The sequence below is a fragment of the Paramormyrops kingsleyae genome, chromosome 5, assembly GCF_048594095.1.
Source record: "Paramormyrops kingsleyae isolate MSU_618 chromosome 5, PKINGS_0.4, whole genome shotgun sequence".
Classification (NCBI taxonomy): Eukaryota; Metazoa; Chordata; class Actinopteri; order Osteoglossiformes; family Mormyridae; genus Paramormyrops; species Paramormyrops kingsleyae.
In genome coordinates this window covers 28,164,078-28,279,859 of record NC_132801.1, presented here as the reverse complement: position 1 = coordinate 28,279,859, position 115,782 = coordinate 28,164,078, and the positions used below count along the sequence as shown (strand labels likewise).

At 45.5% G+C, this 115,782-nt stretch overlaps 1 protein-coding gene across 2 annotated transcripts; it reads right to left on the bottom strand.

Moving 5' to 3' along the window:
- Positions 1–11,798: 11,798 nt before the first annotated feature.
- On the bottom strand, positions 11,799–107,865 carry LOC111845521 (protein kinase C beta type). 2 transcript variants are annotated; one of them, XM_023814998.2, is made up of 17 exons: positions 107,693–107,865; positions 107,136–107,167; positions 73,167–73,249; positions 60,527–60,638; positions 58,893–59,021; positions 48,636–48,792; positions 48,370–48,504; positions 44,336–44,432; positions 39,807–39,953; positions 36,593–36,766; positions 34,093–34,184; positions 32,094–32,156; positions 30,909–31,047; positions 29,535–29,615; positions 28,965–29,072; positions 24,597–24,737; positions 11,799–12,360 (listed from the first exon to the last, which is right to left on the bottom strand). In XM_023814998.2, exons 1-17 carry the CDS (start codon positions 107,863–107,865, stop codon positions 12,208–12,210), a joined length of 2,016 nt encoding a protein of 671 aa, XP_023670766.1. In that variant the 3' UTR covers positions 11,799–12,207. The 2 variants fall into 2 exon arrangements, with proteins under 2 accessions (XP_023670766.1, XP_023670765.1); XM_023814997.2 differs by lacking the exon at positions 11,799–12,360 and adding an exon at positions 16,927–19,604.
- Between the last annotated feature and the right edge of the window lie 7,917 nt (positions 107,866–115,782).

Here is a 115,782-nt window from a genome sequence, read left to right as displayed (position 1 = left end):
GTCCACTGTCAGAACTCCCAGCCTCCTTTATATCCCTTGCAGCCAAATTGCTAAAAAAAAAAAAATATATATAACACGCTGTGGAGAATGACATGCCTTCCCAGGCTGTTGTGCTAATGTCAGCCCTGGAGATGAAGATGTTAGACACCTCTGAATGGGACAGCTGATCTTAGACAGACTTAGTGGGGAATTGTCACCATGATAAAAAGACAGATTCATTTGATGTACCTGCAGGAAAAATAACAGGATCACCGGCCAAGGGGATGTTTAGGCTCCAGCAGCAGATGGTGCATCATCCCATTTCACATTTTCGCCCAACGGGAAAGAAAGATGGGGAAATCCCGAGCACGCCATCCGCCGACCGCCCCCGGTGTTTTGCCCTACAAAAGGCAAACAGGAAACCTAATTTCCCAGCCAGAAAATTAAATAAAAAGAATAAGCAGATCGTTTGGCAAAACAGGTCAACATCATATTAGTGAAATAAACCAGTTTTTTTGTTCATTGATTTTCAGAGGTATTACACGTTTCCTCATGTTAAAGCACAGTTTGGCACAAAGTGACATTAAATCCTGGTTTCAGAGGCAATAGGAGGCAGTGGAGTACTTTTAGCTTGGAGACAAGGATAATTATTTGATTTCTGAGGGGAGTTTAATTGGCAATTTGACATGGTTTTACAAAAGCTAATGCTTTAATACCTAAACACATCTCACTTAATTCTCCCAAATACATCTCCCTTATATCCTGCATTCTATCCACAATTCAGTTTCTTAAAGAGAGTTATTTTCTCATAAAACATGCTTTAATTAACCTATGATGGGCTGGCTTCCAGTCCCGGGGGTACCCTGCATTGCACCCTGTGATTCTTGGGATAGATTCCAAAACACGCATTGGATTAGCTGTTATAGAAAGTAAGTGAAGACAGGTGGCTAGATGGACAAACATACTAATTAACTGTAATGTTGGCTTAATTATATCTGTATGCTTATCTACTTTGCACATCTTGCACTTCATGACAAATCAGCATTTTATCAATAATATCAATTTTGTTACTGTTGCGCAGTATAATATTTTTCTACTGCAACAAAACATTTGTCAAGAGGGAATTTGTTCAGAGACAGAGAAAACAATGAATGTGCAGGTCGCTGGCCCCCAAATTCCCAGCGCTTGCATTGCCAGGGTGGGTAGGAAAGCTAATCAGCAGAGGAAGGCCAGCTGACATTTTTGTTTTTGGCGTTTGGCCTGTTTAGAGTGACAGCTGACCTCGCTTAGCCTCTCAGCCCTTCTGCCATCTTCCAGACGCATTACAGGAATCCCACCATTTCCGACAATTGGCTGATTTGTTTATTTCTGTGCATGGTTGCTTTTCCCACGACTGCATATATGTTACAGTAACATTTAGGTTAAAAAACAATAGGATGGCCAATGGTAGACACTGGGCCAAAATATACCTTCTGTCAACAAAACAAGTCATTTTCACCAATCATTCATTTAAGTAAGAGTAAAAAAAAGTCTCTCAGTGAGTTTATACCAGGGGCGGCCAATCTTAATTGCAAAGGGCTGGTGTATGTACAGGTTTCTGGGATAACCTGTAGGTCAGCTGTTCAAACCCAGGTGTGAGGACTCTTCAGCCAATCAGCCCTATAATTGGCAACCTAATTAATAACATAAGAAATTTACAAATGAGGGGGGGCCATTCGGCCCATCAAGCTCCTTTGGGGAGAACTTAACTAATAGCTGAGAGTTGTTAAAATCTTATCTAGCTCTGATTTAAAGGAACCCAATGGTTTTAGCTTCCGCTACACTAGCAGGAAGACTATTCCATACTCTAGGGAGTTGCAGCGAAAACCTGCATACACAACGGCCTTTTCTGGATAAGATTGCCCACCACTGGTTTAGACGCTAGACCATGGGTGTCAAACTCCAGTCCTGGGGGGCCGGAGCCCTGCACATTTTTGGGTTTCCCCTCATTTAACACACCTGATTCAACTCCTCATGCTAATTACCACACAACGACCTAAGCTACACAGGGCTCCGGCCCCCCAGGACTGGAGTTTGACACCCCTATGATTTGAAATATTTTACAATTGAAGATTTTTTTTTTTTTAAACTAATGAATCAAAGTGATAAATCAGAGCAGCTAAACTCATCAAAGCTCTTCTGTTTAGCAGGACTGACAAATTGATGTTTGAGGGGCGTGAGGTCATGTTAGCAAATGTAAGCATATGTAGTGATACAGTAATGTTACCGATGCTGTTATAGGAGTGAATTAATCTTCGGATAACTTCTGGAAGGATGCCAATCCCCATTGTGTCACTTTCGGTGTGGTCTGCAGTCTAGCCAGGCTATGAATGATTTGGGATGTTTAGCAATCACCCTCAGACGCCCACTGGTGTGAGCTCAGCGGTGACCCAACAGGTAGCCAGCAGAATGTCAGGCACTAACCACATATGATGAGACTAGAAACCCTGCCTTGTTTTTAACCTTGGAAAGGGGACAGGTCTGACCAGATATGGTCCATCTCATGTGGTAACATCAACATAACTGCTCTGACAGCCGAAGAATCCCAACCCCCATGAAAATAAGATGTTTCATTATCCCAATGACATTAAATCTAACATGTGTAAATTAAACGGGACTTAATGACTTTAGATCCCTACAGTATGGGATTGGCGATGTACTGGACTTCTGGCAGAGCTATACAGAGCTGTATGAGTCTCTGAGGGACTGTCCATCAGCTACATAAAGCTGTACCCTGGACCCAATTTGTTGCCAATAAAGGTCTGTAAAATAAAACCAATGAACATCGCTGGATGCTGAAAACAGGCACCAGCACCTAAATCTCACCCCAGAAAAATATCTGTGGCTCCTCTCCCCCACTACTTGGAAGGGCTCCGCAAATTTGATTGATTCTCCTAAAATAGTCTGAATGGATGTGGATAAAGTTTAATGAGGCAGGTAGATTGTGATGCAAATGTGGGAGAGGGGAGCCATCCTGGGGGGGTGATCGCGCGAAGGTCAGGCAGCACGGGCCGGGCGCACACTCGACGCCTGATGCTCTAATGAGGCTCGCCGCTAACGCCGGCTTTGATGGATGGACTGATGGCTAAGATCATTCCTGCCCCCGCCAAAGTCAATGCAGTCAGCTTCAACCTCACGGACACTGACCAGAGGAAATGGGTGTGCATCTGATTAGGCCAAAATAGAGGTATGGATGCAGACGGCAGAGCCACTGGAATTACAAGTGAAAAAGATCTGAGATGCCGTTGATGCAGAAGGTGTCACCTGTGATAACTGTTGGCTCTACCATAGATCACGACAGCCTACTAGACAGGAAGTGCAATACTCTATATATTTTAATGCCTATAGAATCAGTTACTGGATATACAAACCTGCGTATTGAGTGAAGTGACATGTTTTTTCCTGATAAGTAGTGTAATAGACCTAGTGCGCAGTAATTGTCATATTATCAGAATTCCTAGAATTAGAATCCCTAGAATCTCACCTAGATATAAATAACAATGTGTATTTTCAGGATTTCTGTTGGCCACTTGTTCCATTTCTTCTTCAGAATTGTAGTTGTTTAAACAACTCTGTGAAATATTGTCATTAAACCCATTTCAAAAGGTGTACAGCAATGTAATTGTGTGGGATGTCTGCTTTAACCAAGCATAAACACACACCTCAGTGTGAATTAACAGATATAAGGGTAGCAAAAAGCCATTTTGAATTCCGGCAGCCCTCCCTGTCACACAGTCTGCGTTAGAGAGGCAACTCTTCACCGAGTGTCTTATCTTATTGAGAGTCTTATTAGCATAGAAATTACTTTAGAGGCAGAGAAGCAGAGCACTTTTGCCCTTGCACAGGTAACTCTGGCATCGGCATGCAGAGTGGAAACGAGGAAGGGGGGAGGAGGAGAGAGAGAAATAGAGAAATTTATTTAACTGTGTACTTAGCGAAAGATTGAGATAGAGGGAGAAAACACTGCCTTTTTTATTCGCAGAAATGAGGTGGGCTTTTTTCTCTTCAGGACAAAAAAAACTGAAATGTAACTGTGGTCTAGCTCAAGCACTTACTGGAACATTGGGGGATAAAAAAAAGAAGCAAATTCTCTCAACCTTTTACAAAACTGCATCAATAAGGAAGTGCTCTTACAGATGTTCTCATCTGTTGAATTTTGCATCTCGGAATATTCTGGAAGCACACCTGCCAGGTTATTCTAAGTACAGGTAGCAGCGTATAATGGGTACACCAGTATACCCTGGCTAAACTCTAAGATGATACATGTGATGATGACAAACAAATCCAGAAAGGAGCACCAGTAGCCCCAAACCTTGCTATCTACTGATAAACTTCTTGATAATTAATGAGAAAATGTTACACGCTTGCTCAAAATTAATAAGAAAAGGGGATTTAAATTGATCCAAGTAATTATTTTTGAGGCCTAAGGGAAAAGGTGCTCTTGTCAAAACCCTCGGTGACCTGACTTCATCCCATCGCTGTGAGACTCCAGGAACACGGAGTGGTTAGCATAGCAACACCAAGGGCAGCACGGATCCCAGGCCGAGCAGGAGCCGCAATCGCAGCTCTCAGCCCTGCATCTCCCGCTCGCCTCTTATTGATAGGTTAATGCTTATTATCATCTGTTTTCATCATAACAAAACTTTTAATCGCTCGCGATTGGTCAGGTGTATACATTCCTGACAGGAGTTCTGATGCAAGATACCAACTCTGATTGGCTAAAAGTAATGTGACCCATTGTCAAAGCTGCACTTCCTGCAAGTTTCATAGTAGTAGTAGCAATAGATGCAGAATTTTGCTAAAACACATTTATGTATCGTTATGTAACTTTATATGATAAAATAAACAGATGCATTTGTTTAGCCTTTGCAAAGGTTTATTTTTAGTGCGATTTTACTTACAAACAGCAAAAATGTTGAATTCATAACAAATAGACCTCACATGCTATAAAAATTTCCAATATACAATCTCAATCTGATTACAGATTGTATTAGTGATTCACTGCTTGTTGACTTTGAAATGCTGAAATCCAACACTTGCACAAATATCCTGTAAGATTAACATATACATTATCATTTAAACATAGTATCACTTCATTTGACATGATAAATATGGCTCAGTTCCTTAGCCCACTATGGTCACACTATGTATAATGTTTGCATGCTCTCCACATGGTCCTGTGGGTTTCCTGCACACACAAGGGAAATTGGTGGGTCTCCATTGCAGATTGTGAGTGAATGCATGTCCTGCGATGGACTGGCATCTCCTGCAGGTCGTCCTCTGTCCTGTGACCTATACTACATAAATAGTTATGAAACATACACGGATAAATGGAACAGTACATAATGTAAAGCTGAGCTTAGGGTTGAGTTGCATGTTGAGATTAAAACTTCCAAATGAATCATTTTGTAATATTAAAAACATACATAAGTTCTTAATAGTTACACACTGACTGGACGCTGTACCTTTAAGAAATTCCCACAAGGACATTGTCAGGTCAATCAAAACATCACTAGAATTCCCAAGCATCTAACCGTCACTCTCTGTGCCTGTAAAGAACACCACATAAATGTTATCAGCCACATTCATATTGCATGGGCCAACAAACCCAGCAGAGGTTACTCGGAATTAAGCAGAAAATTTGGTGACTCAGACGTAGACCAGCAAAGGGGAGCTCTTGGAAAACGCCAGAAGGTCTGTGGTCACCAGTTTCTTTTTACCCCATTGGCAGATGAGGGGGGGAAGGTGATTTCACTTGTTATTTTTCAGATTATTTGCTACCTTCACACTGTTATTTACAGAAGACTAGAGTGACTCTTTCAGTTTCTCTGTCATCATGAATTATCGATCATCAGAAAATACGCCCAGTCTCACCAAACGACCAAGACCCTTAAGAAAGAGATGCTGAAAGAGGTGATGAAAGATGGACAGAGAATAGGATGTGGTAGATGGAGCGGTGCAGTCAATGCAAGGAGGAGGCAGAATGATAAACAGTGAGCAAGAGGCATAGGTCATGTGGTAAAGGGACCAATCAGACTCGACGGCATAGAAAGTCAACAAGGAGGGGGCTAGAGATGGAGGGATGGGCCAAAGAGAAAGATGTCACCGCTGATCAAGGCTGAGACTGCCATGGTGGTGGGGGGGGGGTGTGTGGGGGGCGGCGGGAGGCCACGGTTCGGTCAAGGGAGATGTGACGGGAGATGGGGATCAAGAGTCTTCGCGTGGAGGATATGGGCCTCGACTGAACAGAAGTGACAGGAGTTTACGGGCATGAAATGCAAGGCGGTACACAGATACAGCCATTTCTGCTGCTGCCAATCGGAGGCCTTTCTTCACCAGCGGCCCCATTAAGGGCGACGTGCAGCTCCCACAGAAAATGGAGGAGAGAATAATGACGCATGACCCCATTTGAGCGAGTGTGTGTGTGGGAATGTCACACGGCGACCCTTGTCCATCTCACTGCTTGACGGTTATACCACGGCCCGGCTCACGACATACAACCCAAGCTTTGTTAAATATACGCTGTGAAGTAACAGAAATGAAGTCAAATCATGAGGGGAAATCTCACATGAATGTCACATGTGAACACATTTATGAATAACTGCCACTGCTACATTACCTTCTGCTAGTAACAGACCAAAATTGAAAAAAGACACAATTAGCACTTTAATATGAAGCACAATCAGTGGTTTATATAATTAGTTTTAACCCAAGGAGCCGAAAGGAAAAAAAGAGGCACAATCAGGGTAGTGAAGCATAATCTGGCAGCCAGAGACAGACAACTCTGTTTTGTAACTGACTGATTGTTAAATATATCATTGTGAGAGTGAGGGACATCCCAAAGAATTCTCCATATGATCAACTGCATTAAAGATCAGCCACACCTTGAGCCCTATTCTGGCTGTTAACAAAATTGCTATCAAATGCCATACTAACTTTAGTAACAACAAACGTTTACATGAAATTAGTTGACCACACATTGGTTACACTTAAATTACGGCTAAAAAAGTTTGACCCTTGATACTTTATATTTGCAATCATCATTTTAGGTTAAAGGTACACAGATTTAATTACTTAAAGGGAGAATAGTAGGTGTACACCCAGGTTTGAAATCTTAATGGATCTACCACGGTGCTTTTAAAGCCCGCTAATCAGCCTCAACACAAACGCGATACTGGATCTGTGGGTCTGCGTCTGTGACACCGTGGGCCGGCGTGACTGGCTCCATTTGAATTGCTGTTTTATTCACCTTCACCAGTAAAAGGTCAACATTGAAGAACACGGTTTGGCGTCAAGCTAATCAAACTGTGTGGAAGTCTGTGGTGCCTTTCTTTACTTATGAAATAAATCACATCATTTTCAGCTCATAGCCAACAGAGGCACAGCACACCTGAAAAGACCCCCCTTCCCCACCATGAATTCAAACTAATGTATCATCCATCCATCCATCCATCCATCCATCACTACTTATCCATTACAGGGTTGTGCTTTGATCAAAGAATGTGCATATTTCCTGGAGCTTATGCAGTAGAATAAGGTGCATTTATACTATAGAACTGCCCCACATTTACAGAATATGGTAAATCTGAGATATTAATTTAAAGCCTCCAAGCTGAATGATAAAGCTTGATGAATGAGCATCATTAAGATGAAATCAATGATCAATATTGTAAATTACAAATACAGATATGAATAGACGGGATAATTCCTAAATCATTTATACAATTAAAATAAGATAGAAATTTAAAGATGAGCCCGTTTTTTATGAAAAGGGGCCATTTGTCCTTGAACTGCTTTGCTGAATATCCTTGCCAACTAAGGACTGATTTCTGCTGTACGGATCCAAGAAACCGCTGGACCATTACGCAGCAGCTAAAGCCGCAGACACGGGCTCAAAACGAGAGGAGGAACAACGAGGGGAGGGGGGCGGAATGAAAGAACAGGAAGGACACAGCAGGCTGCACAGCAGCGCGTAACTTTTACAAATCGCTCACTGTGCAGGAGATTCAAAGCAGTGTAACCACGTTCCCCTGATGAAACACTTTCTCGCAAATCAGTCAGACTTCCTGGCGCACGAAGCAGATTTCCCAGACGAATCTTACCATCTAGCGTATTGTCGTATCTACGCTGAAACAGTAAGGCAATTTGCCGAAGTCTGGTAGAGGAAGACGACAGAATGCGATTAAGGATAAGTGTCTTATTCGAGAGCATTGTCATTTTAACATAAGCATATCACTTCTGATAAATGAATTTGCAAATATAGCCAAATAAAAGTCTATCCATTAGCAGCTGTTTTTCACAGAGAATATTGTCTTGTTGAATTAATTTCTCAGTGGACCACAGGGTCCAACATTCGCTGTTCTGTTTGGATAGTGAGCAAATGAACCAATTGTGCTGTAGATGTGCCAGAGAGGTCTAGAAACTGTAACAATATTAATTGAAGTGAAAAGAAGAATGAATTGCCATGGATGGCGTTTGCCCTCTTCCTTTGTACCCTGCCCTTGTGCAAACTCAGGCAGGGACAGAGAAGAATAATCACACTGGTTTGCATGCTTGGGTGATTTCTGGCGGCTTTCATTCTATGCGATATTAAGCGTCAGACAGAGACAGCAGAGAAAGAAGGACACTCAACGCAAACAGGACTCACCTGAATGAAGGGCCCCGGATGCCCAGCCAATCTCCATTGCAGCAGCTCTTCCGTGTGGGTGCCGTAAAGGACACCCCAGACCTGAAGCTCTCGCCGGGCCAAAAGCCAGGAAGAGCTAAAATTCCACAGGTCACACTTTGTCACGTTTAACGATTCGTGAAGCACCTAAGTGTGCTATTCTGCACGTTTTGAGGTGCATCCTTCCACGAGGATCAGCGCCCCCCCCCCCCCCCCCCGGTCAGATGTCAGCCTTGCTTATAAGACGTTTCGTTCCACTAGTTTGTGAGGGAGAAGTACAGGATGCAGGTCACCAGCCACCTGCTAATCTAGCTGCAAAATACCACATTTAAGAGTCTTGTGGTACAGCCCTGCACCCAGATTTTGACAACAGCAAATCTTTGACTGTAGAAAATGGAGTTTTTAAAAACTTGGACTGCATTATGCTTTTACACCCCAAAGGCTAATACTCTTCTGCTTTGGTGGTTGTCACCTCAGTAGACATCAGGGTTCTGCAGGCAAGGTTCAAGTTTAAGCTTCAGTCACTCAAGAGCAGCCAGACGCAGAACTGCCTCAATGTTTTTGAGCAATCGATAATTAAACTTCTTAATCATATTAATCATAAAATGCCTCACTGTCTGGTGAGTAGATGAGGGAGGGGGACACCACTGCCAACGGCATGGACACACAAGCTAGGAGGGCAAAGCCTTTGGAACTTCAGGCATAGCCTGGCAGTTACATCTTCTCACAGGTCCTACTGTCTATAGACAGACACATGTACCGACTGGTCAAGCACGGATGTGGCAGAAACAAACAAAAACACAAGCAGACATTACACAAGAAAGAGTGGGTAACACTTTACTTTAGGGCACAGATAATGTAGTAGTACACTATTACTTACTGTATTAATTACCCAGAAATGGTAATTAATACAGTGTTAGTTACATACTGATCCTTAGTCATTCATAATGGTTCATTATTTCATGCAGTTCATAATTTGTATTTGAGTAGTAACTCAGTTACTAAGTTACTTCTGCCTCCCTTAAGTAAAGTGTTACTAAACTGTGATATAAATGCTCAATTCACAAATACCAACATTTTCTTAGCCAGCTGTTAGCCTGATTTGATTTTATAGTGGAGCACTCACACAAACACTGACAAACGGAGGAATACACAGACAAATAAACGTCATTTCCTTAGAAAAACGTTATCCTTACCTTTTATAGTGGAGCACTCACACAAACACAAACACTGACAAACAGAGGAACACACAGACAAATAAACGTCCACATTAACACCAACATACTCACACACAAACATGGACATGAATGCTCACACAAATAAACTCCACATTACCTTATTTTATTTGGTCCCCCACCACTCCCACTTTAAGAAAAGGCCCAGAGAAAAACACAAACAGGTTTTGGGAAATTTCCGTATAATGTATTATATACCAGAAATTACAGAACATGCAACATATTTCTTAGTTCAGGAAGTAAATATGCAGCTCTCGATTTTCTTCATCATCCAAAGAAACGGCCTCTAGCTAAGAGTTTGTTTTACGATGCACTAACACTGAGGATACTCCATCTTGCATAGTAATGTTTTTGTTTCTCTTTTTGGCTTTCATTTTTAAATGGCGGCATCTGCAGGAAACACGTGTACATTTCAGTTTTTGTCGCAAGCTGTAATATTTCCTCTTAATCCAGCAATTTCAGAGACTTTTCACATCGCTTGTCACATCCATTTCCCAGTCGTGCACTGGCAGAATCAAGCCATTACGAACTCTGATTTTACCATCAAAACCAGGGACAGAACTTCAGGTAAAATAAATAAATAACTGTAAAAAGAAAAAGTACAGGAGAAAAGTACATGCTGCTAGAAATGCACGTCCCAGCACGTGACGCAGCTGAGGTGATATGCTAGAACAGGAGTCACGTTTGTCATTGCACAGAAGATCACATTGACAGGAGGCTTCTTAGTTTACGAAGAGAATCAGCTGAAGAAACTAGATAAAACTAAATTTGATTTAATTGCAGCCCAAGAATAATCGAGAATCATGTCTGTGTTCAGTCAGATTTTTTTTTTTTTAACTGTGGATTAAAATGGGAAAACGGTTCAGTCTGCAGTTTTGGGTGGTTTTCTCTTATAATTATTACAAAAAGACCTATAAAAAGCTGGTGCGACTAAGCGAAGCAGGCATCCGGTCAGTCCTTCTGGTGAATAGGTCACCACCGAGCATCCAAATTGTGTCCTTTTTCTGCGCTTAGAGCACCCCTGAAACTGGGTCCGAGTTTTGTCTGTAAACAGTGGATTACGTGCGGAAGATGCCAGCGCACCGATCACCGCCATTAGCTGCCAATGACACCCTGGAGAGCGTAAGGATTTTACTCCATCAACTGTGTTCAGATAAACACCCAGATGGCTACGCCTCACGCAACTCAAAGAACAAGCTTCATAGATGTAACACGAAGAGGGAAGCACTAAAATCAATCTGATCCTGCACACGGTACAGACAAAACGGAACTGCACGATTTCTCTGCACACTTCAGGTTCTGAACAGCTCCTGTCCGTGGTTACTAACTGGAAGACGTCAGAATACACACAGCTGACCATTTCACCAGTTTCAGCAGTAACATCTGATACAGTACTAACATTAAATATCAGACTAGGAACCAAATGAGCATGCATAGATCTAGCACTTCACTAAAGACATTTTTTTCTGCATCAGAGAGCAAAGGTTCTCCATGTTGAGTTTCCACTGTGTTGTTATGTCTGACACTGCACTGATCTTGCACTGAAAACATACTTACAATGCACTTAACACTGGGACAGACTCTTAGGGGAAAAAAGGAACCACACCCCTTTAGCCATCAGGATTCCTGGCCATTGCAGCTACAGGCAGCCATCGATGGTTAGTGGCAGTAGCATGAGGTGACATATTCATATAAAAAATGAATCAAAATACTCCTGATTGAATCAAAGAAGACTTTTGGATTTGAATTAGCCAGTAAGTGATATTAAGGGATGTAAAAAAAATGGTAATATCGTGTATGAAAAATGGAGTGTTTCTTCATACTTTAACATGCAGGCTGAATACAGAAACCCTTAAGTCTGACGTCCACCATGCTGTTGCTTTGGAAGCAGGAAAAGGTCAATCTATGTTTTTTTTTTTTTTTTGCATGTTCCTGCGGCACAAACTGGCATATAAATGGTTGTAGTCCAGTGGAAGTGGCCATAGAACCAGGTGTGAGTCCACTTCATTAAAATGAGTAAATAAACACTCAAGAGGGTCATTTCAAAGGCGAGGCCACAGAAGTCTCTTGCCTCATGGAGGCCGTCCATGATGTCACGTGTTTAAATCTGGGGGGATCGAATTTGTTCAGCACTGCTCGAGATCAAGAGGGCAGGAGACATGGCAGGAGGTGACTGAGGGATGGTGTAGAGATGCTGCAGGAAACCCAGCCGAAGAGGAGGCTGCCCCCTGAGAGTACATGCGCACACACACGGACATAGGAACCGTCCCACAGGAGAACGCTAGCAGGCTACACCTGGATGACAAACTCAGGGTTGGTGTAGGAGAATCCCTGGAATTCATTCTGGTCCAAGTTCATGATGAAGAGCTTGTCTGTGGGCGTCAGCTCGATGGGCATCTTGGTGAATTCCTTGTCGAAGTTACTGGGATCCTTCCTGTTCTTCTGGGTGCCAGGGAAAGAGGAAGAAATGAAACAGTACTTAGCACTACTTCAGACATTTACAACCCCCTACTTCATATGTTTTTAAATGTTTATATTTATTTGCTGCTAGATTAGCTACTTCTTGCATCATCCTGATTTTAAGCCCGGCTGTCGGCTCGTTTGGAGTCTGATTAATAAAGTTTCCATGTGAAATGGAGGCTCTTTCTCCATGGCGGACCAGAGTGCCCACCCGCGACGCCTCCTGTGTCCAAATGGACCCGGGGCGGCCGGAGCAATGAGGAAGGCGGCTGAAAAGCGGCGAACGCTGTGCCAGGCCCACAGGCCTTTTGTGGTGTGGGGGGGATTCCTCTCTGCCTCGGTATCTTCTGCCCCGTTTACACGGAAGGAGGAGGCGGCAGATGGTAAGCCCTGAAGACTGTACGGTGTACAGTCTGGGAAAGGTAGCAGTGTGTTTGTGTGTGTGTGTGTGTGTGTGTGGGGGGGGGGGTGCTGGGAGTGCATGGGGCTAGGAGACCATCCTACTTTGCTTTGCTACAGATGCTGAGTGGGACAGGTACAGCACTGGGACTGGGAGAAAGTATATTAAAACAAAAAAGCTACATTATGTGATTATAGCTAACAATTTGTAATGCCTTTTACCTGAATAAAAAGATCAAAAGTAGATTTCATAAAGTTGCTTTCTTTGATTCAGGCTTTTAAAAATAATATTATTATAATATAATTGGTTGCGTTACCATACACAGTATTTTTATATTAGATATAAGTCTGTGAAACCTTTGCCGACACCATGACAATAACATTAACAAATACAGAAATATATGCAAAATTGTCAATAATTCTTGAATTCTAATAGCGTCATTCAAATAATATCATTCATCCTACTATGCATGCAAATCCAAAGCGATAAAGATACAATAACTACATTCTGTAATTCTCAATACACAGATTAAGTAGGACTGTGCCCAGCCATCCCAAAGAACAAAATTCGAAAAACACAAAGAGAGAACGGCGGAGAAAGTGACCTAACATCTCAACACAATACGAGTATACGAGTAAACAGGGAGAGAGCAGCTCACAGAGGAGAGTCAGAGAAAAGTGGCAAGAACTACAAACGGGGACAAAACGAGAAGCAAACAGCGGTGTTAGAGACAGGAAACGTCTTACAGGAAAGCTGACAGAACAGCTGAATGTTTCCTACCTGCTTCAACGGCCTTGCCGGTGGGCTCAGCCCCAGGGACAGGCTGCTCACAAGGCCCACTTCCAGTGAAGGAACTTGGGCCTCATCTCCACTCAAGTACCTGGATGTCCTGAGGCCTAAACATAGCTGCTCGATGTGACAGCCCACTTGGCAATTGAGCGTCTTTTGCACAAATCGAACGGTGTCAAAGGGAAGCCATCAAGGGAAGCGCTCTAAAATATCAGTAATTAACAATTGTTTACCAACAGCAAAATGGTGAAGGTAATGATTTATTATTAACTGTATGTTTAGATTGTCTCTTAGGCATATTGCTGTTGTTAGGAGGGAAAAAGAACAAGGCAGCCCATTGAACACCACCTCAGGTTGGGAAATTTCTTCATTTATGCATAGAGTAACAATATTAATGAGGAACACTGCAGTGGAATTAGACCTCAAATGTAAAAAGAAAATCATACAACTATTATTTCTAATTATTATTGTAAAGGCTCATCATTTGAAAACCTGACATACACAAGCTATTAACTTATTCAATATTTATGATTATCTTAATATTACCCAGACAGATTACAAACCTACCATAAATCCCACATTAGCAAAAGGTAACAGATGAGATCAGTAGGTTTATTTTTTTCCCCTGAATTTTGCTGGATCTTTTTATCTGTTGCCAGTTGGAGTAGCACTGCACCTGGAGCAAGCACATCTGGAGCAGTCGTTCCGCTTCTCTGTGGGAGAGAGCGCTAACCTTCCTGACTGGCTACTTTTCATTGTGACGACCTATATAACAATCTGGTGGCGGCTAACAAGTCAAAAGGCCAGAGCTGTGCGTCAGGATCCTCTCAGGGACCCTCAGCAGAGGCTGGGTGTGTATGACGAGCATGCAGCGTCCTTCCTTTGGGGTCACATGACCAGCCGATACCATCCTGGCTTTAATTCTGCAGCCCCCTCCCCCCCCGTCTCTGTCAGAGCGACAGCAGACGGTGTGTGTGTGTGTGTACACGTGGTACGTGGAGGGTGGGGTGGCACTCTAAATTCAAGGGGAAATGAAGAGAGAGAGACCTGAGAAGGACAATTTTAAAGAACAATTAAATAAAATGGAGGTCACAGGAAGAACTATTGTTTCCAGTTTTTGTGCTCAGGCCCTGATCGTATCATGGGTTTTGCGCTGATTCAAATTCCCCGTGTCTGTTCCGTGCGCAGGCCTCTCTCCCAGGCTGTGAGGCCGGCATCCGCGTGTCACCGGCGCGCCGCAGGCCCGGCGGGAAGCGGCCACGAGCGAAGAGGCGGCTCGGAAATGGGGCGGTATGCGCGGAGGATCCCGCCCGCGCCGAGAGGACGGGCAGCCGCTGCCCACGGCCACGCATCCAGACGCGGAGTAGAGACAGGCGCCGGAATCAGGCAGTACCGACGTAACAGAGGGGGAGGGCTTTGCGGCGAATCACCCACACTAATCAAACGGGAGTTTAATTCGAGTTCACACTCTTTAATTTATCCCCCATTAAGGGGAGAGGGGTTTTTCAGGAGGACCCAGATTAGGGTTCGGCTGATGTCAGCTGAGGCACCGGGGCTACGACGGAAAACGGCAGGAACAGGCGACGACCTGCTTTCAGCAGATAAGCCTTGCACACTCCAAGCAGCTGATTTTAATTTGAGCCTGTGACATTCAGAATTAATTAACAATCACGCACCACAGTGCTGAACATACACTGCAGATAAGGGCTAACCAAGTTTTTTTCAGCTTTTTTTTTTTTTTAATGGAGCAGAGGGCCCTATGAACAGAGCAGAATGATGAATAATACTTTTAATACCGATAATACCAATATTAACACTAATCATAACTATATTTCTAATAATATTAAAAATGATGGTGGCTTCCTTACACAGCCATTTACTTCTAAACAAAGAAAAATAATCAAGCTCTTTTTTCTTTAATTCTCAGTATGACATCACGGGGAGCCATGTGATGTCACACGAACATTGAGGGAATAGAATGCGGCAACTATCCAAAGTCCAGCCCCCTCCTGAGCAATGTTAGAAATGGTTCACTTACCATTCCCTATATAGAAAAATCTGTGTAGTTCACTATATAGGGAATTAGTCAGTGAAGAAAGACGACGAATTCGGACACCACGTTCTAAGATGCTCTGTGTTGGTATCCTAGCAACCCTTGACAGCTGACATTTGCGAGTAACGAAATACAGCAACAACATAAACGGAAAAAAGGAGATAAACTGAATATGGATGTGTGAGCCTGCCATTTCATTTTTATTTCATTACTATTTATTATTTGCAATTGGAATGTCAACTTAGTCTTTGCACAGATTGCTTGTAGCTGTTACTTTTTAAAATAAAAAAAAACTGCATACAAAGTTGCCCTCTCGCACATCTTGTGTTACATGCGACCAGTTAACAACAGATGTCACTTTCACATTGCATTATAGTATGTAGGGAGCATGCTTGTTTACACTGTCTGTACACTGTAGTTTGCAGTGCATTGTGGGTATTTTACAGTGCACTACATAGTCTGGGGTTTGCCTTTGAGAATTCCAACAGCACCTGAGAATGACACTGTATAGCGCACTACTTAGAGAAGAGGGGACTATTTAGGGAACTCCAAACAGCAAAGTGCACAGCACAGCGTGTGTACTGTATGTCGTCCACTTTGGGGCTTTTGTTTAGGTCGGGCTTCTCTGATTCTTGACCACAGCCGGCAATCTTTTTATCCTATACAGGCAGGAACGAGGTCTGTTCCCTAAGTCTGCCTTTAAGTTGAATTTGTAGGTAAGTCAGAATAATAATATAGTAATAATAATGTCAATAATACAGTAATAATAATAATACAGTCATAATAAAAGTAACTACATATGGAACTGTACTGCACCTCAAGCCAACAAACTGCAGAAGCTGCACAATGTTTTCTTGAGCGTTACAAAGTAGAGCATGTGTTTGTTATCACAACCCATCGTGTTTAATATAATAGGCTTTATAGCAGTACGTTTGTAAGAATGACTGGTCCATATGTCGGACGTTCTTAACCTGGGTACTGCCTGAACTCAAGACCAGAAAAAAATCTATTCTTCTTTTGCACCCCTCATGTTCTGTTGCTAAACTGCAGTACTATGTAACAAAAAACAGTTTATTATGAGTTTATATTATAATATCTATTCAATATGACCCTGGCACTGTTGAATTTAGGGATTATGGACAGTTGTAATCCCAGAAGGCAGACTCTACTTCAGAGTAAGGTGAAGGAATCCTACTCATGTTTATATCCTGGCTGGAAGCTGGAACCTGATCACATGACGAGCTACGATTCAGTTGAATCCCTTTAGAGTCCCACGTTAGATTCCACTAGAAAGCTACAATGTGCGTTCATCGATGTTTTTTTATTTTCAGAAAATACTTTGTACATTAACAACATCTGACTTAGTGAATATAGCGATAGGATTAGCAAAACCCCTTATAGTCACATTTTCAGCAAAGAATCCACATGCAAAATTATTAATATGCTTTTAATGCAAAACCCTGCTTGCACCCTCTGTTTAGAAAAGACATAAAATAATGTAATTAGTAATATTATTACAATACTGTAAGGCTCACAGACATAAAACCCAGCCACATTGTTTAGTACATTTATCGTATACAATTTGACACTTTTGAAATACACATTTCAATGCATATATACTCCCTTTTTAGAGACACTTACAAAAATAATAAAGGCTTATATTTTACCATTGACTGATTTTGGCAGAAATTATACATTTCATATTAATTTAGCTACGGAAATAATTCATCTTAAAATCTGATGAACTTTTCAGGCCCATTTCATTTTCCAATTTATATACATTATATATAAATTGGAAAATAATTATGAAATACTCTGTCTGAGGAACGCCACCCCAATTGAACATTGCGGGTAAAATCTGAAATCACTGGTAGCTATCAATAACTTCTTCAATTCTACCTACAAACATTACAGACACTGAAGATAAGCGTAAGACATGTCAGACAATCTCAACAGCTTCAGTTGATGTGCAGGTCTTTTGCTGTTGCTGGAGCTCTCTGCATTTCACAGGTTGGCACAAACTCCAGTGGAAATGATCAGCTTTCCTGCCCGGATACTATCCGTGTGTATGCAACCGAAATCCGCAACCGGCACAGTAAAGTCTGCTCTGCACCGTCAAGCCCAGATTAGTTTCTGTTTGGGGAATGGAGACAGGCTGTGCTACTCGAATGCTAACTGAATTACCCAGCGGACAAGTGCCCGCTTCATTCGTTTGTTTTTTCATTTGCGTGCATGAGAGGCAGTTTGAATCGAACGTGACCTTTTCGGCGCGGCACCCCATCTCAGACACTTGGGTGAAGCCGAGACGGATCTAGATCGCCGTTGTTCATGTTTTTGGAGAAGTCATACTTTTTCTAGAACTTCCGAGTTCTACATACCCCACGGTACAGTGAAACCCTGAGCTTGCGTCACGGATGAAAATGCATAACTGTACAGCGACGGCATTATCTGCACGAGTAACAGCTTACAGCGGTCGTGGCAGTGATGTCCCGGTAAAGACTGGGTTTTGCCCATCCAGGTAAAGACCAGACACAGTGTTGGAGGAGAAATCTGCATTTGTTCAATCAAAATAAGCACTCATCTGGCGCAGTCTGTCTCCCTTCACCATAAAGAACAAGAAAAGGCCAAGAGCATCGTTACGTGTGACCGTGTTTTGTGTATGAAGGCGACTGGCTGTAGGCAGAAGGCTAGCTCCCTGCTCACACTGGGGGGGCTGGGGGGGTGCTCCTCACTGGAGAAGTCTGGGAGAAACAGCCTTTGCTAATGCATTTCTAGGGCAGTCTTTCCCAACCCGGTCCTTCAGGAGCCCCAGACGGTCCACATTTTTGCTTCCTCGCAGCAAAAATGTGGACTGTCTAGGGGCCTCCATGGACCAAATTAAGAAACACTGCTCTGAGGAACCACAGGAGATGGGTATCCAGGTCACATCCGTGACCCCCCCAGTGCTCGAAGCAGCCTGTCTGTTGGTATGGGAGGGGGTAAATGAGCTCCACTAAACAAAACCACAATGAGAGCACTAATTTGAGAACAAGAAACTGCTGGACCAATTTATCCTGTAAACAATCTCGTCATGCTTGGGGAGAAAAAAATCAAAACAAAAAAAAAAGACAATTTATCATAGACTGTTAGAAATACCACATTTCTGCATATTTTTATAGCTTGTGTTAGTTAAGAATTGCATTGACAGAAGCTTATGCAAATTTAAGTTACATTTTCCATTTTAATTTCCATGGGATTCTGGAACTTGTCCGGAACACATTTCGCTTATTAACCAAAGGAACAAAAACAAAAAAAACAATCTGATGTTAGATGTGGGCTCAAAATGCAGCCATTGAATGGAAACCACGGAATCGTCCGCTCATCCTGAAACCGACGGCTCTCTCCACGCTCCAGCTCAATAACTCCATCAGTGGAAGGAAGTTCTGTCAAGATGAGAGTCTGGTGGAACAAAATGTTTATGGAAGAGCTGCGGGGAGGCTGCGATGGTGTCAGCAGGGGCAATGTGACACGGAGCGTTGGGATGGACAGGTCATGGAAGAAGCTCTGGAATATCCAGGGTTGAGAGCTAAAACTGACACAACCACCATGGATAATCTCTCTGATTATAAAATTCGATTGACAATGGAATGGAAGTACAATGTTGGACCCACACCAGAGCAAGTCATTCATGGGAATTCACACAGATTCAAATCCCATAAGCTCATAAATGGGGCTGTGTTTATATACATATACAGCACAGTACATATATATAAACAGATAACGTAAAGAGTACCGTAAATATGGGTAATGCATCAAGGAGCTCAGGATTAGCGTCTCATGCGGTCCTTAACTCCTGGCTGGCGTGTCGCTATAAACGGGGTTTATATAGGAAAAGCCCTCAAAATCGGCTTGGTCAAGGTTCATGATGACCTCCTGGTCAGGCGGGGTTAACACTGGAGGATGGCGGGTGAAAAAGCGATCAAAGTTCTCAGCGTCGCGGCCACACTGTGGGGGGGAGAGAAGAGGGAGAGAGGCATGTGGTGGGTGGGGCGGGCAGAGACGATGCAAGGCGGAGCGCGATGCAGGAACCGAGCGTGAGAGGGCGCTGGGGGGGGGGGGGGGGAGGGGCGGAGACGTCCCGGGAAGGCCCAGGATCTCTGCGCCGAAGCTGTGAGATGAAACATGAAACCCCCCCACCACCACCTCCACCCAGTCTGGCACCATTTCAGGACACCGGCACAATCCTGAGCAGGCACCCATTTGGGGCAGGTATACAGGACTCATAAGGGAAGATGGAGAATTGTAAGTGAAAACCATGTCTCTGATTATCACAGTGCAGCCAGATGCTGTGCGTTAGGGTGGTCCGAAGAGCTGGCGTGACTGAGGGACTAGAGCAGGGGTCACCAACCTTTTTGAAACTGAGAGCTACTTCATCGGTACTGAGCCATACAAAGGGCTACCAGTTTGAAACGCCCTCCTAAACTTATCTAAACTTCATGTATAATAAACATGTTTTAAATGTTTTTTTTTTAAAAGATATTGTCATTTTCAAATCTTTATAAATGCAAATGTGATTAAAGAAGAATAGCAACAGGATAAAATTACATTTTAGACGCTGCTCACTGATGAGTTGTGTTATATTTAGAACAGGTCCGCGGGCGACTCATGTGGTGCTTGGGGGCATCTTGGTGCCCGGGGGCACCATGTTGGTGACCCCTGGACTAGAGTGACGCCAAACTCCCTGGAGGCCTTGTCTGTGCCTGTGCCAATGCAACATGTCACCCAAAAGCAACTCCTCACACATGATCTGGTCTTTTAGGAGCCGAGTTATACAGATACATTCCAACAGGACATATGCTACTTTAGTCGGCCAATAGAGAGCAGCCAGCTGAAGACTCACAGCCAGTAATATGCTAGATAGTTCATTTAAAGCTACTCTGAAAATCTGCAGCCTTTTTCATCTGCAAACTGTAAGGTTAATCAAATGTTCTGGGAAGTAACAAACTCTGCTGCTTCCCTACCTCTGCAAAAAAGAGAGAGGTAGAATTAAAGCCCTTTGAATTTTCACTGGGCCCCAGGGCAGCCAGTAAAAGCTTAACCCCCCAGACCCCTTTTTACAGCTCTGTCACCCAGACCCCCTCGGGGTGTTTTATCCCACCTTTCCATTAGCTCTTTGCTTGCTGTCTGAAAAGCCCCTCCTTCCCGCCATGGCACTCATTTTCCCGCCAAAACGAGGTGGCGCTCCATCACGAGCCACCAAGGACCCCTGTAATAGGTGGCCCGGGGTGCCTGCGCCGCTTTCTCCCATTCATTATTAGCATTTCATTCTGTTGATGAGTTAGTTTCACATTTATCTAAAACTGACACTAATGTTCAATTTACCGTCACTGAGAGTGAGACCCACTGCAGAGAGGGAATATAAAGCTTAAGCTTAGTGTGGTTTCCCAGATCGCAGCGGCATCGCTGTGCCGGTGAGGATTACTGTCTCGCTCGGGATCGCTCGTCAGGGACGGATCGGCCGCTATCGGATTCTAAGTGCAAACACGCATGTCTCCATTTGAGGGGCCTCGCCGCTAATGATATCCAAGGAGGCTGCCATCAGCAGGATCCATCGGGCAGCGAGGGCCGCTTAGCCACAAGCACCAAGCTGCAGTGCGCCACGCCTCTCGCCGTTCCATCAGAGCCTGAAATCGAGGCGAGAGCTTTTCGGTGTCCTCATGGACATGCCTGTCAGGAGCGATTAGCGTCAGGACCGGCCGCGGCACAGGGAGACGGCCCTGTTAAGGCAGACAGGCAATGGCCGCCTGACAACATACCCTAAACGCCGCCGTTTACCACACACTGTGTCCTCTTTTCGCCGTGTGCAGCCCACCCCCCCACCTTTGCTGTGCTCTGAAGACACCTCCGGAGCTCCGTCATCACTCCTTATAACCCCCCCCGCTGCCCCCCAGCCTCCTTCATCACTCCTTATAAGCCCCCCCCCCCGCTGCCCCCCAGCCTCCGTCATCACTCCTTATAAGCCCCCCCCCCACTGCCCCCCAGCCTCCTTCATCACTCCTTATAAGCCCCCCCCCCGCTGCCCCCCAGCCTCCGTCATCACTCCTTATAAGCCCCCCCCCCACTGCCCCCCAGCCTCCTTCATCACTCCTTATAACCCCCCCCGCTGCCCCCCAGCCTCCTTCATCACTCCTTATAAGCCCCCCCCCCCCGCTGCCCCCCAGCCTCCGTCATCACTCCTTATAAGCCCCCCCCCACTGCCCCCCAGCCTCCTTCATCACTCCTTATAAGCCCCCCCCCCGCTGCCCCCCAGCCTCCGTCATCACTCCTTATAAGCCCCCCCCCCCGCTGCCCCCCAGCCTCCGTCATCACTCCTTATAAGCCCCCCCCCGCTGCCCCCCAGCCTCACTCATCACTCCTTATAAGCCCCCCCCGCTGCCCCCCAGCCTCCGTCATCACTCCTTATAAGCCCCCCCCCGCTGCCCCCCAGCCTCCGTCATCACTCCTTATAAGCCCCCCCGCTGCCCCCCAGCCTCCGTCATCACTCCTTATAAGCCCCCCCACTGCCCCCCAGCCTCCTTCATCACTCCTTATAAGCCCCCCCCCCCGCTGCCCCCCAGCCTCCGTCATCACTCCTTATAAGCCCCCCCCCCACTGCCCCCCAGCCTCCGTCATCACTCCTTATAAGCCCCCCCGCTGCCCCCCAGCCTCCGTCATCACTCCTTATAAGCACCCCCCCCACTGCCCCCCAGCCTCCTTCATCACTCCTTATAAGCCCCCCCCCCCCCGCTGCCCCCCAGCCTCCGTCATCACTCCTTATAAGCCCCCCCCCGCTGCCCCCCAGCCTCCGTCATCACTTAGGCAAATAGCATACAAACCCAAACTGAAAAAGTAAAAAAAAAATCAGAACTGAAGTGATAATTTTTCCATTTTTCAAGGCACTTTCTCTTACAAGAAAATAACGACAAGACCTCCGAGGGAGCTGCAACTTTGGCTATTTTTAAGTGGCTCCTCTAATCTGACCTCCAGACCCCAGCGATCGTAACTGCCGTTCACTGGCCCATCCCAGAGCAGAACACGGGACTCCGAAACCAGTGACGCTTTTCAACTTCATGAAGCCCAAACCAGACTGAAATGAAACTGAGTCACCAAGTACGGGTGGACCGTGTGTTCAGGTCGAACTGGTGCTGAAAGGCTCGTCGATGCAGCTGCCCAGGACGGGTTAGAGAAGAGGGAACTCACCCAGGCCGGGGGCTAGTGAGAGAGCGGCTCCCCCACAGCCACAAAGCATCACATTGGCCCGTCCTCATTATGGCACTAATAAGATAAAAACGGCAGCTCTGAATCCCACCTGCTAGCTCACACTGAGCAGCACACAGTGGATGAAAGACCCCTGCTTTTCAGCACAGTACCGCATCAGTAAGCGGCGTTTCAGCAGGTTTGGCCCGGGTGTCATCATCGATCCGAGAAGGTATGCATGGGGCACACAGGTCCCACCATTATCGCATTACCACTAAACAAACACTTATCAGCCATGCCTTTCTTCCTAATTACTCCTTTGTTTATTTCATTATTATTATTAATATTAATCTAGAGGCCCTGCTATTCCCTGATGGAATTACAGTCCAGGTAGCTCGCTCAGTAACGAAAACCTCCCAGATGGGAAGCAAACCTGTAACCCTCTGGCGCGGAGGCCTGTTTCATATCCATAAGGCCACTGCCTGCCTGCTTTTCATTGCTGCCCTCCTTTCCGCTGCCCCCCCCCCACCGATGCCAGATGCTATCAAATTATCATGGTTGTGGCTCTGCGAGTCCGTAATAGTGGGGGCCGGTGCTAATGGGTAGATGGCGGTGTTAATGAGAAGAGGGACGTGAAGGGACAGCGCCAGAATGTCACTCTGGCTCCCGGGTCACCGGGGTTACCGTCCCCGAGTCCTCGGCCTGGCGGTTGGCGAGGACAATGCCAGCCAATGAGTCGTATCAATAAGGCCGGCCCTAACGTTGCGAGCGTGCCATTCCGGCCAGCGCCAGCCTTGGCGCACAGAGCCCTGCGGCGCCCGCGTTCCTACGCTCTCCTCAAACACAAAAACACATCATTGTGTTACACATTGATGTAACTGTGCTCCGAACTACGCAATCAGGAGGCTTCTCCTCCCGTGACTGTAATAGAGCAGTGATTCCCGCAGCTGTAATGCGATCGCGGTCCTTGACTACCCCTGCTAATGCTTACATGATTAGGCATGAGTCAGCTGTTGATTACACTGAAATATTCTGGAGGAGTGTTCATACAGATAAGAAAAATCTAATTATAGTTACCTAACAGATCACGAATCCTGAAGTATTAACCAATGAATCATGGATTAATTCTAATATAAATACTCAAACTCTCCAACTGCATCAACATAACATACATATAGAACATACAATAAACTATACTGCATATAGCACTCCTAAATAATAGCAAATAATAGCATAATGTAAAAATAACCATCCTCACCCTCTCGTGACATTCTATACACAATAGTCAAAAACTTATAGAACAAAAAGTAATGTTTTACAGTGATGACTACAGAAAAGCTACTAGACCATTTCTTTATAAAAAGTGTCTGGCCACATACATCATTGTGAACTATGGCATTATGCGTCCCAAACGGCTTTAGTGAAGCGGCCCCCTCCTCATTTGGACTGCAGGCCCAAACCTAGCTCCCCCCACCTCCCTATCCAGGAGTTCAAAGCTAAGTTTCAAAGCCGATACTTTAGCAACATGTTAAAACACATTTCAAAGATGCAAAGTGCTTTTACTGCATATGCCGTCTGTGCAGCAGCCAGCAGAAGCTTGGAAAGCAGTGTTACACGGAACCAGAATGAGCAGGAATGCCGTCTGGGCCTTCTCCCAGGGACTGACTGCACCTGTGGGGAGAGAAGCCCCGCCTCCGCGACCTCATTGGCCGGTTCTCTAAGACGGCGGGCCTGTGGGTGAGCATGTGTCGCCGCACTTACTGCTTTGGGCTTGAACGGTGGCTGGACCTCCTTGTTCGCCAGCTTCTCCCAGTCCATGTAGCGGAAGAAGGCGTGCTCCTTGATGTCGCGCTCGCCCTCTGGGCCGCAGCCCAGCCGCTTGCCCGGGTGCTTGGTCATCAGCTGGAAGCCGGAGAGGTTAAAGGTCAGCCTCCGAGTGGCACTTCCATCCCTTTCCTCCCGAATGGCATCTCTCCGAGGACCCTGCCCACTACCCTCACACAGCAGATGCTATAAAGTCTGCAATTTCCCACCAGCGTATGAAACAATGAAGAGAGACGGCTTTAATAATAATAATAAAAAAGATTTTATAAGTCCTTTAGCAGTTGTGGGTAAAATGTTTACCTTGGAGAAACAACTTCTTGGTTATAAGATTAAGATTTGATTCAGGCCACTGAACTCAGTCTTATGTCAATGGGAAGCAGGAAATGGGTGAAGCTCATCACCCCAGTGAAACCTTCTGTGGGCCCCACAATGAGTGTGGACCATGCATGGCAACATATTTTTTCATTCTGGGTGGAGAGGAGGACAAGCAGCCAGCGACTTCATCAGTGATCTGAACACTTTCAAACATCCAGAATGGAACATGGACACCAGAATCACCCTTAATATCGCAGACAGAAATGACACTCCGTGTGTTACTAGCCCTGTTTCCAGGGTATACATTGTAGCTTGGCAAATGGGGGCCCACCTAGAAACATATTGGGCCTCCAAAAGAGGTTTCTCAGTTGGTATCTCACAAAAGCTAACTGATGTGCTATTTGATCAGGCTTGCATAGCTTTTGTATGTCTCAACAAATGACACCTCATAATATAATATAATTATGAAGTGACCCATGAAATGGCTACAGTACAGACATATAATTAATATAATCATTCATTTTCCAAACTGCTTATCCTTATGCGTTGCAGGGGGTCCAGAGCCTATCCCAGAAGCTACAGGCACAAGGCAGGGAACGACCCAGGTCAGGGGGGGCAGCCCATCACAGAGCACACTCACCATTCACAATTTAGTAACTCCAATTAGCCTCAGCATGTTTTTGGACTGTGGGGGGAAACTGGAGTACCTGGAGAAACCCCACGACGACACGGGGAGAACATGCAAACTCCACACAAATCTAACCCAGGCGGAGACTCGAACCTGGGTCCCAGAGTTGTGAGGCAACGGTGCTAACCACTGCACTGCACTGCAAAACTACACTGGCCCCTTAATGAGCACTGTTGGAAAATCTGGCCCATGGTGGAAACTAATTGCCAAACCCTGGCAAACGTTATGGACTGGAGGCCTCTGACATTTCATTCCTCCCATGTCTGGAGATAAGAGGCAGCAAATCCCAGGACCTGCTTGGGCAGAAGGATGGTGCCCCCAGTGAGCCCACTGTACACGGTGCCATTGATTCCTGACAGTACAGCTCCGGACCGGCCCGGCCCACCCCTCTGACAGGTATCTTTCGCTTCATATTAAATACACTGAATACAGGTCAGTTAGATACTCTCCCTCGAACCTGGGTCCTTGGGTTCAGCGGCCGGCTGCCTGTACTGTAGGCATTTCATGGGTCATTTCGTAATATTCACTTTGGTTACACCTAGAGGTCTGTGAAAGATGGCTCCTGCAACCCCACCCCCCCCACCCGTTCCCCCCACTCAGACTAAGATTAAAATGCTCAGGCTTGCAGTGTCAGAAGACAGCTCTGTTTTCTTCAGGCAACTGTGTGCCATCCTTATGTCCCAAGACAGTTCTGGTGATGTGGAGCCCCTGGAACCACGCACCCCCCCCCCTCCCCACTCCTTCACTATCTGCCTGATCCATCGACTAGCTCTGCTTCACCCCTCAGGCTGCTTCCTGAAACACCCCCACAGCGCACTGAGGCAGGCTCGCCGGTCCACGCCCCCCATTGTCTGAAACTGGACATGGCACCTGAGGAAGACTGTGGGGGCAATGAGACATTTTAACAGGGGGAGATTTATCAGCCTGCTTCTCGCTACATACTGTTTGTCACACAGATACGTCAGGAAAACCTCCCTTTCAAACAGAACCACAGGACTGCAGCAGTGTTGGCGGGATGGGGTCCCGGGCATGCGGCCCCGCAGCCCACACGTGTCGGGGCCCCCCGAAGCATGATTATGCTGATTATCCACGGGGCCCGGAGTGTCACACAGCCACCTCCGGCTGGGGGGCTTCTGTCACCATTTATTTATTTACTGCAGGAAATCTGTTGTTTACATCCCTGCCGCATGAAGGTGGCACTCAAAATGATTCATACCATTTCCTCCTCTAAATGACACATTTATTAATTTCTTCCTCATGAATACGCATGTCAGTGCCCCTCTGCGTATGTCATCACTGGCTCCGGCCCACAGAAGCGCACTGGAACGCAGGCAGAGCAGCCTCTGAACAGTGCCTCCTTCCGTTTGAACTCGCAGGGTCCCGTGCAGAAGGCAGCAGCGGCAGTGTATCTGGAAGGCCGTATAAAATAACCTGCTCCCCCTGCAAACGTTTATACTGCCCCACAAAGGCAAAACACAGTAACTGCATATTTTATCAAAAAAGTTATTGCCGAAATAGGGTCTTTGTAGGGGGGCGACGCGATGACAGGGTGGTTACCAGTGTTAACCTCACACCTGCCTTGTGCCCATAGTCTCCGGGATAAGTGCGGACCCCCCCCGTGACCCTGAATAGGATGAGCGGTTACAGAAAATGGATGGATGGATGGATGGGTTTTTATAGGCTCTGTTTTATAGCATAACATCATATCTTAGTTCCACCTAAGTCTTAAAGAAACTGCAAAATCCAGTGTCAGCATAGTCACTGTGCTTGGCCTCTGTGAGGCAGTACATTGGGCCCTGTTACCCGGCTAGCCAGATAACCCTTTCATATAACTTTAGCAGTGACTGCGCTCGGGTCGCTGTGTGCAGACCCACGCATTCCTGCGGCTGTGCTGCTCCTGTCCTCAATCCGCTTCACCTCCAAAGAAGCCAGAGGAGTCCAGCGGTGACTTTAGAGTTTCCTGAACAGCCGCTCGGTCTGGATGAAAGCTCTCGGCAAACACAAAGCAAGCAAAACAATGGGGGGGGGGGGGGTAGGAAATGAGAACTAACCTCAGAGAAGGGCCTCTTTTTTGGTCAGAATTCAAACGCCACGATGCTGCGCTTTTATGGCAGTCACACAAAAGCAGGTGCATTGGAATGCACGGCGCCACATGCTTGATTCATTATTTAATGCTTGAATTAGCATAAATCTATTAGAAAACCGATCCCTTGAGCCCCCCCCCCCAGCCGATATCGCCCCCCCCCCCCCTCCATTGCACATTCCATAGGAGACGGAAAGTCTCTCTTCCCTGAGAAAGGAGCGCTCCCCTCTCCTGACGTATCAGAAGGACAGAGCAGCTGGACACGCTTTGTGAAGCTAGACCCTCAAAGTGGACGCTTTCAATTCAAATAGTGGTTAAACAGCAGCATCATCGCTGGCCAGGGGAAAACAACCCCGACAGGAGGGACCAGGCCCAGACTGTCCCAGCTCTGTCCTAGATCAGGCAATTATTTTCCGTGGAGGGCCAACTCTTAGGTCATTTTAAATGATTATTTTCATGTTCCTAGAAAGCTACAATGACAGAGGTTTGAAAATACACGCAGGAATCAATCGGACCGGCACATTTTTCCAGGTTTCTTATATTTGATTATTATTGCAATGAATATTCTTTGGGCAAAAATCTCTTCTTTTTCATAGATTTCAACATAAATGTATAAGAACGTACCTGAATAATCACCAGCAAAAACCTAGTAAACCCTGGTCAGCCCTGGACGTTAAAAACATGCGAAAGGCTTGTTCAAACACAAATGTATATTAGCAGTGATGTCACACATATCTTGCTACGTGTAACAGTAATAAAGGCAGATTCTGGCTCAGCACTGAGACTGGACAGGGTGACCCCACTCGCCAAATGATGGGCCCCTCCCCTGGCACCACCCTAAATGGGGGGGGGGGGGCACCAACAGATACCTGTGGGGGGCAGCAGCTACAGAGCCGCCTCACACGAGGACGTTCCACCCATGCATGCTAATGGAATATCAAGATTAATGTGCGCTTAAACAAACGAACAGATTCATGGCTCTCCAGACGAGCTATTATTAATAAACGTGAGTAAATACCTTTCGCAAATGTTTGGGGAAGGCTTGATGAGTCAGCGAGCCTTACCGCGAGGTAGTCCGTGCGAGGGCAGCTTTCCGGCACGTTCGCTAAATGCGATTATACGGAATGTGTGGCTCTGTGGCCCGGCACAGATTTAATGGGTGTCGCTCGCTCAGACATGCGGGTCGCGTGTGTCACCGCGAGAGGGACGAGGGACCCACCCCTTTGCAGATGGCCACAGCCTCCTTAGACATGGCTTTGGGGTAGGACACATGGTGCTCCATGATCGACTGGAAGAGCTCGTCTTCGTCCTCGCCGTCGAAGGGGGGCTGCGAGCAGGAAGACAGCAGAGAGGTCGCGTTTTAACGAGAAGAGGGCCGTACCAGCCGCTCACGCCCCTGTAACACAGCAGCGGGCGGAGCAGCTTCTCTCCTACGGCGGCGTCCAGCAGGTTCCAGCACATCTTACACCAAGTGGCACCGCATGTAGTTTCACTGGGATCCACGTGTGCGGCCAAGCGCTTTGGGGAATTGAGGCTAAACCCTCGGCGCTTAAGGGACGCGGCACATCGGGGCCGCAAACGCCCCCCACCCGCAGGAGGGCACTGTAGCGGGGTCAGTACCGATTAACTTAAACCCTGAGGAGTGCAGAGCCCGTATGGCTCAGGCCTATCGACAATGCGATGCTGGAAACCCTGGACTCCTTAGAGCGGCGGAAGAGAGGAGAGGAGAGAAGCTCCTCTGGGTCCTATGAAGCAGCTGACAGGGTCACCAAGACTGCTTCATACCCACCTGTCCAGCCAGCATCTCGTACAGCAGGACCCCAAACGCCCACCAATCCACGGACTTCCCGTACGGCTGGTAGGCGATGATCTGGGGGACAGAGAACACAGTCAGCTTGAAAGCAGTCTAAACACGGCATTCACAGTACGCGACCACAAACCGGGAGGGGGGGGGGGGGTCGTTGTCGGGCAAAGGGAAACTTAATGGTTAGTTAGTGGTTGGTTAATGGCTCTCAGTGACACATGAAGACGAGCAGCATTTCAAAGACCTGGCACACAGATGTCTGCGCGTGTGCGTTGCACAGCCAGAGCACAGAGGACGCGGTCCAATACCACAGATATACAGTAGCACAGCCATGTCCCGGACGCTGCCCCTAGTGGTGCACATCGGCACTTTGAGACGGCAAATTATTAATGACTCACTTCGAGAAATCGGCATGCTGTGTCATCCAAATGAAACTGCTAGAGTGACCACATCAGGTTTTCTTTTGGCCACCCTGGTTCTCATTCATGGGGAAGCCGTTCCCGCACACTCTCCCAAACGAATAGCACACATGCGAGACTGTGATGGGTCTCCTTACTGCTGAGGAGTCAGACCGCGGGTGAAACCATCTGCTGTTCTGTCAAAATCGCGTGATATCTAATCTACTTAATTATGGGTCTGCCTCGGAGTCCCCCCACATGCCGCCCTCGGTCCGGCTGCACGGGGGCCAGGAAACACTTTCACACCAAAGGTATTTATCATTCTTACGCTGGGAATAGAGTGAAACACAAACAGCAAATTAGCACATAATCCTTTCCACACTTAAACCCAAACAACGCTGCTGCATATTTTCTATTAGGAAATGTGCTCCTCTGGGACAGAGTTATTGTTATTTTTTAATTTAGTGTGCAACACCAATTTCTGATAGTGGAAAGAAAATGCATCGAGTTGAGAGAACGGCTGCATTGGCAAGGCGCTCAGCCCTGATAATACGATGCAATTCCAGTCCCTAAAAATAACTAAATTCATGCCTGAGACACTTGGACTTGAGTGTGGAGCAGAGTGGAGTTTATTGGAATTATATGGGCTTTTTGTGATTTAAGGTTCAAGGTTCTGTTGGTGCTCTGGCCTGTAACTGAGATAACTCCACCTCCCCAGCTTGCAGTCACACCAAACGGGGAGGATGGGCGCGTAAGGACCTGGCTCGATGGAATCCAGCTGCGCATGGTCTGACTCACTGCATCTCAGACGCCTGAGAGGACATACAGCCCGGGGAGATGAGCGGACGAGTTGGGGGGACGAGGAGCTTGAGTCAATGACACGCCAACAATCGATGGAGGACCGCAGGTAACGGCCTGTCTGACTGTCACAGCAGAGCTTTCTGAGACAGTCGCCCCTCACCTCGGGCGCGATGTAGTCGGGGGTGCCGCAGAAGGTCTTCGTGGTCACGCCGTCCCACATGTTCTCCTTACACATGCCGAAGTCAGCGATCTTGATGTGCCCTTCCGAGTCCAGCATCACGTTATCCAACTTGAGGTCCCTGTGATGGAAGGGAGGTAGGGAACGGTGAGGGATGCTCTATCAGAGGCTGGGTGGGGGGGGGGGTCTCTCCAGGTCAGGTTGTGAAGTGTGTCGGAGCAGACCAGCAGAAAGGGGCAAACTACGTGTTTAACTATTCATGAACGTGGCCCGCGTCTCACGTAGCAGCCAGAGTGCTGTGAGTCCCAGTGGACCAAGGGCACGATGCTCTACCTGCTCCGGATGAGACCCGCTGTCAGTCCGCGAGAGCTGGCAGGCTCTTTAAAGGAAACATGAGCAGGGAAAAGCTTTAAGCTTTATCACTGTTATCCACCCGCAAGTCTTCCTGCTGCTCACCCAGGACAGGGGTCACGGCAAATCACAGGGCATGAGGCTGGGGACACAGCAGCCAGGATGCTACTGCATCATAGGGGGCTCACACACACACACACGCACACACACACACACACACACACACAGACACACACGCACACACACAAATACACACACACACACAGACACACACACACACACATACATAGACACACACAGACACACACACACACACACACACACAGACACACACGCACACACACAAATACACACACACACGCAGACACACACACAGACACAGATACACACACAGACACACGCACACACACACACACACACACACGCAGACACACACACACACACACAGACACACACACACAGACACACACACGCACACACACACACGCACACACACAGACACACACACACACAAAGGGCAATTTAGAAATGCCAGGTCACATAATAGCATGTGCTCAGATTGTGGGAGGAAACCAGGCAGACACTTCAACATGGACACTGCAGGTTGGCTTCGGGGCCCAGATGTGCAGCAGAGGGGGGGCAGCTGAGCCCGGTGATCGGAGGGCCACGGAGGGCAGAGGGTGAAACTCCCGGATGTGACCGTTACCACAGTGAGTGCTCTGCCGCTCAGACCACACTGGCCATTCATGGACAGGGGCGCCTTGGGGGGCACGGCAGGGGGGGGAGTTAGTCTCACAGGACCCACATAGCACTCACCGATACACGATGCCCTTTGAATGGAGGAAGAAGAGGCCGATGGCAATCTCAGCAGCGTAGAACCTGCACACGGGGGGGTGCAGAGAGAGGGGGAGGGAGGGAGAGAGAGCAAGGGAGGGAAAGCGAGGGAGGGAGAGAGAGGGGGAGAGATTAGCTTTGGAGAAGCTGCTGGTGGAGCCAAAAGGCCAGGATCAACAAAAACCCATCCGAACATGGACCTCCTGCAAGGTCACATGACACAGAAGGGGCAGCAGCATTAACTAGGCCTGGGGGGGCAGTGGCATGGGGGCGGAGTCCAGCGCATGTAGATAAACACAGGGAGAGGAGCGATGAGAAAGAGGTGCGGCGAATGACGAGATGGGGGAGGTAACTGGGGCAGGCGGCCTGTTATCCATCCTGCAGAGCATCTCTCCCCGACCCCCACCCCTCCCCCCCCCCCATTCCACCAGGCCCACTGAACTACAGATTTCTGTGAGGCTGTCAGACACCCTGGCTTTGGGAACTGTGGGGGGGGGCATCGGAATGAAAAACAGCACAAAGAGCAGCAGCGATGACCGAGCAATATCACACCTCCATTCTCCCCCTTGACGCTGTTTGCGTTCTTCCTGAAATACTTCTTAACAGGGTAAATAAACAGAGGGATATGAAACCGGGAGAAAAGTGAGATGAATAAATAAAGACAGACAGCATTCTGCTAGGAGGGCCGAGCCAGCAGCCCCCACTTACATGGACAAGATTACATTCCATAGTGTATGCAGCCGCCACCCCCCCCCCCCAACTCATGCACAGATTTGTACTCATATCTGTGTGGGGACCATCCATTCATTTCTATGGGGAAAAAACCTAATCCCAACAATGACAACCTTAACCCCTAAAGAGCCCTAACCATAACCATAAGTAACCAACGAAAATACAAGACTTTTGGTATTTTTAGTTTTTTGATTGGACAGATTAACGGATTTTTATAAAATTGAGTTTCCCCATTGGCAGAACAATGCAATGTATTCAATCCAGCAGTAGTTCAGAGCACCAAGCATGTCCATGATGGCTTGAACTTCTTTCAGGATTGGATATCGTTTAAATATGTCATCATGAATAATAACAAAAGCAGCCAAGCGCCATAAAGCACTAATGGATATGGGGAGTATGGACTTGTAAGTACTTCCGCATTTTTGTATTCACAATGCAACGGACACTAAACTTTTAACAGTCTTGTAAATTAGCTAGCTAGCTAGTGTAGCTACGTTTAAGGTATATGGTTAATGTAGCATAGCTTATCTACAATGAGGCTTGGTTGCTAGTTGAGCGGCTTATTGACATGATATGACAGTCGCGTTTTGTGCCTACCATCATTTATGAGCAATGTTACATTAAACGGTTAGCTGGCTGAGTAGCTTAAAATAGAGTTTTCCCAGTTTCCTGGTCCCCATAAGATAAAAAGACAGGTATTCATCACATTGTGGGGACATTTGGTCTGCACGGTAAGGTATACCCCCCCCCCCCCCACACACACACACACACACAGCATCTCCCCAGGCTTCACACGGATAAGCACGCTTCCTTCCTGCAAGCTAATGACGCACTAAAATGTTATGGGCCAGAGTGCCGAGGCCATACTCATCTCTGCCCTTTAACACAAATAACAACCCCTCCCTCAACTGCGGGGAGGCAGTGAAACATATCAGTAAGTAGCTGACAGCAAGTAGGCGCTGTACACCGTGGATGGGGGGGGGGTCTGGCGGAGGGGCTTTAATGGTGAGAAAAGGGCAGGGAGAAGCACCACACTTAGGCATGGCTCAAAAGGAAAGGTCACGACCTGTCAATATGGCTGAACGGAGCTTCTAACCCTGCCTCCTCTTTCATCCATTCCTGCCTACTGCACATTCATTCTGAAGCAGCTCATGCTGGAGTACTACTCCTAATTTCCCCCCAAATAAATGGGGACAGGTGTCTGTACTGTACTCCACCTGGGAAGGGGAGAGGGTGGCGATGTACTCACACAGCGTGAGGCTCCTTGAACTTTCCGACCTGCTGGATCTGGTACATAAGGTCCCCACCATTGATGTACTCCATCACGAAGTAGAGGCGGTCCTGCAGGGGACACACGGGTGGGGATTAAGGGATCCGGCTGCCATATTTCGGGGCCCACAGCCAACCCATTGCTGAACTACGCTCAGAGCGCAATGGGGGGGCGCGGACGCCGGCAGGATGATGCATGTTCCCCACAAAAACACACAAAGGGTGCATCCAAAATTGCATGTCTGTTTGGTATGTACAGTAGTATGTGAAATATGCAACAGGAGCAGCATGTCTGGATCCTCAGTATAGATAAGAGAGTAGGCCATGGGTACTCTAGCTTTCCCCTAGGGCCACGTTTTATCGGCCACACAAAGTAGGCGGGGTTCCTTTCAGTAGGTTTCGATGACTGGGGGTGGGGTGGAGTGGGGGGAGTTGAATGGATTACGCTGTGTTTCAGTCCAGGTGTGGACCGAATCTACCATTTGAGCAGCCCTGCAGTAGGCGAACGGTACCTGGGAGACAGACTACATTCAGTAACATTCCAAAGTGTGCAACTGCTGGATGGTACGCAGGGGTCTAAAGATGCACCGATGCATCATGACAAAATAGAAATAGAGATACTGCTACTTCCAGGTTGCGCACACAAAGTGGCAGTGCTAGTACAGAAATTGCTGAAATGCAGGATGGCAGAGGAAGACACGTTTATATTCAGAAACGAAGCACAACAGTGATGATCTTTGCGCTGCGACGCTCTTGGGAAACTCACGTTTTGTAGCGCAAGATAATCTTTGCGCTACAGTGCTTTTGGGAAACGCCTGTTTTGTCTTGCAAAAAAGTCGTTTTTTTTTCCAGCTACAGTAGCAATGGTCAAGACTAAGTAAAAAAAGTAATGTTAGCCTTAGAGATGCATGATATATTCGTTAGCATACTGGTATCAGCCAATATTTATGAAAAATCAAGATACTTGCATTGGTCTGTATTTGTAGAAATTTAAGTAGAAAACAGTCCCCGGTTACTTAAGTTCCCTCAAATGTGTATTTGATTATTGACAGTTCAACAGTTTTTAACTTTCATACGAGTCAAATTATGTCATTGGTAAACATCCAGGTCAGGTAGTAGGCAAGATAGCGACCGCAGTGTGTCCAAGTGCATGCATACTGTTTTCATGCATACCTGCAGAATGTACCTCATTAACGGTCAAGTAGCAGACTTCTAATGAAAAATATGGTGCAAGTATGTGATTTTGGATGCATCCAAAGAACACAAGGAGTTGTGGGTAGAGATACAGTCTTAGATACAGATACAGCGAGTCAGACATGGTTGCGGGGCCATTCTGCAGGTCCCCAGCCAGCCCCAGCACACCAGACACATGCCCCGCCCCTCCATAACTGGTGGCTGATCCAGGGAAACAGACAGGACAGTTACTGGGGAACCTGCCACTCAAGGTCACTTTTTCATTCTCTGCCAGTTCCCTGGTTGCTCTGTGCTCTTTAGAAGCACCTGCTAATGCAAATCAGCAACCGCCCTCAACCATGAATGGACCAGCTAGTTACCAGATAAAGTGGCCAAGGGAATTCAGGCACGTGACAGTTCCTTCTCCTGTGGAGCGGCGATTCTTAGAAGAGGACTCCTGCTCTGACCTATCACAGAGGCTTGCTGGGTCATGTAAGTGGAGGTGGTGGCCAATAACATTATTGTGGTTCTTAGGAATCCCCAAACCCAGAGGGTAGGGAGAGAATGGTAAGCCACATGGTTGATTTCACAGGACTCGGTTACAGCAAGCTCTGACACCTCTAGCATGTTCAAAAGTGATTGCTGAGCTTTTAATATATGCTGACCGTGACTACTGAGCCTTGCTGAAGGGGAACCACTCATTTGTTGGCTGAAAATCATATTTGTTACACCACGTTTAATGATCATCACATTCCACATACATCTGAATCAAGCTATCAGAAAGACTGGAATAATATCAGGCCTTCGATGGCGAAGGGTGCTATGAAGGGACCCCTTCAATACGAGATGGTGTGATGAGAGATCGACCCTCATGATCTTTTCACAAAACGACAAACGAACATCTAGAGCATCTGTTCCATCACACGCCTGCTCCCTTCGGCACGAGTCGCCGCATGTCCTTTGAAGATTTGTTGGGCGTAAAACGTAAAAATAAAAGCGACTTTGCTAACTCTTCTGAATCTAGCAGCCCTGTGGAGATAAAGCAGAGTCTCACTCTACTCTCCTCCGCCTAAAGAGAGACGGCATTTCCCACCCCCACCCCGAGCGGAGCTAATTTGGATGTTTCTGCAGACCAATCACAGCTGGAAACACTGGGCCAATTAAACACTGGGCCTGCAGCGGGAATACGGCACACATCATAGCAGCTGACAGGATATATGGGTGTATTGAGAATGTCATCATTATCTATAGTGAGCTATGGAGAGGGAGGGACCCGGCATCCCTACAGGGGTGGGTGTGGCCCGTACCATGGTCTGGAAGCAGGAGTGTAGCTGAGTGAGGAAGGGGGGCTTCCCTGACAGAGCAAGAACTCTCTTCTCCACCATGGTGCATTCCACGTCATCATCCTGGATGACAACGTCCTTCTTCAGGATCTTGACAGCGTAAAGCTCATCGGTATTCTTTCTCTCAGCCAGCATCACCTGGGAAGGCGAGAGAAGAGGGTAAACGCGTCAAAAGCTCTGGAACTCCATCTGCAGACAGGGAAATGTCAGAAATGCGGAAGGATGGCTAGCGTTCAGAAGTTCAGAACCAGAGATGTTGAAACTATGGGAAAAATGTAAGGGGATTATGGTGAGGTCATATCCACAGTCCAAACTAAAGGCAATGGCTGCACATTTAGGGAGAAGATAACGTAAAACCTCCTAGGAGATATCCTGCTAAACCCCACCAATAGCAATCCCAAGGGCTTCTGCAGTTATGCCCTGCTGTACATACAGGTAGGCGATACATTGTTTAGGCATTAAGGTACCACAGTGCACATTACGAAGAGCATAGATGGATAGACAGTGGCCAGCACGGAGGCCGAAAAGCTGAAACAAGCATATCCTCTCTGCAGATGGGAGAGACAAAGAGTCCCCCCCCCAAAAAAAAGTGCAGAGCCCCAGGCAAGCCTGCACAGCTGTGACTCACCGGTGACCTGCAAGCTAAGGCCCAGCCTGCCACGGAGCTGAATGAGCTCGTGAAAGGCTTATCTCCCACAATGCCAGGCAGTCGTTTCTCTTATCTACACTCACAAGGTGACACGTTACATTACTTAACACAGAAGCCCGGGTACAACATCCATTTGTTGTTGACAGAGATATGCTTTTGTACTGAGCCAGAGTAAGCAGAATTAGTGGGGGAAACGGTCTGGATAGGAGGCTTTGATGATAAATTGTTAACTCAGACCTCATCTGAAGCACAGCAGCCATTTCAGCGGCATGCTGATCATTAAATATCTGATAAAAACAGATGGTAATGTGATCTACCCATAGATCAATTCATCCACCATTTCCTTATGGTGACTAAGACATGATTCATAATTTTATTAAACTCTGTTTTGGATATTGTGGTAAGATAAAAGATTGGCTGCACCATGCTGGGGATAAATTCCAACATCAAAAACTATGAAAAGATGGAATAACTGAGTGATGGGAAAGCAGATTTCAATTGTCCTCCTTTCAGCAGTCGGCATGGAGGCTGAGATAGGGGATTGGGGGAGGGGGGACGAGAGGGGAGACCAAGAGAGAAACAATGAGGGTGGGAGAGGAGAGTGGCAGATAGCAGTCAAGCAAATCTCAACTGGGAAGAAATCTGGGGACACATCTGTCACAACACGTCACCCAGACACCACAGAAACATGCAGAGATTTTGGCCTGAACGACATTAAACCTGCAGCACTGGAACCACAGACCTGTTGCATTGTTGTCATCAGTGTAAGGAGCAGTAACACACCTGTCTGCACCAGGCTGTGTGTGACTGAACAGGAGATGGGGAACACGCACCACACCAAAGAGTCACAAAGGCAAGATGCAGGAGGATGAAAGGCAGTTTTTATATAGGGGTCATAGGGGGCACAGGGGTCATAGGGGGTAAAGGGGACATAGGGGGCATAGGGGGCACAGGGGCTACAGGGAACATAGGGGGCATAGGGGGTACAGGGGTCATAGGGGGTAAAGGGGACATAGGGGGCATAGGGGGCACAGGGGCTACAGGGGACATAGGGGGCATAGGGGGTACAGGGGCATAGCGGGCATAGGGGGCATAGCGGGCATAGGGGGCACAGGGGGTACAGGGGGCATAGCGGGCATAGGGGGCATGGGGGTAGAGGGGGCATAGGGGGCACAGGGGCATAGGGGGCACAGGGGGTACAGGGGGCATAGCGGGCATGGGGGTAGAGGGGGCATAGCGGGCATAGGGGGCATGGGGGTACAGGGGACATGGGGGCACAGGGGGCATGGCAGGCATAGGGGGCACAGGGGGTATAGGGGGCATAGGGGGTACAGGGGACATAGGGGGCATAGGGGTCATGGGGGTACAGGGGACATAGGGGGCATAGGGGTCATAGGGGTACAGGGGAGACAGGGGGCATAGGGGTCATAGGGGGTACAGGGGAGACAGGGGGCATAGGGGGTACAGGGGGTACAGGGGGCATAGGGGGTACAGGGGGCATAGGGGGTACAGGGGAGACAGGGGACACAGGGGGCATAGGAGGCATAGGGGGCATAGGGGGCATGGCACACCAGCTATGCACACCAGGCCGGGGAGAAATACAGCCCTGAAGACATGAGAGTGAAAACATCAGCACTTAGCAGGAATAACCCTGAGAAGAGCACCGTGTCATAAAACCTTTTTCAGTCTGCAGGAAAGCTAACTGCAAATTCACTGTTACACATAAAACATGTGACCTAAGTGCCTTCATGTCCGTCTTGAATCATGTTGATCACATAGACGACAATCTGCCAGAATGCCTCCTTGCGGCCTGTTGTCCACCGCCATCTTTTCCAACAGCTTGGATCTTATCATCATAGGCCCAAAATAAGACTGCCTCAGCCTGGTCATTTGCACTGTGCAAATCGGCTTCCCTCTAAAGTCCTGAAGCTCTTAATGAAGCTACTTCTGTCAAAGTTGCTGGAGAAGACTGGCACTCACATAATACATGAATGGCGGATAAAGTCCCGAAGCACTTCCAGAATTAAACCGCTTTTCGAGCACGTCCCCTGCGATAGCGAGGACACCTTGCAGCTTTCCTGGTGCTTCTCTTATCAGCTACCCTGTCCCTCTGTAGAGACTGGCACAGCGGCTGCCCACATCTCTGCCTTGGGACACATCGGCAGCTAAATCCCTCCAGCCCAGATGTCAATTGGTGGAAAGAAATGTCTTCCTCGTTGCCAGGGTGATGGTGTCAACCAAGACGACGACTAACGAGCTTAATGAAGCTCTGCCAGTTTGCATCAACATATCAATATTATTCGAAATGTCAGTTGCTATGGAAACTGCTTGTGCCCAGAACCTGCCGTGTTGGTATCGGTACTTACTTTTTGCCACCCCTCCCCGCATCAATACCCCCTTCTGGGTCTTTTCAAGCTTCTCTCCTGGTCGATCTTCACTACGCACCACATATTTGGGAAAGTGTCAAAACTGCCCAACAGACGGACGACCCTGTGACAGCCTAGAGCATGGAGCAGTGGGGGACGTTACCTTGCCGAAGCTGCCCTTGCCCAACACCATGAGGAAGTTGAAGTCAGACAGCTTGACGCGGTCCCGGTTGCCGTTCTTGTCACATTTGGGCATGACGTTGGTAGAGGAACTATCCGCGTTCTTTGTGCCTGGGCCAATTTTCGCTCTCTGTGGGGAGAGGAAGACAAGACGTTCGGTGTTAAAGAAGCACTGAGTGGAAGCCTGCTGTCAGGAGGGTAACAAGGCTCCGAGTGTGATTAACATACTCAGCAGGTCCATCCTCACAGCTCCTGTCCTGTGTAAACAAAGGCGCTTACAGGTAGAGAGCCATTAACAGCTCTGTGCCGATGGTGACCAGCGTCACGCGGGAAACCTCCCACTAGATTGAACGTAAACCTTTGAACATAAGCCAAGAAATGGCGAAATGATGAACAAAAGTGATGGCGGGATTCTCTCGCCCGTGGATCCCCAACAGACCAGCTGATCAAGGGCTGTTTTAGCAGTGGGGAAACACCGGCAGGGCGGGTGGGGGCTGTGAGGAGCAGCCAGCCAGGCGAATTTTCACACCCACCCGGGGCGGACACTTAATGGCTGGCAGGCAGCTCGTGGCCCCGTCTGGCCAGCCCCAGGACACGAGCCGTGATGGAGCCGTGCTCTGATTAATCTGCGTTCATTAGGGCTCCTGGCAGAGGCACATCCTCCCTGCTGCTCCCCCCGTGAAGAGGAGCAAGCTTAGGCCCTGCCCCCACCACCAGCCATGATGCCGCCCAGCCCTCTAACTCCATGGGTTGAGCGATCTCACGTGCCTCTCCCAGCAATCCATGTCAGCAGGCAGAAGCAGCAATGGGGCTCGATCTACCATAAAATCCCATTAACCTGCCTCCTGTGGATGTGTTTTGGCGTCTCTCCGCGCCTTTCTCCTGGACCCACTCTGGGCGAGCTGTCGCTGGAACGCGGAGTTTCATTTCTGCCTCCAAAAGCGAAGCCCTCGGACATGTGCGCACATGCAGGCACATGCTCACACATTCGGCCAGACTCAAGGTCACCTGCGAGGGGTAGGACCAGAGACGCAGCCACGGGGTAAACGCCATCTGATGGGAAGAATTAATGAGGACTTGGGGGGGGAAAAGGCCCCAAAAACCCTCCCTTGATCTCTGGCTCTGCAATCTGCCTCCTCACCCACTTCACAGAGGAGATTTCTTATCTGCTTACTTCTGCACAAATATAACAATAGCCCATGGTGTGTAGAAAGTTCCTTATCACTGGGCTTACTGCTTGTTCAGAGGTATAGAAAAAAAATCGGCACATTACGGTGACGCGACTCAGTTCTTTGTACGCATCCTACATTGTCAGGCAATTGATTTTTTTGTGCTGTTGTTCAGAATATAATTGGGAAGAAGGAAAATCTAAAAATAAATCAATTCTGATATTACAAAACTGCTCTGAGGGACAATGCTAAAACCGCATTAGAAGCCCAATAAAGGGTGAGCAGGAAAGTTTTGTTCCTTAATGAAAAAGCGTGAGGAGAAGGAAGACTAGGATTAAATGGCATGAGATGTCAAGCCTTGTAGTAGCGCTCCCTCACAGAGCTGGCTGCAGCTCGCAGGATTCACATTGGTTCCTCTCCGGAGCGCACCTCACCTCGACTATAGCCACAAGCTCAAAATGGAGGCGTGGATCGAGGACACTGGGCGAGCTTGGCAGTTACATTGAGCCCGAGCTAAGGAGGTCCCTGGGTCGTATCCAAGCTAATGCTGTGGTGCTCCCTGCCTCAGCTGGGATTTCACGAGTGAGCGCGCTTACAGCTGTCCAGAAGCTCGGCCATTTCAAAAAGTGCAGTGAGGACAAACCCGGCTGGCAAAACAGATGGACACATTTCGTAGATGCTGGGAGACCTTTCTGGGCCAGAATAGTATACTGTTGTGTTGTATTTTTATTGAAGAAAACTAAATAAAAGTTACGTCACATTGTGAAGACTCATGCATCTCATGAGAGCGTGCTTTGTGTGAAGCCCGTATACAAAACAGTCAGCCATTGAAATTCAGGAGTTCCCAAGTTCCTGCCAGAGGTGAATCTCCTGGGATTCGTGCCCCACTTGGTTACTTGCCAATTAGGTTGCTACGGCACTGGCCTGACAACATCTCTGTATGTTTAAACACTTAAAGATGAGGATGATGCTTTGCCTAACATGTCTATACTCTCCTGGAAAAAGCAGCCTCTGAATCTCCAAAAGAAGATTGCTCCTCTCCCCCTTCCTCTAGCCAGGCCCCCCGGAGCTTGTCCTTGGGAGAACGCTCTGGAGTCGGCAGAGCGTGCCAGCTTCCCAGCACATAGCTGGTCCTCTATTATATCTGCTTCCTCCCGGTATTGCTTGACACTCCCCTTTCCTTTCTGGCGTTTGAGTGGAGCCACCTGACAGGACACCTCCGGAGTAGGCGCTCAAGGCAGTCCTTTCCGGTGGTAAGACGCCTTCACCTTCCAGCTGGCGGCTCGACATTAGCGCTGAAGCAGCCAGGCCGCCAAACCTCGATATGATTCCAGAGCAAAGGCCGTCAGGAGGCGTCACCCACACGCCCTGATGGGGAAGTTGGGCGGCTGCAAAGGTCAGGCCTATCGATTTCCACCAGCCACGAAAAGGGCAGGGTTGCACCATATTAACGCGCATTGATTGGCAGGCTTGTCGGGCCACTTTCCGGGTTAGACTGCCAAGAGGAAAGGGCACATCTTCTACACCTGCCATTTAATGGTAAGTGCTGGAGGGTGGGGCTGGTAACATGCTACAGTAGCATCCCTCACGTGACGCGTTTCTGACAAGCTAGCCTTTCCATTAGCAATGTTCTCTCCAGCATCTCTCTCTTCACTCTCCTGACTCCCCCTATAGCTATACACTTCAGCAGAAAAGAAGTTAATTAACCAGCCCAACTTCCTCCTGGAAGACTCGCCCAGAGCCTTCCGGACACCTGTTGCCTGCCGTCTCATTCGCGGAGGAGCTCTGCATTCATGTACCTGAAGGCGACGGCAAGACAGGAGAAACTAGGTTCTGAAATGAGAAAGCCACCTTGAGGGGCCCCGGGGGGGGGGGGGCAGCAGCCATCAGACTACTTCCATAGTTCTCAAGGCACAGCATCCGTGTGGGACTGTGGGACTGCATCATCGCCTCGGCAAATTCGAGGGAAGGGAAGTGGGGCTACCTCATTGCTCACAAGAGTACAAAGATACTCCACAAGGACAAGACTGCACCAGACTGCAACTTCAGGAGGAAATCCTGTGTGTGTAAGCATGATTTTGGGAAATCCTTCCATCGATACCCACGATAATCCGGTGGACTGGGACCCAGGAGAGGGAAGCTTGTGTGCAATACTGCTCTGATGACGACTAATCAAATAACAGCAAACGGTCAGCGGCGAGGTCCAGCCAGCCTTGTTCACCTCTGACCTTTGACCTGGCTATGGATTCGCAGTTGAGGCAGAAAGCTCGGAGGTGCCTGTAGACCGACCGGCCTTAGAGACTACTCAAAAACCCGCAATTTACATTGAGCTGCTGCCGCAGCAGATTCACCTCGCTAGTGCTGCTGCCCTGGTCAGATTCCCATAAAAATTCCAAAAAGCTGTATTTGATTGTCTGAACAAGAGGTGGAGGAATCGCTCGGATGAACGGCAGATTCCAGATAGGCATGGTACCGTGGACATGTGGGCTTCTTCCTCTCATAACCCATGCGCCACTGAAGACCCCTACAGCACAACCGTACACTCACTCATCTACACCACAGAAAGTGGGGATTAAAAACATCAGCTACATCAGGGGACAGAAAGAGGGTAGAACATTTACTCGGAAAAGCCTGAACTCTAGTGGAATTTCACACTTCCTTGCCTCTCAGTAAACACGACAACTGGATGCATTTTTAAAATCATGAAAGATGCGTGGTTACCATCAAAGCACGGCTGAGGTTAAAACCAGCGTAGTTTACAAGCAGACTGCGAATAATCCTTCCCCTGAGCAATTCCCCTGAAGGCATGCAAGTTTCACCATTTGGGGGGGAGTTCCTGCTACTCTGACCATGGATGTGGAAGGCAGCCATTCCTGCCGGCTTCCTCGGAATCCATCATGAAAGCTCCCAGCTGATCCGGCGATTGCCATGCCGACGGCTTAATTAGCTTAATGCCTTCCTTGACTTCATGCTAGACTTCATCTGATCGTGTAGCACAGCAGATGTTTCATTCAGTTCATTACGGCTTCCAGCTAATCTAGGATATTGTGTTGTAGAAAACACTGACAGGAATAAAAAAATAAATAAAAATTAAAAATGGCCGATTCCGAACTCACTTTCATCGGACACACTTTCACCAAGGTGTTTTAATTATTTAAGCGTTAGTAGACTTATCAAAGAAATATGGCATTGGGCATATATCTCAAAACGTGGAGAGAGCCTGGTATCTGGTTTAACTTTTGGCCACTGACATAAACATACAGGCCGGCGTGGAGAAGGCAATCTGTCAGAAATCGCGCGTTACCATGATGGCTGCCAGTCAGGTGGGCAGTGGCGGACTCACCTCGAACTTCTGCCTGAGCTCCTCGTTGCCATCCTCCCCCTCGGGTGGGACTGGCACATTGAAATACTCTCCTTCCTCCTGGCTGAGCATTTTGAACCTGTGGGAAGGTGGGGGTCCACCGTTAGGGGTTCACCATACAGAGTTTGGGGCGGGAGATACGCCAAACAAGGACAGCAGATTAAACAGCGATGCTTAATGCTTATTTATACCTGTACATGGCCTATCCTTTATATCTATATTTCAGCAACATACTATAATTTTGGCAGATGATAACTACTGCAATAAAAAGCATATATGCAATGTGTTCTACATTTGTACTGCTCACACCCACTCATTGACACACACATACAGACAGAGCAGCGAAAAACAGGTTAGATTGAAGTAATCCAATTTCTTTAAGGTTAACTGCTGCTGCTGCATCCCCGTTATTGTCGCTCTGACCTTAAGCAGAGCCAGAAACATGCAGACGCCGTGTAGACATCAGAGCCTTGGAGCGATGGCCCGTTTTACAAGCCATTATCCAATAAGCCGGGCTCTCTGCGGTCAGAATTAAAGACGCCACCGGAGTTTATCTAAATGCGGGTGTCTTCTTAAGCCCCGCGCTGGGCGTGCCAAATTACATGAGGTCAGAGCGGCCCCGGATTTCCACTCAGCGCTGATAACACCTTTTATCAGGGGGGAGCAGGGAGCGTGGCTGGCCTGATAACACACTGACCGCGCGCCGTCAATCGCCGGCTCCCCGGATGCAACCACAGGCGGCCTCCGCAGCCGGCCTATTCAGGAGGTCCTGCCTGGCACGATGCAAGGAAACCGTTTACAGTGCAGTAAAGTGCTCCACTTTCTCGGTGCTTTAAGGATAAGTAATTAGGCGGGGGGCAAAAAAGAAAAGGCAGCTTGAATCGCAGACTCCCGCCCCAGCAGCTGCGGTCCGTTTCATTCATCTACCTTTGCTAGGGAGTCTATTCAGTACAGGGAGAAAAGCAGGGGCGCGGCCTGGACTGGTGGCCAGTCCATCACAGGCCTCACGCCCACAGACACTCACACAAAATCACTCGACAGGCAATTTAAAGATCCCAATCAGTCTAACTGCATGTCTTTGGCCTGTGGGAGGAGAATGGAGTGGTTGGAGGAAACCTGAGCAACGCGGGGGGGGGGGGGGGGGGGGGGTGTTCAAACTCCACACAAACACGTACAGAGTTGGGTGAGGAATCGAACCCCTAGCCAGAAGGACACTGAGCTACCAGCCACCGAAGCCCGTTTCAGACATGGTGAATTCAAATCCTTGTGGTAGATCCGTTTAGTGATTGTAAGTCACATATCACTGGCCCATACAAAACAAATAATAATAATAATAATAACAACAATCATAATAACAATAATAATAATAATGAAAAATTATAAAACACAAAACCTGCCAGTATTTACTGGGTTACAAATTACAGCTACTTTACAGGCCAGCTTCCACATGTGCTACTTACAGTAGGGAAATATCCTGGTGTTAATCACAGCTCTGAAAAACGACAGCTATGCTGGGGGTAAGTGAAAGAGCGCCTCCCTAAGGACGAGGCCTGACTGACGTTTATACAGCGAGTGCTCCATCGAGTGCCCATTACACACTGTAAATACTGGACTCCTATTCTCTCTGGCTGTCTGAATGGCAATTGATTGCTTTTCCAATGACAGTAATTCGGGAATCGATATGAATAGGAGAGGAGTGTTAATTGGCGAACGCATTCAAGCGGCTGCGTGATGAAATAGTGGATGGCAGCTCTAATCCTTGCAGCCCAACAAAGACTGTAAAGCTTGGCTCTTCTGATATAACAGGCGCTTATGCTGACGGTCCAACAACACCAACCATTTGGAGTGGATTAAAGACAATTCATATCAATAATTGAAAAAAAATCAGCTTAAATAGCATTAAGTTATTAATCTGCATTAACTAGACTTACTGTACATTTAATTGAAGTTTTACTTGTGCGATATGGGCCATATTTTACTGAAGGATGGCAAGTTAGCATGGGGGCATAGGAACTGGGGAGGGGGGGGCACATCCCCCCAATTTTTTTTTTATCTGGTTTCATTTATCCAAACCAATAAACAGACCTGTGCATTTAAAATATTATGTTGTGCTCCCCACCCACAATATCAGACTCTCTGCTTCGTCACAGGGTCATTGTCACAGTGACAGACATTTTGGGATTTAGATCACAGAGATGAAATATTATGCCTAACGCTACAAGCAAGGAGTGCTGAAATTAAAGGGGTCCATCCATCCACTCTGGGTCAGATCGTCCGCGGGGCTGCAGACCAACAGCCTGCTGCTCGACCAGCTGCAGGAGGCTTCACATCAAGCATATCCTGCCTCCTCATTTAACTCTATTGCACATGCGTTTGTGTGATGTGTACATTACACTGAGGGGACCAAATATCCCTACAATGTGATAATCTGTTATTTTGAAGGTTTGTATTTTGTTTGGTTACTAATGGTCAAGGTTAGGGCTGGGTAAGGGTTAAGGTTGTCAAAGTTGGGATGATGGTTAGGCCAATAGAAATAAATGGACAGTTCCTACAAAGACATAAATTTGTATTTTAATATTTTAAAAAATATTTTTTAATTTTAATTTTTTTATAAATTTTGTATTTTCTGATTTTGATTGCTTATTATATTGTATTGTTCATTTATACACTTTATGTGCATATGTGTGTATGTATGTATATATGTATAAATGTATGTATATATATACATATATAAATATATTTATATTTATTAATATTTATTAAACCTATTATATGTACAAATAAAACATACATTTTTTTTACATTTACCTTTATATTTATAAATATAAATCCATATTACATATTCATATTGTAGATTGTACATTACTGTATATTATATTGCTCAGTATATTGTTCATTGTGACTTTACATATTGTTGTTGTTTTTATACTGTTGTGCTTGAGAGACACCATCAACCGGAATCAAATTCCTTGTATGTGTTCGCTCACATACTTGGCCAATAAACGCGATTCTGATTCTGATAAATACAAATGCGTGCGTGTGGGTGTGTGTGTGTGCGCATGCGTGTGTGCATGTGTGTACTTGTGTGTGTGCACGTGCGTGTGCGCGCATGTGTGTGCATGTGCGTGCCTCCAGTATGCAAAGGGTGTAATCAAGCAATTCATCGGTTCCCCCAGCCGCTCCTCAAAACTCTGGTCCTCATTAAAACCCAACAGTGGTGCATCATCAGCAAAAAAAGTATGCAAACCAAATTATGTGAAAATGATAAAATGACCAGCAAAATAAAGGTATCTCTCTAAATTGCAGGAGGTGGTGGGATCACTAATTACTAATAGCTTCCAACTTGCACACTGAAAAAAGCTAAAGCTCCTTGACAATGCAAAACAAAAACCGCACACTTAAAAAGTACACAACTGTTAGGTATTTAGATACAGGCCCTCCTGAGGTCAACTGCTATGGAATTACATCAAACTTTTTCCCTCCAAAAGGAGCCTTCCAGGAGTAAGATTTAAAAGCACCGTTTCCATTGAGCTTCATCTCTGCAGAACCCTGCAGACTGTAATAAAATTATGCAAAACATAATGAAAAGCTTTCAAATGATTATGTGATGGAGAGAAGCCTCAGGCAGAGGCGTTCCACACAACTACAGAGCGCGGTGCTCTACGGTAAGGAGAGGTGGTCTGAAGGTGAGCTGGAGGCGGGAAACCATGCAAGGAGGAGGACCGAGGCGGGACCCAATGTGGCGGACGGGTGACACAACGCTCGGTGACATCATTGACTTTGCCGATTAACCACTCTACGTGTCAGGAGAAAGCTCTCCGGTGACAATCTATTGGTGTGAAATCTGGGTGCGGCGTGCGGGGAGCGCAGTACTTGTGCTGGGACCACACAGGGACGCGATTGGCAGGGGAATTTCCTTGAGAACAGACGCGTCTAGCAGTGGGAGGCGCAGGAAGGCGCCAGGCTCGAGACGCCCTGCATGGAGGTAAATCCCGTAGCCTGTTTCCTGTCCTTACCAGCCGTTCACTCCCTGCTTTTGCAGCTCAGAAATCCCAAATGACAGGGACCCCATGAAGTCATTCCGACTGGTCAGATCCCAGTCCCACACTTCCAAAGACAGCCTGCGGTCCTTGTCAGACTCCTTCAGATTGCTGAGGAACAGAGGCAGAGAGACTAAACCAAGGAGCTCTGGTGCAAACCATTCATGAGAAATACAGCAGAGAACGCTACAGAATACTTCTTTACTACAACAGAATGGAGCAATTATGAAGACTAAGCTCACAAGGTGAAGTTTTCGTTCCACGTAGGGTTGAGAGAACACTTAATTGTCTTGGTCTTCTGCTTGCTCTCATTCTTTGGATCTGGGATGAGTTTCAACTTGACATAAGGATCAGACAGACCATTGGGATCCATGGGCACAAGGTTCTTTGCCTCCTTAACTGAAAGAGAGAGAGAACAAGATTATAATGCAGACAAAACACAGTCTACCTCTCATGTGCCTCTTGTTATGTGGTTCACTGAATACCTTAGCCAATACTATTGGGTGAACAAGTGGTAGTGAAGGTCACATGACATTATGTCTGCCATTGTCCAAGCAAATGAGCTAATACAAGACCAGCGAAAATATCTCCTGCCAGCAACCGCAATGAATCCTGCACTGCAAAATGGATTCTGGGAGCCTCAGCCCTGCTGCTATGCAAATGTTTACCCATCAGTCCTACAATAATTTGATTTGCGTGATGCACCTCCTGAGAACCTGAGGGGTAAACCCATTTGTATATGATAAACATTATCAATCACACACTCTGGACATGCGACGCGTGTGACATTTGGAGGTCAATGACTGATTTATTTTTGTTCTTGAAACCAATGGATGCGAGATCAGAACCGTTTACGAAACAAAGGGCGTATAGGACAAGTGAGGAGTGTCGGGAATACTGCGGACATATTTAAGTGAATTGCTGGGTCCAGTCGAGGCATATTTCACAAATCCTGGTTGGGGCATTAAGAGCTTTTTGATGTTTTCCAGCTCACTTATCCCAAGCAAGGCCACAAGGGGGGTGGGGGTCTGGAGCTTATGCCAGGCATTATAGGGCACGAGGCTGGGGTACAGCCAGGCTATAAAATAATATGAAGAAAAAATATATATCATAAAGCCCCCACAATGAACATCTGTAATCAGTAAAGTCATTCACATTCCTAAAGCTGGCCGGTACAGCCCAGGTGCATTATTGTGACTGGCTCAAAATTCGGTGTGAGAAATGATTAGTTATTCTTTCAGGTTTAAAACGTACTGCAGTAATGAACATGTATGAGGACAGGTGGGATGAAGATGACCTTCTAAGAGAGAAAGGCAACTGCATTTCAATGTTAGCATTCCCACATTCGGGTACTGAGGGAGAGCTGGATGTGACATCCAGCGATAAAGTGCGGCGTGATGGATTAAAAACAGCAGCAGTGCGAGGCCACACGCAGAATCCAGCATGAGGACTTCACTGCTTCCTCTAGCAGACCATGCAGATCGAATGAAACAACTGCAAAGGGAGGCACTTAAGATAACACTCAGCAAAATAAGTCCCAGTTAATACAGTAACACTCGGAAGCATGCAAAAATGCTCATAATGTCATCCTTTTCAATGAAAAGAGAGCGAGACACCCTGTGTTTTCAGAGAAGCCAGCAGCTGGCTTGACAGAGAAGATGGCGCATGGACTTAAAAGGACGATCGCATCCTGAGACGAAGGCAATTGCTGAGGCACGTTGCTGGAGTCACACAGACACAACCTGATAATTCTAGATGTGTCCTCTATTGTGCCGCATGCAAAGAAGGTGGGGGGTGGGGGGGGACATCAATAAGCAGGAGACCCTGTCATAAATCCTTCCATAACTGATTAAAAGTCCAAACGCTGCCATTTGCCGGGGGGGGGGGGGGCTCTAATGCAATATAAACAGCAGTTTCACAATCAATATACAGTATAAACTAGTCACTGTTCAATGCCATAGGGAAATGTGTGGCCAATAGGAGAGCAAGTCACTGAGGCCTTGTGCTCATTCATAATAAAGCGGACTTTTCAGGAGACACGGGGTGGAATGACACCCCCCAGCCCCAATACTAAAATATTCCATAAGTTATATGTAAATGAACTGAAAAATCTTCATAATAAACACCAAGTAGCATTAAGGACCATTAAGCCAGTTCTAGGCTTTGAAATACATACAGAACTTATGACTTTGGATAGGTTTGGCACCCAGTTGCACCATTTGCTCTTTCCTCCATTAAACCTGTTGGGCTCCATCAAATGATATGAAATTGGGGAGAAAACAAGTTTGAGAACCACATGTTTAAAACTGGACCTAATCAACCATGTCGTTTTTGAAAAATTTACAAAATGCCAAAACACAAAGACAGGTTTTTGTATTTTTCAACTGTTTTTTTGTTATTTTTGCCTGTCCATAAATTATACACAGGTTATTAATTTCCGTTATTCAGCTTCCTAAAATTAATTGTAAAGGGGTCAGCTTTGATTTTAGGTATCAGGCATGTGTTTCTGACTTTTACATCTGAAGTTATAAGGTAATTATCCCAAACAGGCAACAAATGGCCTGTTCAACACGAACCCCTGGTGGAATCCATAGGCTTAATAAACATTCAAGTAAATTTCCATGTTAGTAACATTTGTTTCGTTTGAAGTGTAAACATCCATGGGTGTAAAAGCAGATCCTACATGCAGTCCGTGTCCGTCAAGCAATCATCAAGCCACCACAGCTCCCATAAACCTTTACTATAGTTTACCATTATACCCCTAGTTAACAGTAATTGGGTTGAGTACGAACCACGGTTTTGGGTTCACAGCTCAGTACAGCAGGGAAAACAATTTGTTTAGAAATTTATTCTTAAATATGCAAACACAAAGATTTAAGAACAGTTGTAAACCACAGGCAATGTGCCTGCTGACGTGTCTATAACAGATGCTTATTTGCATATTGTAAACATAAATATGCAAAATTAATCAAAAATATAACATCATAACAATTATAATCAACTAAATCCCATGTTGTCTACTAGCGAGTATGATTGCATATCTGTATAGTGATAAACACCCCTACAGCAGTCATTTTTAGCCCCGTCTGACTTTCCTGGCAAAAGCACTTTAGGGGTTTTCATGGGGAGACTAACTCGCAGAGGTTGTTCATGCCTTACTCTGGTCATAGATACGCTGGAATGATTGTCTCAAATAAGTTAGCACATTAGATGCGTTTCCAGCAACATAGCTAGAAAGACCTGGTTTTATTAGCTATTCTTTTCTCTGGTGTTGGTGAATTTTACTGAGAAATCAAAATGTTTCCAAACCGCTGATTAAGACGGTCTGTAACTAGCATTAGCCATAACCAACTCACATCCACAATTAGCATAATTTTTACCACGTTGAGCATCAACTTGTGAATTTAGGTTCCGCCTGTGTCAATAAATGTATTCATTCGTTCACTGTGTGTACCAAACTGGAAATGATGTACCGAATGGTACACCATGAATACGTGTACTGTTACAGCTTACTATTAACTATTAACAAAGGCAACAGGCAGCACAACCGTTAAGGACGCGTTAAAAGTCATTTATGTTAGCGACACTTCACAAACACCGTTGACAAATTGGCAAATTACATGCAGCACCACATGGTTTTAAGAGCAAATCCAAATCCAGACAGCAAACTGCAGACTTATGCAGCCCGTCTGCCGCTGCAGTCGAAATGGGCAATAAAAGGTTCGCACAAAGAACAAGGTTCTTAAAACCCTGGAGTTAATTTGCGGGACCAATTAAAAGCCTACGTGTCATTGTGCAAAATAATGCCTCTAAATGGGTATTAAATGAACCGAGGGCAGCCCAACAGCACTGAAAACACACAAGAATAATTCAGCTGTAAATCATTATTAAACTCCCAGATGACGACTGTAGGACTTACTCACAGCGAATGATGAGTTCAATTGTAGGCCGACACAAGATGCATTTAGCTTAATCTGCTGCTTCCGGGACATTCCGGGACATCTAAGTTTTGCTTACAGCCTCAAATTAATATGTGCCTTGTTGACTCACCCAGCATGCAGCTTACAGATTGCAAAGTTAACTCCTATGCTTTCATTTGTACTCTGCTTGAGACCATGGAATGGAATGGGAGAGCAGCTGTATTTTAACCGTCCCTGTGGCAGAAACGGGGTAGTTTTTTGCACATTCCATCACTCTCTCCATCTGAGACAAACACACATGCATATTTATGGGTGAGAGCAAAGCCTGGGATCAGTGCATGGGGTCGTCAGCCAGCATCCACAGCACCTGGAATCTTATTTTATGTGGATTGACTGTGCCAGTGTGTTTTTGTGTGCATTGGGCTTGTTGGGACCAGTGTTATTATCAAACTAGAACTGAAACGAAAACGGACAGCAAATAAAATAATTTGTGAAATGAAGTAAAAATGAAAACTATATTTACAAAACAAGTGGCAGACTTTAATCAGCAAAAAGCAGTGCCACACCACCAGCAACTTTTCACCTTGTTTATCCACAATATCTCCTGTTTTAAAGATGATGTGGTTTGCCAAGTTGTCCCTTTCTTCACTGCCGCTCCAGTGCTTATTGCTTCCATGATTTACTAAAAAAGTAACACGTGGCATGCTCCGCTAATCGAATTTAATAAACATGAGGATAGGCTGAATTTATACAGATTACTAACGTTTGGGTGTCGTAATATGCATTCTATTAATATTTTAGGCATACTACTACTTTGTTATCGAATTGTGGGCAAAAATAATGTTCACATTGTGCCGAAAAGCTGGTGTCCATTACCTATGTTAAATTAAACAGTCTATTTGATGTTCTGGAGGAAACTTAATCATTTAGATTAATCGACAAATTGGTAAAATAGTCAATAGATTAATCCATAGGAAAATAGTTATTAGTGAAAAAGGTCACATTTTAGTTTTAATGTACAAAGCAAATTCCCCAAAAAAGTAGAAAATAAATAGTTTGCATTTCTTGAAAACAAAATAAATTACAGTGGAAGCGATTCATAGTGATCACATATGTCTGAGAAATTGATCACTATAAGAGGATGATCATTATAACTGATTTTCCCCTCTTTTTTCTTTATGTCTCAGACAAATTTCCATCTAATTGACATTTGTATACTTATTACCCGCATATAAGGTCATAAAACGGACAGTATTTTATTTATTGAATTTTATTGACTCTTTCAAAATACAATATAGCTGTTTCAAATGTTTTTCAAATTACAGTGCAGTACAAGTTAAATTATGGAACTGTGTATAATTCAAATACACTATAATACAGTATGTTACTGTACATAAAATATAGCTTGCTGCTGCATCTCATTGGCTCATTTTTGGCAGTTTATCATAAACTTTGATGAGAAAATGATTTTCTTTTTCCCGGCATGTTTTTTGTGCATGCCGCATAAGCCTCAGGTAGCTAACCTGAAGTAGACAGGGTATCGCAAGGCAAAGCAGGCAAGTAAAAAAAAGAATTACCGTGATTTCTTCCATATGTTATGTATAAAAAGACCCAAAATGAACGCAGTAAGTAGGCTACTATAAAACAGAATTAAACAGTATTTGTACAGGAATGATTCTGTTCCAAGCTTTTTGATCCATATAAGCAGTTTGATCACCATAAGCGGTTTTCACTGTATTTTAAATATTGCTAGTGTTGAAACCGTGGTATTACCTTTGGTACCTTTTCCGCACTGTTTACATTTGATCTCTTTTTGTTCGGTGTCGTCTTCACTAAAGCCACAATGTGTCTAAAAGACGGACACAGCATTTTCCTTTGGTACGAGCTGCTGGAGTTGCTCAGTCGGCTCGGCGTTTGAGTTCCCCTCTAAAACACGGAGCGTGACCTCACACTGCACAGCCCCCCCCACCACACCACACCACACACACACACACACACACACGCACACACACATACACTCATAGGCTACTACTGCTTTCCGGGACTTTTCCCAGGACAATCCAATATTTCACAATTTACGTCTCTTGCCGTCTAGACTCTGAATGATGTGGGTCAATCATTGTGAGATTGATCTCTAAATGCTGCGCCCGGCCGTGACCCACTGAAACCGTCGCTAATACATGGCCACTATTCCAGACAGAGTAACCAACACACAGCACCCTGGGCCAAATTCCCACCCGAGCATTCCTGACCAAGAAAGATTATCAGGTTACCTTTGCTGTTCATATCCCTCACCAAATGCCTACCACAGCAAACCAGAAGGCAGAAAATATCCCACTTAAATACCATGTACTGTAGCATTATAACATACGGTAGGAATAATGTAACGGACGACGGGTCTTAGCTGTTGTAATACTCAGGCAAACATTAAGTGATCCTCCAGACCAGTGTTTCCCAATGCGGTCCTTGGGCACCTGCAGACACCTCCCAGGTTTCTGTAAGCAAAAATGTGGACTGTCTGGCAGGGAGCTGGGAGGAAGCAAAAACATGGACCGTCTGTGGGTCCCCGAGGACCGGATTGGGAAACACTCATCTAGGAGGTTGGGAAACAGCGCTCTAGACTGTCTGCATGCTGTATGCATTCAATTACAGCCACATAATTCTCAGATTGTAGAATCAGGCTATTAGGTATACTTGCTTTTTATTGCAAACAAACTGGACACTGAGCATATGAGCAGATGTGTACAGATATTTTCTTTTTATAAACAATTATTCTTTTACAAGGAATGCAATGATAACACCTTACTTGCAGAGCTAAAGACTAAAACCAGCACATATATGTAAGGACTCCTGCCTCCACCTCTGTAGCATATAATGCAGCTCACATTATCAGTGGCCCAGGTGCTCAGGTTCCCAGCATTTTACAGCTTGGGCAGAACTAGCGCTGACTCTCGCCAAGATATCTTGCACATTGAGCATTCATGCAATATTCATCGCCAATCACAAAGCTCCATTTAATCAAAAGGAAACAGAATCGTCATGTATATTTAAATTCCAGACAAAGCAAACTTAATTAGCCTTTAACAAGGGCCACAACTGGATTTGTGGGTAGTGAAATGGATGGATGGAATTAGCCATTATTTAGGGCTTCTTATCTGCAGACACCGGGTATTAAGGTTTACCTGCCGTGACTTTACACTACAATGCCTCGCTGCTTTGACAGATCTGTATCAAACCAGCACAGCTGCCCATCACGGGCGAGGCCCTTAAGACTAACATCTTACTAATGAATGAGTCATATATTCAAATATACCGGGCAAAAATGATCACGGCTATGGAAAGAGTAGACATCTAGAGGAGTGTTTCTCAACCTGGTGCTCGGGGACCCCCAGGGAGGACAGGGAGCTGGGAGGGAGCAAAAATTTGGACCATCTGCAGGTCCCTGAAGACCCGCTCAAGAAACACTGATCAAGAACAAGTAGCCATGTGATTAAGACTGGTGATCGCAAAGAGAATGAAAAGGAATATTTTATGAATAAAAAGCATTACAGAAAGGATCAAAGTGGTCAATCTAGGGAGGACAGGAACTGTAGTTAGAAACATGGAAACCCTGTGTCACCGACTTCCTTGCAGAGTAACTGTTGATCCCAGACAGGCTTGAAGTAAGTTCAGAAATACGGCATGTTAAACCAGCTAAGGATAAAGCCTACAGCTCAGCTGAGAGTGCTGAATCTCCTACTGCTTTGTAAACATGGAGGTATTCAAACATCCGATCAACAAGCTGTGTAAATATCGCCCCCTTGTGGAAAGTTAAAATGCTATGAGGGCCAAGCACACCCCAAATTTGATTCCAGAAGCCAAATCTTTTGTTGCAGTTAAACAATTCTGATTTACAAGAACAATGCCCTTGCTGTGCAGCAAATATAATACAGCTGAACACATTTAGCTAATTGTGCATTTGAGTAAAATGACACACAAATGAGCCTGTCTGTGCCATTATCTGAGCTTTTCAGGATGTCATGGAAGGAGTTGCTGTGGGAGCCGAGCTCTGCACCCTCTAAAATAAGCTAATGCCGCCCCCTAGTGCTAAATATTGAAAACTGCTTCAGTAGCCATTAGCATCACTCGGTCCACCATGACTCCATATTCCCTCACATACTTAGCAGCTGCTGTTTGATTCACATTCAACCTCAATTACACAATTAAGACACACATTTTTCTTTATTTCATAATTTCACCATAAGCCCATTTTTTAAAACCCAGGTCACCAGAACCTCTTCCATAACACCCAGGGCACAGGGTGACGTGCATCCCGGACGGGATTCTGGCCCAGAAGAGCCCCATGATTATTTTTTGCGGCATATTTTAAGTCTCATATCAGGTTATGGTTTCCCAAGGGTATAAGAACAGCAGCAAATCAGAGGGTTAACTGCCATCCTGTTAGCTGGTCTGGACCACAATAAGGACACACAGTGAGCACCACAAGGGGGTGCAATAAACCATTAATAGACCCCATACCCGTTTACCAGTATGTAATGGCTGATCTAGATGTGTGTGTAAATCAGAGCAAGATCTGAAAAAGATATTTTTTCATATTATTTAAAAAAAATAATAACCAAAGTCCTTGTGAGGCTCCATACCAGAATCTGAAAGATTTCAGCCAGCTCACCAGTGCTGATGAGTATACTGTCATGATGGGATTATTGTCGTGGTATTCTCTTCATTTGTGTGCAATCTTAATTTACTTTGATCTCAACCTCTTCACATTAACCTTCACTCCCATGTTCAACAGTGTTATGCATTTATTCTGCCACTAGGTGGGAGCAGAAACCTACTATTCTGTCCTCAATTACTATGCGAGACCTAGGGAGGTAAACAGTGTGGATTACAAATAAAAAGCATTTTTACAGAACGACAGTGGAAGGTGCTACGTCAATTTCACACCTCTCTACAGCACCATGAAAAACCACAAAAGCCAGCTTTTCGATGCCCAGCAGTGAATTTAAAAAGGTGTTATGTACAATATTCATTCAGGTTACATTCCGGTATATTCACGGTTCATATGCTACTTTGTCAAGAGATAATAAAATAGCCACAACTCGTGAGTTTGACAAGTGAGTTTTGCACTACGTACAAAAATGTGAGCTTCACCACAGAAAAACACCAATTCCTTCCACTCCAATCTCAACCTTTTTCATTTATGTAAATCCACTGTCATCTATTATTAGAAGGCGAAATCTAACAGAACGTGTGTTTAAAACGCTTTAGCTAAAGTGAAAACGTATATGTATGTATGTTTTCATGCATTTTGATAAAAAGCTTACAAGCTGGTCTTTACATTGTGTTACTTGACAGAAAACAGTGTAAAATTCCCCTATTTATATAACCAAACTTCCTACCCCTTCATGTTTCTCCAGCCAGCCCATCTTGTCATATGCTCCGCCCACATGGGGGGGGCGGGCTTGCTCACACCTCCCACGACGCATGCGCCGTCTGCCACCTGCTTTTCATTTTACAGGCCAAAGTGAGCTGTCTCATTTAGGGTGGAGCTGCCAGCAGGTGGCGCCATGGAAACACCGGCATGGAGGCCCACAGGTCACTCGCCATGCTGAACGCTGCCGAAACGCTTATTCTGTCACCCGTGTCGTCACAGCCTGCTCATCTGTGGCGGGTGCTTCCCGATAAGCTGATAGAACACCCCCACAAATTCACATTTAGCTTTAAGCTGTTTCCGGAAGTCTCAGCACCCCACATTTAATTAAGTTCCATTCATTTGGACCCAGAAATGAAACAGCCTATGCAAAAACGCACCCTTCAATGCTACGTCGCTTTCCTGCAGAAACAGGTGGAAGCGGGGGCTACAACTAAACCAGCCCCAAGGCTGATCCTGACTGAGCTACAGAGTGGGGGGTGTGCAATAAAGTGAATATTACCTATGTATCTATCAGGGCTAGTAGTAATATTATCTATGTATTCAGTCACTATCCAGCTGGGTGTTCTAGACAGGACCTGCAGCCTGTCTCATGCAGCACAGGCCACAAGGCTGGATACAGCGTGATCAGGATGCCCGTCTATCACAGGACAGTCACACATGCATATCCCCAATCCCAGCAATGACGACCCTAACCCTACCCAGCCCTAACCTGAACCATAAGTAACCAAACAAAATATGTCTTTTGGCATTTTTTGGTTTTTGATTGCAATCACAGATTTTTATAAAACTGAGTTTTGAGCAAAAAACGGTCCCCAAAAACATCAAAATAACAGATTATTATCACATTGCATACACACACACACACACACACACACAGACAGACACAAAGACACACACAAATAGATTATTTAGATACTGGCAAACCCAGGGGAAACCCACATGACGTAGGTAGAACAGGCAAATTAAATAAAATTTTTTACCATAGCTATTACAATTATTTTTAAGTTATTCAGAAGAATTGTAACTGGATAAATATACGTCTTCAGTCAGTCCCTGAATTTAGTCCCCATTAGCTGCTCCTTCGGCATCTGACAGGCGATCACATGTGTGCCCACTCAGCACAGGGCGCTGTGGCGGCGACTCACCGGAGACGTGCAGCATGCTGTTCTTGATCTCGGCGGCGATCTGGATCCGCCCCCTCCGCTCCGTGTGGTCGGTGCCACAGAGGCTGGGTACATTGGCCACGCAGCGTTTGTGAATGTTCATCATGCAATCTGCGGGGGGGGGGGGGAAACAGCACGGCGTTAGCCAGGGCCGCACCGTGAAGGCTGGCACTGGGTCAGCCGGCCATATTTTTTATGGACTGCATTAATTTGCCTGGAAACCACAGCACATGCTGCAGACCTGAGCAAAGCCTTTATAGGCTAACAGGGCAAACCTTCATCAATGATACAAAAACACTCACATTGAAAAACACCTCAGACCTAAGTAGCTCATGCTAAGCTACTTCCCCGGCAAACCCAAAGCACAGCCTTGGCACTTGCTTGGTCAAGGTGCCATGACACGTGAGAGACACTCTCAAAGCAAACCTAGACCATCACCCATCACGTGAGTAACCCCCACACAAGCAGCAAAGTGAGGAGGGAGCCCTACGCACAGCCCCCGAACGGGACCAGCGCCCCTGGGCCAAGCGAGAGGCAGCCTACTTGCCCCTTGCATACCTCGGATACTCAAAACAAGCTATACAGCAAAACCATCAACGTGAAATTCAATCCAGATAATTACAACCCCCTGCGGTGCTGGAAGTCATAACAGAGCCGTATCCTTTTACAAGTTGGGGAGGGCCTGGAAAACAGAGTATCTCTGGGGGGTGCAAGATCAACAAGGGACTATAGTAATGTGCAGCACACACTACAGTACTAGCATTACTGCAGTATCAGTGACGGGGACAACAACAAGAACAACACCAGTACATCCACTGGCACCTTCATGGAAAACACCTCGGACAGCTCCCTTCGAGAAACACTGATGCATTTCTGACGGGGGTATAATTAATCTCATTGATCTGCAACGTGACACACACCTGTGGGAGGTGGGGCAGCTATTTCCAGAAGGAATGTGCTCGCTGGCACACAGCAAGCACCTCCAAAGCAGCCAGATAAGATGGAGGACGGTTAGGCGGGCAGACTGGGGGAGGCTGCCTGGGAGTGTGTCCAGGACACTGGTGTTAATTACTCATCCTAACTACAAGAACGCTTCTCACACGGCAACCATTTCCAGCGAAGTGTGTAAAATATAGCGGCTAAGCCGTACTGCAGCGCAAAATAGCAACATGGCAATTATTTTCATCTCTTAACCATGGGCTGACGGCTGTATTCCTGCCCCCTCCTATATAGTCAGTCTTGCTGCCTCACTGTAAAAACCCTACTCATGTTATTAAATCAAAATATTTTTGATGTCAGTGACATGCTAGTAGAAACGCAGGATGTCATTTGAGGACTCACGTTATAGGAAATGAACTCTGCAGACAAAGTCAGGGTACCAGAAACCCAGGGAAGTCCCAAGGACTAAATACGAGTTCTCAGGGGTCATCAGAAGCGTGCCGAAGATGTTATATGAAGCTATGAATCGGAACCACCTTCCATTAGTGCAGTAGCTGTACAGTCTATGAGCTAAACACACTATTCATTTAGGGTTTTGACTGTATTTGACTGTGAGGCACGTCTGAGCCTGAGATGGGCTTGTACTGTATTGTATTTGCACAAAAGGTCATACGTACGATCGCATTTCATTCCCTGGTGGATGAGGCCGTAGAGCAGCGATCCACAGTGATCGCAGAAGGTGGGACTGGAGTATGTGTGCACCTTGAACTTGTGCTTGCTCCGAGGGTCCTGAAAGAGATCGAAACAATGGCCCATGTGTGACCTCAAGTCTTAGCAAGAACAGTAGAAGCTATTCTTATATTGCTAGACAGGTAATTTTACACAGTGAGCCAACTCCAGCCAAGCACGTCGTAAGCATACAGGAACGAGACAGATTCTTGCACCTAAAAAGAGCCTTAAGTGGTTTTCAGTCAGAATACTGTTCCCTAATTTTATGATGGCAGTTAAAAGTGTTTCACTTGCAGCACATATTTTGTAATAAAATAGCTCCACTGTTAATGTAATTTTTTTTAAAAAAAACAGAGCATCGAGGTCATTTATACAGTATCTATCATCTATCCATCTTCCATTTATTTCTATATAGCACCTTTCACAACAATTGCCCCAAGGCACTTGACAAGAGTATGTGGCAATCCATTGTTATGAATACCATGTTATGTTTTATCTTCCACCCACTATAAACATTATATGGCCAAAAGTATGTGAACACCCCTATCAAAGGACTTGCTTTATTAATTAAAGCACACTCATCACTGACACACATTTACACAATGTCATGCAACAAGCAGTAGCAGAAATGATGGTAGTACAGATTTTCCACGAGGCACCATCATTGGACGCCATCTTTCCTATAAGTCAGTTTGCGAGATTTATGCCCTACTAAAGCTGCCCTGGTCAACCATAAATGAAGTGACTGTGAAAACAATAACATCTGGGAGCAAGTTTAGTTGCAAAATGATGGCCACGTAAGCTCACAAATAGGGACCAGACAACCCAACATCAATACCCAACCTGAATGGCAGCAAATCCCATCAACAATGTTCCAACATCTAATGGAAAGCCTTCCATAAAGAGCCGAAGCTGTTATACAGTGAGGGAGATAATTAGTTGATCCCTGGTTGAATTCCTAAGTTAACCCATTTATAAAGAAATGAGAAGCCTATCATTTCTGTGGTAGGTTTATTTTAACATCAGAAGACTGATTTTCAACAAAACAAACATGAAAAAAATCATCATGTAACAGGTACAAATCAATTTGTCGTTTATCTTGGGAAATAATTATTTGATCCCCTACAAGCCAGCAAGAAATTAGGTCAAGTACATGTGCACTAACACAACACAAGTAGTACTTACTCATGTACTAACAGATACCAAGCCAGCATTCTTATTTAACGGCATTATTTTGTTAAATAGTATTCTTGGGTCACTAACCTGTTTATATATTCAACCTTATCACCATGGGAAATAACAAAGAGCTGTCTAAGGACATCAGAGACACGATTGTCGACTTTCACAAATATGGAATGGGCTACATGACCATCAGCAAGCAGCTTGGTGAGAAAGTGACAGCTGTTGGTGCAATTATTCACAAATGGAAGAAAGACAAAATAACTGTCAGTTACCCTCGGTCTGGGGCCCAAAGGAAGATCTCATCTCATGCAGCATGAATGATCTTAAGGATGGTGAGGGCTAACCCCAGAACTACACGGGAGGAGCTCGCTAATGATCGCAAAGGATCAGGGACTGCAGTCACCAAGAAAACTATCGGTAACACATCCTGCCGTTACGGTTTGAAATCCAGCAATGTTTGCTAAGTACCCCTGTTCAAGAGGGCCCATGTTCAGGCCCGTCTGAAGTATGCCAGTGAACACCTGAATAATTCCAATGAGGCTTGGAGGAATGTCATGTGGTCAGATGAGACCAAAATCGAGCTGTTTGGTATCAACTCTACTCGCTGTGTTTGGAAGGAAAAGACTGCTGACTATAACCCCAGGAACACCATCCCTACTGTCAAACACAGAGGTGGAAGCATTATGCTTTAGGGGTGTTTTTCTGCCAAGGGTACAGGACGGCTGCACCACAACGAAGGAAAGATGGAAGGGGCCATGTACCATAAAATCTTGGATGAGAACCTCTTTTCTTCAGCCAGGGCACTGAAAATACATTGTGGGTGACTGGGTGGGTCTTCCAGAAAGACAACAACCCTAAGCATCCGGCCAAGGCAACAAAGGATTGGTTCAAGAAGCAGCAGATTAAGGTCATGGAGTTCCTACTGAGCTGTGTGCAAACCTGGTGACTAACTACAAGAAATGTCTGATTGCTGTGCTTGTCCACAATGGTTTCTCCACCAAGCACTAAAGCATGTGTTCAAAGGAATCAAATATTTATTTCCCTAGATAAATAACAAATTTCTTTGTACCTGTTACATAATGATTTTTTCTTGCTTGTTTTCTTGATCTATCTTTTGCTGTTAAAATAAACCTACCAGTGAAATTATAGACTTATCATTTCTTTATTAATGGGTCAACTTAAGAATTCAGCAGGAGGTCCAATAATTATTTCCCACACTGTAACAAATCCAAACCATTACGACCACCCTCATATGAAACGACTAATGTTGACCACATCATATATATACAGTGTGTGTCAAGGTCTGGGGTATATTAGATAACCTTCATTCAGTGCTCATACGTGACGTGTTGAATGCAGAAGACATGGCCAGAGGTAAAGCTCTGAAGGACTTTGACAAGGGGGTCAAAGCATCTCCAAAATTGGTATGCTAACGGTCAGCCATGGAGGGTACCTCCTGTGAGCAGTCAGGGAAGAGAAAACCACAATTCGCCAACAGGGTGTTGGGCAGGACTATTCTATGTGGGATTTGAACAAAAGCTGTCCTGTCTGGTACGAACCAACAGAAGGGCTACTATGGCACAAATCGCAGATATTTTTAATGGTGCGTTTTTAACATATTCTGACCCAGTCATCTGGCCATAACAATCTGGCTCTTATCAAAGTCACTCACATGTCCTGCCCATTTCTTTTGCATTCAACATGACAACTACAGCTACTGAATGTTGGCTTCCCATCTAACATACCACAGACCTTGACATGCGCTATTTTTGATGACTGTGTACATTATTCACATCATGTGGGGGTGGTCGTTATGTTTTGGTTCATCGGTGTATATGCTGTTCAGTGCAGAGATCTTACGCTTAGTAGGCAGAATTTGAGCTTTATATATATATATATATATATATATATATATATATATATATATATATATATATATATATACACACAGTATGATCATGCTGCTCACACACCCAGTCTATTCAAGAAGGGTCATCCAAAGGAACAGATTGAATAGCCAATCCAATTAAACAGGAAAACATCGTTATGTAAGCTGCAAAAAAGTGCCGGAGATTAAGTCAAAATGAATGGCAGATCCAAGAATTCAGTCTATGAAGTATACAGAAGCTCTGTCATTTTCTGTTTTTTTTTTGGGGGGGGGGGGGGGCGGTCATGGGCAGAAATAACACGCAGTGAAACTACCAGTGGTTTCACAGTGCAAAGATTTCAGGCGCTTGGCATATATAGGCACAATCCGGAGATAGCTCCTTGTGGGAGTCACACTCTGCACACCTCACGGCACCATCTCCCATCCAAGAAGATCCCCCACAGCGGACAGAAATCGGGAACGTCGCTATTCTCAGTGCTAAGATACGGAATTGGGAAGGACCCTCAGTCGCACAGTGAATCGTTTAGTGAATTAAGATTAAGAAGCTTTGAGAGTTTGTGGGTAGTTGCTGGTCATGCTGCTGCGATGAGGGAACTTCACTGAAAATGCCATTGCACTGCCAATTAAAGGTGTCCCGGCAGACGCTGAACTTAGGATGGTCCGATCGGTCTCCCTTGATGCGTTACACTGGAAACACTGGGACGGCAAAGTGAAGGACCCCAAAGCTGCTTCGGAACCGAGTCGACTTTGAGACTGAAGGATGGCTCGCTGGCTCAGACAGTCCATGTCCCTGCTCCGTACCGTGAGCTGGGTGGGAGCAAAAATGTAGACCGACTGTGGGTCCCTAAGTACTGCATTAGGAAACACTGCTCTATAGTCTATAACCGTCCATGTGCTTGTAAGTAGCCTCTAGCTTCTCGGCCCCCTAACCCTGTGACACCTGTGAGGACTGTGGATGGATTAGGACTCCTGGCTGGCTAGTGCTACAACCCCCCCCCCCCCCCCCCCCCCCCCCCCCACCAACACACTATTGTCTCATAGTACCACGTGGGAGGCAGCAACACGTGTCCCCAATTCAGAATCTTCCTGGCATTCCAGTGCTTCCAAGGCTAATATGGCTGTCACAGCATGTTAGGGGCGACTGTTTTAACACTTGCTAAGAAACAATGGGGTCAGATTAGAAGCAACAGAGTCCTGCCTAAGCCTAGTCTCTCTTAAAAATCCTTTAAAAGACAAGGGAAGTACTTCCATTTGTGGGACCAGACCATGACATGTAGCCTTCTTGAGTCCTGCTGTTTTGCTCTAAGAGCCTGACTGAAGGGCTGTAATTTGCCCATTTTCATTGGCAGTAGATGCTTTGATCAGGCAGCCATGAGGTGGGATGGTAACAGCGATCTGAGCAGGGCAGTAAGAAACGCGTTTACCGACAATGCCTTTGCATTATTTATAGTGGACTTTTTGGTCAATCTTCAGTTCAGTGATGCAGCTTAGATGACCTCCTGCGCAGAGTTAAGCTAAAAAGTGCATCGAATACACGAGGGAGAGCCTTCTCCACTGCCCTTACTCCCAAACATAAGGACACAGGCCATAATCAAATTTCACGATGATCTAGGAATGCTATAATTTTTATGCTACTAAAGCTGCCCCGATAGGCTCTAACTTTAAGAGCAAACGCTGGGGACTGACGGTACCTTAATTAAAGCACAGCTGCCATCTCTACCTGCTCATTTGTGTATGAGCGGCAGATACAGAACGGCAGACTGACCCACTCTGTGAGGCTACAAAAAAAGCTACACCTTATAGCTACGTCTGGGCGGAGCCGTGTTCTACAGACAGTGGAGCATGCAGCACTGAACGTTCTAGAACGACTACTGACAACTGGAAATATTGTGATGAATGTTTTAGTTACCAGTCTACCAACAAATTTAACTTTTATTTATGAATAATGTTTAAGGCACATGGCATGCATTTATTTTGAATAAAACAGCTCCCAATATTATCTGCAAGGGACTGAACATTAGCAGTTGCTAATGTAATGTAAGTTGTGATGATAAATAACAATTCCTCACTCATCAGTCATTGTCATGAAATCCACACTCAGGACCAGCTAAAATGGATACATTCCTTAATCAAAATCATCTTCAGGTCCAGGGACGTAAAGCACCGCTAGTATGAAAACATTTTTTCAATTTAAATGCCACTAAGTTTTTCAGACACATTCAGGAAGATACGGCGCACCTCTTCACTTCTGAGGAATACAGAAGATAAAGCAGAGAGTATTAAGGAGGATTGTGATGAACCACTGGAATGACACGAGTGAACACACAAACACCTGTGAAATGTGTATAAATGGAACCCCCCCCCCCCCCCCCCCCACAAAAACAACTTGCAAAAACAAGCTGATTTCATTATTCATTATTTCGTTATTTAAGCCACACCCAGAAAAAAAACAGGAATACGGACTTTCACCTGAATCATTATTTCCTTTTCAAATGGACTATATAATTAATCACAGAGAATTTTACTCTGTCCTAAATTACATTTTAACGGTACTTCCTCTCTTCACAAACAATGTCTTTTTCGGTGTTTTTCAGTACCTCTTGCTGCAGATCTCAATGTTGAATCGATTTTCTAGATCTTTCCTTGTGAACTGGCCCAGAGGATCATGCCGGTAGACCCTCAGCGATGGGCGGCCCCTCGTCACACCACCCTCCCCCCCACACGTCTCCAGGGATAGGCAGCCTACTCCCGGGTGACTCCCTAATGCGTCTCGACAGCCAGACATAGACATCGCCATGCCCCGGCGGGGGGGGGGGGGGGGGGGGGGGGTTTGGTCAGCCAGAAACAGGCCAGAAAAGAACTGGGCTACCACAATGCCCACGGAGGAGGAAACACAGATGCCAAGGTGGACGGCGAGCAGCATTATGAATAGAATTAAGGAACAACGCAAAAGGAACTTGGCGCGTGTGTTTGACATAAGAACAAGTGGTATGGATGACAGGCTTCACTCAAACAGGGAATTGCTCCATCACCGAGGAGGTTCTCCTGATTGAGGGAACACGTGAAAGATGATGAAAAACTTCGAGCCGCGACAAAACACTTCACGAGGTTAGCGGTACCAAGTCAACCTGCAACCTGTGCAAGAAGGTTGCATGTGGTTGGGCTTATCCTGTGTGCCCAGTTATTCCTTACTGTTCTACAGGTCAGAAACATCAGGCAGCAGAAAGGGGGTGAGACAGGGGGGTGGCCAGCTGGACTGGGTGCCAAGGACAATCCTGATGTGCCACTGTTCCTTATGCTTGGGTCTATGGTTGGGGGGGGGGAGGAGTTGGGAAGAATATCTAATCATCACTCAAAGCCGGCACATCCTAACTGTAACATTGTGATGAAATGTAACTGAATTATAAGGGCATCAGTAGAACATATGATGAAAAACATGAATAACCAATAAGCATGGAAATGGGACCAAATGAAAAGCTGCACATTCTTAAATGCTTCAGTATATTCATTCACAAAATGATGGCACCGCACACATTCAATATTTTCTAAAGGTCCTCTGTTGTCTCAATGGCTGCAGAGTAAGTTTTAAAAAGAGGTGTGATTTGTGAGATTTATAACCCATGACATGCTGAGGATGGCAGCTAAAGATCAGTAACACTGGTTAAAAATCTGCAGAGGCACAACCACTAGGAAGTTAACTGTCCAAATCAAAAGGTCTTACTGAAGCAAGAATTTTCAGCGAAAATCTTGGCATGAAACCACATTCCAGACATGCAAAACAAAGCCGTATTAAACTCATTAAGTCTGTGTCACTGCATAGCAGGAATGAAACGAAGATTCCCTTACTGGGAGAAGCCTTCAGTATCATGGCGGACCAAAAGAGCCTATTAAGCAATAGAACACACTTAATTTTTTTATTTACAAAACAAGTTTTTTGTTACCAAAATGAGGAAAGCTTGAGGTCAGAGAGCAGGATGGGCCAGCAGCTCTGGAATGGTTGGAGTTAAGGACCTTGCTCAAGGACCCAACATTAGCAAACTTTGCTGGCCACAGGAGAGGGGCAGGATATTAAAAATCAGTCATATTAAACTGGGAAATTACAGAGCTGTAACAAAGAGAAAGGCTGACACTACACAATGAATGCATTTATTATCACCTTAATAGGCTGAAGTTTCAAGCGAGAAAAATAGACAAATGAGTGTGTTTGGCTTTGTGTTGCTATGCTGTAGGCAAGATTAATAGACTTATTACAACAGGGAAGATTTGTCATCCTCCGACAAGCTACATCACCACATAGCAACACAGTTGACAATGGACAGACTCGTGTTACAAAAAAAAAAAGTAAATCATTTCACACACAGCACAACAATGAGCAGTAAAGCATCACATGGCGTGAAATCGGCTTTGTGGAATATTCCGTATCTTAGAGAAGCTTTTTCAAAAAGCATCACCCAGGTACCATTAAAACAGACAAACGGCATAACAAGCTGCGGCTGCAGGGGTCCTGCATTACGAGAAAATGAGAATCACAGAACTAAATTATAAAATAAGCAAGGCTTCCAAGGAAGCATAACGCTGACCTTGCGGGGATCAGAAGAGAGGGGTCTGGCATATACACACACAGCTAACAAAATTTGTCAGAAACCTGAAATCAATCGTGCCTCGTTTCACAGAAGCACAACACACCACTCACTCGTCAATGCACCTGTTGACTCATCTTTGCAGTGTGTTAAAAAAAAATGTACACATAAAGATGACCGCAGTACTGACTTTGCATTCTGAATACAGCTCAGTGCAGCCAGGTTTAATGTAAATGGGAAGTGGGGCGTTTCACAGTGTCATATTGTTGGTGTTTTTGTTCCTCTCGATTTTAGCAACCTAAATTTCCTGTCATGCTAATTATAGGGACAAACAAATGAAGCGATCTTTCATCTGGCAGACGTGGAGAGAGGCGAGTTTGTTTATCAGTAAGTTTGGTCACTCCAGTGAGAGAGGATAATACATGGACTAACCAGGTCCATGAACAGAATGGGGAAAAAACAACAACATTCTGGTCTGTAGCTGTATTGTGAAAATATAACTAAAAGGTACATTCATATGCATATATGAAACACAAGCACGTGCATATGAACAAACATGCCTGACCGCATAAAAACATACCATTCATTGGCTTTATTAAAGCGAATACATAGGGCAGCCATTTTGAAAGTAGGGATAAGCAGTTAAGCAGAATGCACTACTCTGTACGTACAACTGAGCAGAGAGAACACCTCTGTCATGTCTGTAGGAATATCCCCTGATGTATAATGCCTGCACATACAGATGCTGAATTCTACCAGCTACAGCATTTAAAGTCAATGATTCGTAGGCTTCCCGTGAGCCAGACTAGAAAAAGAGGTTAGAAGATGGATGGATAGATGGATGGATGAATGGAAGGAAGGAAGGAAGGGATTTCTAGGCTTGTACATTGATTACTAGTAATTACCATAAATGTGAATTAGAATAGAATTTCCTCTATTGAAATGCCAGGGTACAATAATGTCACTCTGAAGCAGTGTGGCGCTAGGTCAGTGGGAGCCTTACAGCTGCACTTCTTGTACTTACTATAAGCATTATTTAGTTACTTTAAATTTTAATTAAAAACAACACTAACCAGTGCTCCAAGTGTCACTGAAGATTACAGTACAGGAGAAGAAGATATTTTCCAAGATGACTAGTGTGGACTGGCATATTAATGCTGGGCTGGACATCTTACAGAAGGCGATTCATAACTTATGGGCTCATGCATCTTATATGGTAACAGAATAAAATAGTTGAAATGACTCATAAGGAGGTAAACACGAAAAGGGATGATAAAGAAGAGTCAGGCTGCTTGGAATATTACCCTGCCCTGAGTGCCAAGAAACTGAGCTCGCCTCACAATTAGGTCCATTTTAGGATGGACTTGAAATAAATCACCCCGGAAAGGCAGTCATTTTTGTCCATGTCCATACTGTCTGCAAATGAGACAATGTGCTCTCTCACAGTCTTAAATGAACATGTCATACGGTCACGAGTAGGGACAGGCCGATCCACGTTTTTTCAGTTCCAGTCCAATTCCAATGAACAACTGCCGATGCCGACACAGATTCCGATGCAAGAGCTCTTCTTATTTTAATATAATAAATATATATAATATATATAAATATTTATACTTTATATCCTATCTTTTAAAGTAATAAATCCAAACGAAAACAAAAACAAAAAATCTTTAATTATGCTACTAGAAACATAACGCACTGTCCCACCTCCTTTGTACATCTTGTTTTAAGTGTTTTTGTGGCATTTGCAATTCAATATGAATATCTTCCAAGCAAGGATCCACAAAATGCCCCACAATATTTCTCACATTGGCAACAGCATCACTTACACTTCATTACGATAGCAGCCCCTCAAATATCAAAAGCTGCAGCGAGTGTGCAAAACAGCCCAAGCTTGTGACTCCGAAATCATCCACTGCTTTTTTTCAGATTACAGTGATCCCCGCTTATCGCGGAAGTTAAGTTCCAGACCCATCAGTGATAGGTGAAAATCCGTGATATAGAAAGACAGTATAAACATTTTTTTATGGTTCAAGCCTTAAAATACCCCTCCCACATGCTTTAAACACATGTAAACTTATTAAAACAGACTTTGTAAACACATATATGTGGATGTCGGGTTAAGGATATGAGTAACATAATAATAATTATATATATATATATATACACACAGTGGGACCTCGGATTACGAGTAACGCGGTTTTCGAGTGTTCCGCAAGATGAGCAAAGATTTTTTAATAAATTTTGACTTGGAAACCGAGCAAGTCCTGGTTTACGAGAGCCAAGTATCATCAAAAATCATATGGCACACATGCGCTCCTTGTTTTTCTTGTTGTTACGTGCGCTCGGCTTCAAAACAAGAAGCGCATGCGTGTGCTTCTTGTTTTGACGCCGAGCGAACGTCATCACAACTGAACCAATGGTTATTCACTATCTCACGCTGCGGAATTGTGGGTAATCGTCTCCCCATGCTCGGTCTCAGCCGGCATGCCTCAATCATATAGTCAAAATTTAGCAGAAAAGCACCATCTTAATAAGTGTGTAGCAGTGCGAGCGATGAATCTGTTTAACGACAATGCAATGTCCACATTTTTGCGAAATCGAAAAGGAGGCAAAAGAGGCTGTCATTGGATGGGTTCCTTGTTAAAGTCGCACAAACAGAAAAAGATTCCAGTGAGCCAACAGATAGCAGTGATTCCGTTAATTATAGTGAAAGTCGTCCTACAAAATAACCCTCCATACGAGTGCTTTGGATTACAAGCATGTTTCCGGAAGAAATTATGCTCGTAAACCAAGGTACCACTGTATATATATATAGATACACACACACACACATCGCAGAGAACTGTGATGCGTCAGGGAAAAATCTGCGATATAACGGGAGTGAGATAGCTGAACCGCGATATAGCAGGGGATCACTGTACTTGCATTGTCTCGTTTAGTGGGATTTTTTACTAAATACTTCCACTTCTCGAAATTTCGTTTTTACAAAGACAGCAAATCAATGTGCTATCAGTTGCTGTTTCAAACATAAAATGCTTCCTGATCATAACTCTTATCCAATGGTCTTATGCTCCTCATACTGTGAAAGGGTATGTGCATGACGTCACAGCAGCGCTCACACCCACTGAGTACCAAAAGAACGGTTTAACATGAGATAGGAGCTATCTTTTTACAGACTGCTGAAAACTAAACAAGTAAGTATCAGACATAGATCAGTCACATATAGTCAATACCCGATCTGTCTAATAGGTCTGGATCATGCTGAATATCGGGTTGGTGCATCTATAGTCACGATAATATATAAGAGAAGCGCAGCTTCAGCCATGAGACACTCTCACTTAGATACGCTACCAAACCCTACCTGGCCCTGCCCACCTCCCTCTGTGTCAACAGGAAGCCCAGGTAATCAAATTCCATAACACTTAACCAGTGCTTAATCAATGGCTCGTAAACTAACATTAATCCATCCTGAGTTTGGGGAGGGGGGGAAGTGAAGGCCCAGAAGGAGGCCCAATTGAAGTCATTTTGTCATGAGTCTGGGAAATATGTCTCGTGGGCCTATTCTGTGCTGGTGCTTAAAACTTAACCTTCAACACAGATGACTACACAAGGACCGCCATTAACAGGGGGACCAAAGCAATGAGTCAAAAGCCAGCCCAACATGCACCGGTGCACAGCAGAATCCTCATCCACACGCCTCTCTCTTCTCCCTCGATGATGATTCTATCCTCCAGGGTGAGCCTGGCTCACAGCCGGCTGGCACTGATGGCTGCTCAGGTCGCTTGGGCATATTTAACACCACCGCTATGGGGTTCCGGTGATCAGTCTCACTCCAGCACACTTCAACAGGCCACCGGACTTCCAGGGGTACCCTTCGCAGATACGGAGGTGCAGAAGGTCCCAGCGTTTATAATGTGACGTACTGTGCCTGGTACGTTTTGTTTTTGTGACACACCCTGCAAAATTTATTAAGGCAAGTAAGATGCCTGTCTTCTCATCAAATCACGTGGACTGACGTGTCACCTTTTCCGGGAACCGACAATCTTTTGGCTAAAACTCTGACTCATGGCTCAGGTACGCCCCAGCTTCGCACTGCTAAATCCGCCGGGACACGTCACATTGTGACAGGAAGCATCTCCGAAGCACACAATGGATGTAAATGAGTTAATTCCCTCAAGAGCATCCAAGACAAGATCCATTTCAGCATTTCAGGACTCATCATGGAACAGTATTCTGCCAGGTGAGATTAAACCAGACCATGCAGGTGCTTGGTACAATGAGTGTGCAGCTCCATTCCTCCCTCAATGTGAGCCTCACATTAAATGTGCCATTTGAGTGTTCCCAAACAGTGCGCCTCATAGTGGCTGTCTGGGGGAACTAGGAAGGGGTCATTGAGAGAGGACCTATTACCTAACAACAGAAAGCTAGAGGTCTCACTGATGACCTCAAGAACCACAAGGCAGATTGTTAAATACTTCACTTGGTGCCATGGTTACTTTGCACCAAGCACTGGAAAACAATGCCAAAATAATTTAGAAACTGATGAAAGAGGGGCAGTTAAACAGAAAATTATTGTTTTATAAATTTAAAAAAAACAGGATTACTAGACAAAATATCCTTTCTGCTTGTGTGGCAAACATCTCTGTGCCCTTAAGTTCAAGAGCACAAGGTTGGAAACTGAACCTCAGCCAGATTCCTTAAAAAAAAAAATTAGACTGACCTCTGTTGAATATGGTCGAAAGACGAGAGAAGAAAGTGGTGGTGGAAGTATCCAAATTTGTGTGAAGCAACAGAGATGGCTGACTTTTTCTGTTCTACTCGTGGGTGCAGAAAAGTATGGATTGCAGAGTATAGAGGCAGAGTATGGCAGCAGAGTATGATAAGGGAGTAGGGGTCATACTCCATTACAATTACGACAGCTGATGTTGTACTCACATCTGAGGCAGGACCCTTATCTGCTCCAGGACAGGAGAAGGTGACAAATTCATGGCAGCGCTTGTGCACCACGAAGCAGCAGACTGTAAAGACAGGAGAGGAGAAGAGTAACTGTCAGTTAACGAAGGCAGATGGGAACAATGGGCCGTGTGTGTCGGGAGGGGGGCTATCAGCGAAAACAGCAAGAGGAACAGGTCAGAATCAAAATGGCAATTCTTCAAGCCAACCGGGACAAAACAAATCAGGGGAGCCATTTACAGAGAAGAGATTAGAAGTTTATGTTCAACAGCCATTTTGGTAGGGACAAAGCAGAGTCCAAAATAACCTAAAAAGTAGAGGCTGAGATTTCTAAATGGCACCACACACACACACACACACACACACACACACACACAATCCCTGTAAATATAACTACTATTGCGATTATTTAACAGGCAAAAACAAAAAACAGATGCAAGATACGCTGTAGTGGAATCAGTCACAGGGACGTATTTGGCATTCGTACAATGTACACGATTAAATGCCTTTCGTGAATCCATCGTGCATGCAAAAAAAATGAGCAGCATGGCGCTTTCGTCACTCTCCTCGTTCTTCCCCTACAAGCACGCGATGGCAAGCAGGTGTGTGGAGCGTGATGACTAATCTCCAGGCGATGGCATGACGTGATTCCTCTGTGCCGTACGAACTGGCAGAGGGCGGTGCGTGGCTCTGCAGGCAAGTAATATCACCACTGGGCCTTTGATAACCCCCATGAGGCTTAAAAATAGCCAACCCTGCGCTCGGACCACAAGCTTCTCTTTAACCGGCTTGAGAGTCTCTCATAAGGTAGGCTTATGCTTGACAGAAGGTAGACGGCACATATAAGGTGACGGTCCAAATAAAGAGCGAAAGCATCATTTGCGTGGAAGCATACCACATTAAAAGTGAATGAGAACGCAGTTGTCTGTCAGTATTTGAAAAGCAGAACTTGAATATCACCACGGAACGAATGCAAAGCAAATACATCATAAAAGAAGACATTCAGGTTTGACAGACTCACTCAATAATGCGAGATTAGATGTGCCATAAATATGTCCCATTTAACATCTCCAAGCCTGTCTTTGCCATAACTAACTTATTTATTATTTTGCTTATTGTATTATCAAAATAAATTGCTGATAAAACTAAACCTTACCCCGTCGCTTAGCCACATCATTTTACATAATAGGATACATAATAGCCACTTCACATTATTTTTTGTTACCGTGTTGCATGTTTTGGACAGGGCTGAACGAGACTAGAACAAGATCACATTGCAATATTTAGTAGTTGAAAATTAACTATATAGTCAAATGTAGAAGTTGTCTTTAACTTATCTACCAACGGAGTAACTTGGGGTTGCCCACCGATTTCCTTATACAGTAAAACCTTGGATTGCGAGTCTCAGTCGGCGTGCCTCACATGTATAGTCAAAATTTAGTAGAAAAGCATCACCCGAATAAGGGCGTAGCAGTGCCAGCAATGAATCTGTTTAACGACAATGCAATGCCCACATTTCCGCGAAATCAAAAAGGAAACAAACGCAGCTGTCATTGGATAGGTTCCTTGTTAAAGTTACACAAAACTACAGACAACAGACAGCAGTGATTCCATTAGTTAAAGTGAAAGTCAACAAACTGTCTACAAAATAACCCTCCTCTTCTCCTCTCTCTCGTCTCCCTCACACCATCCACGATTCTTTTCAAAGGTAAAGTGTATGTTAATTAGTTTTACATATTTTTACTTTATATTTTGTATTAATCATTTTTATATGAATATTTTAGGGTTGTGGAACGAATCATCTGAGTTTCCATTATTTCTTATGGGAAAATTCGCTTTGATATACGAGTGCTTTGGATTACAAGCACGTTTCCGGAACGAATTATGCTCGCAAACTGTATTGTCCAAAAACAATAAACTTAAGTGAATTGGAGTGCCTGAACTGACCATATATGTGACTGAGTGTGTGCACACTGCGACATGTGATTGGTTGCTGCCTTGCGTGAATTCCAATCTATTATATTATATTATATTATATTATATTATATTATATTATATATTAACAATTACTGAACCGTCAGATTTATCAATACATTTCTCTATTATTAATATAATCGATAGTGACAATCCTAATGGAATGCTGTCTTACCATACATGCAGTAGGCATCTTTCTCCCCTTTACCTAAGTGCTATTTACAGAAACAACCATGCAACAAGTGGGAAGCCATACGACCAAAGAAATTATACATATACATAAATACACACAATCATAGACCACTAAATGGGGACCTTCCATTCATTTCTATGGGAAAATCCCTAATCCCAATCACGACACCCTTAATCCCTACCGAAAAAAACAGACAAGTACCCAACAGACAAGTACCCAACAGACAAGTACCCAACAGACAAGTACCCAAGCGCTTTAGGGGTTTTCATGCGGAGACTAACTTGCAGAGGCTGTTCCTGCCTTGCTCCAGTTGTACACACAGTTGTATGATCATCTCAAATAAGCCGACACGTTGGATGTGTTTCCAGCAACATAGCTGACAGACAGTCTTGGTCTTATCAGCTTCTCTCTCCAGTGTTGATGTGTTTTATTGGGAAACCAAAATGTTCCCAAATTGCCAATAATGACTGACTGTAACTAGCTTTAGCCATAACCAACTCACAGCAACAATTACAAGTGTCACGTAGGACCGGGACATGGTGAAAGCAGTCTGAGCCGATGGATCTCGCTTGCAGGGTGTCAACTAGAGTTGGCAGCATGACGGTAAAGAGTCCCAGCATGGGGGGGGGGGGCTGGCATGGGTGGGGAAACCTCGGCTTGCTGCAGGTCGCCCCAACAATACTGGCAGTCAGACGGAGCCCTTCACCAGGATACGGCTTCCCACCGCGTGGCTGGCATTTGCCAGGAACGAGACGGTGAATTCAGATAACCGTGGTGGCATGTCCAGTCTCCGGGTATGATGGGAAACGTGGCAGAACGCTCCTGCTTTCCAGGTGTCATGTGACCTGCTGTCCGCAGGCCTGTCGCGATAATTACGTTATCAACGTGTACGATATCTGTACATTACCTCGGTAATTTTTTTCTGACATCGATATTGGCAAAGTCTGTTTACGTTTGTTTACATTAGGATGAATGCCGGGATGCTTCTGCCCTCTCGTCTCAGACGTGTGTATGTCACAGTGTCAGATCATCCACATTCCCGAACGTTCTTACTTCTAGTGCCAACGTGCCAGGCAACCCTGTACTTTGACATCAGGCCTGCAGTAGCACTGTAGAACAAAGTTGCTCTTAAAAGTTCCATTTATGAAGTCTGGTATAGATGTTAAGACAAACTGTGTACTACAGTATGTACTTACAGGATGCAAGGCAGGGTTGTAATCATTAATGAAAATGTTTCCATAAACTGAAATAAAATGATACAAAATAAAAAAACGACAAATCAATGACAAGTATAAATACTGCTCCTGAAACCAACTGAAACAAAATTAAATGTCAAATACATCCCGTTACTGTTTTTGAATAACATTCTAAACTAATGATTTGTTTATCTTTGTGCCTCTCGTACAATGCACTTGATCCATAGGTAACGGCTCTACATCACATTTTGTAGTAGCCAGCCAAGTCTCTCTCTAGAAATAAGATTACTGAGACCCTAAGTAAAATATATAACAACTAAACAGATGTGCGTCTTTAAAATAAGAACTAATAAAACCACACCTACAAATAAACTAGATTTCAAATGAAAATAAAGAAAATATAAAACCTAAATTAAAAAATCAAAACAATAATAGCACTGATACAAAAACATACATGGTTAAATGACATTGTAGTACATTTTATTTTGCAGCCATCTGGGAGATTTTATAATACTGTAGGAAGCAATCGTATAAAAGCTGATATTTCCGGACTTTCTCAATCAACCATTCTTCAAATCCACTAGCAATTTTTGTTTTCATTCTGACCATAGAGGGTAGAAAAGGCATTTATAAACAACCTTTGGTCCAACAATTTTCTGATTTCCTGCTACCCCTCCCCTGGCCAATGAACGATCAAGGTTCATTTGCATCACTGAGCAGAGCCTCCACGAAACTGGTTTGCCAATATATTGCCTGCTAAGGAATGAATGACTCCTTGTACCCCCATGCCAAATATTTAATATTTAGTGCAATTTTTGTTAACAGAGCATGAGAGTTCATTTTTGCCTATTGTTGGGCTATGTATTTTTGTGTATGTTTTATTTAGGATGAAAGTCTATAATCTTAAAAATTAAAAGTTCCATGCTCTTTCAAAGGGTGCACTTCCATAACTAAGCCATTATTATATCAGTGGGATAATATGGTCTTAAAATGACTATAATATTGTTTACCAGCAATTTTCTCTGGGGCAATATATCGTCCAACAAAAGTAGTTAACGTGACAGGACTAGCTGTCCCTGACCAAAACAATGAATGGGGATAGACTGGTAACTATTATATGGCCAGCTAATCTCATATGCTAACATTAAATATCTACTATCCATCCATCCATTTTCTGTAACCACTTGTCTTATACAGGGTCCTGGGGAGTCCGGAGCCTATCCTGGAGGCTACGAGCACAAGACAGGGAACAACCCAGGATGGGGCGTCAACCCATTACAGGATGGGGCGTCAACCCATTACAGGGCACAATCACACACCATCCACACCTATGGGCAATATGGTAACTCCAAGCGACCTTAGCGTGTTCTTGGGCTAGGGGGCGGACAGAGTACCTGGAGAAAACCCTATTCCCATTCTTGTGGGAATAGCAAGGTTCTGTTATTGACAGAATATCTAAAGTATACAACATTTAGAACCACTTCATCAGACGCTGTGCTTTCAACCAGCTGCTTCCTAATGGAAACTCCACACACGGAGACATGGTGGAGACTCAATCCCTGGTCCCAGAGGTGAGAGGCAACAGTGCTGACCACTACGCCACCATGCCAGCCTAAAATATCTAATGCATGCAAAATGCACAACGCTACCCAGACATACAGTATGTATTACCTAAACCATGGTTTCTCAACCTTTCCAACCACAGGCCCCTCTATTAATCATCTATCATGTCTGCAGCCTGGGGGAAGGTGCCCCTCACTAGATTTTTTTTCCCCTATTGTGATAATTATATTTCATTCCAGTCATTGTTTCTTTACTTTGAGGCTCCATTTTTGCTTAAAATTCCTTTAGAATTTCCCTTAAACATATTCAGGACATGAAAAAAGACAACAAATTGAATGGACTGCAAACTGCAATCTAATTTTAATTAAATTTATTTTAAGATTTATTTATCGTACGGTGAAACACTAGAAAACACTGACAGTACAGTTTATTTTTTTCCTCTTACTGCCTCATTGTTCATTCCAGGAGATGGGCTTGACATTGCTGGTAGAGTTGTCACCCATCCCATAGTGAAAAATAAAATTCTGTATCCCATTTTTACCAGGACAAGATGCGGCTTGTCCTGTATTTCTACAGACTTGAAGTGGAAACCCTAATTGCTGGTGTCTGTGACTGCAGGTATTCGCGTTCTGTACGCTCACTGGATGGCAGTGCTTCACGTGGTGAAACAAGTCAGACTCTACACTGCAAAAAGTACCGTCGCAACACTGATGTCTTTTCACTGTGTTTATCCACAGTATCTTCTTTTTAAAAGATGTTGTGGCTGCTGAGCTGTCGCTTTCTTCATCGACACTTGAAGTTTCCTCAGAGGAAGTGCTTATCTCTTCCATGATATTACCAAAATAGCAGCATGTGGCGTGCTGCGCTAATTTAATCTTGCTGTGCATTTGTTGGGCATAGGGTGTCAGTTATTAGAAGACTCCCATATGACTGGTTGGAATTGCATTTGTTTCTGTAATGTGATACGCTAATGCATGCTAGTATTCTTCATCAACAGTTTATTGAAGTTTCTCATTTTCTGATTAAAACTTTATATGATGATATATCATTTATATCACCCAGCCCTATCCCCTTGGTAAATTTCGATTGGGTTTGCATCCATGCGCCGGCCCATTACGGAACGAAACATGTTCTATGACCCGCTCCTGGGATGTGGACCAGTGGTTGAGAACTGAACCAAACTATAAAAGCAGCTCAAAAAGTGCCCGTGTCCTGGACTCATATCCACATGAAAAGTGCTGGATTTCTCAGTTAAAATAGCTGTAGAAAAATATTAGAAAGCAGCTGCTTGAAAGCACAGCGTCTGTTGGAGTATGTTGTATACTTGAGATATTCTGTCAATAACAGGACCTTGCTGGTCCCACAAGAAAAGATTTTACCAATGGATTTCTGTCACTCATGGATTGGTATTTAACGGACTGTGGTATACAATGTCAAACAGTCCTTGTGAAAGCGACCTCAACTGAAATGGGTCCAGGAACGGCGTAAAAGCCAGGACCATCACAATATATTGAGACCGGAAAAACAAAAGGAAGGGTTACTTTAACAGGAAAATAAAAAGCAAGAACCTGATACAGAACCCAACAGAGGAAAAGCGAAAAATTTAAATGAATCACTCATCTTGCTGCATCAGTGTATGATAAGAACCGAACAAAGAAATGTGAATTAAATACAATGAAATAGAATGAATTTTGAATATCTTACCAGTGCAAAAATGTATGTGATCTATTCAATTAGTAATAAGCTGATTTGTCAAATATACAAATGCACAAATAAGAAGTAAAGATTGCACAATATTTTTCTGTTCTGATTCCAATACCAATATTACAATTGTAAATATCTGCCGATATCAATACCAATCCCATATTTTTTCCTTTTATCAACTACTAAGTATTAAACAAGATATTTGTATGAATACATTTCAATTAGCATTGTAAACTATCTGCATTTAGTGCTGTAGTGGAATTGTTTGAGTATGCTAAGAATAGTAAAATATAATGGCCATGTTGTTCAAACAAAAGCTATACCACTATGCTACAGGAAAAAATCCCAACATGATTTACACCAACAAATGTTATGCATTACTAATAACGAATGACTTGCTGTAATCCAAATCATTTTCAGTATTGTTTTTGGCTTACGTGTCAGCGAGTTTCTGAGATCTTTCGACAAGCTCCAGAAATATTCCCGTTTAATTGTTCTTGGCCAATTCATGAATAACCAAAAGAGCAATTGTCAAATGGCTGAATGTAAAGGGGTTACTGTATTTCCACAGAGCTGACATGGCCACTCCGATGCACATGCATTGTGAACAACTAGCCATCACATGTCACTACTGTTTACAGTATGTCGAAGGCATTTTCAAATTTTTTCAGACTAGACCTATGTCTGACGGAAAATTGGACTGGTTACTTTCTCTCACCCCATTACCAATCCAGCATTTTTTGCTGGTATCAACCTGATACCGATAGTGGGTTTTGGATCAATGTCATCTCTAATGAAAAGGTAATTCCATGATACGGCCCTAGTATTATGTTGAGCAAGTTGTTTATTATGTTCATGATGGACACAGAAGGCATGTTAAGAACATCTGAAAAACATTTACATCTAACACAAGGTCTCAGCTAATACCTGTACGACCGGCACTCTGAGCCTTCACTGTGGTTCACTTCATTCAAATTTAGTCCAGCAGCAAATGATTATTACCACACACAAGCATGATATACACAAAGTACAAGGGCAAAGAGTATTTAAAAGGCTTGATGGCTACCTAGGAAACATTTCAACCAGCAACAATTACATTTGGGGGGCTGTATTGAAAAGCACAACCCTGTAAATGGAAAGCTAATCTATGGCCACTGATGATCTGGGGTAAGTTTCCCAAAAGCTCCCGATAACAACATATATAGTTGGAACCATTCAGTTGAATGGCTTAAACTATGTAAGCTGCTAACATAGTTAGTAACTATACTTTTGGGAAATGCAGCCCTGATCGACTTGAATTCTGTGAGACGACCAGAAAAGGGCACTCTTAGGGCAGGCCAGCGGCATGCAGGCGCAGGCACTGAAAACAAGGCTGCAGCTTCACTATCGGGAAACAATCTATGCAAAACCACTGCTGGATGTAAAGGTGGGGGCCCTCTTTCCCTAGATGTTAGCAGATAAAGCAGGATGCACGAAGTCCTGAGAGGCCCCACCTCCACCGCAAACAGCTATGCAAATGCTGCCTGACCAAAGCTCCCACAGCACAATGCAGTCTCACATTATGAGCACCCTGTTCTGCTCTCTAAACTGAAGCAGTGTAACACCTTCATTTGGTGACAAAAACCCGTAACTTCATGCTATACACTGAACATCACCTCCGGTTCGCTAAAAATCTAGTCTCCATCTCCAAATCGTATCAGTAATCGCAGACCTCCTACCTGCAAATTTTTGTCTTTTACACACATCTTCTCATTAAATTAGTATGATCCCAGAATCATTAAGGCACATTTTAGATATAAATTGACTCAGACTGAAAATCACTGCAGGATAATAACAGGCCTTGCAGGCCTCTCCTCACATAAGCCTCCTACAACAGCATTTCCTTCGACACACCCTGCCTTCACCACCCACACGATGCCAACCGAGCATCATTAAATCTGCCGGCACCAGCGGAAAAGGCCATGGTCCGACCGGGTAAGTGTAGCTGCAGCAAACCTCAGTATTTTATTTTACAGACCGAAAAACAGAGGAGCCTGTGTTTATTACTATCAATTACATGGCATTCGCATCCCTTTACCTTAAAAAACCCTGCCGATTCCCCTTTTAATCACACCCACGGTTTCCATGGCAGCCATCGCGACACCCCCTTCCCATCAGCTTGGGTTTGTGGAAACTGCATTAAAACGTTTAAGTGCTCAGTGGGCAGTTTGTCTCCCTTAATGTCCCTTCGGTGACTAACTGTCTTCTGTGCAGCCCTTCTGCTACTGAATCAGACGAATATTCGCTGAATATTTAATTCAGCATCGGCCCCAGAATCATACATGTCAGCATTACATTTATCTACACTTGGCACATCACCGGATAACTCCTCGCCTCCCCCCCTCCCCCGCAAACCATACCATAAACGTTATCAGTCCAACATATCCTAATCTGTCCTGGTTACATACACCATCAGAGTTGGCAGTAGGCAGGAACATCACCCACACGCTGATGAATAAGAATGAGTTGAAACACGGGACCTGGGAACGTGCATTCTATGGGGTTAACAACACCCAATTTTCCATAACGGTATGGCACAAAATTCAGCCAATAAAAAAGCGGCATTCTCCTTTCTCCCGACCTGCTGTGCAATGCTGTCAAGCCAAGCATTTCTCGGTATGAATGACAAGGTCTAACCACCAACGCGCTCCCCAGATGTGTGCGCGGGTTGGACCGACGTCACCAAAGCTCAGTCCTACTAAACACTTGGGAAATGGTCTAGGTAAAAAACAGGAAATGCAGGTATAATATGCAGAAACCCATCCTATTCCTTCAGAACAACTCAAAACCCCATGTTTCATTTTTCCTTTTTTTTTTTTTTTTTAAATATGAATACACCAACACATCAGCAGAATCGGGGAAACCACAACATCACCACAACTGGTCATAGTGGAAATTCTGCAGTGGGGCTGATGCATCCAGTAGGGATGACCAGAGGTTGTGACTCTGCCCACACATTACCATCACAGCACCACTGGTCACATGGCTCCCACTGGCACTCCAGGTGACCACCACAGACTCCGGGGCCGAAGTGAAGTACGTCTTCACCCTGGCTGGCCAGAAAGGTTAGGTACATGGGCCAGATCACGTTGCAAACAGCCCCCGCTCACAGCAAACCTCTAACTACCACTTCATTATTAAGTACATCATCAAATATGCATGCGGCAAACTGCTTGCCAGCTGCAGGAGCAGCTGCTGTAGAGCCTTCAGGAGAGGGACTAGGGACGTCCGAATCAAGGGGCTTGAGTCATCAACAAAGAGACAAACTTAAGAGTATAGCTCAGTGTCGCCAAGAGTCATAACAAAGAGTATAAAGCAAACGGAAGAGCATGCCTCATCTAATGATAGATCTGTACATTAAACTAACACCAGAAGATGGGCATTTCAATGATTCATTACGTGGTGTGAGAATCTACTACTAGAGCCAAAAGGTGCTTGGAAAGTTTAAACATATAAAAAGGCTTTTGTAATTTCAGATATGAAAATATTCTAGAGCATTCCATATTCATAAGAGAGGGAATTGCCAGAAAAATTATTTTTGTAGTTATGCACCTTAGTTAGGTCAGTTTGAAATGGATCAATGGAACTACAACTTTAAAGTAGGGCTGTCACTATCGATTATACCAACATCGAGAAATCTGCCGATTAAACTGACGATTCATGGAGTAATCGTTTATAATATAATATAATATAATATAATATAATATAATATAATATAATATAATATAATATAATTAAAGCGCGAGGCAGGAATCAACCAACCACTGCAGGGTACACACTCGGGCACACATACGGTCAGTTTAAGCACACTAGTTCATTTCTTTTCAAAACTGTGTTCAAACACTAGTGTTTTTGAGCAGTGGAAGGAAACTGGAGGATCCTTAGAAAAGCCGCCCCGCAGGGTGAACATACGAACTCCACACACACAATGCGGCGGTGTGCGGCAACACCGCGACCCATCGCGCCATTCTGTCGCCCTGACAGGCTTGCACGATATGTGATGTTAATGTCAACATGGCATTTCATACACATGCAACTGTCACATCTAAAGAACCACGATAGTCTGCGGGATTCAGTCTTCAATAAATTTTGCTAAAACTTTTTTTTTAACTCAGTCGTTGCAAACGTAGTAAGCCTTATTTTATTTTAATGATGGTTCCTTTTCAAAATTATATAGTATATGTAAAAATAAATAAAATCAGTTTAAAGTTCCCCTGCTTTTGCATGAGCTCTGCACTTGCGTTATGTATTACAATGTGTGTACGTACAAGGTTGCCAACTCTCACGTATATGGCGTGACTCGTGCTTTCAGACTTTCACGCTCACGCAAGAAATGTAACCTAAAATGTGTGTTGCTACATTTAAAGTGTTGGGGTAGTCTGCAAACCGTAAAGAACATTTACAAGGTAATAAAACATGTAAATGCGTGTGCAGACTTGTCTCTAATGGAAAATCTCATGCCGGCTAGCTGACTGAAGTTGGCAACCCTCTATTTTGTAAGACGCGGCGAAGTGACGGGGCTGACCTTCGGGTTAGCACTGATTATTTTGTCATACAGGAATCATAGAAAGTAAATTAAGCAAAATAATTTAAGTCAACGTGATGACAAAGACAGGCTAGGTTACTCCTCGCGTTATTCATTTTCCCGAATGTCTTCTTTTAAAAATATACTTGCAGTGTAGTCGTTCTGTGGTGATATTTAAGTTCTGCTTTGCAATACTTACGGACGACTGCATTTTCATTCACTTTTCATGTGAATAAAATTATTTGGAGCCTCATACGCTATGCGCGTCTTTCTCCTGGAACACTGGCGAGCAATCGAGGAATGTCTTAATTGAATGGACTGCATTTATATAGCGCTTTTCTACTCTTACGAGTACTCAAAGCGCTTTACAATTTATGCCTGACATTCACCCATCCATACACACACACAGTCATGCAAGGTGCCAACCTGCACACCGGGAGCAATTTGGGGTTCAGTGTCTTGCTCAAGGAAACTTTGATGGGGTCAGGAGGAACCCGGCTCGAACCTACAACCTTCCAGTTGCCGAATGATAGCACTACTTCCTGCGCCACCATTGATGCTGTTTAGGAATCGAGTACAATAGAGTAATTGTGACAGCTCTATTTTAAAGTCGCACTGTTTTCAGGAAAATATGAGGCCCATCACTGAATCGTAAATCATTGAAGCTCATTACGTGGGGGGGGGGGGTCATAATTACACAAAGGCTAGACCAGGGGTCTCCAACTCCGGTCCTGGAGAGCTACCGTCCAGTAGGTTTTCTATCATACCCGGCTTCTGATGAGCCACACCTGTTCTCAGGTAAATACCAGGAGCAGGTGTGGCTCATCAGAGGCCAAGTGGGACAGAAAACCTACTGGATAGTAGCTCTCCAGGACCGGAGTTGGAGACCCCTGGGCTAGACAGATGCACAGGTAAGGGTAACACCTGCTGGCCATTGAACACCTGCTGGGCCCCACACCCCCAGCCAGATGTACTGCTTCAGCAATGGCACATCTGCTAGGGATGACGCAACCGCCTGACCACCCACCCTGACCGTCAATGTCGAAAGATCACAGGGCACCAGTTTTGCCGAGGAGGGGAGAGGTGTTAATGTCACACTGACAAAGCAGGGAGCACCCCCCACCCCAGAGAACACTGCATCATAAGTGACGTGCCTGAGAAATCAATGATCAATGCACTGCCTGGAACATGAAAGAAAAAAAAAAACGAGTTAAAGGGCTCTGACTACTCAGCATGAACATCAAAGGTCATGCATATATCTCATGGTCTGCTCACCGATCCGAGACTCTTGCAGCAAAGACACGCTCATCCACAACTCAAAATCCTGTTATGTTTTGGAAAGCAAGGAGGTGAAAGGTCATGCAATTTATTCCCTACACAGGTATTTAAAGTGGAAATCAAACGGTCACTGCATTTGGATGCCCTACAGTATCACAGCATATACTTTGACATCTTAAATAAGATGCCTTTGGTTATATCTCACTAAAAGAATTTCAGGCAGGAAAACATTTACACGTGTATATGTCAGGGAGAAAGGGCACCCCTCAATACCCCCACCATGAAAGTCATGGACGTCTACAGGGCCTGACAGTGATTCTCCCCCCGGCCACTAAACCTTAACCAGGCAATGAAAAAAAATGTCAGATTATAATACTTAATAGACAAGGACTTTGGGATATCATTAACTTTCATTATGGAGCAGCCTTTTAATTTTTACTCTGTGCAGTTTTCATTGATTGTCTAGGTCTTATGTCCATGGGTAATTACCATCTATGACATGTAACCTTCACTTAAACACCAAAGTTCAGTAAGTGAAGGATATTTAATCCTGAGTGCTGATTAAAATCGACCACAGACCCTTCTCCCAGTGCGTATGTGACTATGCACTTACGCTGTGCTATAGATTACATGCCCTAAAGTAATATTTATAAATCCTTAAAAGGAGGTATTTTTAGAGTGAAAGCTTGGAAAATTGATTTAAATTGATTTTTGTGCTGATAGTCTTCCACAAGCACATGGGTTAGCAATGAATAAAACAGACGGAAAACAAATATCAATTAGTAAATGTAATAAACATAAGGTGTGCGGGGGGGGGGGGGGGCGATACAACCCAGCTACATGACACTGTAGCACTGCCAGGGGAAAACAACAAGCTCCTTCACGACGGTACGAGTCTTTCTTTTCAAAACATGGGCCGCAGTGTTTGCAAAATAATAATAAGAAGCATGACACGCAAGGAGCATCTGCACGGCATGTGAAATGTGTCGTCTCCGTAATCAAAAGGACAGGTGTCACAACACAGCAGACCGATGACACAAACATCGCTGAATATTAATGGCATGAGGGCTGATGGGGACATCCAGGGGCTTCAGGACTGAACCGGGGATGCGGTCAGAATCCGGCCTTTCTGATCACATGCTACACGGCACCAGCCCAACACGCAAGACATCTGCGTAAGTCCTTTCTCTGAATATGCCATGTGTTGGGTCTGGACAGCCCTTCTAAGCAGGCTGCATCTGAGAAACACGAGCACATGCAATGATTAACTACTTAAATCATATAATGTAATTAAGGAAAAAAACCTAAATTTGAGAATAAGAAACCTTATTTCTTATGATGTCGCTTCTGTGAGTTTCACAGGCATGCACTCGCACCCGGAACCATCCTTTCATCTGCCCTCACGGCCGTGTCACAGCCAGCGCTCCTACCCCTAACTGAAACGGCCTTCCTGTCAATCGCTGTGTGAAGAGCCGTTTGATCACACAACATAATCCACCAGCGTTCCATCAGCTACTGCAGCACGAGGCAAAACTTGACTATCAGACAAGGCAGCGGGAACATCTTTTCAGATGGCTCTTGTACCCATCAGGTCGCATTTAAAGAGCCCACCCAAAGCACCCTACTGCACATACTCACCAGTGGATGACTGTGCGCACACTTCCTTCCTGACAGAGAAAATTACAAGTAGGCTGCACGCCATCAGCGCACCAACTGACACAAATGAGACTCGGCCATGATGGCAGTTCACACAGAACAAGTGAAAGGCTGAGATCAGCTGCTGCACAGAATCAAGACAGCACACTTGTGCACTGAATTAGACAAGCTTTTTAGGTGTCTGTAATTATCGTTAATCATATCATATATCATAATACATGAGAGTGAATCCTGTTGGATATTATATGGTCCCAGTACAACACTAATAATAAAGTAGCTGGTGTGTGCATGTATATACATTTACTTGTTTAGTAGACAATCCAGCATAAAACTGAGAAAGCAGGGCCAGACAGTGCCTGATGCCATTGGGGTTAGGAGCCTTGCTGCATATTTCTTAAATGAAATGACTGTTTCAGTCATAATTATATAAATCACAATCTGTCCTTTACATGTAACACACCACATGTAAACACCACATGTAAAGCTAATGTTTACAATATATAGTAAAAACACAAAGAAATTTGAATAATTTGAATACCATTTATTAAGCGTACTAACATCAGTGCAAAGAAACTGTTTTAAGGGCCTGTTTTAACGGTAATAATTGGACCTTTCTACAAATAAATAACTCATTACATTACAAGGTAACTGACAGGGTCCTTGAAATTCTATTGAAGACCATAGCTGAATATTAAGTCACCCTCTGAGAAACTGAGAAGTTTACAGAGACTGTGGACTTAGGGCCACGAGAAGCTGCTTTTTTTGGGATGCAGTGCTGTCACTTTGCGTGCCATCAGAGAAGCATGACAGAGTGGGCAAATTTAGCAAGATCTTGAGCCTTCCTATGTGAGTTTGGCGCGGTGAAGGGCAAGCCTAGACAGTGGCCACAAAGCCCCCCCACCCCCCCCGGCTTGTGGGAGAATAAAGACAGGGTACTGAGAGGGATCAATACGCAGCTGCTGGCAGAGCACACGGTGCGGCCCAGCGACTCACACACGAGTCAACACAGCACCCACATGACCCGCAGTGAACGCAAAATGCACACAGCCATAGAGGCATGAGAAAAAGGGTGACAGTGATGTGGCATTGAATCTTATGGAAGTAGTCGATTTAGTAGACATGGGGTTTCCATTGCAGTGTCAGCTGCGGTACCAAATGTTGAAGTTAATTGCTTGTACTGTACACGGTGCTTACACTATAGTAAATATTCTCCACAAGTGTTTGGAAAACTATTACACTCCCAGTCAACTAAAGCTACTATCTCAGTTTTGGCTCGAGTTATTTACCACTCCTGAGTTACGACAGTGGCGGTATGAAAACAGGAGAAATATGAACAACTTAACTCAGCCGCGGCCTGTTTTCGAAAGGATACAGGTCATCCAGAAAAGTGAGAGCTGCCTAAACCGGCTTTGAATTGTGTTACGGCCCCGAGTTACGGCCCTGGAGACATCCAGGTGCCTCAGCAGCCGTCCCACCCCACGGGATTGACATACTGCAGCAAAAAGATGCTCCTGTGCGGCCAGATTTTATCGAGAGTGAGCCAAAGTGGGCCAGATGCAAAACCAGGCCACACTGACCCATCAAGGAGAGAAATGTACCTGCCAGAAGAGGCCGTGTTTAACTTGGTGAGTTAAATGGGACACCGAGGCAGTGGGCATGCATATCCCATTGCTATGCTACATTAGCATTATACTACATTAGCACTATGCTATTCGACGCTAAAGCGCATTCATGACTTAACGCTGAATTCACTGCTGACTAATTTAGAGAAATAAAGATGTAGCTGAAGAAATGGCTCAGTGGGCAACAGCATTAGCCGCATACCTGCAAAATTAGACAGGTCTCATGAACCAGGCTCTATGCATGGGGTTAGCATGGCTCATGAGTCTGTTCATGCACTCCAAAAAAACGCAGTTATGTGAAGCAGAGCCTCTGCGTTCACCTAGCTGGTACGAATACGTGCATCAGCGATGCTCTCCGGCTCTGAACCCTGTGGGACAGGCACCAGGCATCAGTGTGACCCTGCATGGTTGGAGGTCCCAACATTTCAATGTTCCCTGGTCGGTTTACATCATACAAAAGAATTCATGAACTGGTAAAATTGCTGGGATGTGCCGTAGAATCGATTTCAGAAGTTTAACAGTTTTAATGTCTTTCAGGTACAAACATAACAGGCCAGGGTTGCCAAATGTCATACTCATGCATTCAAACTCTCACGCTCACACAAAAAATCTTACCATAAATTATTCCATTATAAACCAAAAACTAGCTACATCAAAAGCATTGGGGTAGTTTGAGAACCCTACAGGCAATTTACAAGGTAATAATACTGTTACATACATGTGAATGTGTGTGCAGACTCGTCTTGATTTGAAAATCTCACTCGAACCAGCTGACTAAAGTTGTCAGCGCTGACGCACTAATGTTAAGGGTCGTAAGAAAACGACAGTGTTTAGTTCATTTTTGAAAATTAACCAACCCCTCCACAAACTCTAGCATTCCACGGCCTGGCGGAAGACCAGGGGTTAGGAACCCCCACTAAAGAGTTACTGAAGATAGACTGATGCCTTAATGAATGCATTTCAAGTGGGAGGAATGTAGGCATTGATGGGCAGAAGGCGTGATTTCTCTGACCAAAAAAAGCAAAGAAATTATCTTTTTTTAAAAAAAAAAAAGACACAAAGCATTATAAAATGTAAAATATTTAACAAATAATGGCCAGTAGGCTGGTGAATGTCTCTCATTTTCCTAGCAGTAAAGAAACTGCCAGTGGCTTGTTTAAGAGCCAGATGAATAAACCTTTCTTTGCATTTGAATATTACAGGTAGTACTAGTGACCACAAACACGGTGACCTCTGAAACTGGCATTCTATGGAAACAAGCGAGACCAGAAAACACATTCCTTTCATATTTACTTAATTTTTCAGGCAGTTTTATTTAATCATGCAATGGACACAAGAGCATAACTTTGTGTTGAGCATTGGGGGAGTTGAGAGGTCCACCAATTTAAGGTGGTCCAGGGGGATGTATTGGCTGGTTTTGATTATTATAAACACCACCCCCCCCCCCAAAAAAAAAGGAAAAAAAAATTACTCCCATGAATGGATACCATGCTTTTACTGTTTGTGTAGACGCAATCCATTTAATATGAATTGACACTTAATCTGTGTTTATCAAACCATATGGGGGAAAGGCATTCTGGTGAGGGAAGTGGATAAAATTCTATGCATAAAGCGCCTGCGTATAAACGTGAGTTGCCGTTACATTTGCTGGAATCTGTTTCGTTTTTATAGAGAACAGTGTAGGGAAGGCTTCTCTCTCCGGCTGGAACAGACCAGCTCTTACAGCCTAGCGAGAGAAAAAAAAAGGTGCCTGAAATTAAAGCAGAGTGAAGAAAGGCCTACTTGTATGGCTGGGTTTATGGTTTTGCCCCAGCAGCACAGTGGAATGTAATGGAGACCTTACATGTTTTGGGATGAACCCTCATGATACCAAGAATCTGAAAGCACTACATGGGTTGGCCTGTTTCATGACACCTGTTAGCCCTTCCTGGCATTTTCTCCTGCGTTACAGTGTCCCTGTTTATAGAAAGTACACCCCCCCCAAACGATACAGCTGAAGTTCACGTCACCTTAGACTGTGGAAGAGCCCCACTGTGCCTGGTATTGAAAACAAGCCTCTTGACAAGTGTGTAATAAGATAATTAGCCCGGGATGCCTGCTGGGGTGCCAGAATCTCCAGACAGATGAGGAGAGTGGCTGCAGTATCAAATGAAACGGTAACATGAATAAACATATTTCCTGAAATAGACCAATCAAACAGGTGTGAAATGTTCACAGACAGGAACACCCATCCCACACAGGGAATACAAACCATAAATAAAAATGAAATCATGTGTTTATTTCTTCTACAACCACATTTCAGAGAGACTTTTGTGTAATCTCACACCCTCAAAAAAGTCAGGCAGCCATATTTGTTATTTTGCTAATTCTTGATCTCTGACTGACAGTGTGTGAATTTGTAAAGGACAACAAAACAGTAGACAAGACCTTTGCGCAACAAGAGTGAAACATTCCAGTTCCTTCAAATACATTATAGCTTTGGCTACAGCTCTGACTGATTCTGTCATAATATAGCCACATTTACCATGCAATCATTTACTATGTGCAAATAATCCTAATAACAGGCATTACACATTACAAACTTATTTAGGAGACACTTTTGTGCAAAGTGACTTACAAGTGAGGCAAATAGCACATTCAAACACACAGGGGTCATGGAGTCTACTGGTGCTTCCAATGAACATGTTAGCATCAGAAACATTTGAGCAGGATCTCTCATTGCCAGATTCAACCTCCACATGAAGGAAGTGGACCCTTACACACTCTGCCACAGGGGAAGAAAATGAATCGGTTTTGTCCTAAATAATGCATTAACATGACTACAAGCAATCCATTGCACAGAGAAGCTGCATTTCTGGCCAACCTATTTTAATTATTTTTTTTTTATGATACACAAATATATTTCCACAATAAATATCAGTTGATTCTAAGTTTCATATTTTTGAAAAATGAACCCAATATGGTATGTTACTGCAGCCAACAACAGTTACTGCCGCCTCGAGGCCATCCCCGCCGGCGGTACGACTGCCTCGAGGCCATCCCCGCCGGCAGTATAACTGCCTCGAGGCCATCCCCGCCGGCAGTATAACTGCCTCGAGGCCATCCCCGCCGGCAGTATAACTGCCTCGAGGCCATCCCCGCCGGCGGTACGACTGCCTCGAGGCCATCCCCGCCGGCAGTATAACTGCCTCGAGGCCATCCCCGCCTGCGTTACGACTGCCTCGAGGCTGACACCATCAACAACACTCCTGACTCCAAACTTAACACCATTGACAGGACTTCCAACTGTATCCTGAACATTATCAGCCGTGCATAATGTCTGTGCAACACTGCTCCAAATACACGCCTCCCATTCTTCAGCACCAGTCCTGCGCAGACAGGTCAACCCAGCCAATTACAGCTGGTGCAGAGAGCAAGGAATGCCCCCCACCCCACCCCCAAAAGGGGAGAGAGCAGATATACTCCGTTTTCTGCTGGCACTCCCTTGCAGATGCCAGCTTGCTGGTTGGGGATGTGGGGCAGCTGAAAGCCGTGGCATGCTGCGGTCACACTGCGCCCTCGCAGTGCCCCGTCACACTGCGTCCTCACAGTGCCCCGTCGCTCCGCGCACGCTCTAACAGGAAGTGGCGCGTCTGCCTGCGGGTGCCTCGGCCTGCTCTCTGCTCAGACCCTGTGCTTTCATCTCCGCACCATCCCTCGCTCTTGTCACGCTCTCCATACCGTGGGTCCCATTAGCGTCGATTCGCACCACGTCCCGCACTCTTCCTGTCGGGGGCCTGAGGTCTCCCGCACACCACATTTCCTGAGATTGCGTAAGATCCCACTCGATCTGTCTGTGGTGTGTTACATCACAGTGGGACCCCCTCACACCGGCAGCTAGTCCCAAGTGTTTGAGAAAGCGGACGGCCCCCGCTTGGCCCAAAGACAACGTGGCAGGCAGGTCCGACCATCAGGACCGCGTCCCTGAATATCTGAGCCTCCGCGCCGAGCCATCCTTGTCCTTTGGCTCGTTCCCTTCACTCGGCCGTAAGGGGAGGGGGGAGCGTGCGCAAAGACCGGCGACCTACACGACCGATATTTTTATCGGAGAGCTGTCGGTGATGCCGGCGGTAAGAGGAGACGTACAGCTGGGGCCAGCGAGCCGCCCTCAGATCTGCTGCAGCCCTTACAATCTCCCCTGAGGATGGTGTCAAACCTCCGCCATTAAGGTGTCTGAGAATAAGCGCTCTTGTGACACTGCTGTACGCCCTCTCCAGCACACAGACCCAGAGACATAGCAAAGCAAGCCCAGTGTTCACCCAGAGTCTCTTCCCCAGTCTGCCGGGCAATGCAGCTCTGCACACTGTATACGCCATGCATTCCAGAGAGAGGGTGTACGGACATGCCTGCGTAGCCACACACACGTACGCACCCCGACACCCTCATACATAAGCAAACACCCCGGCTCTGCAACTCGGCTGTCTGGTTTCCTCCACAGGAGTCTCATCTGAGCGACTAAACCTCTCCTTTCAGATGGACGCCAGCCTGTTTCTTTGAAAGAAAGACGTAACGTATAGCGTTTCTTCCCAAGGCTGCAACATTGCAATTTGAAGGGGAGGGGAATATCCAGATTTTCCTTCTATCCAAATATTTAGATATATTTCAGATATATTTCTATATGGGGGGCTCCCATAATCCTCTACACTTACCCTGCACACAGGAAGAGCTCTAGAAACTTGTTTATAGTGAAATGCTACCATATTCTAGCAGAACTCAACTTAGTATATCTATATTCTCGGCTAGGCCACTTTTTAAATTCAGTACCATGTGGCAAAGAAAAACCTTTTGTTCCAGAACCACAAGCAAGCACAAATTCAGGTTTCTCAGAGAATCTTTTTCTTTGACCGTAATATAACAATATTCTTATAAGGGTGTAAACATTGTCAGATGAATTTCTGGTTGAAGTGCACAGATATTGCATTATTCTAATTAAACCATGTGTCTCATTCTAGTCACAGAATACCTCTTATTTATAAAGCTACAGTCCAGCTGTATAATGTATAATGGCGTGTCTAACAGACGTCAGGAACGAGCTGAAGGGGCCTAGTCACTTACACCGCAGGCTGGAGACGGCACCCAGATCAGATCGGCTCGGCACACCGGGGGGAACAGAACACGGCTCGCACGGGGGGCTGACATTCTGTTGCTTAGCAACGGGCCTGAAACCTCACAGGTTAAAGGCAATTCAAAAGCGCGGACGTAAATTTCAGCCCGTATGTTTCTCACATCAACAGGATGTATTTGGAAAGGTCATGCAAGGTATTTTCAGTGACTTTGTTTTAGTGCAATATTGAGTCATTCTTTACCAGTATAACATAAGGAAAAATACATACGTCAGAGTATGTACATCAGAGAAAAAAAAAAGAGTGAAAGCATTCATTCCAGAGCATTACCACTACTAGCATTCTTCATTTAACATCTGTATACTAGAAAGCAGCAGAATATTTTGGTAGCCAGGGTGACTGTAACTATCACTGGATATAGACTCTGTTCATTTCCCCCAATCCAGGGTCACATTAGGTCTTTTCCAAGGAAAGGCAGATAGGGTCAGACAGGAAAGTCAGAGGTAATATTACAACTCTGGAGGGATGAGGGAAACAAAAGAAGGCCATCTTTAGAAGCAAGCTTCACCTTTGAGAGCCTCTGCAGAAGGTTGCCATAACAATTACATAAACTAGATCCTCATTAGCATGAAGAATTCTTGAATAACAGCTCTGTATGGTAAAACACTTATCTACTGGACAAAAAAAATCAACATTCAACCAATTCATGACATTTAGGCAAGTGGATTCCGATTCCTCTGTTCTCCTCAATGCAGACTCCTAAGAGAACGGTCTCCTTTCCAAGGCCAAAACCCTGCGCAGCATCAACGTCAGGCCTGCACAGTGTTGCGTTACACTACATGACCTTATTGGGTCAGGTTTACCGGCGTTTTCAGCATCGTCAAAAGCTACCGGCGGGATCTCGCCCGTCTGTGTTTGCGTAGCCAGTTCCCGGAGTCCACCAGACTTTTCCAACATTCCGGATGTCCGTGCGTCCCAACTGTCAGATGTCACTTTAAGTGAGGAAAGTTATGCACAGGTGCCATTGTACTCGGGGAGGGAAACACTTCATTCGTTTACAGTCATGAGAGGGTAGGCAGCTGCTGCGGACGAGAGAGCCTCTCCTCAGAGGCTACTGAGAGCCTTACCTTCCTGTCGTTTTTCATGTCAGCCGACTGAAGCAAGCCGTGGAATTCCCGCTCCTAACCCGGCGATGAAAGCCCCTCTTAATGCCATAATAACACCTTGATTAAAGCACACAGCTACCGTCTCCAGGTGATTTTAAATTGACGGGGGAATATTACTGGAGGGGTGCCCGTCCTCTATGGCTGTTTCTGTTTGGGGATGTTTGACCTGCCTGTTACCGGGGCAGAGACTCATTCTCTCCAGTGATAAAACAATAAGCTCTTATAGCAACACAGAACCGAGCTTTATGGGTGATATGAGCTGGGAGATTAAAGGACAACAACTCATATTTCTTCTTAAATAAAAATGGTGAAAAACAATAATGATAGCTAAAACGGCAGCTTATGTGTCTATAGACCGAATTCACGTATCGGCTATATAATAAAAGTTCAGATGGCACAGCATTTTAGCTTTATAGATACCTATAATTAACTAAACATTCACTCCCCAATTAAACAGAAATGCAGTTCACAGCTGCAGTATAGTGTGAAAAAACACATCCGGACAAATTTGGTGCAGAACCGAATACTTAATATAGTGTAAACACAGACTCCCTGCTCTGGATCTGTCAGAATCTTCAGCCAGGCTGGCTGACTCGCTCTTAACATTGATCGGCAGCAGACGACGTCCGGACGTAAGTGGACCGCTTGGATCGACATACGAGCCCGCCAAGTCCTCAAGAGAACACAGTGATGAGCGATAACTCAACTGCTCTCCCTCAGCCTAGAGAACAAGACTGTACCTGCATACAGTCAATTCCACTTCATTCCATGAAGAGCTGCCAAAAACTGAGATTTCTTGCCTAAAGTTCATCAGAAAATATGCTGAGAACTGGCACTCGTGAAGCTATATTCTGAGCAGAAGCTAGAATTGTTTTCATGGGCAATCTCACCACAAACTCTACAAACCTGTTTGAGATTACACGGAAATATCCCATTGCACCATACAAGCAGGCTTGTGGTTACAAGGACAACGCCCACACAGCCCTGGAAACCAGGGTCTGTGTTTGCGCTGATTTGAGATTTGTGGCGGATTTCCATTTCCTTGTGCTTGCGGTGACACGCATAGTAAAATGTATCGGCTGCCGACGAAAGTGCCACAGGCTCAAGCTTCAAGAATTTTGGAATGATCTTTTCTGGTTCACCCGATAAGCTACATGCTACAGGCTGGAAGCCAGCAACACTGCTCATGTGCCAGAATGTTTGGCAGTCTTTTTTGCATTTTGCTAACACCAGAAGCTCCAAAAATTTAATTGTCATCCAAAAAGAGCAACACTGTGTTTTATAGCTAGAAATAGTTGATTATATCATTTCATCTCCAGGTACATTGCAGTCAAGTTCAGAGATTCTCACTACCAGCCAGAAATGACAGATATCGGAGCAGGGGTCAATACTATGGCAAATTTTGATCAAAATGCAATTTTTACTACAGACATGGTGTTTAAAAACATGACCTGTGCATGGACAGGTTTACAATCCCCGCATCACAGGGCCACCACTCCATATAGGCCTAACATGACGTTTGAGAAGAGTAATGTGATAACAAATACTATGTATTAATCAGGGGCAAAAGGCACGTGAAAGGAACTAAACAGTTTCACTTCTTTAAAAGGGCTACAGGGATACAGTAAAGGCTAGGAATGGGCCGATCCACATTTTTTTCAGATCCTATCCGATTCCGATACACAACTGCCGATACCGATACAGATTCCGATACAAGAGCACTTTTTACATTTAATACTTTATTAGTTTTTTTAAGCTAGTAAATGCAGATGGAAAAAATGACAAAAATATTTAATTAGGCTACTACAAACATGCATAACGTACTGTTCCACCTCGTTTGTTTTAAGCATTTTTGAGGCATTTGCAGTTCAATAAGAATATCTTCAAAACAAGTATACACAAGCCGCGAATGCTTAAAATTTTAACACAATTTTTCTCCAATTGACGTCAGCTCAGTTACACTTTGTTGCGATGGCAGCCCCTCTTGTATAACAAGCTGCAGCGAGTTCGCAGGACAGTCCAGGTTAGCGACTCCCAAATCATCCATTGCTTTTTTTTTGTCTCGCAGTTGCGTGCGCTTTGTTAAGTGGGATTGTCCATTAAAGTTTTGAGGTGGGAATAGCGTTTATTTTACAAAGATTGCAAATCGCTGTGCTACTGGTTTCTGTTAAAAGCGTAAAATACTCCGAGATCGTCACGTCTTATCTTTATGCTCCTCGTACTGCGAAGAGTTTGTGCATGACGTCACAGCAGGCGGAAGTCACTGTACTCACACCCACTGAGTAGCAAAAAAGAATGAGGGGCAGCGTTAGCGTTCGATTTGAATGCCGCAAAAAAAAAAAAAAAACATGTAAAATGGGAAAGAGCTGTCGTGCGATTGATTGTACAAATAGATTTAACACGAAATAGGAGCTATCTTTTTAGAGATTGCCGAAAACTAAATAAATAAGTATAGGACGTGGATCGGTCACGCATGGCCGATACCGTCAAATAGGTCTGAATCGGCGCCGATACCGATCCGAATATTGGATCGGTGCATCTCTAGTAAAGGCATCTTAATCTGCCTTTATACTCGGAAACTCTCCACATCAGCACTGCATAGCTGGCGAAAGTTCACTGGATGTCATGCCTTTCCACATCACTGTCCCAACACCCAATCTCAGTATTCACAGCCATCCCACTATTCTCTACTAAGGTGCACTGATCTAGATGTCAGTGAAATGCTCACTGGAAACTGTACGTCACTTCAAAGCCGCCACCAAAGCCTGCTCGATCTGATAATTGACTAGGTCAGACTTCCAAGAAACACTCTGACAGTGACTGAAATACAAACAAGAGTTTATTTAACTTGGAATAGTGCAATCATAGCAGATATATGATGTCCATATGATATGATATATATGATATCAGAAATAAAATCCCACAGGGTGGTTAAGCGATGAACAGAAAGTGTCTGGGGTGCAGAAGATCACCAGCGTGTGAAGCGTCACACTGAGCTACATGGTTCCTGCTGCTTGGTTTGCTGATATCGGCCCACTTCCTTCCCACCCGGTATCCCTTCCTGCATTCAGTACACGGTTTGGCTGTGTAAAACACACCTCCCCCACTCCCCACCCCTGCATGCAGTCTGTCTCTGAAGGGAAGCTGGCTGGAGAACTTTCCCAGGGGTCTTCCAATTCAGCCTAACTCATGACAACAATTTCTTTATTAAAAATTAAAACCTTATGCATTTATCTATACACAATACACTTCAGAGGAAACTGTCTTTCTAAAAGGAAAAAAGCCTCGAGCAAAGGAAGGACATGATCCAGGTGTACCACATTCCAACAGGTCTGGATGCTGTTCAGTCAAATAGTTACTTCAATATTAGTTTAAATACTAGAACTCATGGCCATAGGTAGAAATTAGTGGGAGAACATTTTAAACTGGATCTGAGAAAGCACTTCTTTACAAGGCATGTAGTTAGAGTATGGAATAGTCTTCCTGTTAGTGTAGTACAAGCTAAAACCCTGGGTTCCTTTAAATCAGAGCTAGATAAGATTTTAACAACTCTGAGCTATTAGTTGAGTTCTCCCCAAACATGCTTGACAAGCCGAATGGCCTCCTCTCATTTGTAAGTTTCTTATGTTCTTAAAAAAAGGGGAAATGCCAAATTGCAAAGTGTCACATTAGTTATATAATGCTATAAAACAACAATGATAGTCAAAGTCCATCACTGGGATTTTATTATACATTTTGTAGCAACACATAACACTTTATAAAAATAAAGCATTATTCTGTATGTAAATTTCTCATTTGACCTCAAGACTCCCAAAAGAGAACAGCAAGCCAAAGAAGTCACACGCTCAAACTGAAGACAGCGTATTTGTTACACACGGAGAGTCCCTCTCTTGTGGTCACATCATTACGGCACAAAATAAAACCAAGATACATCAAATATTGATATGGCAAGAGACGGCATCTCAGCGGCTGTTCTTTCTGAATCACTCTCAGATCTTACATAAGTTCTTATGTAAGTTCAGAAAATCCTTTTCAATGCTTAAAAGCTGGGAATGATAGCAGATCAGATTTCCGGCCCTGATGAAGCGTATTCCTAAACGCCCCCAGAGGCTGCCCGAGCGCCTTGGACCCCCATACTATTCCAATACGCTTTACTCGTTTACTCCTTTAAAGCAGGAAGTCACATGACACAGCAACTGATCACAAATCCCGATTGCAGCTGGCACACAAACAAGTCAATGTTAGAAAACCTCAATACTTTGCACATAAACATAGTGAATATTGTGGTATAAAATTCACTGAAATACTATAGTATTCACTAAAAGTTGCAGTATTAAAATATCAGGGTTGCCAACTCTCACCCATCTGGCCTGACACTCACACTTTCAGACTCCCACATGCAAGAAACCTTACGGCAAATCTGTATTATTCCATTATAAATCTAAAATTAGCTACATCAAAAGCATTAGGGTAGGTTGCAAACCCTACAGCCTATTTACGAGGCAATGAAACTGTTACATACGTGTAAATGCACATGCAGAATTGTCTCAAATCTCACACCAGCCAGCTAACCAAAGCTGGCAATCCTGAAATCCTTACTAGCAGGGAGAAAGACGTGACCAAACCAAGCTGGTTGCGTCACCACCATGTGACTGGTGAAAAGCATGGAAATACTAGTGATATTAAATGCAACCAAAAGTGTAACACTGTATTCACACTCACAGATTATGCAAAAAGTGAAAATGAGAAAATTTCTCACTTATGAAAAAAAAACATGGCTTAGATAAGGTAAAAAGTACTACTAAAGACAGTGTTACTCATCCCAGCCAGATAAAATACAAAAAAATGCATTAGACAAATTTCCTCGGTAAAGTGAGCTTCATGCTTATGGTTCCCATCCTTAGAGGATGACCGGTACTTGTCAGCTCAAATGGCCGAAGACTATTAAGGGATGGTGTGCAGACCCCTTTATCATTCATCCAGGTAGACCCAAAACAAATACTAATGCAGCTACGTCAATAAAACAAATGACTCGCAGGTAGAACCTGTGACACGAGTACGAGGTGCCGGTTCCGTCTCCCTGTTCTATAGCTAGAACACGTGGGCCTGCTCTGCACAGGGTGAGACAAGTGGCAGATTCCTCTTAACACGATCGGGTCACCAACAGCTTCTCTCTGGAAATGAGTCAGCTTGTAGGAAGAACCACATTGGCCCGCCGAGCTTCAAAAATTGTGCACAGGCCACGAGGTGACTCCACACACAGGCAGCTGGGTCTCACTGATGATCTGATGAACAGAGCACCTTCATCTGACTCACCAGACAGGCACGGACATCGACAAAGTAATTTGTAGGCCTAACAGTTAGAGCAGACCTACAAAGCTATCAGTCAGTTTAAGTCATGGAGGTGTAAGCATGCCCCCCACGACATGAGGAGGGGCTCTCATTCATACCAGCACAGATCTGCACACCTTCTCCCACCTAAAAGCAGTCTACACATCTAGCTTAACAAAAGTGGCAATGTGCACATGGACCCTCCTGATTTGGATTGCAATTTAAAAATGCTGACATACACACAAACACAGATTTGTAATAATATCTTTGTGGGGAATCTCCATTCATTTTTATGGGGAAAACTCTAACCTCAACATGACAACCTTAACCCCTACCCAGCCCTAACCTTAACCATAAGTAACCAAACAAAATACGAGACTTCTGGCATTTTTACTTTTGTGAGTGAAAAATGATACCCACAATACCAGAAAAACATGTTTTTTTTACATTGTGGGGGACATTTGTCCCATACTATGTAATATAAACCTAATTCATACACACACATACACATAAACATTCACACACAAGAAGGAAAATTGTGCTTTTTTCTCTACAGAGTTTTGAAAAGATGGTTCGGAGAAGTTAGAAGTCTTCTGGGCCTCCATCTAACTTCCAAACTTTAATTACAAAGCAAATTAAGCACAGAAGGAGTCTATATTCACAGTTTTACTCAGAGCAGGATCAGTGATGAGCTCTTCCGCATATGTCTTGGAGTTTGGCACGGTCCGTCACGGGGGAGACTGGCGTGCCACAAATCATCTGCCGTTTGAGTAACACTTGAGGGACATCCTCCAAACTACGGCCAGCAATTTATAGGACATTAGGGTGACAAAGCCGATAGTACAGGTCCTGTGGTACCAGTTTAAAAATCAAGTTGGTCAAATTTTGGTCAGGTATCACACGAGCCAGAGTGCACCCTGCCACCAGATCAGAGGACAAACGCTGAAAGACAGTGGTGACGTGATGGCAAAAGGTCGCTTACATAATGCAGTTCGAGAAAAAGTTTAAATAACCAGTAAATCTTCCCTTGAAAGCCGACATGCCCCAGAATGGGTAGCCAGTTGACCATTGCCCCCAGAGGTTGTACCGGAGCTGGAGCCCAAACGTGCGCAAGGTCTGCAGTTCGCATTGAGAGGTGACTAAGGCTCTTAGCACAAGCAGCTGTCCCTGCGCTGTGCTGGTCACAAGGGCAAGCATGCAGTGCTGAGATCTGCGATGCAGTCTTTCCGTTTTCACACTCCCCGCGTGATAAGAGCACCATACACAACACAATGGAGGTTAACCCTTTACCTTCCACGGATTCCATTTTTCACGGAGGAATCAGGCTTTGTTTTGATGCACTAAGTAGAAAAAATGGGGAAATTTGAGAGAGGGAGTCAGATCCCCATCGGACCGCCAGCGAAGGTGCCTCAGATCCATGTCAGCCTCTGCCTCTGTCAATCGGGCATCCTGCCCCAGGTGCTCATCCAGGGGCACCGCTAGAGATCTGGGCACCATTACACCCCAACCCAGACCAATCCAATTATGTTACACATTTTTTCGGGCTGCCACTCAAGGGCCCTTAGAACCTAACTTTCCCCTTGTCCAGAGCCCCTGTGCGCATCCTTTCATCAAACTCACAGACTAAGGGCCAATGATCCCTTTCTCGCCTTTCCCTGATCATTTTCCAGGCTGTTTTCCAGTCCTTTTCCACATCTCTTCCCTCTCACCAGGCTACAAGTGCACAACTCAACAGTTCCTGCACGACAAGCCATTAAAGGAGCCTCTCTAGCCCTCTGGGAGACATGTCATACCGGACACCTTTATTGAGGCGGAACGCCGAGGATATCCCCTCGCTGCCCCCCGGTGAAGTCGGCCGCCAGAGCCGTCCAATCATGTGAGAGGCGAGTGAAACACCGAAGCGCCGGGGAGCGCGGAGGACGTGTGAGATGAAAGCAGATATGGACAGACCAGCGCGACAGTGCCCGTCTGACGGATACTCTACGTTACCATGGTTATCGGCGGGGGAAACTATTAACTCCGTTTACTGCTGAAGCGTGGACGCCCCCCACAGAAGGCTGTCGCGGGTACAGTGTGTGGGTGCCGTGTTAGGAGGGCCGGCTGTCCGTCACTGCCTTCTATCTGAGGCTGCAGATGCTGAGGACAGGAAGGATGCATGCACATCTGGCAGCTGATGGTGTGGGGCGAGGAAGAAACTGCTCGCGGGCTACTGAGCGGCTGGACAGGCCTCTGTGTCGCATAACCAGTGGTGCCCTTCTCGGCCTTCGGGAAACTCCAGCCCGCTGCGAGACGCCAGACACAATCCGATACCACAGAGCCATAACGAATACCGCTCCTCCCAATGGCCTCGCCTTCCTGCATGTCACGGCCAGAGGCATAGAGTCAGGTCTCTAAGATCATGCCTGGGCATGACATTTCGGACTATCCCTTTGGCCACAAAACCCAGGAATGCTGGTGTCAAATTTCACACACTCCCGCTTGTTCAACACTGAAGGATCATGACATTCCTTCAAGAGTTCTCATTTTTAAAAGTCTGAAAGTTATATTCTCAAATTTACATAGATTAACTAGACGTGCCACTATGCAGCTATACATTGCTCAAAATTCAATATCAATTATGCATTTTTCCTATAAAAACATGCATACTGCAGCTCTTAATTAAACGCACAGATATGCATTGACATGAAATACCACTAAATCTACAAAAGAGAGAAGAAAAAAACAGAAATCTAGTTTTTGTTACCAATCATAGGCTGATCTGTAAGTAATCAGATTTTGCCCTAAATTAGACATTATGTTAATCTCACTAAACATGATGTGATCATATTCTTTTTTTCCCACTTTTACAGTTTTATTGGCTAAGCAAATGCCCACACTTCCACAAATGATTGATTCATATCTATAATGCCAATTCCTTTGGGAAAAATACCACAATCTATATGCTTACAAATTCAAGCAGCATGCACATGCACAAATACAATACGAATGCAAATAAATCCACTCGTCCAGATGCACTATTGCCTTTTTTGCACTATTGAATTTTTTTTTCTTCTTAAATGAAAATGTCACTTTTTAAGCAAGAACATCAAAGTTTGTCAGATGGAGGCTATGGCACACATGCTTGTTGGGCTCATTTTGTTTATGCAGGAGAGCCTTTGTTTATTTAGCAGAAGCTTTTAGCTTAGACGATGGACAAGAGAGGGCTGGGGTCCTAACGTGGGGTCAGCCAGCATTCTGCACCCATGGGGCCATCTTTGGGATTAGGGGCCTTGCACAAGGGCCCGACGGAAATATGCTTCTGCAAATATAAAACATGGTCAAGCGCCATTTCTTTTGAATGAGATTACAGATGTATCATTCATTATTTTGAACAACAGAATCTCTATGATAATATCAGGTTTTACATATTTTCATTAAAGGGACCTTTTCATTCAAACCTAAAATGTTTGATTAGCTGTGGAAAGCTTGAAAAAGGTGCATAAGAGCTGCTCTGCCTTGGACAGGAGTGAAAAGGAGAGATTAGTGGGTTCCCGGTATGAAGTGTGAGGGAACCATTGAGGTCTCCAGGCAAACCGCGGCGTGCGACATTCCACCAAATCAGAAATGCACACGTCGCGCTACAATCACAATTCCTACGAGTGCTTTTATCAGGAACAGCACAATCAAGGAGAGACGGGACGAAAGACTCCACTAAAAAGGAGTAACGCCGATTTCCCACTTGCTGAAACAGAAAATCACTTGATGAGTGCAATTTGATTGCATAAGCAGTGACAGGATTTCAACCGGAGGCCATTTTCATCAGCAGAAGTCATTGGAAGATATGGTGAAAAACCATTAAGAGGCAGCTGCAATGATGTTCAGCACTGCCCTGGAGACGTGTCATTAGCAGTCATGTGCTAACAGGCTAGGTCTATGTAAATACTGTGTGAAGCCCACAGAACACTGAGACAGTCCAACTGACTACAGGACATTGTTGTGCTCCCAAGTAGGAAAATGTTTTACTACCTATGCAGATTTACACTGAACTGCCCAGTAATGAATCAAAAAAAAGGATCAGATAGGGGATGAAATATAAGCAAATGAAAGGAAACACTACAATGTTGTGGGCAGAGCTTACAGAAGGCTTCTCTCAAAGATTCAAGTAAGTGTACTGCAGGTGGCATCAACTTCAAAGCTCATTCATGTCCTTAGGGTCGTGTTAAGCAATGTTAAGTTTCTGTAATAGGCGTAAGGAGGTTAAAGGAGAGACCGCCAAAGGCCGAGAGCATAAGTGCAGGGTGACACAGAACGACACCTGGAAGCGGTGGATGCAGGAACTGTGTAATCACATTATTACATACTAATGTAATATTGAGGGTTGTGTTCCGGGGTCATGAGAGGATCTTCATGTCTAATATCAGCAGCACACCAAAGAAGAAGTCTTCAGGGTGGAGCTTTAGCGTAAGCGCACTGTGGGTTCAGCCCACACTGTATGAGGAAGCATTTATTTATATTAAGCCAAAAATAAAAGAACTAATGGCATAATAAAGGGAATAAAATAGCACTGGCAGAACCAAATACCACAAAAATAAGCAGGTCCCTGCCTTTAGGGCAAATCAAACACCACTGCACAAAAGCTCTGGTGTCAAATATACAGAAAAGCTGCCAAAAAAATAAAACAAACATTCTAAAGGGTCAAATTCTGGGACAAAACTGGCACAAATTAACCGTTCAAATTACACTTCCGGTCATAAATGGAGACTGGCCTGCTTATGCCTGATTTTACCTGCGCATTGAGCAAACCAGCCAGAAGACTGACATATATGCGCAGCTGACAGACACTGGATTACAAAGAATAAGCAAATACTGCATGCATAAAGCCAGTCCTTAAAAAGCTGCTTTGCATATTAGAACTGCAATGGAGTCGTTAAATTAATCCAGATCACAAACTGACACAAATTTCTTAAATGATGGATGAGTGTAGATGGAGGATCATTTCCTGCACAAAAGCTTGTGAATCACGCACGATGTCATTTCAGCTGTTCTCGCCAATTCACATGTATGCACTGTAAACTTAACATTCTATGCAGCTTCTTTAGCAAGAGAGATTTAAAAATAAGGCAGAAATCGTGGATCGCAGAAGTGAAAGTGAGACCCCAGCAAACTATTAAGTCTATTAAATGTTGCATGATGCAGTTAAGTCAGTTTGAACCACCAGGGGGTAAAGCACTTTATCTTCCCAGAGTCTTCTGGAACATACGGGTCTCCCTTTGCACTTTTGTGCTATATCGGCCTCTTAATACAGCGACGGGGATAAAACTTCCCCTACACAAGCCCCGCATCTCGCTGTCGACTTCGGCTATTGAGTAAAAACAGGAAAAGGGTGGGTTTCTCGCTGCCACTGCTCAGTGGTGCCTCACATCGCGGCGGGTCGCGCTACAGTTGCAGCTTGACTGGGACGGCGCTCGCTGAGCTGCGCGTAAAAGCGGCACAGAGAGCAGCCATTCTACCCCGCCGACACACTGCAGCACCGCACGTGCTGAAGGCCCCCGCCAGAAGGACAGTAAGGGTTAACGCGCTTAAACCATGACAACTGAAACTTGCTGTGGCACAATTAATCCCCCGTTTATACATGATGAGTGGGTTACACTTAAATTACTGGGCATGTTTATGCAGCCATAGGTTTTCATACTACCGGTTTAGCATATTAGAAACTTTGCATTTAGACAGAAAATACTTCCCTGATTTTTCTGCAATATTATAGTAAAGCATTTCAGAGTGGTCAACACTGTTGATCCGTAACACATTCAAGGTGGAAAGGGGTTATCTAACACAGAAGCAGTATTAGATTCTGATGCTCAGTTTCACGTATTAATTAGAAATGAGACTTTTCTCATAACGTGCACATGCACTTATGATTTGACGAAAAAAAAAGAAATGAAAGGAGGAACTGAAAAATGTTGACAGATTCCGTCGTAGTCCAACCGCATTCACACTGTCGATTTCCGTATTTAGTGAGCGTAGTTTAATGCCTTAGATATTAATACGGTGATATCCGTTTTAAATTGGCTGCCTATCCCGTTTAATTAATAATGAGGCGTTTAAAATGTGTACTTTATAATTTTGCTGCCGAGGTATGGCACAAGGTCAATGTGTGTGGCCATAAAGATACTTAAGCGATCGTATGGACTTCAATGTTACTTGCTTTACTGTACAGACCCGTTATGCTATTGAAATCATGAACCGGCGTCCTTCCCACAAAGGCGCCTTGAGAAACCGCAGCCACGGCTATAAATATAGTGCCGTGCGGTTCCGGCTAAATTAACCTGCAAACAGGCATCATGTCCGCAGCTTATAAAGACCTCGGCAGTGGCAATGCGACAGCTGACACCCCCCAAAAAGCGACGGACAGGCTGCGCATCGGATGGATGGGGGGGGCATGAAAACCCAGAGATCCGGTCATTTAAAGGAAGCGGCTGAAAGGACGAGGGAGGAATGTCAGATGAACCCCATACATTTACCCATCTAAAGACAATTTGTGAAAACGATTGCTTTTAAGTGGCGACCATTTTGAAGATTAATTGTTAAGTAATGCTGCATTGAAAAGGCGTACTTTCCCTTACCTTGACACTGGAATCCTTGTTTTCCGAATCCCCTAAAATAACAAACAAAAACAGATTCAATCTATCCTGATAATTGCACTGACATCACATGTAATACTGATGTGTATTTACATTTCAATAAAATCTGAAAAGCAGATGTTCAACCCACTGCATTAATTTGCTTGGCTTCAATGTACCAAAATCAACACAAGCGCAGATTAATTGCACAAGATGGTTATGTAGCCTAGTCGTTATACATTAGCGAAATTAACAGACAGATGCTTATTGCTACATACCAACAGGTTAAGTGACTTAATGTGCAATTTTTCATTTTGCAAAGACATTTTCAGTCATGGTCTCTATCCACAGATTACAGTCCACAAAATAACGTATTTGAAACTCAGCGTTGCTTGTGTCTAATATAGACAATTATTTTGATTAAAAAAATATAATACATTTATCTTGACAATTGTTTTACAGAGCAGCAAGTGTGTCACCTGTGATCTGCATTACAGTATGGGAAATAGGAGCGTCGCCTTCCCCTAAGGCAAGAGCACAGAGCCAGGACGGCGCCTCACCAGATAAAGTCCGTGCAGTGGCTGCAGAAGGTCGGCTGCTTGAAGAAACGGGCGATAAACTTGTGATTTTTTACTTCATGGACGTTTTTCTGCCTCAGCGCGCCTTGCCTGGCAAAACCTCTCATATTCTCAGCACCGTCGCCTTCAATGCCCGGTTGCATAGAGTCAGCCATTTTGAACACGGAAGTGTTATAAGCAGAAGTTTTGCTTTTTTGTATGTGTATTGAGTTTTGCGCGTCTGTCCGTGGAGGTGCACCGTGGCCGCAGCGCTTCCCCACCGCCGACGCTCCTGCAAATGGTCAGTGCGGTCGGGACGGTTCCATCCCTCTGTCATGTGTTCTGCAACCCCGCCTCCCAACCCCCCCTCCCCATTCATCCCTCCATAATTACAGCCCTATAGGCTAAATGTATGAAGAAGGACTCGAATCGTTTACTACGTGAGTGTTTCCTTTTCTCCAAAATCCATACAATATGCAGACGACTCGTTGGTCTGGAAAGTTGCGACCTTTAACGCAAGCGAAATGAAAAATGGCCGCAATGCCTCGGATATCGCATATGCTTTTTGAAAAAAAAAACAAAAACATAACGGCGCTGATATATAGGAAGCGACCCTCATTAATGTCTATCGGTGGTTTTGGGTTTATCAATGACACAGGAGTGTTCACAGGTAGGCTGCTACTTGAGACATAAGGACAAAAATTAATCCCATCCGGATTAATTCAGTGGTGCAGTATGTACTGTATGGCCAGATCAGATAAACTTTCAGTGTCAGGACTTGAATTGCGACATGCAGTTGCCACAGCAAATTATAATAGGTCCATAGGCACAGCACTAGCAGTGTGGTGTCAAGAACTTGGACATGGGACCTGAAGGAAGCCTCTACTGTAGTTATTTTATATCACAAGATATTATTAAATTAGTTGAAAAAATCAAAATGCTCCAGATTTTATGGTGATTTTTTTTGCAGCCAGCTCAGTGGTTCTCAAAATGTCTGTGCTTTGCCCACCTTCAAAAGCAGAACATTCCCATAAGAACCCATAAACTCCAGCTGCCGGTGATATGTTTTATGGGGGAGGATGTGTCGGTGGTGAAATAAAATTGTGTTTCCCGCTTAACCACTCCAGCATTGGCCAGCACTGTTCCCACACATTTCCAGGGATAAGGGCTTGGATTCTGCCTTCGCTCTGGGTGTTTGCAGTTCACATGTCCTCCCCATGTTGTGTGGTTTCCTCCAGAGACATGACGATACGCCTTTTGACTTACAGGAAATGTAATGAATGAGATCATCAGGTACATAGGTTCATTGATTTTGTTGTGCTTTCATAATAATGCTGCTGAAATGTAGTGCTGTGTAATGTGATATTTACATTAAAACCCACACAAGTGCCTATATAACTAATGTGTTACAGTACATTCAGAAATAGGCAAAATCTGTTGCAAAGGTTTCATCACCTTTACGGGAAGTGTTACCATGAATCATGGTTTTGTCTGCTCAATACAGATGGAGGGTGTGTAACCTGGGTGATCCAGAGTATAGGTCATTGTGCTTATTGGACAATACGTTTCAGCTAGGATTTCAGATGTGAACTAAGCATTAATTAAAATGAATCCCAAAACTTATAGAACACTGAGAGAACGGGCTGGGGCGCCACATTTACAGTCACTGAGAGAATGGGTTGGGGCCCCATGCTTACAGACACTGAGAGACCGGGCTGTGGTGCCACACTTACGCACACAGAGCAAACGGGCTGGGGCACCACGCTTATGGACACTAAATGAATGGGCTGGGGCGCCACGCTTACAGACACTGAGAGAACGGGCTGGGGCGCCACGCTTACGTACACTGAGAGACTGGTCATGTCGTGGATCCAGCAGTGACATGGTTTTAGTTACATGTATGAGGAGACAGCTGATGTATCACAAGCACTCTTAGTTCCTTTAATCTTATGAGGGCTTTTCTAGTTGAGTGTTACGGATCTGTACAGGGAAGCAGCACAAACACCGTGAACTCAGGGAAAATAGGGTTTATTCAGGGAAACCAGCAAACACAGCACAGACCGCGAAACAAACGTCAACTAAAGCCAATGACCGGACAGGGATAAGACAGACACCGAAGCACTAAATACACAGAATCAATTAACAACAACTAGAAACAGCTGAGAAACACTGGGATTCCACATGAGGTAACAAGGGGGCGTGGCACAGGAGGATCGGACAAGCAGATCATGACATTTTAGCTGTTTCACTAGGTAATAAAAGTTATAAACATTACTGCAGCTTCCTCTTTATGAGCTTGCTGGCTGGGAAGAATCAGAACTACAATTCCACCATTTCCAGCAAGTATTTGTTTTAAAATGAATTAATTAAATATATTTTACTACAGTCTAATTTACTTGCCAGTTACTCACATAATCACATAGGACTTGTAACTTGTTACGGTCATTTAAAGTAATGGGGATGAAACACTGGGGAAAAGTAATTTCAGCTTAGTATATTTCAGCCACTGGTACTGGATTCAGGAAACTGACGAAGACGACCATGTCAGCACAGGAGATCTTTCCGGGATGGGGGTACACCATCTTGACACTGCTGCAGCCATGCTGGCTGGGTCCAGTAGATGATCAATGAGGCTGTGGGCAGGAGGCAGTAAGAAGAGTAGAACCATGGTATTTGTTAACAGGTAAACACAGTACCATTAACCAGGCAAGATAAGGAACGGCCATGGTGAAGGGACAATATTAGCATCATAAAAATGATGAGAGACAGAGAATGTACATGAGGAAGATCTGGATCAACATCTAACCCAGGGGCAAAAACTACATGCAAAATTAGGATTATGGTTCACAGACAAACCAGTGGTCAGGACTCTCAGTAAGACTCTCTTTAACTGTCGCAGAGGTTTCTGCATTAAGAGTGTGCCTGAAACAAGCAAATTCCCTATACAAGATATCCAGCATCTTGTGTACACAGTATGGAGGAAGTGGGTCCCTGAGCTATATTTTGCTTAGTCTATATATAACAGTGCTATTTTATATTCTATGCTAAATTCAATGGGCAGCCTGCATAACATAGCATAGCAAGGTAACACAACTCTCCAAAATGTTATTAAACGCAGAAGGTTTGTTAGATCCACATCAATTTTATAGAATAGCGACTTGATTAATAGACACTTGAGATCATAGTAGAAGAATTTTTCCATCTTCTAACCACTAATCCAGACCATAATAGTCTTCTCCACCAATCGAGTACTACTTTTACACTTATTACAATAAAAGCTGTAACTTTTACACTAAACCACTGCTCACACGAAGCAGAGCCCTCGGACTTTCAGGGCAATTGCACAGCACCCCAGACACAGCAGCCCGGCATTTGCCATTTGGTCTCATACTTGCTGCCTGATGACTCTCCGTCTGTGACACTAGAGGGCGACAGAGGGTCGTGTTTGAGGTTGTGTGGAAACCAGGAGTTGCAGAAGGTGGTCTTGACGATCATGTGATCACATTCCACATACATGAGGCCTGTCATCAAGTGCATTGCTCAACAATAATTTTAAAAGACTAAATCCCTAAAGTAGTAAAACATCTATACAACTATACACCAAAATACCCTGACAAAATGTTCTAATAAAATTCATGTCAGAACTTTTGGCTGATATCTATTTTCTGGATATAAACTTCATTGTGTAGCTTGTCTCTATGAACAAAAGCAGTTGCACTGAAAGTGCGAGGGCTCTGCTTCTTGCGAGCAGTGGTTTAGTGTACGTGTTGTGTAGACGTGAGATAACCTGTTTTGCTTTTTTAATTGCCAGTCGTTACCTTTTTGCATAGTCTTACCAAAACTTCGATCTCTGACTTTCATCAAAGATAATTGCTCTTCTCCTCTGTCCTCTGTAATGCTCTGTCTGGGTCACTCCATCTGTTTGTTTCTTTTGCAATTCAGAATATTGGTGCAAGTGCGGTGTGTGTGTGTGTGTTTATATTACAGCTATTATTGCAATAAATGTAAAAGTAGTACTATATTGGAGTCACTACTATATAAAATTGATGTGGATCTATGCTATGCAGGCTGCCCATTGAATTTAGCATGGAAAATAAAATAGTACTGTTATATATAGACTAAGCAAAATATAGCTCAGGGACCCACTTCCTCCATGCTGTGTACACAAGATGCTGGATATCTTGTATAGGGAATTTGCTTGATTCAGGCACACTCTTAATGCAGAAACCTCTGCGACAGTTAAAGAGACTTACTGAGAGTCCTGACCACTGGTTTGTCTGCGAACCATAATCCTAATTTTGCCTGTAGTTTTTGCCCTGCCTGGCAGGGGGCAGTAAGAAGTTTTATACACTTTTTGACAGTTTTATACACTTTTTACACCAGCCGGTCCAGGGACTACAGGTGTGAATTAGCAATAGTGCTATAACCTGGTACAAAGCATCTCTCCTTTTTCCTTTTGAGGTTAATGTATTTTGTACATTGTCCCTGTTCAACTAAACTGCCCAAAGCCTCATGGATCATCTACTGGACCCAGCCAGCATGGCTGCAGCAGTGTCAAGATGGTGTACCCCCATCCCGGAAAGATCTCCTGTGCTGACATGGTCGTCTTCGTCAGTTTCCTGAATCCAGTACCAGTGGCTGAAATATACTAAGAAGCTGAAATTACTTTTCCCAAGTGTTTCATCCCCATTACTTTAAATGACCGTAACAAGTTACAAGTCCTATGTGATTATGTGAGTAACTGGCAAGTAAATTAGACTGTAGTAAAATATATTTAATTAATTCATTTTAAAACAAATACTTGCTGGAAATGGTGGAATTGTAGTTCTGATTCTTCCCAGCCAGCAAGCTCATAAAGAGGAAGCTGCAGTAATATTTTTAACTTTTATTACCTAGTGAAACAGCTAAAATGTCATGATCTGTGTCACGATCGGTGGTGCAGACGAGCAGGCAAGCAGACGAGCTGACCAAGGAAGCAGGGTTAACGTGGCTTTATTGCACGCAGACAGGACCGGGGAAAACACGACAGCAACGTCAATGACAGAACTGGGGACTACTGACTCAGACACGGACTAAATACAAGAGACAAGCTAGACGTAACAGGACACAGGCGATCACAATTAGGGCTGAACACGAGGTAACGAGGTGGGCGTGGCACACATCAGGAGCGGACGGAGCGGATCATGACAGAACCCCCCCCCAAAGGCGTGCACACCGGGCGCGCCCGAGAGGAGGCGACGGACGGGACGAGACCGGGGAACAGGACCTGGAAGACAAAAGCAAAAACATCAACGAGACACTGAGGGACGAGGAGCAAAAACCGGAGGGACAAAGGGACCAGGAGGAAACGGAGGAGACACAGAGGGACGAGGAGCAGAAACAGATGGGACGGAGGGAAAGGGAGGAGGAGCCAGGGGAGCCCGAAGGAACCCAGGCGGGCGATGGGCAGCGGCCGGAGGGGCCGCAGGCGAGAGGGAGGAGGGAGCCGGAGGGGACCACCCAGGGGCCAAGGGAACGGGACGAGGGAGTGACGGAGGGGACACGGAGGGAGCAGGAGGGAACACCAGTGCAGGCAGGCAGGAGGGGGAAGCCGCGGCAGGCGGAGGCGCAGCCGGAGCCGGCGAAGGCGCCGTCCGACGCCAAGCCGGAGCAGGGGGGCCCGGAGGCGGCCGACACGGAGGCGGGACCGAGGACCGGCACCGAGGAACCAGGGGGGGACCCGGAGGCGACCGCCGACCCCGAGCCGGAGGACCCGCAGGCAGCCATCGAGCCACAGCCAGGGGCCGAACGGGCGAGCCAGGGGGCAGGGCGGGCGGGACCCGGGCCCGACGCCTGTGTCCCCGTCCCTTATGGGACACCGACAGGCGGGGTCCTGGAGGGCGTCGGTTTTGCCGGGGTAAGGGTGAGGGAGTCAAGGCCTCTAAAGAGGCAACAGGCGGGGCAGTCAGAGCCGCGGGCGTGGCTGCAGGCGGGGCAGTCAGAGCCGCGGGCGTGGCCGCAGGCGGGGCAGTCAGAGCCGCGGGCGTGGCCGCAGGCGGGGCAGTCAGAGCCGCGGGCGTGGCCGCAGGCGGGGCAGTCAGAGCCGCGGGCGTGGCCGCAGGCGGAACGGCGGCCTCAGGCGGGGCCGCGGGCAGGACAGGAACGGCGGCCTCAGGCGGGGCCGCGGGCAGGACAGGAACGGCGGCCTCAGGCGGGGCCGCGGGCAGGACAGGAACGGCGGCCGGCTGGACAGGCGAGCAGGGCTGGGCCGGCTGGACAGGCGAGACGAGCAGGTCAGGCGAGACGGGCTTGGGCGTACGGCCAGCAGGAGGTGCCGCAGGTAGAGCAGGCACCTCAAGCGTGCGGCCCGCAGGGGGCGCCTCAGCGAGCGCCGCCAGCACGCGGGCAGCAGGGGGCGCCGCCGTCACGCGGCCAGCAGGGGGTGCCACGGGCAAAGCGGCGTCCTCCTCCAGCGGTGCGGCTGCAGGTGAGCAGGGCTGGCCAGGCAGGACAGGCGAGACGGGCAGGTCAGGTGGGAGCGCCTCGGCAGGCGTGCGGCCAGCAGGGGGCGCCTCGGCAGGCGTGCGGCCAGCGGCCGGCACGGGAGTCACTGGGAGCACGGGGGGCAGGAGAGTCACGGGGAGCGTGGGAGTCACGGGGAGCTGAGCAGGGGCCGTGGGCGCCGTAGCAGCAGGGGCCGTGGGCGCCGTAGCAGCAGGGGCCGTGGGCGCCGTAGCAGCAGGGGCCGTGGGCGCCGTAGCAGCAGCAGCAGGGGCCGTGGGCGCCGTAGCAGCAGCAGCAGGGGCCGTGGGCGCCGTAGCAGCAGCAGCAGGGACCTGAGCTGGGAGCTCAGGCACTGGAGGCGTCACGGGGAGCTCTGCAGGCAGCACGGGGGGTGCTGCAGCCTCTGGAACCATGGGGGGCGCAGGAGCAGGGGCCTCGGGCGCGCGACCAGCAGGGGGCTCCTCGGCTGGCACCTCGGGCATGCGGCCAGCAGGGGGCGCCACGGGGGCAGGAGACGACACAAGCGCCTCTGGGGGCGCCGCATGGGCAGGAGACTGAGCTGGGAGCTCAGGCACTGGAGTCAAGGGGAGCACAGGAACCTCGGGGGGCGCTGCAGCCGGCACAGGAACCTCGGGGGGCGCTGCAGCCGGCACAGGAACCTCGGGGGGCGCTGCAGCCGGCACAGGAACCTCGGGGGGCGCTGCAGCCTCAGGAACCGCGGGGGGCGCTGCCCGGGTCGGACACTTGGGAACCCGCGGAATGGAGTCCCAAACGGCCCTGGCCCCTTTAAGGACCAGGCGCGACCCGGAAAAGGGGCCAGCTGCGGACGTGGACAACGAAGCGGCGGGCGGAAAGGCAGGGCAGACGGTGGCAGTCGCAAACACTGCAGGGTTCAGAACAGGAAGGGGGTCCTCCCGATACCCAGCCAAGGCAGCAACGGAGACAGAAGCAGCCCCCAGACGTACCTCCTGCGCCTCTTCCTGTCCGCGTTTCTTCCGCCTCTTCTTCCGTCGTCCTCCTGCCGCAGGCAGCGGCGATTGGGGTGCCTCTGGCAGCTCAGAGAGGGAGCCAAAAGGCAGTCCGCTGGCGAGGGCTACCTTCCGCATGTTGGCTTCAGCCACCCCACGTCTTAGCCGCCTCAAATCTTCGCGCACCTCCATTGCGAGGTGCGCGTCTCCAGGCAGGGACGTCTCCTCTAACGCGTCCCTGCTCCGGCTGGCCATAGCCAGAAGCAGGGGATCCTCCCGGACTTCGGGCTGGTGAAGCCAATAAACAACCTCGTCCACGAGGGCGAGGTATTCCGCCTCGTTCAGCTCCGGCGTCTTGTTCGTGAGTTCTGTCATTCTGTCACGATCGGTGGTGCAGACGAGCAGGCAAGCAGACGAGCTGACCAAGGAAGCAGGGTTAACGTGGCTTTATTGCACGCAGACAGGACCGGGGAAAACACGACAGCAACGTCAATGACAGAACTGGGGACTACTGACTCAGACACGGACTAAATACAAGAGACAAGCTAGACGTAACAGGACACAGGCGATCACAATTAGGGCTGAACACGAGGTAACGAGGTGGGCGTGGCACACATCAGGAGCGGACGGAGCGGATCATGA

What these genes read in the sequence shown, in the direction of transcription:
- LOC111845521 (XM_023814997.2), bottom strand. Translation starts at nt 107,865, where the DNA reads ATGGCTGACTCTATGCAACCGGGCATTGAAGGCGACGGTGCTGAGAAT. An exon ending in ATAAGGGTCCTGCCTCAGAT is followed by an intron (nt 60,639 to 73,166) that starts GTGAGTACAACA and finishes GATCTCTTTCAG; the next exon opens with GACCCTCGGAGCAAGCACAA. An exon ending in ACGAGATGCTGGCTGGACAG is followed by an intron (nt 29,073 to 29,534) that starts GTGGGTATGAAG and finishes TCCTGCTCGCAG; the next exon opens with CCCCCCTTCGACGGCGAGGA.